Source organism: Mauremys mutica, unplaced genomic scaffold (genome assembly GCF_020497125.1).
Source record: "Mauremys mutica isolate MM-2020 ecotype Southern unplaced genomic scaffold, ASM2049712v1 Super-Scaffold_100166, whole genome shotgun sequence".
Classification (NCBI taxonomy): Eukaryota; Metazoa; Chordata; order Testudines; family Geoemydidae; genus Mauremys; species Mauremys mutica.
Genome location: NW_025423279.1, coordinates 352,439 through 465,579, shown reverse-complemented (window position 1 = coordinate 465,579; position 113,141 = coordinate 352,439). Strand labels below are relative to the sequence as shown.

General features: G+C 50.9%; 1 protein-coding gene and 8 non-coding genes across 9 annotated transcripts; 5 read left to right on the top strand and 4 right to left on the bottom strand.

The window, feature by feature from the left end:
* The first annotated feature begins 21,031 nt into the window (after positions 1-21,031).
* On the top strand, positions 21,032-25,102 carry LOC123359650 (cysteine-rich tail protein 1-like). Its single transcript, XM_045001122.1, has 2 exons — positions 21,032-21,208; positions 21,407-25,102. The coding sequence occupies exon 2, from the start codon at positions 21,420-21,422 to the stop codon at positions 22,008-22,010; it is 591 nt and encodes a 196-aa protein (XP_044857057.1). The 5' UTR covers positions 21,032-21,208; positions 21,407-21,419; the 3' UTR covers positions 22,011-25,102.
* A 3,375-nt stretch (positions 25,103-28,477) lies between these two features.
* TRNAF-GAA lies at positions 28,478-28,550 on the top strand. The gene has a single exon. It is a non-coding gene; the product is annotated as a tRNA-Phe (tRNA).
* An 11,251-nt stretch (positions 28,551-39,801) lies between these two features.
* TRNAS-GCU lies at positions 39,802-39,883 on the top strand. The gene has a single exon. It is a non-coding gene; the product is annotated as a tRNA-Ser (tRNA).
* Positions 39,884-44,200: 4,317 nt separating this feature from the next.
* Positions 44,201-44,273, bottom strand: TRNAK-UUU. Its single transcript has one exon. It is a non-coding gene; the product is annotated as a tRNA-Lys (tRNA).
* A 4,202-nt stretch (positions 44,274-48,475) lies between these two features.
* Positions 48,476-48,547, top strand: TRNAG-UCC. Its single transcript has one exon. It is a non-coding gene; the product is annotated as a tRNA-Gly (tRNA).
* A 7,959-nt stretch (positions 48,548-56,506) lies between these two features.
* TRNAT-UGU lies at positions 56,507-56,578 on the bottom strand. The gene has a single exon. It is a non-coding gene; the product is annotated as a tRNA-Thr (tRNA).
* A 1,223-nt stretch (positions 56,579-57,801) lies between these two features.
* TRNAE-UUC lies at positions 57,802-57,873 on the bottom strand. The gene has a single exon. It is a non-coding gene; the product is annotated as a tRNA-Glu (tRNA).
* A 13,784-nt stretch (positions 57,874-71,657) lies between these two features.
* On the top strand, positions 71,658-71,874 carry LOC123359662. The gene has a single exon (XR_006575908.1). It is a non-coding gene; the product is annotated as a small nucleolar RNA U3 (small nucleolar RNA).
* Positions 71,875-74,813: 2,939 nt separating this feature from the next.
* On the bottom strand, positions 74,814-74,887 carry TRNAT-UGU. The gene has a single exon. It is a non-coding gene; the product is annotated as a tRNA-Thr (tRNA).
* Positions 74,888-113,141: the final 38,254 nt, after the last annotated feature.

Below are 113,141 nucleotides of genomic sequence, written 5' to 3'. Positions count from 1 at the left end.
GGGGCAAGCAGGGGGTGTGGTTTGGGCTGGTGGGGGAGCACTGGTAGGGGGGAAGGGGAGAGTCGAGAGCTGGGGCAGCACAGGATGTGTGGGGGAGAGCCCAGGGCTGGGGTGGCAGGGGGGTGAGGGTCAGGAGGTAGAGCCCAGGGCTGGGGCAGCAGGGAGGTCCGAGTGGTGGGAGGCCCGGAGCTGGGGAGGCAGGGGGTGCAGGTGTGGGGAGGGGAGAACCCAGGGCTCGGGCAGCAGGGCGATGGGAGGGCAGACAAAATTTTTTTTGCTTGGGGAGGCAAAAAACTTAGTGCCAACCCTGCCTCCACATACCATAAGGTAGGTAGGAGCGGATCATTTTTATCCCTACTGGAAAGAGGGAGAAGCTAAGGCTGAGAAAGGAGAATTGACTTGTCTTAGGTCACACAGCCAGCCAGTGGCAGAGTTGGGAATAGGACCCAAGAGCCCTGATTTTCAAACTAACCATCAGATCTTGAATTTCAGACATTGAATGACCTGAATAAAGTGTTCTCAGATGAGCTCCAGACCAACAACAGTGCACAGTAAATATTCAGCAAGTATTTGAGGAGAACTGCAATGTTAGAGAGAATCATGAACTGCTCAGAGACCATTAATGCAGAGAAGCAGCAAAATTCATCAAACATATGACTGGTTCTGACTTATTTACTTGGTCTTAAAAGAGAACAACAAGGACCTGAGTCTCCTCCCTGTCAATAACCCCCTGCTCAACCAATCAGGGTAGAGACTGAAGACGGGAAGCTGAGGGTTCTCACCAGAGAGCCCAAAGGATGGCCCAGGTCACTGGTGGGGATCACTGCCCGAGCACTATTTCAGCCCCACATTTTTAGGTGGACCTCCCACAGTGGGAGCTGCCGAGCACTCCCGTGCAACACACACACACACCCCGCTCTTGGTGTTGGGAGGGAAACAGGTGAAAGGACAAAAGAAGCAAGAGAAGAGAAAGGAGGAAGGGATGGAGGAAAAGGTGAAACACAAAGGAGAAACCCTAATGTCTCCAGTAATTCTAGGGGACAAAATCCCAGGTGCGGAATAACATTCTGCCTCCTTAAACTCGTGTTTTCCATGCTTAGACTTTGTTACCAGATGGATCAGACTGAACAGGTTTCAAACCTTGTGGAGGCTCTTACCTTCTAAACAGGGATGGCTGGTCTCTAGTAAAATCAGGAAAAGGGAAGGAGAAAACTCAAAAGAGGTTCCTCCTGGCGCTCATATATGTGAATCCGAATACTACCTCAGTCCTCAAAGAGAGACCTGGAGAAGGAGACTTGCTGAAGCAAAGCCACAGGGGTCTCTGAGGTTTCCCTGGCCCCTCGCCCCTGTCCTGCCTGGCTGATGTCAGCATCTCTCTGTGAGGTCACCACCTCCCCACCACCTTGGACCAATAGTCTGAGGTCCTGCAAAAGGCCTTTGTGATGTCACTGCCACACCCCTCCCTTGCTGTTCTAATGTCCTGCCCCTGGCCAGGCACTTTGGAGGTTTGAGCTACTCCCTGTGGATCACCCCACTCAAGGAACATTCGTTCTAGGAAGCAAGCCGGCTAGACAGGAAAACATCAGATGCTGCTCCCAATGCTACACTCAGTTTTTCAGAAATTAGTCGACTTTATGGCCAGAAGAGACCATTAGAGCATCTAATCTGACCCCCTGCATATCACAGGCCTCCTGTATGACACAAGAGCTACTTTTGGGGCAAACACATTCCAGAAAGACATCTAGTCTTCATGAAATGACATCAGGAGATGGCAAATCCACCACTTTCCTTGGTAGCTTGCTCCTGTGGTGAATCATCTTCGCTGTTGAATATTTGTGCCTTAGTTGTAATATGAATTTGTCTCTTTTCACCGTCCAGCCATTGGGGCTTGTTATGCCTTTCTCGGCTTTAATACCCAATCTTTTCTCTCCATTAAGGCCCTTCAACACTTCAATGAAGTCACCTTTCAATCTTCTTTTGATAAGCTAAACAGGATGAGCTCTTTCAATAGCTCACTAGAAGGCATTTTTCTCCAGCCCTCAGAACATTTGGTGGCTCTTTGTTGCCCCAGCTCCAATTTCACAACATCTTTTTCAAATGAGGACACCAAAACTGGAGGCGGTATTCCAGTATCAGTCTCACTGATGCCGTGTCACCTCCTGTCACGTTATTGACATAATCTGTAACTGTATAGATCACCGTTGTGACCACTGTTCTATATTTGCAGCCAATATTATAGAAAGGTTGTCGTGTAAGGGGTCTATGGAGAGGTTCTGATTGGCTGATTATAATTATGCTATCTCTAGATGTGTATCATTCTTGTAGTTGACATTATGAATATTGGCTCTATGCTGTCCATATTTCAAACTTGTGCTCTGCTTCCAGGGAACACCCCAGCCAGACAAGTTGGTGTCAGTTCTGCCTAACCTGCTTGATGGCCCATTAAGGACCATCAGCTATACAATCGACCCATTGAGAGAAGGCAGATATCCCTTGTCACTCAGCAAGGTATGCAGGGACCTGCCTATGGAGAGAACTCTAAGGTTTTTCTATGCCTTGTGCTGGATAGAGTGTCCTTGGCACAAAGAAAGCAAAGACCACATGGCAAGAGACTATAAAAGGCTGATGCCTCATCTCCATCTTGTCTTCAATCCTGCTTCATACCCCTGGAGGGACTTTGCTACAAACTGAAGCTCTGTACAAAGGACTGAATGGCCTAGCCCAGCTGTGGATGGACTCCAGAGACTTGAATTGAACCTGCAGTTTATTCCATCACTGCTACAAGCCTGAACCAAGAACTTTGCCATTACTGTATGTGAAGGGTTCAAATCCATGTGCATTTTATATAACAACCTCGTCTATGGATTGTGCCAGCTCTTCTCCAGACCCAAAGTCCAGAGTATGGTCAAGGGACCAGAGGCCTAGGAAATCGTGATCAGCTAAGAGAAAGCTCGGTAAACAGAAAGCCTTGCTTGCTAAGATAGGCCTGGTCAGCAAATTGTCAGGTGTTGGAGCTAAGAACTAAATAATTGTGTCTTATTCAGAGTTGCAGATTGAACAAAGAATCCCTGTTCCTATTGTGTTAGTCTCTTCTGTAGGGAGACGTTCTTCCCACTGATCCAGCCTTAAGTTTAGGAAAAGTTGGCACGTCAGTATAAGATATGGCATCCTTCCACCTCCCTTCCAAGGGACCAATGCCTGCCTTAAGACACACAGAAAACAATCTTTATTGCCATATACTTTCACTGTTTCTTTGCTTTAACCCCTAGGAATGTACCTGTTGGACAATCAAAGGAGTTGCTCCATTCCTATGAACCCCAAATCTGTGGAGGTTTGAGCTACTCCCTGTGGATCACCCCACTCAAGGAACATTCGTTCTAGGAAGCAAGCCGGCTAGACAGGAAAACATCAGACGCTGCTCCCAATGCTACACTCAGTTTTTCAGAAATTAGTCGACTTTATGGCCAGAAAAGACCATTAGAGCATCTAATCTGACCCCCTACATATCACAGGTCTCCTGTATGACACAATAGCTGGCGGGGGTTGGAGGAGGCGAGCAGGTGGGCAGTGGCGGGGGACAGGTGAGCCGGCGGCGGGGTAGAGGGCCTGAGGAGGCGAGAGGGCAGGCAGTGGTGGGGCGGCAGGTGAGCCGGCGGCTGGCCCCAGCTCACCTCTGCTGTGCCTCCCCCCTGAATGCCCCATCCCACTTTCCCCCCTCCCCCCTGCTTCCCGCAAATCAGCTGTTCGCGAAGGAAGCCTTGGAGGGAAGAGAAGCCGTGTGGCGGCTTCGTGCTCAGTCCCAGCAAGGTGGAGACAGAGACAAGGTGAGCTGGGGCAGGGGGGCCGCCCGCACCGCAGCAGGTAACCCGGGGGGCGCACAGGGGAACCGCTCCCCACACCAGCTCACCCACCTCCCCTCCGCCTCCCTGGGCCTGAGCCACCATTTGCTTCTCGGCCTTCCCAGGCTTCCCGCACGAACCGTCAGGGGCAGAGGTTCCAGGGGCAGTCAGGGGACAGGGAGAAAGGGTGGTTGGATGGGGCAAGGGTCCCGGGGGGGCCATCAGGAATGAGAGGAGGGGTTGGATGGGGTGACGGGGGGCAGTCAGGGGACAGGGAAGGGTGGATGGGGTAGGGGTCCTGGGAGGGCATCAAGGAACGCAGGGGGTTGGATGGGGCAGAAGTCCCGGGGAGCGGGGGTGGGCCATGACCCCGGTGTGGGGTGAGGAGGGAACCGGTTATTAAGATTTTGGCAGCTCATCACTGCCCAGGGCGGTGGGAGGCTGAGGAGGAGAGTGGAAGGGCAGTGGCAGGGGGTGAGTATGCGAGCCGGGGATGGGGGAGCTGAGGTGAGCGGGGCAGCAGGTGAGCCGGGGGAGTGGGGGTCTGAGGAGGCGAGCAGGCAGGCAGTGGGGGGGGTCAGGTGAGCTGGCGGTGGGGGAGGAGAGCTGAGGCGGCGGGCGGGCAGGCAGGTGAGCTGTGGGGGGCTGAGGAGGCGAGCAGGAAGGCAGTGGGGGGGGGGTGAGCCGGCGGCAGTGGAGGGGGGCTGAGGAGGTGAGCGGGGTGTGGGCGGGCTGAGAAGGCGAGTGGTGAGTCAGTGGCTGACCTTCTACACCTTCCTCAGTCCCACCTCATTCATTCAACAGGGCAACTGATTACAACGTGGGGGGAAGATCTTATTCTACTTCTAGCAAAAGGACATTTTTCTTTTACCTTAATTACACTACCTTAGGGGCCTGCTATAACATATTACCAAGGTGCAATACCACTGTTTTGGCAGGGCAGTGCTGGGGAAGGAAGGTTTGTTTCCATGGGGCGGGCGGTGCTGGGGGGGGGTTGTTTTGGGAGGGTGCGTGGCATTTGGGGGGTATTTCAGCAGCACGGGGGGGGCGTTTAGTGGGACCGGGGGGTTTTCAACCCTCAGCTGTTTTCTTTGGAGCAATATTGCCCTCGCCGCTTTATGAGTTGTGCAGGCCTGGACTAAACCAGAGACTCTGGACTCAGCATTCAAGTATCCTGAAATCTGAACTTCGAATCTGATACATTCCCTCCTTGGCTACCATTGTTTGCCCAGCACGGAAGTGCTTCTTGTCCAACAAGACAGCCAGATTGGGGCCCATAGGCATGGAATGGCTCTGAAGGAATCAGCTGTTTCTGTGCTTCATGAAACTTTGGATCCAAATGGTAAAAGACAGTTGTGCCCAATTTAATCATGGCGTCCTTCAGGAGTGTGACCAATGTCACTTAACTAGGGAGCAGGGTTCTAAAAATAGTTTACCTGGGGCACAGGTCACCATAGCTTCCATCTCTGGGGTGAAAATCAACCACCACTACCTGCAATTTCTACCTGAGTTCTTGTCAAATCTTTGACCTTACTTGGAGTAATTTTACACGTCTCTGGTGTAGAATTCTTCACCAACCACACAACAGATCAGTAGCGATAGTGAGGCACAACTCCCCAAATATGCCCTTTCATTTCTTTAATCTGGTGGCACAGATTTAAATTAGGGACTAAATTCAGGTGCGGTTTAGAATCCCTGTAAAACACCAAATGTCAGGTGTCTATGGAAAATAGGTCTCTTTCTGCAGCTATGTCACATTGAACACGGATTTCATTTTCTACATATTTGCAGCATCTCCCACGGGTGACCTGAACCGAAATGTCACTTCCATTTTCCCATCTCTACCTAGATAGGAATTGCATTTCCCAAATAAAAGGCAACATGCACCTGATTAGGAAGGAGATCTCTTCAGGAGCAACCTCCTGCAGGGCCTGGGCCACAACGGCTTTGGGAGCCCAATGCAGGGGTATCTTGCTGAGTTAAAAGTCATTTACTAGGGAATCCTCTTCCCAGACCGTTAGAAAAAATACTGACCTAACGAACTGAACAGCAGAGGGATTGGAATGGTGATGGGGAATAACGGAATCCCTCTGACTTACCCTATCTTCTACTGTTGTTACAGAGGGTAAAAGGACATTTTCCCCTATCCCTGCCCTGTTGCTGCTCTTTGTTATAGTTCAATATATTTTAAGTGAGGAAAATGGTAGTAAAAGTATCTGCTCTCCAGAAAAACCTGAAGCAACATCAAAGCAATTTGTTCCCCAAAGGGGAACTCAATGACTAACAATTGCTGTGAAATGGAGGAACAGTATAACCGTGCTGCTCAGGGTTTGTTTAGACTAGGAAAAGTGATGGAGTTTAGGTCAGGTCCAGGGGAAAGCTAATGCCAACCACTGCCCCTGGGCTGCATCTGCTCTACAACTATAACTGTCTTTTTACACCTAGATCACTAACTTGAGCAGCCAACGCCATGTGCAGCCCTAGTGGATGGAAGGCCCAGGTAGCTTTTGCCTCAGTGTAGCTTGTTGGGAATCAACCCTCTCTCCCCCACCTGGAGCTGATGAACATTCCTGGCTGGAGGGGGACACGCTCCTGCGAGTCAAAAGGAAAGGAGCTGATAGAAAAGATCACAGGACTGACCCCAAAGAAGGGTGAGCTGCAAAAGGCAGAAGCAGGTAACTCATCTGCGGGAGCTGAGAGACCACGGTGAAGATGGTGCAAAGATCACTATACTGGAATTAGCAAATGTGATTTTTTTAAAAACAAATCTTTGGCCAGCCCTAATCAAGGCATTTCTTACAGTTCTCTCCCATTTGGATTTTCTGATATCTAATAGGGAATGACCTCTGATTGAAGCTTTTCCCAAATGCAGAGCATGTGTAGGGTCTCTCTCCACTGTGGATTCTGCGATGTCTGACAAGGTCTGAGCGCTCAATGAAGGTTTTCCCGCACTCAGAGCATGTGTAGGGCGTCTCTCCTGTGTGGATTCTCTGATGTCTGCTCAGGCTTGAGCCCCGACTGAAGTGCTCTGAGTGCGGGAAACACATGTAGGGTCTCTCTCCTGTGTGGATTCCCTGATGTGTGAAAAGGTCTGAACACCCATTGAAGCTTTTCCCACACTCATGGCATGTGTAGCGTGTCTCTTCCAAGTTGACTCTCGCATGTAATAAGGTCTGAGAGGCTACTTAAGTTTTCCTCTGGCCTCTGCTGAGTCTCACAGGCTTTTGCTTTTTCTGGCTGTGCACAACTCCCGGAAACATTTCCTTTGGGTCTTCCTGATAACGTCCCATGTGGTTCTACTTGCTCAGCATCTTCCTGCTGGGGATTCTCCTCCTCGTTCTCACTCACTATCCCAACACCTGATGGGAGACAGAGAGAATCCAGACATAGGTCATTCCCTGTGCCTGAGAAAAAGGAAATGTCAGAGACAGGAATGGAATAAGGCAGAGCCTAGTAGTCTGGCATTAAATGACCAAACTTTTCTGTCTGACCCTTCCCAGTCAGTGAAACCTGAAGTGAAAAACTTTCCCTTGACTTTACTGAATTTGGATTTCCTGTCTTGTTGAATGGGTCCCTGGGAGCTGTCAGGCAAATCTCCATGGAAAAGGGGAGAAGATGTGAGCTTTGTTGGTTGGGAGATTTGACTGTGTTTTGTCTCCTTGTGAGATGGGCAAATTGGAGGAGCTCTTGCAGCATTTCTGATGATTGAGTTAAAAACTGCTACCACCTTTTGTTTTCAAAATAGCTCAGCCCTCAGTGTGTTCAGCCTTTCTGAAAACCTGGCCAACATTTTTGTTGCCCAAATGGCAGCTGAGTTCTTCTGAAAATCTGGCTCTAGGGGTGAGTGTGAGACCTTCTGAAAACTCTGGCCTCTGTGTCTGGAAGCTCTAAGAACCTTCAGAACTTTTATCTTGTGTGAGAGCCTGACGAGAAAACCTTCCTTCTGTAGAACTCAGCAGAGATTTTCTTACTGACTTACAATCACAATGTTTTATCTTGATCTCAGGTTTAGATACCAACAAAATGCATTTATTGTATTTTTACCTGCAATGTGAAACAAACATCCCTATTTGGGCAGAGGGATAGAAGTAGGTCTGCTACTAAATCACATTTCCTTTCATCAGTAGCTACCTGAGCAAGGTAGTAACCAGTGGGCAACAGGTGAAAGGCCCATTGTCCATGCTTAGAACACTTCAGCAGCTAGACCTCAGGAATGGAAGAGGCTAATGATCAGTTTCTCCAGGATAGTTACTTCCAAAGAGTGGGATGAAAGTTTTTGGCTGAATATTTTATTTGCTGAAATATTTTGGTTAGCCCAAAATGATTTTTTGGTTTTGTTTCAGCAAGAAAATTGGAAAAAAAATATTCATCTTGGGTCAACCTGAATGTCTATTATTGTAATTATAATGTTGGTTAGGCTAGCTAGCAAGGGGGGGATAATTTGCACATGTCTCTTTGTGTAAAAGGGCATGCAGCCTGGACTTCCAGGTGCACAGGGGAAACATGCCCATATTCTGTTACTAGTCAGTGGGAAGCTTTGATTTTTATATGGTCTCCAAAGCCCTTCCCAACATCATGTAGAAGATGGGGTAACCAGGAAAAACAATGGATTTGTTTAAATTGGAAGTGAAAAATAATTGAAGGTTTTCTGACGTGAAGTCATTTCCCTGACTAGGAACTGAATCCAGGCCATGGCAGTGAAAGTGCCAAATCCAAGGGTACGTCTACACTACGGGACTATTCCGAATTTGCATAAACCGGTTTTGTAAAACAGATTTTATAAAATCGAGTGTGCGCGGCCACACTAAACACATTAAATCGGTGGTGTGCGTCCATGGTCCGAGGCTAGCGTCGATTTCTGGAGCGTTGCACTGTGGGTAGCTATCCCGTAGCTATCCCATAGTTCCCGCAGCCTCCCCCGCCCCTTGGCATTTCCGGGTTGAGATCCCAGTGCCTGATGGGGCAAAAATCATTTTCGCGGGTGGTTCTGGGTACAGCCTCACCCCTCCCTCCCTCCCTGACAGCGGCAGACAACCGTTTCGCGCCTTTTTTGCTTGGTGAACCGTGCAGACGCCATAGCACAGCAAGCATGGACCCTGCTCAGCTCCATACCGCAATCGTGGATGTTTTAAACACCTCGCGCACTCTCGTGCAGTATATGCTGAACCAGGACCTTCGAACCGAGGCGAGTAAGAGGCGGATACGGCAGCGCGGCGATGACAGTGATGAGGACGTGGACACAGAATTATCTCAAACCGCGGGCCCCGGCGCTTTGGAGATCCTGATGGTAATGGGGCAGATTCTATCCATTGAACGCCGATTTTGGGCCCGGGAAACAAGCACTGACTGGTGGGACCGCATTGTGTTGCAGGTGTGGGACGATTCCCAGTGGCTGCGAAACTTTCGCATGCGTAAGGGCACTTTCATGGAACTTTGTGACTTGCTTGCCCCTGCCCTGAAACGCCATAATACCAAGATGAGAGCAGCCCTCACAGTAGAGAAGCGAGTGGCGATAGCCCTGTGGAAGCTTGCAACGCCAGACAGCTACCGGTCAGTCGGGAATCAATTTGGAGTTGGAAAATCTACTGTGGGGGCTGCTGTGATGCAAGTAGCCAAAGCAATCACTAAGCTGCTGCTACGAAAGGTTGTGACTCTGGGAAACGTGCAGGCCATAGTGGATGGCTTTGCTGCAATGGGATTCCCTAACTGTGGGGGGGCGATAGATGGAACCCATATCCCTATCTTGGCACCGCAGCACCAGGGCACCCAGTACGTAAACCGGAAGGGGTACTTTTCAATGGTGCTGCAAGCACTGGTGGATCACAAGGGACGTTTCACAAACATCCACGCGGGATGGCCAGGGAGGGTTCATGACGCTCGCGTATTTAGAAGCACTACTCTGTTTAAACGGCTGCAACAAGGGACTTACTTCCCAGACCAGAAAATAACAGTTGGGGATGTTGAAATGCCTGTCGTTATCCTGGGGGACCCAGCCTACCCCTTGATGCCATGGCTCATGAAGCCATACACAGGCAGCCTGGACAGTGGTCAGGATCTGTTCAATTACAGGCTGAGCAAGTGCAGAATGGTGGTGGAATGTGCATTTGGCCGTTTAAAGGCGCGCTGGCGCACATTACTGACTCGCTCAGACCTCAGCCAAACCAATGTCCCCTATGTTATTGCTGCTTGCTGTATTCTCCACAATCTCTGTGAGAGTAAGGGGGAGACCTTTATGGCGGGGTGGGAGGCTGAGGCAAATCACCTGGCCGCTGATTACGCGCAGCCAGACACCAGGGAGATTAGAAGAGCACACCAGGAAGCGGTGCGCATCAGAGAAGCTTTGAAAACGAGCTTCATCAATGGCCAGGGTACAGTGTGACTGCTGTGTTTGTTGATGAACACCCAACCCCCTTGATTGACTCAGTCCCTGTAAGCAACTCCCCCTCCCCCTTCGAGTACAGCTTACTTATGCAAATAAAGTCACTCATTTAAAAAGCATGAATTCTTTATTGATTCATTATAAAAAGAGGGAGAGAAGTAAGGGTGTGCTTTGGGAGGAGGAAAGGAGGGATGGAGAAGGCCATTAAAAAAATAAAATTCAGAGTAACGACATCCTTCTGGTTGGGCTGTCCACGGGGGTGGAGTGGGCGGGTGCACGGAGCCTCCCCCCACGCGTTCTTACACGTCTGGGTGAGGAGGCTAAGGAACATGGTGAGGGGGGAGGGTGGTTATACAGGGGCTGCAGCGGCACTCTGTGATCCTGCTGCCGTTCCTGAAGCTCCACAAGACGCCGGAGCATGTCAGTTTGATCACGCAGCAGCCCCAGAGTTGCATCCCGCCACCGCTGATCTTCCTGCCGCCACCGCTGATTTTCCTGCCGGTCTTCCTGCCGCCACCTCTCATCTCGGTTGTCCCTCCTGTCCTCACGTTCATCCCTCCTGTCCTCACGTTCACTGGCCTCTTTCCTGTAATTTGAAACCACGTCCTTCCACTCATTCAGATGAGCTCTTTCATTGCGTGTAACTTCCATAATATCCGAGAACATCTCATCTCGCGTCTTCTTTTTCCTCCGCCTTATCTGTGCTAGCCTTTGGGATGGAGGAGGGACGCTTGAAATATTTGCAGCTGCATGAGGGAGATAAATATTTAGAAAGATACATTTTACAGAACAATGGTTATACTCTTTCACAGTGAAAAGCACTATTCACCTTACATAGCACATGTGATTTCCCTACAAGGTCGCATTTTTCATCTTAATAGTGCCTGCTTGCAACTCTTGGGTTACAGATCTCAGACACAGGTCCAGGCATCAGGATTCAGCTTGCATGCGGCCATGGTAAGCCACTGTCTCAGTGATTTACCCCTCCCCCCCCAACGCATGGCTAATACCACGCTAGCTCCCTGCTAATCAACAACCTTCCCCCTCCCCCCCACCCACTGCTTGTCCGGTAGCTTGGGGAAGATCGCCTCGCCGGTGACCAAACAGAAAAGATCATCGGCATTTCACTCCTCCCCTCCCCCCGCTTCGCTACGTGCAGGAAAGTGTTTTTTTTAAGCTGCTGCATTCCACGAACCCAGTAGAAAAATGGCCACCCCCCCTTACTTAAATTCCTGATTTCTAACCAGGTTATCCTGAACGATATCACTTTGCTGAGGATAACAGAACAAGATAAAGAGCGCATGCTTCTTGAATGCCAGCAGTCACCGGGACCATACGCCGCTATGCTTTGCCACGCAATGATACCTGATTACTTGCTACATGCATGGCATGGTAAAGTGTCCTACCATGGTGGGCGGAACAAGGATGCTTTGCCCAGAAACCTTCTGCAAAGGCTTCTGGAGTACCTACAGGAGCGCTTCATCGAGATGTCCCTGGAGGATTTCCTCTCAATCCCCGGACATGTTAACAAACTTTTCTAAGTAACTATACTGTCTGCGAATGCGTCCCAAGTCCTCAGGGCAAATCAATCATTAAAAAAGGCTTGCTTAAAAAACACTGTTTGCTATTTGCAAAGGTACACTCACCAGAGCTCCCTTCCATGGCGTCATTCTCTGGAATAGTTGCTTGTGAGGGCTGGGAGCAGGGTAATTCCGTCAGGGTGATAAAAAGCTCCTGGCTGCTGGGGGTCACGGAGTGCTGTGTGCTCTCTGCGAGGTCTTCCTCCTCTTCTTCATCTTCATCTTCCCCGTCTGACATGGCAGAGATTACAACCCCCACCTCGGAATCCACGGTCAGGGGTGGGGTACTTGTGGCGCAGCCCCCTAAAATTGCATGCAGCTCAGCATAGAAGCGGCATGTTTTTCGACCTGCCCCGGACCTTCCGTTTGCTTCTTTGGTTTTCTGGTAGGCTTGTCTGAGCTCCTTAACTTTCACTCTGCACTGCACGGAGTCCCTGCTGTGGCCTTTATCCGTCATAGACTTAGAAATTCTTTCAAATACTTTTTCATTTCGTCTTTTGGAACGCAGTTCTGTTAGCACTGAATCCTCTCCCCATATAGCGATCAGATCCATTACCTCCCGAGCGGTCCATGCTGGGGCTCTTTTTCGATTCTCAGGAGACTGCATTGTTAACTGTGCTGATGAGCTGTGCGTGGTCACCTGTGATGATGAGCTCTCCACGCTGGGGAAGCAGGAAATGAATTTCAAAAGTTCGCGGGGCTTTTCCTGTCTACCTGGCCAGTGCATCCGAGTTGAGAATGCTGTCCAGAGCGGTCAGTGGTGCACTGTGGGATAGCTCCCGGAGGCCAATACCGTCGATTGCGGCCACACTAACCCTATTCCGATATGTTAATACCGATATTAGCGCTACTCCTCTCGTCGGGCAGGAGTACAGAAACCGATTTAAAGAGCCATTAAAATCGATATAAGGTGCCTCCTAGTGTGGACAGTTGTGGCGTTAAATCGGTTTTAGGCTCCTAAAACCGATTTAAACGCCTAGTGTAGACCAGGCCCAAACCACTAGACCACCAGGGAGGTGATGATGTTGCTTTTCTTCTCACTTATGCTACACTTCATTAGGCTACTTTCTGTCCAATTTGTGAAGCAGCTCCATTGTCCACTCCCTGAGGGGCTAAAAGCAGAGAGTGCAGGAACCCCTATACTCAGGGTCACAACCCTGAGCCCAACCCAAGCCACTGAAACAAACTCAAAAGATGCTTCAGCTTCCTCCAGCAGGATCACAGAGCAATACAAAGAAAACCCATGAGGAACAATCCTCCTCTGCTTTCATTTACCCCATCGCAACCCTCTCAGCAGCCGACTCTTGTGGGAAGGACACTGAGCTGACAGGAGCTCTGACACAGAGACCAAGGGAGGGGTGTTGCTCCCCCTGGGTGTGAGCTGATCACAGTCTGACTCTGTGTAACGGGGCTCTGAGCTTTGCCATCTTGTGAGTTCTGAGTGCTGAGCCCCCCGGACCCTTCTGCTGGGAGCATGGGGATTGCACAACAGCTGCAAGCCCTTTTCCCGTCTCCTTGTCCTCCTCGGCTTCCCCAGACCTTCCCCACAAATGGTTCTATCAGGCGCTGGAGGGATCTAAGGACCTGCAGGTTTCCCTCACCCACCTCTTAAGGCAAACAGTGATTCCCTTCTCTGACACTCCTGGGCCTGGGCTTCTTTTGAGTTTTTCCCCAGGGGGCCTGATTCCCTGTGAAAATGTGTGTGTGGCATGCTGGGAACCAGCTTGTCTTCCCCCTCTCTGGGAGCGGAGAAGCTTTTTCAGACTCTCCCCCACTAGATGAGTCCAACAGCACCTCCCCCTGGTAGGAGAATCCTAAATTCCACCCTCCCACCCTGGTTACTCTGACCAGCTGATGGCAACAGCATGTTAAATCAACCCCAGCTCTCTGGGCTAGAAAGCAGCATCTAACCAGCCTTGTAGCAGCTCTGGTTTGCTCACTAGAGACATAACGAACCAGGAAAGAAGGCAAATGTCAGACAGGGAACCTCAGCTCACAAATAAACACCCTCAGGGCTCCTTCTACATGGAGACTGGGCGACTGAAGAGACTCAAACCTGGCTGGCTCAGTTGGTAGCACATAACATTTTAAATCCCATGGTCGTGCATTAAAGCCCCACATTGGGTGGTAGTGACAACCACTCTTCCGCTTATATTCACAACCCAAAATGAAATAAACTCTCTGTCCTCTCTACCATCTTAGGCAGGTCATGTGTCTTCCTCCCTGTAAGTGTCAGTAAAACATGAAGAGAGAACAAACTGACGTTTGCATCCTGTGTTGAGACAGGTTTTTCTCCTCTTCCATTCTACCCCAGGCAACAGAGGGGGGATAATAACCATTTAATGGATAATCCCAGAGAGAAAAGTTTGGTCATTATAAATAGGATGATCCATTGAATCATATAGAAAGGTGGGGCAGGGAGGGATCCCGAGAGTCAGGACCAAGTATCCCTAGGCCGTCCCTGACAGGTGTTTGCATAACCCCTTCTTAAAATCCTCCAATGACAGAGATTCTGAAAATTTCCATTGAGGCCTCTGCCATGCAATCAACAACGCTTGGCTCATGGTTAAAGGCCAGGCTGTGATTCAGAAAATTTGGATTCAGTTCCCAGTTTGGTCCCATTATTTTCTGTGCAAACATGGACAAATTACAGCACATCTTCGGGCCTCAGTTTTCCTATCTGTAAAATGGGAACCGCCCTCCAACACTTTTGTCTATTTCACCTGTGAGCTGTTGGCAGCAAGGACTCTCTCTCTCACTCTGAGTTGTATAACACCTGACAGAATCAGGGCCCCCACTCTCGGTCAGGGTCTCTGCAGTGCTTGGCACAACTAGGGCACCCACTCTTGGATGGGGTATCTGCAGTGCCCAACACAATGAGGCCCCAATCTAGGAGCCTAATGAGGATACAAAAATCTCCCCTTTCATTTGTTTATTTTAAAAAGTCAATTTTTAGCCTTCAAGTTCAGCCAGAAAACATGGCCCAAGAATCTCAGAAAAACCAAGAAAGTAATAACATTACCCCCAAAGGGAGCATTTTTAAACATCTCATGATTTTTAAGCTGCCCTCTGGATTTTTGAGTCCAGACTCCTAGTTACTGTTCTCAATCTAACTTTGGCTGAACTCTGGAACTGTAACCAGTGACACTGAACTAGTAAGTGGAGTTGTACAAACAATTTTCCTTGGGCTGTTGGTCATCATAGCTTCCTTTACTGGGGGGGAAACCAAGAACTGAGTGTGTGCTCCTTCCACTCCAGTTCTTTCCGAATCCTTGGCCTTGGTTAGGGTAAATTTACACTTCTCTGAAGTAGAATCCTTTACAAAACCACTCCAAATCTCAACAGTGTTAGTAAGCACTGGCTTCCCGAAACATGCTCAGCTTTTCTTTAATTTGGTGGCACAGTTCCAGGCAACGGACTGGATACAGGGCTGGATCATAATCTTTCTTTGTTACCAGAGCTGGAGATTCTATTAAAAAATAGCTATTTTTCTGCAGCTATTAGATTTCCAACACTGATTTTATACACATTTTCAACACCTACAAAGGATAAATTCAACAAAAAGCCCACTTCTATTTCCTCAACATCTGCATCAAGAAGGGCAGCATTCCCTGTAACACAGGATTAGCTAGGAGAGATCTTTTGTTGGGCCTGGGGTACATATCATTTGGGAACCAAATACATGGGCATTTTGCCTAGTTCAAAATCACCTAATGTGGAGTTCCCCAGATCATCTGAGACAATATTGACTTCAACAACTGAACTACAATGTGATCATATGAACTTCCTTCAGTTAGTTGGGTTTCTGCTGCTGTTAACCATTTCTGAGTGGAGAATCACTGCTGTGACCTTGTTAGCATGTCCAGTAAATTGGACAGTTCTCTCCTGTTGACAGAACTGCACTTGAATTGTCTCCCTGTCATCATGGAGGGATGGGGGAAAAGCAAAGCTGAAATCACAAATGAGGACTTTAGAAAATGGTCATTTGTCTTAAATTCTCCAATAAATCTGAGCTACATCCTATCAAACTGAACTAATATCCAACTGGATGACCAAACAGCCTTCAGGAAAGATAGAAACCCACACCACAGAGAGATAGAATACATGATAATGGAAGTGTTAAGTGAAATTCCAGAGCAGGTTACATCTGATTATTCAGAATCAGGACAAGAGATCCTCCCATCACATTCTCCTCTGATCCATTCAAACCTGCTTCACTCAGCACTGTCTCAATAGTCAGTTATGTTATTTACAACATGTTTAATATCCCAGCATCCCCATAGTGGGGGACAAAACAGCTACCTTGTAAGAAGTGGCTTTACCAATAGATGGAACCTGGGATTTAAACTCCCAATGATCACACTGTGTTTTGGATCCATTTGAATTCCCCTTCCAGGTCTTTGACACTTACGTCTGCACTCATAGCAACTCTGATATAGGATTAAAGACAAGCCATCATCTCCAAGCACAGACAACGGAGAATGCTTCATCACATGACACTTTGAAAAGTGGATGGATAGAATGTGAAGGTAACCTCTGCCTGGCTCAGACAAAAGGTAACAGTTCTGCAGCGATGGGGAAGGCGGGAATCTCTGAGTCGCCCCGTATCCTTCCGGTGTCACAGAGGCTGAAATGACACTTTTTTTCCTGCCCCTGCTCCTCTTCATTTAGATATAATTTGAAAAGTTCCCAATAGATCTGCTCTTCAGCACAATCCAGAGCAACGTGAGAACAACGGGCAATGACACAATCTGTATCACTGGTGACTCTAACAATAACTTTGCAATAGGAGGAATGGTATAAATGTGATGCTCCCTTGTTTCTTATGGGAAGGGCTCACTCAAATTACTCATGAGACAATGGAGTTGACAGAAAGGACAAACTGGTCTACCTCAAAACAGGGCAAACTGTAAAAAGGCAAAAATGGGCCACTCATCTGGTCAAACTGAGGGATAATGGTGCTGCAAACAGTTCAAACAGCTTCAAAAGTTACTGTGTGGGAATCAGGAAAATTATTAAAGAAAAAGAAAGTATTGATAGCCCTAGAGGTTTTTATAGTGTGGATCTCCTTGGCAGATTCTCTGATGGCTAACATGAGTTGAGAGCCAAGAGACGGTTTTCCCGCACTCACTGCATTGATAGGGCCTCTCCCCTGTGTGGAGTCTCCGATGCCTAATAAGGTGTGAGCTGCGATTGAAGCTTTTCCCACACTCACTGCATTCAAAGGGCCTCTCCCCTGTGTGGATTCTCTGATGTTCAGAAAGGGATGAGCTCTTAGTGAAGCATTTCCCACACTCACGGCATTCAAAGGGCCTTTCTCCTGTGTGGATTCTTTGATGCTTTATAAGGACTGAGAAGTCACATAAATTCTTCCCACCTTCAGTGCATGTATTTTTTCTTTCCCATGAGGATTTCCTGCTGTGTTGTGGTTTCGTTGAGGTCCGTCTGAGTTCCCCGACAGGAAATACATTTACCCACTTTCTCCCCTGCATGGTTTCCCTGCTCTCTTTCTGGTCTGTGCTGAATCTCACTGGAGTTTCCCGGCTCATGATTCCAGGACACATTCCTTTTCGATGATGCGGAAAGTTCATATTTCCCATGGGCGGCCCAGGGAAATATGAACTTTCCGCATCTCGGCACAAACCCAGTTTTGAGAAAACTTCTTTACAAGGTATCACTGGTTCTCAGCATCAGCTAGTGCTAAAAGGCACTAAAGCTCATTAAAAGGGTTGGACAAATATTTTCCATCAAAACTTTTTTTGGATCGAAAACTAGGGGTTTTTAAAAAACAGAACAAAATCATGGACAATGTCTGCTTTCCTTCAAAATTTGTTGTGGTATTTTTAATTGAAAAGCTGAAATTAGTCTGCCTGAACATGGTTTGGGGTTTCAGAAGTGTGTGGCCAAATATTTGCTGCTTGCTGTGTTTGATTGCTTAAAGAAACAATAAAAAAATTCTGCTTAAAAAAAATCCAAAACTTTTGAACCACCTCAGCTTGCGACCAAAATGCCTGAGCCCATCCAGGCAGAGATTTTTCCAGGTTTCTGATACTCTGCTGGCTTCCTTGACTAATAGCTGTCTGCATAACTTTGGGTTCATTTACCTTAGAACATAAGAACAGCCATACTGGGTCAAACCAAAGGTCCATCCGACAATGGCCAATGCCAAGTGCCCCAGAGGGAGTGAACCTAACAGGTAATGATCAAGTGATCTCTCTCCTGCCATCCATCTCCACCCTCTGACAAACAGAGGCTAAGGACACCATTCCTTACCCATCCTGGCTAATAGCCATTAATGGACTTAACCTCCATGCATTTATCTGTTTCCTAGAGACTGGCTCCATGGGGTCCCTCACAAACTGGAGACGGTTACTGTGGGTTTGTCTTTAGTATAGACTATGTACATACTCCACGAACTGAGCATTTGAGCTTGTCCAGAATCTGGGATGAGCCTATGTTGTGAAAACTGAAATGCTCAAAATAGCACATGCATGTGAATGGACACAGGGTGCTCAAATGAAATTAGCCCAGAGCTTCTCAAACTGGGGGTCAGGACCCCTCAGGGGGGTCAGGAGATTATTACTGGGGGTTGTGAGCTGTCAGCCTCCACCTCAAACCCCGCTTTGCCTCCAGCATTTATAATAGTGTTAAATATATAAAAAAGTGTGTTTAATTTATAAGGGGGGGGGCGCACTCAGAGGTTTGTTATGTGAAAGGGTCACCAGTAAAAAAGTTTTTGAGAACCACTGAATTAACCCCTCTGGAGCCTCGGGGAATGCGGAGGGAGGGGTCTCCCTTGGTAGGGTCGGGAAGGAGGTAGGTGGTGTAGGATATTGCTCTTCTCATGTGATCCCTCCCCCAGTGGCTAGTTTTAAATGAAGCTCCCCTCCCCTGACATGAATCTCCCTATGGCACTGAAATGAAATACAGACTAGAATTCGGCATTTGAGAAGTGAAGGGGATGGGAGCCCTAATGGAAAAGCTCACAGCTTGGCTCTTCTGCAAGCCTCAGACTGCTGAATGAGCTTTAGGGTGGGGAAGGCTCTGCCTCCCAAACAGCCTGGCCCTGCCCCCTATCCGACCCCCACCCACTTCCTGCCCCCTGACTGCCTGCCCCCTCAGAATCCCCGACCCATCCAGCCTAGTAAAAGGCCATGTGAACCGCCATGGAGTGCCATCAGCGTGCGAGTCGCTACGGGGACCTCTTCCACCAGGGCTCCTGCTGAGAGAAGCCTCACCCGAAAGCGAGTATATCAGGAAAGGAAAGTACTAGCTCAGCCTGCAATGGTGCTAGGAACCCCCCATCTAGCTAGCAACATCCTGCTCCCCACCCCGGGACCCCACCCCTGCTCCCTGTCCCCTGCCTGCCCCCGGCACACCCACGACCCAACCCCCCCCCATTCCCTGTCCGCCCCCCCCAACCTCTTCCCCCTCCCTGTCCCCTGCCTGCCCCGACCCCTGTCCACCCCCCTGCTGGGTCCTGACAGACCCCGGCACGCCCATGATCCAACCCCCCCCCCGTTCCCTGTCCCCCCCCCCACCAGCTCTTCCCCCTCCCTGTCCCCTGCCTGCCCTGACCCCTATCCACCCCCCCGCTGGGTCCTGACAGACCCCGGCACGCCCACGTTCCAACCCCCCCCCGTTCCCTGTCCGCCCCCCCCACCTCTTCCCCCTCCCTGTCCCCTGCCTGCCCCGACCCCTAGCCACCCCCCGCTGGTCCTGACAGACCCCGGCACGCCCACGATCCACCCCCCCCCGTTCCCTGTCCGCCCCCCCACAACCTCTTCCCCCTCCCTGTCCCCTGCCTGCCCCGACCCCTAACCACCCCCCCGCTGGGTCCTGACAGACCCCGGCACGCCCACGACCCAACCCCCCCCGTTCCCTGTCCGCCCCCCCACAACCTCTTCCCCCTCCCTGTCCCCTGCCTGCCCCGCCCCCTTTCCACCCCCCCGCTGGGTCCTGACAGACCCCGGCACGCCCACGACCCAACCCCCCCCCGTTCCCTGTCCGCCACCCCACCTCTTCCCCCTCCCTGTCCCCTGCCTGCCCCGACCCCTAGCCACCCCCCCGCTGGGTCCTGACAGACCCCGGCACGCCCACGATCCAACCCCCCCCTTCCCTGTCTGCCCCCCCACCTCTTCCCCCTCCCTGTCCCCTGCCTGCCCCGACCCCTGTCCACCCCCCTGCTGGGTCCTGACAGACCCCGGCACGCCCACGACCCAACCCCCCCCGTTCCCTGTCCGCCCCCCCACAACCTCTTCCCCCTCCCTGTCCCCTGCCTGCCCCGACCCCTAACCACCCCCCCGCTGGGTCCTGACAGACCCCGGCACGCCCACGATCCAACCCCCCCCCCCGTTCCCTGTCCCCGGGACTCCCCCGGAGCCTCACCGCACCCAGCCGCTTCGCTCAGCACAGGCAGCGCGTCCCTGCGGGGCCTGAGCCCCGCCCCGCTCCGAGCCGCGCGGGCAGGGGGCGGGGCTGCGAGCTCCGAGCCGCGCGGAGGGAGCTCAGGCCCCGCCGGACACTCGCTGCAGCTGTCGGGGGACTGATGCGCTGACGCTCTAGGAGAGGGGCGGGGGGGTAAGGGACAAATTGCCCCACTTGCCCCCCACGTGGGCGGCCCCGCCCTGCCCTGCCCCGCCGCACCCGGCACCTGCCCCCTTCTCAACCCTCCCCCACCGCCCCTGGCCCCCTTCTCCCCCCCCGTCACCCAGCCCAGCACTTGGCCCCCTTCTCTCCTCCCCTCCTCCGGAACCTGGCCATTGGCCCCCTTCTCTCCCCTTCCCCCCACTGGCCCCCTCCTCTCCCCCCCCGCACCTATCTAGTCCCCCCCCCCACCTCTCACCCCTCCCCCACATCTGGCAAGGGAGATGACCCCCTTCTCATCCCCTTCCCCCCACCTGGCCCCCTTCTCTCCTCCCCTCCCTCGGAACCTGATACCAGCCAGTGGAGCCCTCGGCTGTTCCTGGGACCCCCCCCCCAGCACCCGCAGGCGGGGCCCAGGGCAGTGATTGTAACGCTCCTGGCACGTCTCCGTGCCCACTGCTCGCCGCTGGGGCTGGGTTTAGCTGGAGTTGGGGGGAAGGGCTCAGTCCCTTGCCTGGCCGCTGGGCTCAGCTGGGCGGCCTGGCCCCTAGGAGCTGGACACCACTGTGCAGAGCCCTGCCCAGGCCTGTCCAGTGACCTGCCCACCCTCTCCCTGGGCTAATGGCGTCTCTCTCCCCTAGGAGCTGGGAAGATCTGCGGCCGCCCAGAGAAGTGAGCTGGGGCCGAGCCCGTTGGCCTGGGTCAGGGTGCCCCGTGGGTGGGCGCAGTGCAGACTTAGCTCCCTCTGCCGTAGTTTGCCAGGTGGCTGGAGGCACCGCAGCAAGAGAGGACCTGTGAGAGCTCGTCTTGCCGCGGGGGAACAGGCAGCGTGGTGGCATGGCTGTTGAGAACCCCTACGCCAGCGTGAATATTCAGCTCGAGAGCAGCTTCATTAAGCACTACCTGGGGCAGGAGCTGCCCTTGCCCACTGTCGTTGTTAATCCCGGGACCGTGCCCACCTCCCCAGCCCCAGAGCAGCTGAGCGGTGCCAGTAAATCGGTGCCACTGCCGCGGGGGAACAGGCAGCGTGGTGGCATGGCTGTTGAGAACCCCTACGCCAGCGTGAATATTCAGCTCGAGAGCAGCTTCATTAAGCACTACCTGGGGCAGGAGCTGCCCTCGCCCACTGTCGTTGTTAATCCCGGGACCGTGCCCACCTCCCCAGCCCCAGAGCAGCTGAGCGGTGCCAGTAAATCGGTGCCACTGCCGCGGGGGAACAGGCAGCGTGGTGGCATGGCTGTTGAGAACCCCTACGCCAGCGTGAATATTCAGCTCGAGAGCAGCTTCATTAAGCACTACCTGGGGCAGGAGCTGCCCTCGCGCACTGTCGTTGTTAATCCCGGGACCATGCCCACCTCCCCAGCCCCAGAGCAGCTGAGCGGTGCCAGTAAATCGGTGCCACTGGGTAGTTGGGATGGTTCAAAAGTCCTGACGCGGAAGTCCAGGGCCCTGCCGTATAACCCGTATGGCAGCCTGAAGCTGCTGAACGACACTTCCTCGGCCCTGCCCTACACCATCGAGCTAGACAAGCACCAGAAGAGCCCTGAGGTGGGCACGGACAGTGGCTGCTGCTGCTGCTGTAAGTGCTGCCCCCGCTGCCGGAAATGCTGCTGTGTCGTCTCCTAACCCCCCGAGCCCTGACCCCTTGCCACACCCGGACCGGCACCGGGCTGGCCCTGCTGAGACGTCGGCCTGAGCCAGCCTCCTTAAGGAGCTGGGATCCTGCAGCAAGGGGGGCTGGGATGGACAGCCCCACTATGGTGCCCATCCTAGCAGGAACGGTGGGATGCCTCGGGGGGCAACCGGAGCCCACAGCAGCCTTGCAGTTTCCTGAGACTCTCCGTGATCTTTGGCTCTCTCAGGGATGCTGGGCGTGGGGAAGGGGGGTGACTATTTTTGCCCCGGTTGCAGGGTGGCTTTCTAGACCTTGTTTATCCTATGGAAAGTGAGCTCAGGTGCCATGGTGATGGGCATGTAGCAGTGATGTGCTGCCAGGATCATGGCCAGGCCTCAGGGGAGTTGCAAGACGTGCTGATGAAGCCTGGAGTGCCTCGTGCAGTGCCCTGTGGTGGAAACTCAACCGCTTGCTCCCACTTCCTGTCTGGCTGGGGAACAGCCCTGATGCAACAGGCCATGCAGCTGTGCTGACCTCCACGCAGACAAAGACGTGCCCTGGTATCACCCATTGCAGAAGCAAGAACCTGAGCATGGGAGGGGCCTGAGCGGTGTTTTATGGGTGCTTGTGGATTCTCACTGCCCCTCCCCGTGGCTGGGGCATGCCGGTACAGTCTCGCCTAGCTGCGGAGGCTGCGTGCCTCTTGATTCTGTGGGGAAATGGCCTTGCAAACCAAGGCCTTGTCTACACACAACAGTCATGGGTAATGTGGTACAATTCTCTAGTGTGGCTGCAGTTAGACTGGCAGAAAGGTGCTCATACTGGTCTAGCATTCCAGTAGGGGAAGGGAATGAGCTCTACTGGTACGAAGCACCTGGGTCCTGCTCTAGCTGTGTCCACGCTAGGACTTGGGCTGGTAGAACTGGGTAGGTAACGCTCACGCCCCTGACCCACGCGGTTGAGAGGTACAAACTCTGTTTGCTAAGCAGGCTGGAATGAGGATCCTGCCAGTCCGTGCCTGCTCACCCACCCGACAAAAGAAGGAAACACACCCCGGAAAAACAAACAAACGAAACAGCTTGGAGAATGTGCTGGGCTCTGCTCTGGGGACGTGCCATGGCTGGACACGTTGGCCTCTGGGTCTGAACTCACAGTGGTAGGAGACTCTTCTGACACCTCACCCACCTCGGTGCTGGGGCCTCGCTGGCAGGAGCTGCTTTCCAGGGTTTGGGTGCAGCGCAGGCAGGGGCTGGGCACTTGTACCCCCAGCTTGGTCTGGAGAGGGGGCAGCAGGCCAGCCCTGCTCTACGTGGCACTAACGCCAGCTTTTGGTGTTAGTGCCAGTGCTGCTGTGGGACTAGGGCAGGCTGCAGAGGAGGGTTCAGAATGAAACGGGGAGGGGAGGGGAGGAGAGGGAATGGGACAAGGGGTGTGGAGTCCAGGACCTGCCAGACTCCAAGGTGCTGGGGTTGTCAGCTAGCCAGGAATAGGGTGTAATGAAGTCATTGGGTCTGCTCCCTTGGGGGAGTTTCTGAAGCAGAAGCCCCAGCCCTGATGTGGGGGGCAGGGCCATGGGGAGTAGCGGTGCTGTCCTCTGCACGGGCAGAGGGGCGCCAGCTGGCTGGGTAATGAGCAAGGGGAATGAGGCAGCCCCTCTCTGCCCTTTACACTGGCCGCCCCTTCCCATGCTTTGCAGCTGGCTGATTGCTGCTCAGTCCCTCTGCAGCTTGTCAGTGGCACCCCAGACTTGGCTTTCCTGCCAGATGTCAGGCGTGCTCTGTGCAAGGCCAAGTGGTTTGCACGTGAAACCTGAACCAGACCCACTGTTGTCCTTCATAAACAGCCCCATGCAGCGCTGGTCCTAGCGGCTGCAGCTGCCGGCTCCGACCTGCCTCCCAGGTGAGTTTCTCCACTAGACAAGGGGTGTTTCTCTTGCAGCAGCTGCACTGTGTAAGTGCTGGCACAGCCGGGGTCCAGGGGGTTTGGGGCACGGTGGTAAAACTCCCCGAGCCCTGTGCTAGCGCTTGCCCCATTGCTAGACCTGCTGCATCACAGGCCACTGTCTCTGGGGCAAGCGCCCTGACTGAGTGGTGCTGCAGCAGCGGGAGGGACCATGCCCAGGGTCCTAGGTGCAGAATCTCAGCTTGCCCGGCTAGGAAGATGCTAACCGTTGTGTAGGCTGGGTAGAATTCAGCTTTTATTTGTGATCTCTACAGATAGTATCAATGTTTATTAGTAAGAATATTTTTAGTTTTATTGATTTAAATTTTCACAGTAGGGGAGGTTATTGGAGGGCCAGAAAATGGAAGGTCAGACAATTATTTCATGACAGTAGACGATGAGATTCAAAAAGTTAAATGTTTATAACCATTCAGACACAAATTGTTGACGTGTACAAAGTAAGTAGGCAATGTAAGAGAAATGCTGCGTTGATATAAGGCGATCTGTACATTTGGGGTATTACCAATGGAAATAGGTTTTGGTCATTTGGGTGTGTATGGTGAAATGGATGGTCATGGATATCTACCGATAAAAGTCTTATCCCTCCAACCCTGTTCTGAGAGGTGTGAACAGCCCGGCCCACCCTCTTGATGTGTGCTGACTCAGACCTAATGATGTCAGCATGTAACTATTTCACTGCTGATCACTGTAGCAGAAACACCCAGCTAATTTTTGCTCACCCTAACCCTAGCTGCCTCCCAGATATCCCCAGGTACCAAAAGCTCCCACTGTCTCCTGCCCAGCTGCCAGAACTTCCCCAGGAATGTTTCCAGCCCAGAACTCTGCAGCAGGGGACGGTGGAATGGAATCTCCCTGGGATGCTGGGGGGTGGGGTTCCATGCGGTGGGACCAAGGAGCTATGCTGCAGAGCTCCAGCCCGTTGTGGCCTTCACTCAAGTGCACTGAGCCCCAGGATTGCCCGCAAGGAGTGACCCAGCAGCCCATCCGTGCCTCTTGTCCCTCAGCTGCGTCGCTCCCCCCCCAGGTAATCTAGAGCAATAGGCCAGTTGTACTCCAACTAGTGCCTCTGAAGACCAGTTTGTCCCTTCCCAGGCGAGTGTGAATGCTCCATCCCTGGATCACAAGCTGCAGTGTATAGAGCATTGCATGGGGTGGCTACAGGACTGCCCTTGCTAGGGACATGTCTGAGAAATCTGGCAGTTCCTGGTGCCCCTGTCACTGTTGCTGTGAATAAAGTACTTTGACCAGTGTCCAGCACTTGTGTTATTTCTCTGACGCTGCTCCGCTCCCCCACCCCCTCCCCGGCTTTGTCACATAGGCCACAGGTCTGTTTGGAGCTCAGCTGGGGAGGGGGAGGGGGAGCTCAGTGATTCTGGATGGAATAGGGGTTACCGGGTCCTCCCCCAGGATGGGGAGGACTAGCAGGCTCCCAGGGGCTAGATAGGGTGACCAGATGTCCCGATTTTCTAGGACAGCCCCGATATTTGGGGTTTTGTCTTATGTAGGCACCTATTACCTCCCACCCCCTGTCCTGATTGTTCACACTTGCTGTCTGGTCACCCTAGGGCTAGAGCAGTGTCTCCAACCCTTTTACACCCAGGGTCACTTTTTGAATTGAAGGGCAACCAAGGACCTGTCCTGCCCCTTCCCCAAGGCCCTGCCCCACTCACTCCATCCCCCCCATCACTCACTCTCCCCTACCCTCATTCACTTTCATTAGGCTGGGGTACGGGTGCAGGAGGAGGTGCAGGCTCTGGCCTGGGGCCAAGGGGTTTGCAGTGTGGGACAGGCTCTGGGCTGAGCCTGGGGCAGGGAGTTGGGGTGCAGGAGGAGGTGTAGGGTGTGGGCTCTGGGAGGAAGCATGGGTGCAGGAGGGGGCTCCTGAGGGGTCCAAGAGGGGGCATGGGGTGCTGGCTCTGGGAGTGGGTTTGGGGTGCAGGAGGGGGCATGGGGTGCTGGCTCTGGGAGTGGGTTTGGGGTGCAGGGCGCGTCTCTCCCCCGGGCTGGCAGTGATCCATCTCATCTGGGGGGAGCTGCACAGGGCAGGATGAACTGCTGTGGCTCCATGGGTGACCTGTCCCTGAGATCAGCTGCTGTGCTAACTTCACCATGGTCTGTAAGGCTGGTGGTGGTGCCCATTGGCATGTGATCGGACCTGAGGGTTTGCTGCTGCTGTTGCCAATCTGCACCCCAAGAGGTGGATTTTGGGGTCTACTGCAGCTGTTGGACCAGCAGGCTGCGGGGGGAGTCAAGCATGAAATCTGTACTGTGTTGCCATTTAGATTGTCATTTAACAACTTTGTTTGCCAAAAATACTTGCTAACAATCCTGAATCCAATTTCAGTATTTAAAAAAAAAAGCAATATCTTAGCCAAAAACAGAAAATTAAGTTGTTGACAATTATTAGTGATAGGTTTGGTTTGAGGCAGGGAGTGGGCCAGTTTTCATCAGAGAAACAAAAAATGTCGACTGACTTTCCTATAGCCTGTTACTCCTGATAAGAGCCCTCCAACAACTGTAATATGCTCATCTCCTTACTAGTGTATAGAGCAGGGGTCGGCAACCTACGGCACACGTGCCAAAGGTGGCAGGTGAGCTGATTTTTGGTGGTACGCAGCGGCAGGTTGAGCGGCTCAGCCCATCACTGCTCTGGGGTTCCGGCTGCTGCCCTATTGCCAGCTGGGATACCGGCCGCCGGCCCCACTCAGCACCTGCTGCTGGCTCTGTGTGTTACCCTGATTGGCCACTGGGTGTCACTGCTGCGCCAAGGGAGACACCTTCTGTGCATTATTCTGACTGCCCACTGGGTGTCACTGCTGCTCCAAGGGAGACAAGAGCGGCCAGACTGGTTCAGATGCAAAGTCCATCTAGCCTAGTATCCTCCTGTCTTCTGACAGCGGCCAGTGCCAGGGGCCCCGGGGGAATGAACAGAGCAGGGAATCATCAAGTGACCCATCCCCTGCCGCCCATTCCCAGCTTCTGGCAAACAGAGGCTACAGGCACCATCCCTGCCCACCCTGGCTAATAGCCACTGATGGACCTGGCCTCTGTTCATTTATCTAGTTCTTTTTTTGAACCCTGTTATAGTCTTGGCCTTCACAACATCCTCTGGCAAGGAGTTCCACAGGTTGACTATGCAACTGCCCTGAGTTCCCCCCCACCCCGGGCTGTATATGGAAAAGAGGATGAGGATGAGGAGCCATGATGTGTCTGTCACTAGCTGGTGCCTCAGTTTCCTCTAGGCAGCAGTGCTGCAGGCTCCTTTGGTCAGTTCCCATGCAGCTGTGTCAGGGGAAGGGGGAGTAGAGGCTCATGCCCCCCAGCCCCACACCCCTCCCCCAGCAGCTGGGGAATCCAGGCCAAATGTAACCCTGGTAGCTGGGCCGGGATTAGCCTGGGCCGGGGTAGGGCTGGGGAGGAATTGCAGGGGAGACAGATGCACCCGCTGTGAGGGGAGATCCTCCCATTCCCTGCCAACCTCCCTCACTCCTTGCAGCACGTTGTCCCCAGCACTTCTTACTCTGTCGTGGGGGTGTCTGCTGCCTGCTTCTCCCTTAGCATCATCTCTACCCACCCTGGGGCACTGGCGTCACCCGTCCTGTGCAAACAGGCAGGCCCCGGTGTGCCCCATGGCACTGCCCTGAAATTGGGGGGGCAGCAATTGGATGGAGCCATATCGAAATATGGGGGTGGGCAAGGCTGGGGACCAGGACTCCTGGGTTCTCCCCCCAACTCTGGGAGGAGAGTGGAGGTTAGGGGGTAGAGTGGGGGAGGGGCAGGGCTGGGATCCAGGGCTTCTGGTTTTCTCCACCTCCTGCAGCTGCCTCTGTCCTTTCAGTGCATTTCCTGTTCCAAATTCATTTGCTGACTTGTGCAACCCACCCCAGAGGTGGCTGCATCTCAGTGTTGGGTGAGGCATCCTTGGCTGCATCACCTCCAGAGCAGGGAGCAGCAGCCGCCCATGCAGCCAGGCAATGAGCATTTCCCACAGCCTGGAGCCGAGGGGGAGGCGGCAGCTGCTGTTCCAGCTCCTCGGGGACAGGCCCTGTCAGCCAACAGCCACTTCTTACTCCCCACAGCTTAGGGCACCGGGTTCCTCCGGTGGGGTGTGGAGCAGCCGTTCGTTTTCCTGTTCACACTCCTCTGCGGTGTGAAAACCGGGGAGGGGAGGCAGAAGCTCCACGTCCCTCCCGACATGACGCCCAGTGGGGAAAGCCAGGACAACAGGGTGGGGCGGCGGGAAGTGGTGGCCAGACTCTCACCGCCAGGGTCTAGTCTAGCTCAGGGTCCAGCTCAACCTCCTCCCCGCGCCACTGGCCCCCCAGTCCCCTTCCACCACCAGGTCAACCCGGGCACTAGGGCAGGAACAGGGTGAGGCAGCAAGTCAAGCTGAGCAAGGCAGGCAAAAGCGAGTCTTGTCTTCATGGGCCGCTCCCAATGACGTCCTTTTTGTGTGCAACTGCTGCAAAAACATCCTGGGCAGAGAAGCAACAGCCCAAAATACTACCACATAGCTGCTAAAGTAGCTCAGTTGGGAGAGCGTTAGACTGAAGATCTAAAGGTCCCTGGTTCAATCCCAGGCTTTGGCAGGTCCTTTCATCCTCTTTGTGTAGGGGTGGCTTGTTCTCTGGGAGCACAGTGGTGTCTGTGCCCAAGATGAGCAGGGCTGATTTAGGGGGTCTAGAAAAAAGCAATTTTGGGGGCCCCTTCCATTAAAAAAAAGTTGCAATGCTGTATTCTCATGGGGCCCCTGTGGGGCCTGGGGCAAATTGCCCTGCTTGCCTCCCCTGTGGGTGGCACTGAAGGTGAGTCTCTGATCTTGGGCTCTGCAGTTGGAAAACATAGAATGGGCTTCTGCTCCTAGTTAGCCCACCTGACCTCTAACGATGAGAGCTGTCTTTTCCAACCTGGCAGGAAGAGAGCAAGGCAGGGTGACCCTCAGGAATGCCAGAGGGGGTGCTGGACAGTGACAGGCAGGGATTGGGGATGAAAACTCCTCTGTGCAGCTGAGCAAGGGCAGTACCAGGGAAGGGGCATCTGTAAAAGTGGCTGAGTGGAAGGTGGCAGGGATTTGGGGGCCCAGGAGGAGGCGCTTGATGTTCAGTGCCATGGAGCAGCTGGACTTCGACATGGTGGGTGTTCAGGAAATGCACATTCATGACTTTAGGGTAGATCAATGGGCAGAGGGTGATTGGTGGAAGGGCCTCCTGGCCAGGGAAGAACGATGGGGCTGGAGTTTTGTTCTTCACATTGGCGGTGCGAGTACAGAAGGGGCTGGAGCTCTGACCAGGGAGGGCATTACTGGTGGGCTTTGTGCTCTGTGGCACTGGTTACTGCTATATTAGTGTGTATGGTCCCCAGTTAAGGCATGAGAGGGAAGATCAAAGGCTTCCTTCCTCTGGACTGCATGCTGTTTGTTGTTGGGGGTGGGATTTTAATTGTGTCAGCCGGCCTGAGCACCGCTGGTCCCGTTTTCCCAACCTTCAGAGGGAACATTTTTACAATGAGCACTGCCTGGCACAGATCTGTAGTGAGGTCAGCTTAGAGGAGTTCACTCCAGCCACAGAGGGGGTTCACCTTTCTGCGGGGACAGACCAGGACTCGCATTGACCGGATTTATGCTCAGCTTTTGTGTCTTTAGCATGTTGCTTCTCAGATTCTTCCTTGGCCTGACTTGTTACACTTTGAAACTTAACAGGCCAGAGTTTGTGCACCTTCCTATTATCCTCACTAGGATCTGATTTCCAAATTTTGAGGAATGACTTTTTGCCTCTAACAGCCTCCATTACTCTGCCATGTACCTAGAGTGGCGTTCTGCTGGTCCTCCTATTGTCGTTTCTGATTTAGGGCAAACGTTTCATCTGAGCCTCTACTTGCAGCGTTTTTAAACGGTCTGCATGCTGCTTGCAGGCACCTAACACTTGTGACAGCAGCTCCTTTTAATTCCCATCCAACCATCTGTACTTATGCCGATAGGTTGACTTTAGGTCTTTAACTTTGAGCGGTAGCTGAGAAGATGGTAAATTGGGCAGAAACCCATTCGACAAACCTCTTCATTTCCTTGTTATTTCCTGACTTCTTCATTCATCCCCTTTTCCTTTTTTCCTGGGTGAGGCGGAGGCCTGCCAGGGAGCTCCCTGGCACCTCTGGCTGCCTGGGCTGAAGGCAGGAGGCAGGCCTGGGGGTGGTGAGGGCCTCTTGTCCCGTAATGAGGCTGCACTGCTTCCTGGTCCCCTCTTCCCACCCACACCAGCAGGCGGCTGCTGCGGGAGAACACGAGGGAGGCTCTTGGGATGCTAGGCAGCGCTGTGTGGCTGTCAGGGAAAAGAGCCTTCTTCTCTAAAGATGGCTGGCAGAAAGGTGGTGCTCAGCTCTGTAAGCAACCTCCCCAGTAGCCTCGCTGCCAGGGGATGCAGACATTTCTGTAAGGTGCAGAAAGAGGTTATTTGGCTTCCAAGTTAATATGAGAAATATGCATTTAGGAGATTGAATTTCCATTTTTTCACAGGGCCCCAGTGGCCTAATGGACAAGGCAATGGCTTTCTAAGTCAGAGATTGTGGGTTTGAGTCCCATTTGGGGTGAAAAACTGCCTCTATATTGCAAGGAAACCTTGGCCTTATTTTCACCAAGGAAGCTGGGAGATGTTTGAACACAAAATACTGGATCTTGGGAAAAATCCCCCAGAAATGGCATCTTGACAAATGCTTTCTAAACCCCTCAGTAGCAAACAATTAATGCTAGTGTTTGTCTGAGACTAGAGGGAAGGGGAGTGTTTACTCCCACACCTCAGTGAGTGAAACAGATGGAAAGAGCAAGGCTGTTCTGAAAGAGAAGGGATCTGTCTGGAGACAAAGCATCCCCTGAGAATGAGCAATGGTGTGAAAAGAAGGGGTTCAAATGTGTGTTAGATGTTAGTTAGTGTTAGAGGGTTTATCCCTTCACCCTCCCATTACTGGCTCCTTCTTGCATAGACACAGAGCAGCAGTACCCAAAGTCCGAAGGTGCAAACAATGAGATGTTTATTGGATTGAACTTCCAGCAAGCAATGATTCCAGTTTCCTTCCTCAGTGTCCCCATCCCAGCCCTGATGCCACAGAGCCTTGCCTGTGTCCCTGTTCCCATTCTCCCCCTTAGCAAAACATAGGACATATGGTGACACATTTCCTGATAGGGCCAGGCATCAAGGTGGAAGGTGCTGATATTCCATTTGTCCCACTGCCCCTTGCGTAGTACAGTGCCCTGCACCTTCTCTCCTACGGGTGCCACACCTGTTCCAATTAGCGTTCCAGACTTCCCACTATAGTGGGCCCGCGAAGGTTGGGTCCAGGTTATCTAGTACAGGGGGGAGGGGCTTACTCCATTACTTCTAGGTTATTTCCATAGGCAACGTAACACAAGTATACTTAGCAATACACCAGCCGCTGTAATAATCCACAGCAACACCGAGAGACCTGAGCACTGCAGCATGGTCCAACATCCCGGCCACCACCGAAACACCTCCTCTCCTCCTTTGACGGGGTCAAGCCCTTAACATGTCCAGTTGCTGGCAGTTGCAATACGCTGCCGCTGCAGGTTTTCGTGCTTTTGTCCATTTCATAAGTCCATTGAATGTCCACAGAGAAATGGGTTATTGTCCAAACCAACTTAACCTCATGGTGTGGAATCAGGCTGTATGCACTGGTTCGATTATTCACAGCAGTAAGATTCACAGGTCTATCTGTGCACCAAAGCCCAGAGAGCAGTGTGTAGTGTGGAGTTTGGTTAGGGGCTGGTGTAATTGTGCCCCCAGTAATATGTACATTTCCAGCAAAACACCTCATACACAGTACACCCAATTGTCCACCCCTTGCCATGGGCCATTGGGTGTGCTCCTCCACGGCCATCAGGGAGGGGCACATTCAAACATCTTCTCTGGAGTCACACCATTTTACACACCCCTCCATTGATTCCCAGCGAGCAAATCCCCTTCTCATTATTCCCATAGGGCTTGTGGGGCCCACATTAGCTGCCGATTCACTTCCAGATATCATGGTAGCTATTACACAGGCGCTGGCCTCCTAGTCGAGCATTTTGCATTTCATACACATCTTCCCCCAGGTCAGCCTTTTGAAGCCATCCCCACCCACGTCATGAGGTTTTCTGTTCATTGAAATACAACAATGCTAACAACAAGACAAACACCACAGACAAACAACACAAAACATAGATTCATGGTATTATGGGTTAGTCTTTTGCTGGCACCAGCTTGCTTGTAGAGTGTCTGAAAAACAAAAGAAACAATTTCCACACACACCCCTGGTGGGGACAGATTAGTGCTTAGTAATAATAATACCACTTCCTTTTACAAATTTCCTTGCTAATTGCAGGAAAAACAGAAGAATTCCCTCCAGGCTGTCCTTATTTTGTTCTATAGTCAGATAGTGAATTACCCCACTCACGGGTCATTTATGAAATTCATGAGGTGGTGTGCCTCAGTTTCCCCTCTTGTACAACAGACCCAGTTTGCAATAGTTTCTCTGCTGCACCAAGCTTTAAGTTTATTCTCAGGTAATAGCTGAGAGACAGCTTTAGCACTGTACGTATGCACGCACACACACACACACACACACAGTGTAGTAGTAGTATACACACACTCCTTAGGGTTAACCTGTCCCCCTTATTTTCAGGCTTGACTTGTTTTTTCACCTCCCTTTCCTGGAGGGCCACAATCTGAGTCTTCCAGTAGCTTGTTTGCTGACTAGATGTATTCATTATTTGCAGCTCCTTTGTGATGCTACTGATGGGCAGTTCTCTCCTTCCCCCATCAGCTAGGTCATTTGCATTCACACCGGCTTTCAGTCTTGCTTTTGGATCCAAAGCCATCAGCAGCTCAGAGACTGTCTTAAAAGGGACACAATCAACTTCCACCCGAGTTCTGATTACTTTCCACTTTCATCTTCTGCTTCAAAACACACAGATCTGAAAAAGAAACCACAGCCTATTGTGGCTCCCTTTGGAGCCCTAATGGGGTTTTAATTAAGTACCATGTTTTGTTTGCATTTCTTTTACCCCTTCTCCAATATACACTGCACACGTCCTGGGAAAACGCACATTCCTTCCATAGTTTAACCTTCACAACATTATGTTACAAACCATAAGTCTCAGTGTAGGTTTTTAAAACCTTACACAATTACACACAACATTTTGTTTTGTCTAACAGCCCTTGCACTGCAATAAATTTTTTATTACACAACTGTACCCCGATTACACGTCCATCTTGTACAACCAGAGACAGCCAGGGGCAGGCCAGTTAAGTGCCAATAGAAACCCCGGACATTCCTTTAGTGATTTTGCTTACATTACCCAGGAGTCAAATCATTTTGATGAGATTATCTCTCCGCCTGCTGCCTGCAGCCGTCCCCTATAGACCATTTCTGTGGGCAAAGGGCCCATTTCCCCTCAGAATGGCTGTAAAGGCTTCTCGGGACAAAACACAGTGGTGGTAGTAGCCACTTTACCTGACCCTCTTGTATAATTTAATTACAAAGCTTCCATCCAATGTGAGTGCACAGAGCTGCACATACAGTTACATTTATATAACTGGGTTTTATTATTAAACCAAAAACTGCCTTCTTGTAACACCACAACTGTTGCCTTTTGCTATTTCCACAACTCCCAAATGTTTACTTTCCTCCAGACTCTGTATTATTAATTTTTGCAAAACCCTGGGCAGCTGCACTGCAGTGCTGGGGTGACTCTGCAGGGGGAGAAGCTGCTGTGGAGCAATGTAGAGCAGGTGCAGGAAGGAGCCGGGGTCACTATTCACATTGTGAACTGCACAATTTTCCAAATTTGGGAATGTCCGAGAACAATTCTAAGGGGAAGGTGAATGCAGAGCAGTGACACTGGAGGTGCCCAGACCTCGAATGGGGGCGGCGTGGAAATTAATAATGGGAAGATCATTTGCGAAATTAGTCATCACTGACAAGATTTGTCTCTTCTTATTTCATGTTACGGTGTTATTTAGCGGAATCAGGACATATTTTTACTATGTTAAACACTTAATTTTATTTAACTGAGCCAAAAACTTAGTGTCACTTATTTTTTTTCCTCTGTCCTAGCAAGAACTAAATGAATTTTGTGACTTTCTGGAAAGTGCAGCGAGATTAAATGTGGGGAATTCAGTCTCTGTGTTTGGAGCTGATGTTTTCCTCTCACAGGTCAGTGCCTGTATTGAAATACCAAGAGGGATCTAAGGGCTGGTGTACGCTGGGTACAGGGGTGTTTGCAGAAGGGGCGGGGCCTCAGGTGGAAGTGGCGGGGCAGGGAGTTAGTCTCCCCCAGCTGGCGGTTCATGCCCTGCCCATGGTGTTGCAATGACAGAGGCTGCCCAGGCTGCACTTGTAGCGAGGTTCCCCCACTACGTGGCCACACAGAGGCTGCAGGAGACAGGCAGGGGGCAGCAGGGGAAGTGGCGACACAGGAGCTCTCAGCAGCAGGGTGAAGGACAATGCCGTGGAGCGGCAGCGACGCAGAGTGAACAGGGCAAACTGAGAGCCAGTTGAAGGAGTGTTGGCAGCAGAAGCTGAGGTTTCGCTTGATGCCTTCCCTTCCCTCCCCCACCCCTGGGGCTTTGCTGCCCAAGGGGAGTGGGGGTTGGGGGAGGAGAGCAGAGGGACATTGGATTGGCCTGTCACACTGCAAGGTGAGAAACTGAGGCACAGCACTGCCCAGTGTACTCTGGGGTGGCGGGGTTGCTGATGAGCGTAGATTTGAATGTGGTTGTGGGGTTTTCCCAAACTCAGGCTTGATTCTCTTTCCCTTTTAATAGAAGTTCTTATTGGCTCTCTGCCAGGCAGAGCTGGGGAGTGGGGGGCCTGTTGCCTTTTCCCCAGGCAGCAGGGTGACACCTGCCTGGCGAGTGAGGGTCGGTTTGGGTGACCCCCACTCAGGGCAGGCTAAGGGCAGGTCTCTGCCCTTTACTCAGCCCAGGAGGAGTTTTTTGCACTAACATCCCAAGTGTGCAAGTCTGTCCCCACAGAGCTGCCCCATAGGGACTGAAAACTCTACTGGAGGTGGACAGGAGCCTGTTGCAAAAATAAAATAACCAAGATTTACCAAACTCCCTGTTACACATTCAATCCTCTCTTTTTTCTATTCTATTAAACTGGGAGCAAGTTACCAGTGACCCAGGGCTGGGGCGGAAGGAGGGTGCAAGTGGGCGGAGGAGCCCAGGGCTGGGGCAGCTGGGCGGGTGTGGGTGGGGGAGCACTGGTGGGGGGAAGGGGAGAGTCGAGAGCTGGGGCAGCACAGGGTGTGTGTGGGGGAGAGCCCAGGGCTGGCTTGGCAGGGACGTGAGGGTCAGGGGGTAGAGCCCAGGGCTGGGGCAGCAGGAGGGTGTGAGTGGTGGGAGGCCCAGAGCTAGGGAGGCAGGGGGTGCAGGTGTGGGGAGGGGAGAGCCCAGGGCTCAGGCAGCAAGGGGATGGGGGGGCAGACAAATTTTTTTTTGCTTAGGGAGGCAAAAAACCTAGAGCCGGCCCTGCCTCCACCTACCGTGAGGTAGGTAGGAGCCAGGGGTGGCTCTAGGAATTTCACCGCCCCAAGCATGGCAGCACTCCGCGGGGGGGCGCTCTGGCGGTCGCCGGTCCCACGGCTCTGGTGGACCTCCTGCAGACGTGCCTGCGGAGGGTCTGCTGGTCCCGCGGCTCCGGTGGAGCATCCACAGGCATGCCTGCGGGAGGTCCACCGGAGCCGCCTGCTGCCCTCCCACCAACCAGTGGAGCGCCCCCTGCGGCATGCCGCCCCAAGCATGTGCTTGGCGTGTTGGGGCCTGGAGCCGGCCCTGGTAGGAGCGGATCATTAGTATCCCTACTTGAAAGAGGGAGAAGCTAAGGCTGAGAAAGGAGAATTGACTTGTCTTAGGTCACACAGCCAGCCAGTGGCAGAGTTGGGAGTAGGACACAAGAGTCCTGATTTTCAAACTAACCATCAGATCTTGAATTTCAGACATTGAATGACCTGAATAAAGTGCTCTCAGATGAGCTCCAGACCAACAACAGTGCACGGTAATTATTCAGCAAGTATTTGAGGAGAACTGCAATGTTAGAGAGAATCATGAACTGCTCAGAGACCATTAATGCAGCGAAGCAGCAAAATTAATCAAACATAGAACTGGTTCTGACTTATTTACTTGGTCTTCAAAGAGAACAACAAGGACCTGAGTGTCCTCCCTGTCAATAACCCCCTGCTCAGCTAATCAGGGTAGAGACAGAGGACGGGAGGCTGAGGGTTCTCACCAGAGAGCCCAAAGGATGGCCCAGGTCACCGGTGGGAATCACTGCCCGAACACTATTTCAGCCCCACATTTTTGGGTGGACCTCCCACAGTGGGAGCTGCAGAGCACTCCCCCGCAACACACACACACACACACACACACACACACACACACACTGCTCCTGGTGTTGGGAGGGGAACAGGAGAAAGGACAAAAGAAGCAAGAGACGAAGAGAAAGGAGGGAGGGATGGATGGAGGAAAAGGTGAAACAAAAAGGACAAACCTTAATGTCCCCACTGATTCTATGGGACAAAATCCCAAGTGTGAAATAAAATTCTGCCTCCTTAAGCTCGTGTTTTCCATGCCTAGAATTCAACTGTCACCTGATGGATCAGTCCATCAAGGAGGCTCTTACCTTCTAAACAGGGACGGCTGTTTTCTAGTAAAATCAGGAAAAGGGAAAGAGAAAACTCGAAAGAGGTTCCTCCTGGCGCTCACGTATGTGAACCCGAATACTCTCTAAGTCCTCAAAGAGAGACCTGGAGAAGGAGACTTGCTGAAGCAAAGCCACAGGGGTCTCTGAGGTTTCCCTGGCCCCTCACCCCTGTCCTGCCTGGCTGATGTCAGCATCTCTCTGTGAGGTTGTAGGGATATTAAAGAAGGTTTATATTAGACATGGTTTATATGAAAAATGACTTATTGTTAATTGATGCCTCATAACTAAAGGTTTATGTTAAAAGTAAATTTGTGATTCTAACCTGCAAGCCACCAGCTGTGTCTGTGTGAAGCCTGCTCAAAGAAATACTTTGTATAAAACTTGTTAAACATTAATTAACTCTAAGTAAGCCAAAACAGTGAAATAGATGTGATTAAGATAGAGAATGTATGTGACTGAATGGTTAGGGAGTTACCAGTCTGAAGAATTCAGTGTTGGCTGAAGAAGGTGTCAAGTGGGATCAACCAGATGACCCACCACACCTCAAAGGAAGGAAAAACAAGCATCTGACAGAATGGAGCCAGCCATCTGCTGATTGATTTAGCAACAGCAGAATGAGGCAACTCCTATGAACTAACATAGGGAAAATTCCCTATAAAACTGGACTCTAAAGACTGAGGACTTTGAGTCTATGGTTCTGATACCAACCTCCAGGAGCATCAGATGCATCTGACACAGACTCGGCTCCATCCTCATGACCAAGGTACCTGGCCAGTAACTTGGCATGAGCAACATCTAGGCTGGTAACTATAACATCTATACAGAACCTGAATGAATGATTGTGTGAATGAATATGTGTGTGTGTGTATAAGGAATAAGTAGTAATGGAAACAAGTAGGAAAACATTGTCTTTTGTTTTGTTATGGTATTTACAATAAATGTGGCATCTTTGCCTTATCCCTCTTAATAAGATCCTGCTGGTTTTTATTATATTGGTACAACAAGGTCACCACCTCCCCACCACCTTTGACCAATAGTCTGAGGTCCTGCAAAAGGACATTGTGATGTCACTGCCACACTCCTCCCTTGCTGTGCTAATGTCCTGCCCCTGCCCAGGCACTTTGGAGGTTTGAGCTACTCCCTGTGGATCACCCCACTCAAGGAGCGTTCGTTCTAGGCAGCAAGCCGGCTAGACAGGAAAACATCAGACGCTGCTCCCAATGCTACACTCAGTTTTTCAGAAATTAGTCGACTTTATGGCCAGAAGAGACGATTAGAGCATCTAATCTGACCACTTGAGGATCACTTAAGCTGCAGTCAAGCACTCTACCACTGAGCTATACCCCCACAATGACCTGAGTAGGGAATCGTGATTTCCAGGACTTTGAAGGACAAACCCTGATTCATCGAGCTCCTTTGCCATTCCCAGACCACAGGTGGTTTTAAAAATGGGGTTTGATAAAACTTCTTAAATGTGGTAAACACCACAGCTTGCACACCCACCGATATAGCTTCTCCCACTGACACAGCTGCCACCTCTTGCAAAGTGGCTTAACTGCACCCACAGGAAAACTCTCTCCCCTCAGCACAGAGCAGTGGTTCTCAAACTGTGGGAAAGGCCCCCAAAGTGGGATGTGACCCTGTTTTAATGGGGTCGCCAGGGCTGGCACTAGACTTGTTGGGGCCTGGGGCTGAAGCCAAATGTCTGAGCCCCACCACCCAGGGCTGAATCCTTCAAGCTCTGGTTTTGCCCTCCCATAAGTGGGGCAGGGCTCAGGCTTTGTCTCCCCTGCCTCTGCCCAGTGTGGAGGGGCTTGGTCCCTCTTTCCAGGGCCATGTAGTAAGTTTTTTTTTTGGCAGAAGGGGGTTGCAGTGAAAGGAAATTTGAGAAACCCTGGCATAGAGCCTCTGAATATGTCTAGACTTGGCTCCCTGGGGCAGATCAGAGACAGAAAGTGCAGCCATGGAGACACCACACACGAGCCTTGCCTAGCAGGCAAGAATCAAACCTCCACAGAAAAACTTGCCTGTTGTTTTCTAACCCATCTCCCTAAGCCCTCAGCCACCACCAGTCAACAAAGGGGCTTTTCTACACTCTGGTTCTGGTCTCACTGAAGGGTCATTTCCAATTGTTTGCTCAGACCAGCATTAGGGAAAATGGTGCCCTGGGCAAAGCTTGTACTTTGGCACTTCCCCATTGCCCCTGGACGATCCCCACTCCCCCTTTACCGCTAGCTCCTGCACTCCCAACCCTTGCACCTCCTTCACCCCTAACTCCTGCCCCCTCCTGTGCCCCCTTTGCCCTTAACTCCCTGAGCCACCAGCCATTGCCCCTCTCCTGCAGCCCCTTCACATGGCTCCAGCGCTGGGGCCCCGCGCTTGTTCTCCCTTTCCCTGGGCTTTGGCATCACTAGCCCCTGCTTAGTGAGTAGGGTTCAGTGGTTCCCAAAATGTGGGGCATGACTCCTAGGGGGACACAGAGGAACATTCATGGGGGCACCTCAGGGCCTGAACCAGCCCCCATGGAAGGAGCAGCACTCAGCCCCACTCTGTCCCAGCTCTTCCCCAACCCCACCCTCAGCCTGGGATTTTGGCTCCCAACTCGGCCTCGACCCCCTTACCCCTGTCTGCACCCCTCTCCCCAGCAAGCAACAGCCCCACTCCCAGCCCATGTTCTCAACTGTGACTTCCGAGGGGCCACAGCCATGGCTAAGAGGGCACAGTGTGAAATGTTTGGGGACCCCTGGTTTAGGGTGATGTTCTCAATCACTTCTATGAAGTCCAATAAAAGCTATTCCACACCCACCCACCCAGCCCTCCATCAGGACGGACTAGGTATGTTCTGCTGCCCTTCACTCATGCAGGAAGGATAATAACATTTCATTCTATTCACTCCTAAAGTGATTTGTAACCCACCACCAGCCAGAACTGGTCATTTTGGGAAAGCAGCCCCATCATGCTGCATAGCTAGGCAGAGTAGGTGTGTCTATGCAAACATGGTCAGTTCGTGAAGTCTTTCCCCCAGCTCCTCACTAGATGTGAGGGGGGAGCTCATTCAGCCCTTGCTTCCGCTTAGTATTTAAAAACTCCTTATTGTCCCTAGCTCTGCTGGCCTTAGATTTCTCCTTCTGTCCTTTGTATAACAGCTCAGATGAGGTGGCCAAGTGGTTAAGGTGATGGACTGCTAATCCATTGTGCTCTGCACGCATGGGTTCAAATCCCATTCTCATCGGCTGCGTTTAGTTTTCACCCCTCCTTTGTAGACAACCATCTCCCCCTTTGGTACAATGACAGATCAAACAATGTTGCTTCTTGCAAACAAAAACCTTCTCAGAAACTCAGAACTCCCTTGCTTTAAATAAAATGTCTAAATCCCAGATTTCTTAAAAAAAGAAATTCTCTAGTGCTGTATTTCTTAGTTTTTATCTCAAAAGGGAACATCCTCATCATCTCCCCCAAACACCCTGGGACCTGCCCAAATTATTAAAATACCCTCAACACGAGCAAGGCCAGAGCAGTGAACCAGAGCTAGTGTCTAGGCCAAGCTGTTATGAAGGAGGCAACTCCAACATTTTCTCCCTGCTTCCCTTGGCAAGGTCTGACTGAGAAAACAAAATTCCCCAAACTGAAAATTTTCTGCTGAAAAACCAATACTAGTCTGTTTGGGGACTTTGATTTGAATGTATTAATATTATTCTCTTCTAATTTATCTCAGTTCAGTGTTTGTCCTCCAGATGTGTGCTATCTCGGAGAAGCCTGCATTGTACACGGTTCCTGGGATAGTCCTTGGGAGTGTGGATCCCTTCAATGGGCCAGCAGTTAGTCTGGCTCCTCCACTGTTACACCTGAAAAGCTGGTGGGGGGCATTTCCCAACCTCATAACATATCTCAGTAACTCACACAGAGCAAAACTTCATAACTTCCCAACCAATGCGAGCACACACAATCCAACACGATATTAATGTTCAACAGATCAAGACTTTTGAAATGATACCACACAAGGCAGACTTTGTACAAACCATGTCATCATTATATGAGAGTGGTGAATATGGGGCTTCCAGGTGCTGCTTTGAGCACTGCCTGCTGCACCTGCTCTTCCATTGCAATGGAGACGTACCCTTAGAGTCCATCTCTCCTGAGATAAAGATGGCAGCATGGCTGGCCTGGGTCATCTGACTTGGGCTCCTGGACGTAAAGCTGAGGGGCTAAAAACTGTGGTGCAGATGTTTGTGTTCACGCTGAAGCCTGGGTTCAGAAACCCTCACCCCTCATGGGGCCTCAGAGGTTGGGCTCAAGCCCATTTGTCTGCATTGTAATTTTATAGAGGTTGGGAGGGAATTTAGCAAGTGGAAATGGTAAAACCGCATTGAAGGGACTGGCCTGTCAGCTCTTAACACCCAAACTTTCAGTAACTCTATTATCAGTGCCTGCGAGTGTAATTTAAACCGTAGGTCCATCTAGCTCTGAATCTTGTCTTCTGACAGTAGCCAATACCAGTTGCCCCAAAAGCCACTCCGTAAGGCACCACTGGGAGTTGAACCCAGAATCTCCTGTTTACAAAACAGGGGCTTTAACCAGCTAAACCATGGTACCTGCTGTTACTTAAAGCAGTGTGTTTGCCCACACCTGACTCTCTGCCAATCCCCACTGGGCCCTGACAAGCTTTGCTCGTGTTTGGATTCTGTAAAGCAGAGGAGCAGGTGACATTTTGCTCCCAAGGTGTGTGTGCAATTCTTTGGACAGGTCTACACAACAAAATTAGGTTGGTGTAATTACATTTCTTAGGCTGGCAATGCAGTTCTATCAACCTAATCCCAATGTAGATAGTACCTCAGCTGTCAGAACTTTCTGGAGCTATGAAAGGGGAGGGGCTCAGCCTCTGTAGTAGGAATGCAGGGCAGGTGAGTCCATGGCAGGCATGGTGGGATACTGGTGGAGGCCAGTTATGGTGATATAATGAACAGCAGCATTTAAACTGACAATTTGTCACTTTAAGTTTGCTGCACAAAGCTCTAAGCCTCTCGTCTAGGTGGTTTTATTTTGTCACCAAAACAGAGCAGTTTTGTCACCAGACGTGGTATTGCAGTGTGTGCACCAGCCACAAGCTGCTGACCGAGGGAGTGTTGTGTGTTTTTCATACACTTGAGCAATATAATGATGATGAAATAACTTTGTAGTGCAGACCTGGCCAAAGATTCACACACACACACACACACACACACACATAGAGCTTCCAAGGAAAACCTCACCTGCTCCTCTGCTTTGCAGAATCCAAACACATGCAAAGCTTTTCAGGCCTCAGTGGGGATGGCAGGGAGTCAGGTGTGGGCAGAGACTGTGTTTTAGCCAGAAGCAGGCACCATGGCTTAGCTGGCTAAAGCACCTGTGTTGTAAACGGGAGATCCTTGGTTCAACTCCCCGTGGTGCCTTGTTGAGTAACTGTTAGGGCACCTGGTATTGGCTACTGTCAGAGGACAAAGCACAGAGCTAGGTAGACCTGTGGTCTAGCCCAGTGTGGTTTTTCTTAGGGTTTAAATTACACTCACAGGCACTGATAATAGAGTTACTGAAAGTTTGGGAGTTAAGAGCTGATAGGTCAGTGTTCCAAGCCCATCACAGATGACCCCCTCCCTCTGGGGCAGGTCTGAGCTCTCACACCAAAGGGCTCATTGTGGCTGCCAGAACCTGTGAGCAGCTCATTTAGTTTGCACCGAGGGTTGAGTCCTGCTTTGTGCACTGTGTGTGAGAATGAAAATCCTAAACCGCCCTTTGAAATAACAAAAGCAGCAGGATGTGTAATTGTCCCTGCCCCAAAGCAGACAGACCAATGGAGAAATGCCATTGAGTCCAGGGTAATACTCCACTGCCATTTTACCTTTTTCGCTTGCTAAACTCCCTCCCAACCTTGAGGGCTCCCAGAGCCCGATATTGAGCTTGAGCCGAGATGTCTACGGTGCAAATTTACCACCTCACGGCCCTAGCCTGGGAGCCTGCACTGGCATGGGACAGCGCTGGGTGTTTCATTGCAGTATGGACATAGCCTAGCATTATGTCTACACTGCCATTAACACACCCAAGTCACTATTCTCAAACCCTGGGTCAGTTGATTCAGGCTGGTGGGGCTTGTGCTGCAGGGTTATAAAATTACAGTGTAGACACTTGGGCTTGAGCCCAGCCTCCGAGACCCCACGAGGGGTGAGGGTCTCCGAGCCTGGGCTCCAGTCTGAGCCCCAGGAGCCCAAATCAGATCATCCAGGCCAGCCGGGCCACAGGGATTTTGTCACAGTATAGATGCCCTCTCAGGGTATGTCTACACTGCAATGTAAGCCCAGGGTTAGCAGAAGTCATGTCAGCAGCCCCAGCACATAAACCTAAACCACGAGGGAAAGACCCACCCCCAAATAAGCTGGGCAGTGTCCTTCTCCCTACGGTTCGTAAGTCCAGCAACCAAACCTCCTTTAACATGAGCCATCCCCTCTCTGCACCCCACTCACAGCTGTTGTCCTTAGTCAGAGCAAGCCCAGAGGTGCCTCTGTAGAGTTCACCTGCCATCCTGGGTGGAAAAGGGGGAAACTAAGAAGGCACCGTACTCATTATGGTGTCTAGGGACTCACTCATCCCTCCACAGCCACCCTGTCCTAACGTTGGTCTAACACCTACATGTTAGTATTGACAGCCAGACCCCGGCCCACTTGGCTTTGGAACCCCTGTCCCCTGCCTAGCAAGTGCTATTGAATTGAGGGTGAGTCCCTCAGTCGGGGTCTGCCAAGCACAGTTGTGCTGCCCTCGATTCACACAACAAGGATAACAACCCTTTATTTTACTCCTGCCCCTGTAACATGGAGACTGGGAATCCAACACCAGCCACGAGTGATCATTTCGGCAAGCAAGCCAACCTATTTCTAACATACTGTAAAATCCACATGCAGACTCATACACGAAACCTTGCAAGAAAATCTCCCTGAGGGGGTCTGAAGCACCTGCTGCTGGAGGGAAGGAGGGAGCTGTGGGTTGGGATTGAGGAGCAGCGTGAGGAGCAGGGGCCTGTGGGTTGGGATTGAGGGGCACTGGGAATAGGAGGGGGCTGTGGGTTGGGATTGAGGGGCACTGGGAATAGGAGGGAGCTGTGGGTTGGGACAGAGGAGAAGGGTGAAGAGGAGCAGGCTCTGGTTGGGAGTGAGGAGCAGTGAGCATAGGAGGGACTGAGGGCTGGGATTGAGGGGCACTGGGAAAAGAGGGGACATGGGTTTAGGCTGAAGAGCATCTTCATTTGGGGATCCAGCAGGAAAGGGGAAGGCAGCAGGTGATTCTAATTCCTTAGGGATATTCTGTGTGTTTGTACGTGTGTGTGTGTGCAGGGAAGGAACATGCTCTATGCCCAGAGGCCTTTATTCCTCCAGGCTGCAAGGACAGAGGGGCTGTCATGAAGTTGCCCCTTCAAACCCACACACAAAAAGGCCCTTCTGAGGAAAGGGAAAATCCTGCAGAGAGAAAACAACATCAAAGAGGACTCCAGCAAGACAGCTGAAGATCTTGGTGAGTAGTTTATCACCTGACCAGGGACTTGAACCCTGGACCCTCAGATTAAAAGTCTGATGCTCTGCCAACTGAGCTAGCCAGGCTCACATAGGAAAAGTACAAGTTGGTGCAGAGGAGAAACTAGTCAAGAAAACAAGAGCGGGAAACAATAGGGGAAACTTACTGCTCTTTCTGGCCTGGTCAACACTACGAGTTTATATCCAATTTAGCAGCGTTAAATCGCATTAACCCTGCACCCGTCCACACAACGAAGCCCTTTATATCGATATAAAGGGCTCTTAATACCGGTATCTGTACTCATTCCCGACGAGGGGAGTAGCGCTGAAATCGGTATTGCTATTTCGGATTAGGGTTAGTGTGGCTGCAATTTGATGGTATTGGCCGCCGGGCACTATCCCACAGTGCACCATTGTGACCGCTCTGGACAGCAATCTGAACTCAGATGCACTGGCCAGGTAGACAGGAAAAGCCCCACGAACTTTTGAATTTAATTTCCTGTTTGCCCAGCTTGGAGAGCTCATCAGCACAGGTGACCATGCAGTCCCAGAATCAAAAAAGAGCTCCAGCATGGACCGTACGGGAAATACTGAAGCTGATCTCTGTATGGGGAGATGAATCTGTTCTATCAGAACTCCGTTCCAAAAGACAAAATGCCAAAAAGTTGAAAAAAATCCCCAAGGCTATGATGGACAGAGGCCACAAGAGGGACTCAACACAGTGCTGAAACTTAAGGAGCTGAGACAAGCGTACCAGAAAGCCAAAGAATGAAATGGACGCTCACGGAGGGAGGGACGACTGATGACTGTAGCTATCCCACAGTTCCCGCACTCTCCAAAAACCATTTGAATTCTTGGCTGAGTTCCCAAAGCCTGAAGGGTCACAAACATTGTTGCGGGTGGTTCAGGGTATATGTCGTTCCCCCCCACCCCCACCCCCGTGAAAGCAAAGGGAAAAAAATCATTTCTCGCCTTTTTTCAATGTCACCGTATGTCTACTGGATGCTCCTGGCAGACGCGGTGCTGCAAAGCAGCATCCCCATCCCTTCCCTTCCAGATGGCAGACGGTACAGTAGGGCTGGTATCCGTCATCGTCGTACCGTGAGTGCTCCTGGCTGGCCTCGGTGAGGTCGGTAGGGGGTGCCTGGGCAAAAACGGGAATGACTCCAGGTCATTCTCTTCTTTAAGCTTTGTCTAATGGAGATTCAGTCCTGCCTGGAATATCACAGCAGCTGGAGGCTGCCCTCCCCTCCCCCCTTTGAGCTCTACTTGCAGAGGCAATAAAGTCAGTGTTGTTTCAAATTCCTGCATTCTTTATTACTTCATCACACAAATGGGGGGATAACTGCCACGGTAGCCCAGGAGGGGTGGAGGAGGAGGGAAGCAATGGGTGGGGTTGTTTCAGGGGCACCCCCTAGAATGGCATACAGCCCATCATTTCTGCGGGATGTCTGGGGCTCTGACCCGGAGCGGCCGTTTGCCTCTCTGGTTCTTTAGCAGGCTTGCCCGATAGTCTAGACAGGACTGACTCTCCCTTTAGACAAAACTTATGGAAGGGAACGACCTGGGGAGTCATTCCCATTTTTGTCCATACGCCCCCGGCTGACCTCACTGAGGCCAGCCAGGAGCACCCATGACAGCAGCAAACGATACAGTATAACTGGTCACTGTCATTGTCAACTTGCAAAGCAGCAGACGGGACGGTATGGCTGGTAACCATCTTTCCTAACTTGCAAAAGGCAAGGGGATGCTGCTGTGTAGCGCTGCAGTACCATGTCTGTCAGCACCATCCAGTAGAGATACAGTGACAGTGAAAAAAGGCTGAATGGGCTCCATGGTTGCTGTGCTATGGCGTCTGCCCGGGCAATCCAGGGAATATGGTACGAAATGATTGTCTGCTGTTTATTTCACGAAGGGAGCATTGAGTGATGACATTTACCCAGAATCACTCACAACACTGTTTTTGCCCCATCAGCCATTGGGATCTCAACCCAGAATTCCAATGGGCGGGGGAGACTGTGGGAACTATGGGATAGCTATGGGATAGCTACCCACAGTGCAACGCTCTGGAAATCGACGCTAGCCTCGGTACATAGACGCACACCGCTGAATTAATGTGCTTAGTGTGGCCGCGTGCACTCGACTTTATACAATCTTTCCAAAAAACAGTTTATGTAAAATCAGAATAATCCCACATCTTAGACATACCCTGTGATTAACAACTTTGGTGGCTAATTGAAAGGCTGATGGTTCAAACCCAAGCGAAGATGGAGTTGTTGTTTTTTTAAGTGATGAGAATCCAGTACATTTTAACAGGCAGAAAATCTCCTCAATGCTGCTCTAGCCTCATTGGGCAAGGATAAGGGAGACTCTTGCCAGATGCATTGGTGTTATAGTGGTGCGCATAGCTGCCTTCCAAGCAGCTGACCTGGGTTCAATTCCCAGCCAATGCAGGGATGTGACATTTTCTCTACTGTGAATTAGTTTTATTTCAGTCATGTTGTATCAGTTTATCAATGAAAACTCCGTATAGCATAACACTCTGCCATATGAAATCATGGAACATGTGCTCTTCCTGGGGATTACACTGGATGAGAAGCTGGATATGAGTCAACAGCACCCTTGTTGCCAAGAAGGCTAACAGCAGATTGGGCTGCGTTAGTAGAAGCATTGCCAGCAGCTTGAGGGAAGTGTGTTCATTTCAAACCTGCAGCTTATTCATTTCATGTGGTGACCCCTCCTACTTCTTGTGTTATGAGAAGGAGTAAATAATACTCCCTTCCTTGGTCCTTTAGAAGATATTATGTGACCTCCTCCCCCTTGTTGTATCCATGTTGGTCCCAGGACATGAGAGACAACACCGCAAACAACAAGGTTCAAAGTCAATGCACATGGGAGAAGCATCTTGTGTTTCATTCCTTATGTCCTACTCCCATCGTGTGGCCATTTCCTTTTCTTCCTTTCTGTCAAAAGCTTTGGTGTTTTGCACAGAAACATTATTTCCCCAGGAGAGACCCAGGAGTGAGGGCTGCATTCCTGTACCAAACAGTCACTAGAAGGGGGCAGACAAAGGCCTTTAGGACGAGGCGTCCGTCACTGTCAAAAAATCATCTCCCTCCTGTGGTTCTGTGGGCAGCAGGAGGAGCCGCAGCTCGGTGGCCCCTGGCAGCAGCACTCCTGGGGTGGCCGGAGCAGCAGCAGGCCCCCTGGGGCTCCCCCCCCCGCCCTGGGGCAGCAGCTGGAGTGGCAGCAGGTTGGCAGGGCTTCTCCCCTGGTAGCGGGTGCTCATTATCCATCAAATAAATCAAAACACTTCCACCTGCAAGTGGATTTAGCCCAGGACCCTCAGAGTCAGCAGCTCTTACACCCCCCACTGAGCTCTCTGGTCAGGTGTCCTAGCGCCGGAAGCCTCCTGTTTAGATCCTAAAATAGGATTTTTGCAGTGGAGGCGGGGGCTGAAATTTTGGACTGGACATTGTAGCTCCACCGTTATTTTATTGAATTGCTTCAAAACAGCAAGTGTAGAAAGTCTCCTAAGGGCCAACGCTCTCCCATGGAAACAGCTGCCCCTGCTCTCCAGGAGTCTGTGCGTTCCACCCAGCAATGTACAAACCTCTGCACTGAAGGGGGGTCAGACAGTGATGGTAACACAAATCTTCCGACTGTTAACCCAAGTCCCTTCCTTTCTTTAACCCAGGACATGCCAGTCAACTGTTAGCCCTGGTGTTATCTTCATCTTAAAATACCTCTCAGGACATTGAACAGAGGAAGTGAAACCCCCTCCCCCGAATGGCTCCCTGTTGAGGCGTTGTACCGTACCTGCCCCTGGAGCCTGTCTGGTTTTATATCCTTAGAGCTTTTTCTCTTCAAACCCCTTATCCCAATTTCTGGGCCACCGCCACATTTCAGAGTTTAGAATTTACTCTCCTCACCCTGGTATGGCACTTTCCATGTGAATTAGACAAAGTGAGTGGGGGAAGCTCCCTTGCTAATGAAAACTGATGCTTTGGGTGAGGCCTGAAATCATAACCCCAGCAGTGCGCCTCCCTCACTAGCTAGACGTGCCCCTGTTTGTGCTTCATAGACAAGCTTGGGAAGTAGCGTAGTTACCTGTGTCTGTGCTTAACCACTTTGGTGACCTAATTGAGAGGCTGATGGTTCAAACCCAGGTGAAGATGGAGGTAGTTTTTTTTTTAGTGACGAGACTCCAGTACATTTTAACAGGCAGTAAAACGCCTCCATTCTGGTCTAGCCTCATTGGGCAAGCATAAGTGGTGTTTTTGCCAGATGCATTGGTGGTATAGTGGTGAGCATAGCTGCTTTCCAAGCAGTTGATCTGGGTTCGATTCCCAGCCAATGCAAAGATGTGATGTTTTCTCATCTGGGTATTGGTTTAATTTCAGTCACATTGTATGAGTTTATCAATGGAATGAGAGAATCAATGGCCTGCAGGTCATTAAACACCCAGTGGAGGAAGAAAGGGGCGGGACTATACAATGAGCTCTTGGAGTTATCCTGGTATTACAATGTTTGGTTTATTTTTTATTTTTTTTCCTTTACTTTATTTGGTTTATTTTTTTTAAAAAATTTCTTTACTTCCCTCTCCATTTTAGAGCCTTTAAGGTCAGAAGGGACCAGTGTGATCATCTAGACCGACCTGCTGCACCTTGCAGGCCAAAAGACCCCACCCACCCACTCCTGTAACAGACCCGGGAGGGGAGGCAGCTCTGTGCACTGCCCCTACCCCAGGCAGCACATGGACGACCTCTGCTCCCCTCCCCCCATGGGTGTGCAGAGATGTGCCAGCAGCACTGAGGTGGCTCCCTGCCCACTCTGCCTCTGTCCCTCCGTGCCACTCCCAGAAATGGCTGGCATGTCCCAGCATCCCCTGGGGCGTGGGGAGTGTCTCCATGCACTGCCCCTGCCCCGAGTACCAACTCCGCGGCCCCCATTGGCCAGGAACTGCAGCCAATGGGAGCTCTGGGGGCAGCTCCTGCAGGGAGCAGCACACGGAGACCCCCTGGCCCCGCCCACCAAGGAGCTGCTGCCGCAGGGTTGTGTGTACCGGTCACTTTGGGAGCTGCAGTGCCCGGGGTAAGCGCCACCCCTCCTGCACCCCAACCCCCTCCCCCAGCGCAGAGCCAGCACCCCACTCCCAAATTTACTCCTTCCTTTCACCCAGAACCGTCCTTCTTCTCCTGGGCTGCAAGTAGCCACCCCTGGGAAGCCAAGAGGCAGGCACAGGATTCTACCTCCCAGCAGCCAACTGCACCTCCCCAGGCTTTGCAGAACGACTGGTGACGCTCTACTAACCCCACTTAGCCGCACTGAGGCGCTTAGCTTCTGCCCTGCCTTCCTCAGCTCGACTTTCCTCTTTTGCCCCATTCCTGCCTCACTCCCTCCTTTGGCAAGTCACACAGAAGAGCCGGCCACCATAGGCCAACCTCCCAGGGCAGAGGAGACCAAGCCACAAGACTTCAAAAGGTGACTGGCCCAGATCCTCTAGCTTTCCCCTGCTGATGCCAAGGCTTTTTCTCAGCTCATTTCACCACTCTCTGCCCTGCAGGGGTTGGGGTTATCACAGGTGTTACCCAAAATTGGGCCAGCTAGTAAGCGTAGGGAGGACTAATGACCCACCAGAGTTTGGCAGAAAGCAGCACGTTTGTTATACTGACAGCTAAGCTCAAAAGAAGAAGGGGGAGGGTATCACACCCACATTTGCATACTCTCGCTCCCAGGACAGGCACAGCACTGAAGATGTCAGGATTCTGCAAGGTAAGTGTCCCACAGCGCAGCTATGGACGGTGCGATGAAGGTAAGTCTTGCTGAGGCACAATGAAATGCAACGCAGAGAACCACTGGCCAGGCGGTCCGGGTGAAGGGCATTCACTGGAGGTACAAGCTTGTGAGTGCTCCCCTGAGCACAGGGCCCCTTCCCCTTTTAAGGGCCTGCACCTCATTGCCAGCGACTAGAGATGACTTGGCTGCATCTGGTGGGTCACACTCCACCTTGGGCAGTGTCCATGCTCTGGGTGTGTGAGTGCTGCCTAATTAGCGTCCCAGACACCTTGTCTACCTGGGAGCTCTTCTGCTCTTCAACCAGCCCATTCATCCCACCAGCATTCCAGGAGGGAGCGGGAGGGGAAAAGCCACTTCACAGGCATTCAGAGAGGGAGAGGAGACAAAAGTGGGAGCAGGGGAAGTATAACAGATCTTCTGAGCATAGAAATCACTGCTGCTCCTACAACAGCAGGGACAGGCCAGGAAGAGCTGGGAAAATGAAGCCCACATGTTTCTGCCTGGTTTCAAACCAGGGACCTTTTGTGTGTTAGGCAAATGTGATAACCACTACACTATAGAAACTCTGTCCCAGTCTTTACCCCTCCCTTCATAAGGACATAAGAATGGCCATACTGGGTCAGACCAAAGGTCCATCCAACCCCACATCCTATCTGCCAACAGTGGCCAATGCCAGGTGCCCCAGAGAGACTGAACCTAACAGGTAATGAGCAAGTGATTTCTCTCCTGCCATCCATCTCCACCTTCTGACAAACAGAGGCTAGAGACACCATTCTTTACCCATCCTGGCTAATAGCCATTCATGGACTTAACCTCCATTCATTTATCTGCAAAAAGAAAGAGGCGTACTTGTGGCACCTTAGAGACTAACAAATTTATTTGAGCATAAGATTTTGTGGGCTAAAACCCACTTCATCAGATGCATGCAGTGGAAAATGCAGCAGGAATATATATATATATATATATATATAAACACAGAGAACATGAAAAAATGGGTGCTGCCATACACACAATAACAAGAGTGAGCAGTTAAGGTGAGCTATTATGAGCAGGAGAAAAAAACCTTTTGTAGTGATTATCGGGATGGCCCATTTCCAACAGTTGACAGGAAGGTGTGAGTAACAGTAGGGGGACAAATAAACATGGGGAAATAGTTTGACTTTGTGTAATGACCCATCCACTCCCAGTCTTTATTCAAGCCTAATTTAATGGTGTCCACTTTGCAAATTAATTCCAATTCAGCAGTCTCTCATGGGAGTCTGTTTTTGAAGGTTATTTGTTGTAATATTGCGACTTTTAGGTCTGTAAATGAGTGACCAGAGAAACTGAAGTGTTCTCCAACTGGTTTTTGAATGTTATAATTCTTGACATGTGATTGATGTCCATTTATTCGTTTACGTAGAGACTGTCTGGTTTGGCCAATGTACATGGTAGAGGGGCATTGCTGGCACATAATAGCATATATCACATTGGTAGATGTGCAGGTGAACTTGCCTCTGATAGTGTGGCTGATGTGTCCTATGATGGTGTCCCCTGAATAGATATGTGGACAGAGTTGGCAATGGGCTCTGTTGCAAGGATAGGTTCCTGGGTTAGTGTTTTTGTTGTGTGGTTGCTGGTAAGTATTTGTTTCAGGTTGTGGGGCTGTCTGTAAGCAAGGACTGGTCTGTCTCCCAAGATCTGTGAGAGTGAGGGATAGGTTGTAGATCCTTGATGATGCAGTGGAGAGGTTTCAGTTGGGGGCTGAAGGTGACGGCTAGTGGGGTTCTGTTACTTTCTTTGTTGGGCCTGTCCTGTAATAGGTGATTTCTGGGTACTCTTCTGGCTCTGTCAATCTGTTTTTTCACTTCAGCAGGTGGGTATTGTAGTTGTAAGAACACTTGATCGAGATCTTGTAGGTGTTTGTCTCTGTCTGAGGGGTTGGAGCTAATGTGGTTATGTCTTAGAGCTTGCCTGTAGACAATGGATTGTGTGGTGTGCTCTGGTGAAAGCTGGAGGCATGTAGGTAAGTATAATGGTCAGTAGGTTTACGGTATAGGATGGTGTTTATGTGACCATCACTTATTAGCACTGTAGTGTCCAGGAAGTGGATTTCTTGTGTGGACTGGGCCAGGCTGAGGTTGATGGTGGGATGGAAATTGTTGAAATCATGGTGGAATTCCTCAAGGGCTTCTTTTCCATGGGTCCAGATGATGAAGATGTCATCAGTGTAGCGCAAGTAGAGTAGGGGCATTAGGGGATGAGAGCTGAGGAAGTGTTGTTCTAAGTCAGCCATAAAAATGTTGGCATACTGTGGGGCCATGCGGGTACCCATAGCAGTGCCACTGACTTGAAGGTACACATTGTCCCCAAATCTGAAATGGTTATGGGTGAGGACAAAGTCACAAAGTTCAGCCACCAAGTTTGCTGTGACATTATCGGGGATACTGTTCCTGACGGCTTGTAGTCCATCTTTGTGTGGAATGTTGGTGTAGAGGGCTTCTCCCTCCATAGTGGCCAGGATGGTGTTTTCTGGAAGATCACCAATGGATTGTAGTTTCCTCAGGAAGTCAGTGGTGTCTCGAAGATAGCTGGGAGTGCTGGTAGTGTAGGGCCTGAGGAGGGAGTCTACACAGCCAGACAATCCTGCTGTCAGGGTGCCATTGCCTGAAATGATGGGGCATCCAGGATTTCCAGGTTTATGGATCTTGGATAGCAGATAGAATACCCCTGCTGCTTTTTTGGCCTGCTGCTTCTCTGTCTGGGAGGTTTTTGTCAGCCCTGGCACACAAAAAGGGCATCACTGCGAGCACCCACGAAGGCAAGATGAATTTTTGCCTGCCTTGCTCAGCTTGACTTGCTTCCTCACCCCATTCCTGCCTTAGATCCTGGGTCACCTGGTGGCTGATGATGGTCCATTGTCTCAAGCGGTGCCAGAGCCTGACACAGTGCCCCTGGGCAGCCTTTGCTCTGCACATGCCAGCCGTGCATATTTGCAAATACTTTAAAGCTCCTGTCAGTAAGTTCTGGGGACAGTTGCTCACCATCAGAGGAAGCTCCCTAAAATTGGCCTGTCTCACCCAGTGGTACATTGACCTCTGTTCAGACTGAGCCAAAGGTGGGGGCCTCGCTGCTGTGGCCGCCGCTGCTGTGAGGGCGGCCACTGTTGTGGATGAAGCCATCCTGCAAGCACCTTCCACTAGAGAGGGGGGCCTCCCCCTTCCCCCCTTCCCATACCCGGTGCTGCACCCAGTGGGGTAAAAAGAAAATACAGCCATATCGGAAGAGTCAGTTGCGTTCTTTGCGGTTGCCCCACCATTCCCCTCGGGCCTGAACTACCCTCCAGCTCAGCCACCACTGAAAATTGAAACACAAAACAGTAGAGCCGTACAAGGCTTCAAAGCCCACCAGGCCCAACCCCTCTTCCAATACGTCAGAAAAGCCGCACTTCTCCTGACTAGGTAGGGATGTCCTATCGCTCCACAAGAAGTGGAAGGCCATCGTGTTCGGTCTCAGCAGCACTCATGGAGCAGAGGGAAATAACTGGCTGAGGAAATTCCCCACAGATGGGTCTTGAGCATCACAACCTTGTAGGTAATGACAGGTCCACTTACGCCACCGGCCGAGCCATTCCTCACAGGCCAGCAACTGCTTCTCCCAGTTCACGTTCCCCACCTTGTCCCCAACCGAACGCTAGAAGGCCCAGCCATCAACCTGCCCACTCTTGCAGCCCTCCTCTTCCGCCCTGACTGATAGGGGGGAGTATTGAGCCTCCCTCCCTTAGGCCCTTCAGCATCCCTGTGGAACACCAACGCCGCCCAAGTGACTTTGGGCCAGTAGGTCAACCAATAGGGCTGCCTCCTAGGCCAGGCTGCAGCCCAGCTTCAGGACTGAGAGGAAATGGAGCTCGCATCCCTACCTACAGGACTCCAGACACAGCCAGGCTTCTGGATCAAACGTCTCCTCTTGTGCTCAAGTCACAACAGCTAGCGGGCAAAAGACAGGCTTTCATGGCATTGGAGAAAGCAAGACAGAGCCTTGGAAGACCCAGCAGGGTTTGTGGCACAGGGGGCATAAGGAATTGTCCTCAGATCCCACGAAGACTTCAACTCAGATTGCAGGATTCAAAGTCCCGAGTGCTGGCCCTTACACCATGGAACCCCCAGACCTCTGCTGAGGATGACCCTGTGCAGGCAGCCCTGCATTTGCTCACCAAGTTGTCATGCAGGAGTTTGCTGCAGCTCCCAGAGGCCTTTCTTAATCCAGACTGAGAGGCCAGTGGGCATGTGAGGAAGTTGCCCCTTCAGTCCCAGGCCCTTCCTAGTGAAAAGAAGGTGATGTCAAATAACATCCTGGAGAGATGCCTTCTTTTATTTTGAGGGGAATGGTTCCTTTTTCACCTAACCAGGGACTTGAACCCTGGACCCTCAGATTAAAAGTCTGATGCTCTGCCAACTGAGCTAACCATCCTCACATATAAAAGAAGCAAATGTCATGCAGCAGAGAAACTAGTCATGAAAATGAGAGCAGAAAACAATGCAGAAAACCTGCTACTCTCGCTCTCTTAGCAGTCCTGGCCCCAGCCTGCTCCTCCATCCAACACCCTGAGGCCTTATTCTTTTTTTAGTTAAATATCAAATCCAGGAGAAAACACAGTTATACAAAGCAAAACGAAATCACAAACAGAAATGTCATTGGAAATACAGAAATAAAAAAGGAAAATGCAGTTCCCATCACTTTATTGTTTCTGGGCCATTCCTGTATCGAGAGCACCCGCGAAGGTCCCTGTGTGCTTACGAGAAACCTGGAGGAACTCATACCACAGCCTGAACATGAAACTCAACTGCTCCCAGGTGCTGCAGTAAAACCCTTTCCCTGCTGTGACGTTGCACTCCATAGGATTTTATGAAAATATACTAATGAGTGTGAATATAAAGTGACTGGACTATGCTTCATGCAAAAGGTCTCTTGTAAGGTATCATTACAAAGTTTATAATCTACGGTGTGTGTTCATCCTATTTGTATGAACCGATCATTCCTGTATCTGAAATTAGAAATATGAACTATAACTCTGAGGTCCTGTTGTAATGATGCAAAGTGTGGGCCATTAGTAGTGGTTTAGACTCTTGATGGCTCCCATTGACCAGGACAATAGACTATAGATGGCTCTGTCCTGCACCATTTAATTTGGTCTTATTAAAATGTAACTAGCATGTTACACTTGTGTTTTTAAAGGTGGCTTCCCCAAGCAATCCCAAGTTGTTCTTCCCACAGCTGCACACTCTCCTCCACCCCAACCCCATGACTGAGCCCACACCCTGCACCCAAACTGTATCCCAGAGCCCAGCCCCTCTCCCCCAAACTTCCCCCCCCCCGGAGGATTCACCCTTCTTAGGCAGGTGTGTGTGAGGTGTGGGGCAGGACTTAGTCCCATTCTGGGCACCACCAAAAATTATACAAACCTGCCTCCCGTATCCAGTCCAACCTTCTGCTGATGCACCTCAGCCCAGACCCGTGCAGGGTTTGAAGCTTCCATTGCTTAAATTCCAGGACACTGAGGGATTTCAGCTCCCCTTTGCCCAGCGGGAACCTTCACCCCACTCCCAGCCAGGTTCCTGTCCATGACATCACTGTAGGGGGCCTGGGTCCCGCTGGGTCTTTTCTCTCTCTGTGACAGGCCAGGGTGCAATAACTGGGGCATCTGAGCACCCAGGACCTTCTGTGGGGCTGCCATTCCCCTTCCCCTGCTGTGGTCTCATCAGTCATTGACTCCAGCCTTTTTTCTATCCATCGGCAGCACCATCCCAAGCAAGCTGCACTCGCCTCAAAAAGACAGAGAGTCCTGTGGCACCTTACAGACTAACAGACATATTGGAGCATGAGCTTTCATGGATGAATCCCCACTTCGTCAGATGAATGTCGTGGAAATTTCCAGGGGCAGGTTTAAATATGCAGGCGAGAATCAGCCTAGAGATAAGGAGGTTAGTTCAATCAGGGAGGATGAGGCCCTCTTCTAGCAGCTGAGGTGTGAACACCAAGGGAGGAGAAACTGCTTTTGTAGTTGGCTAGCCAGGCACAGAATTCCCACTGCATTCATCTGACGAAGTGGGGATTCACCCAGAAAAGCTTATGCTCCTGTACGTCTGTTAGTCTATAAGGTGCCACAGGACTCTGTCTCTTTTTATAGATCCAGACTAACACAGCTACCCCTGTGATACTCAAAAAGACAGTGTCCCCTGGTGGGTGTAAATCACTGACCTGAGCACTGACTGCCCCTCTGTTTCCTTGCCTCTCAGTCTGTGCAGATGGGACCTTTCTCTCCAGTGCTGGAGGATTCACCCTTCTCATCTACCCTAGTCCCAAGCAGCACAGTGGGTGGGAATCTTACATGTACAGAGGGGAGTTAGGAGCAGAAACCCCCCCAGACCTTCCATGCAATTGGCACTTGTCCCTCACTGAGCAGGATTAAAACTCCTGCAGGGAGACTGGTGGGCCACATCCCCTCTGGGCATGAGCAAAGCAGCAGGGTGAAAAAAGGAACCTGGAGACGCTGGGAATTGAACCCAGAACCTCTCATATACAAAACATGTGCTCTACCACTGAGCTACATCTCCAGATGGGCTACAGGCTGCACTCAGAGCCCTCCTGTTTCCAGAGCATCCAGTGGCCTAACAGCAGCATGTGGGACACATTCCCTGCTCTGAGGGCCAAACCTGCAGTCCTGGAGGCTGCTGGTTCTTAGGGGTCACTTTGCAGCAGGGCCAGATTCGATGTGTGGGGCAGAGAGAGTGGGTGCCCTGGACTCAGGGTGCAGAGATACACTCAGCCCTCTCCCCTGCATTGGGTGGGGGGTGCTGCCACCTCCTGCTGGAAGGGAATGGGAGGGGAGGGGCGCTGTGAGTCTCTCAACTCCTGACCCTGGTGGCAGCAGTGCTGTGGGGAGCTCCAGGTGTTTCTAGGATCTGCTATTGCCACCTGCCTGTGAAGTCCAGCTTTCCCCAGCACATTCACTGCGGTGCAATTGGGTCACTGTTTCCATGGCTGAGCAGCAAAGAATCACTCCCAGTTTCCCTTCTATCTGCAGCAGGATTAGCCTGTGTTATTCATTCCCCGCCTTGATAATTCAACCAGTCCCTTTCCTACTCAAATCCCCAGCACCTCAGTGATCCTGGTAGCAGGAGTTGGGTCCTGAGATTTTCAGGGTTCTTTCCCCCTCCACCTGGAGTGAACTCAGCTTTTCCCCCATCCCAGACAATCCATGAAATAACAACAGGGGCATAAAGAAAGAGGGGAGGGAACATCTCACGGCCAGGGCTGGATGTGCCCAGGGCCCCCTGCTTGTCCATTGTTTCCATGGAATTTGGCCCCCTGCTTTGCACAAGGGACAGAGAAGGATCTTGCTGTTCCTGTGTCTGTGCAAGGAAAATTGTGCTTCCCTAGGAAAGAGAGGAGGGAAATGGCCCCATGGTGGGACAAAAGCCTCAGGATTAAGACCTAAGGACTCAGGCTGAGAACTGATATAACTCCACTCATCTAGGATTTAACAAATTGTCTTCCATGAAGCAGGGCCAGTTCCAGAGTTTTTGCCATCCCAAGCGGAAAAATAAAAAAGCTGCAATCAATGACAGCTCTACCTCTGCTGCTTTCGGTGGCTGAATTGCTGCTGAAGCCTCCTCTTTCCATTGGTCGCCTCAGTCACCTGCTTGCTGTGCTGGTGCCTGGAGCCAGCCCTGCCATGGAGACACTGGGAAGATGGGGGAATCAGGAAATAAAAACATGGATTTATTTACGTTGCAAGTGAAGAATAACTGAGGTTTTTTTTGGTTTAAGATCACTTTTCCTTGACTGGGAATTGAACCCAGGTCTTGGCAGTGAAAGTGCCAAATCCTAACCACTAGACCACCAGGGAGGTGTTTATATGGGGTTTCTTCTCACTTATACTACACTTTCTTGCTTGTGTTTGGATTCTGCAACACAGAGGAGCAGGTGACGTTTTCCTTGCAAGGTGTGTGTGAATGAATCTTTGGCCAGGTCTGCACAACAAAGTTGTTTCAGCAGAATTATATTGCTCAGCTGTGTGAAAAACACACAACGCTACCTCGATCAGCAGCTTGTGGCTGGTGCACACACTGCAATGCCACGTCTGGCGACAAAACTGCTCTGTTTTGCTGACAAAATAAAATGACTTCGATGAGAGGTCTAGAGCTTTTTGCAGCAAACTTAAAGTGACAGAGTAGACACTGCTGTTCATTATATCACCATAACTGGCCTCCTCCAGTATCCCACAATGCCTGCCGTTGTTGGTGCCATTAGGCATATTCCTAGATAATTCAGGAGGGTAGAAAACCACAGTATTAATGAAGTCTTTCTGTACTAGGCCTGAATTGAACCAAAGTTATTTTATGCTGGTCTAAGAGTCCCTTTATGTTAAACTCTAGTTGAATTCCCAAGTTAGAAGTGAGAATGGAATGTGTAACTGCTTCTTATCAGTACAACACGGACAGCAGGAGATAGTAAAAAGAGGCCCCTTTTATTACTTGTGTTTAGTTTATAAAGAGGGGAGACAAGATAATAAATTCCGAAGTGAACCAGGCTAACAGCCTTGAAAAGTTACTAGCAGATAGATTGTTTGCTGTCAAGAATGATTTAACCTGTTAATGTAAACGCTAGCTATACAATGTGTCTACTATATGGGAGGAGGAAGGGGGGGGGTAGTAAGGGGAGGAGTGGGGGGTAATAGAGATGTGTAACTGAAATCATGTATAAGAAGAGACACACAGCTTTTATCTGTGTGCAGGATTTGAGATGGTAAATATCTCCCTGGCACCTTACTTGAGCTCAAATAAACTTTTTCTGCATTCTCCACCCTGGTGTGATAATTAGTGCGACGCACACCGGGCAACGAACCACTGTTTGCTGCCTCAGGCCTTTTTGGGCCGGCAACAGTCTTGGCGTCCCTGGGTGGGCTCGAGGCAAAATTATGCCTTGCCCGGACTCCTCCAATGGCCGGTGGACGACAGTCACAGCCGACGCCCAGCGCGCACCGGTGCTTTTACCGGGGGCCTCGGCAGGGACGTGTCAGACCGACCTTGGAAGGCACAACGGTGCAACGCACTCAGATAGTGGAGAAGCAGCTGTGGGCGACGGTGAGGAACCGGTCCTGTGGAAAAGGTAGGAACAGTTCAGTGTTGTTAACCTTTTGTTTGCCTGTTAAGACCTGGGGACGCCCAGTGTCTTCCCATAGGTATGGGGCAGGGATAGAGTACAGGCAGGGCACGGTGTATGCCCCCAGAATGCATTCTAGCAAATTGGAAAGTGTTTGGTTTGGATCCAATGACTAAGGGTAAACTAAAAAGGTTCTGTACAGTAGACTGGCCTCAATATCAACTAGAGAGCCAGGAAAGGTGGCCACCAGAAGGATCACTTAATTACAACATGATCCTTCAATTATTTTTGTTTTGTTAGCGAATGGGTAGCTTCTGAAACTGTTTGTATAAAGAGCTCTTGTAAAAATCCCCCATCATATGCCCCAGAGCTGCACTGGGAGGAGGATTGTCCGTGGGAATAATGGTCTTGGTGTGTGTGTGTGTGTGTGTATACCAGTGTGAGTGTCTGTTGCTGGAAGACGCCCAGATTAACCTGTGAAGCAAATGCTAATGATCAGGAGTAGTCTAACGCAAGCCCAGTAACTAGTGGATCTTTAGGAGATCCGACCCACGGTGGGCTGACTCAGCCTGGCATCGTCCGGCGAGGAAGCTGCCTGGGTCTAGGAATGTGTGAACCCATCTTCCCTCCCCCCCACTTCCTTTCTGTGTGGGCTACTGACAGTCTGATCATCTCATTGAATGCAATTAGAGTATACGGCGCTGTGTCTCCCAGAGACTAGCCGAAGCTCTTTGCTGAAAGGAGATGTAGAAGAGTCAGTCATCCTCGTTAATCTCTCCTGTGTGAGTGTCCTGTAGGGAGAGATTCTTAGTTTATGAGCCGCTAGCGCGGACAGGGCCCCCCTCTTTGTGTGTGTAAGTGGAAAAGGGGGGGAAGGGACAGTCTAAATATTCTACCTCACCCCCTAAGGGTACCCCAGCATAGTACATGTACGTACATTATGGTCCTGAAACCTGCAGGTATTTAGAGAATTGGAATCTTTACACGCGTGAAAATCCATCTAAACAATGTCCATTAGAAGGTACCTTCAATCTAGATAAGATCATATATCTCAGAGGAGCTTTTAATTACCAAAGGAAAAGCCTCTGACACGGTGTGAGCAATTCGTCTAGGAATGGGTTAATTTGAAACTCTGCTAAGGCCAGAGATAAAGAGAGAGCTGCTCTGCGTGTTAGGTCAGACTATGTTAAGTATAAAGAAAAATTTTTAGCCCCAGCTGGCTGTGGGAAAATATAGACAGAGGTAAATTAAAGGTAATCTAAGTTACAGAACTGAGATTGCATTTGCAAAGCTTAACTGTTCAGTGAGATTTAACAGTCTTTGCAATCCCAGAGCTGGTATGGCTTGGTGACCTGAACTGGGATCTCTGAAAGAGACACTGCAGGAGATTCCAGGGTGTAAAAGAACAGCTCTCCCAAGAGTGGAAGCATGTTGGAAATACTGGATAAGCTGTATACAGAATAATCTCCTGTCCACCTATTCCCCTTCTCTGAATGTTATATACAGACGTGGTCGTCTGGATATGTGTGAGTATTAAAGTGGCTTAAGGCTTGGGGAAGCTTTGGGGTTTGGTTATATGGTGTGTTTTATCCTCCCCCAACGTCCTGCAGTAGATAAATTGGTAACAGATTTGTCACAGTTTGGTGAGTAATTGAGAATGGGGAAGCCCTATAGAATTTACACCATCTATTTGTTTTACCTTTGTTATGTTGTGTTTCTTTTGTTTGGAACTGTTGGTGTTATATGTTGAGGATTGCATGATTAAAGGTGAGCCTACTCTCAGCTGCAGTAAGTCTGAGAACTAGAAAGGGGTTCTACCCCCAGTTGCAGCAGGACTGGGCAATAGAGTAGTTGGAGAAAAAGAACAAATATGTACTTGATAACTAGAATTGAGCAATTAAGAGCATAGATCATGACCCAGACAGCAACTCAAACCTGCGCTCAGGGCAAGTTGCAGGCTTTGAGACAGGATTTCTAGTTAGAAAAGGAAGCCCTGGTTAAGCAAGTACCAGTCCTTCAGGGACTTGCCAAAATTTAACTATTTGTGCTCAGCATACACCGTAATAGCAGTGTGTTTGCTACAAGGGGAAATTAAATAATTAAACACCAGTGGGCCATGTGTTTTGCCCAGGTGGCAAGCCTCACAAGGGAAGACTTAGGTAGTCTTGTGAGTTAAAATGTTTTAGGGAAAAAGACCAGAAGGGTGGGGGCTAGTTGAGAAGCCAACCCCCCCTTAGTTAAAACTGGCAGTGGAGCAAATTGGTGTCTAGGGAAAGAACGGTTCAGCTAGAAAAGAAGGATCGGGCCCAGGCAGGCAGGCAACAGACGGAGAGATTGAAAAATGGGTTGGAAACTTTTGAGGGTCTAGTGGAAGAAAGGAGTAAATAGGTATAAACATGGGGATTTCAAATATCCAGGAGGATACTTGTAATAATGATTTAAGTTGAGAAAAATGGTTGTTGAAGAAAACAAGTGAGTGATTTAAGGCAGTGTGAAAAGTTAACTCCATAGTTGCTGGAGGGAACAGCAGTTGAACTTTGTAAAAATGCTAAAGAGAAAAATTCTTGGTGTTTTGGAAATGTTTGTAAATAAATTCAGGCAAAGAAATTATTAGATTGCAATCATTTGGTTATGACCCATTTAGTTGAATTATCTAAAGAATGTATATAGTGCTATGTAATTGAAATCTTATTAGGTTCTAAAGGCACTATAAGTGATGATGTTTTCTTTCAATGTTTAAAAGCAGGAGTTAAAAGTACAAAGCAAGTCAGGAAGCATCTGTATTGATGCAAGTTATCTAACTGATAAAGTAGAAGTCACTGAGACCTAAGCTGCCTATGAAACATATATATAAAAATATGGAGTAATTCCCCTGTTTTGCCTGAAATCAACTAAGGTATTTGTATATTTTCAGTGATGATTGACTACCCAGAAAAGGTAGACCCCTGTTTTTGTCTTTCAGATAATCAGAGAAAACTGATGCTAGCTGAACAGCATTCAACATACCATGCCTTTGATGGCACAGTAAAAATTATGTTTTGTTTTATGTTCTGTCTTGTGGTGTCTGTCTGGTGGCCAAAATTATTTTGTTTATGGGATGGTCTGGATTGGAATACAGATACTTGTTTTGTTCAACTTGGAATACAAAGTGCTTGGATAAATTGGGAAAAATATGGTATACTAAAGTCTAATACATCTCCTTAAGTAAGAGAAAGAGAAACTTTATTGGCCAAATCTTTTAATTGAAAATTGTTAATAAAACTTGCATACTAATAGTTTTTGGAAGCAAGGACATGGAAAGTTAACCCACTCCCCATATTGTATTTGGATCCTTCTGGCTATCTCAGATTTCTAGCCAGAGGGCTGAGGATGGTGGGAAACTATTGGACTAGAGGTTGTATGAAATAAACTCGTCAAAGTGGGTGTGCTTGTCCTAACTTGTTGTCCCAAAGCTCTGGAAAAAGTTATTTTAGTGAAAGGATAGATGTGATAAACTTTAAATAATAAGACTAATGTACTGTATAAAGGCAATGTATATGTGTTCATTGTTAGAAAAAGATGTATAAGTGAAGGCTAAGTTTCCTTTGTAGGTTAAAAAAAGCCAAACAGGAAAAAGGAAGAAGGACGAGTTAACTGAGGAAAAATAGCTAACATGCTGAGTTTAAAGATAGGGCATTAGCCCCATTTCAGGACACTGCTCTCAGCTAAGACTTAGCTAACAACCAAGACAAGGGAGGCTTAAATGTGTCCACACAGCTGTAGAGTCTGCAAATCGCTGACAGGCACTAATGCAATGTGTTAGGTTTCTTTTTTCACAGGTAAAGACAAACTACACAAAGACCCTAGGAGTCCTGCCACCCTTGGAACCAGGAAACTGGATCGATGTAAAGCTCCACCAGCGAAAGACTGCTTTGGCTCTATGCTGGAAAGACCCTTATTAAGTCCTGGTGACCACCAACAGCGTTGTGCAGTGTCAGAATCCAGGATTTCCTGACCAAAAAGGACATTAAGGACTGACCCTGGTGTAGAAACCAAGAATTATACACTGACAGGAAGAAATTTGTGGGACCCCTGTTTGAGACTGTGGTATTGATTAGATTTTGGGGTTTATTCTACAGGCTGCGCCCTGTGGTTTGGATAAATCCTTCAGCATGTATTGCTCACAAGGGGCTGCCATACGATTAGCACAACAGAAAGCCTGGGTTGTTTCCTCTGCAAGAAGAGGGAATTGACCAGATCTCTGTGGACTCAGGCCAATAATACAGCAGCCATTTGAAATATTCTTACAAGCTGGGAACATGATAAGAAATTGGGCTAACTAGAAGGGGCTACTAGCCTTATTTTTAGAGCTCAGCTATCCCAAATACAGGCTGGAGTTGGTGGGTTACATGTCATTTCCACCCTCAGTTCTATGACCCAGAAGTTGCTGACAGAGATGGTATTGAGAATCACTGAGACTGGGAAGGTATTGCAGTGGGATCTGGTATATTTAGATGGATCTTGAGCACCAGACTTGGCCCACTGCCCTTACAGACTATCAGGAACCATCTGATCTGTGGTCAGGGGGATGACATACTTGGACACTTTCTGGATGGAAGTATGGACATTCACAATGCTCCTTCCAGGCATGAGGACCGGTTAGGGTGGGTGTGGGCTTCCACATACCGAATCCTACCGGGTCCATAGGGAGGATGAATGTGGGACTGAATACCCCAGCTCCCTAGAGTTTAATTGTTTTTTGTCTTCAAAGTATGAGAAAACTCAACCAAATGTTTGTTGAGTATTCTCAAAGGGGGAATTGTTGGTGCCATTAGGCATATTCCTAGATAATTCAGGAGGGTAGAAAACCACAGTATTAATGAAGTCTTTCTGTACTAGGCCTGAATTGAACCAAAGTTATTTTATGCTGGTCTAAGAGTCCCTTTATGTTAAACTCTAGTTGAATTCCCAAGTTAGAAGTGAGAATGGAATGTGTAACTGCTTCTTATCAGTACAACACGGACAGCAGGAGATAGTAAAAAGAGGCCCCTTTTATTACTTGTGTTTAGTTTATAAAGAGGGGAGACAAGATAATAAATTCCGAAGTGAACCAGGCTAACAGCCTTGAAAAGTTACTAGCAGATAGATTGTTTGCTGTCAAGAATGATTTAACCTGTTAATGTAAACGCTAGCTATACAATGTGTCTACTATATGGGAGGAGGAAGGGGGGGGGTAGTAAGGGGAGGAGTGTGGGGGGTAATAGAGATGTGTAACTGAAATCATGTATAAGAAGAGACACACAGCTTTTATCTGTGTGCAGGATTTGAGATGGTAAATATCTCCCTGGCACCTTACTTGAGCTCAAATAAACTTTTTCTGCATTCTCCACCCTGGTGTGATAATTAGTGCGACGCACACCGGGCAACGAACCACTGTTTGCTGCCTCAGGCCTTTTTGGGCCGGCAACACCGTGAACTCGCCTGCCCTGCATTCCTGCTACAGAGCCATGGGCCCCTCCCCTTTCATCGCTCTGGGAAGTTCTCACAGCTGAGCCTGCTGCTCTGCTCCAGCAGCCAGGAGCAAATCACTGCCATGGATGCTGCGCTCTCCCGCACTGTGAACACAGAGCAGGGTGGCAGGAACTTCCTTACATTGTGGGGGGGGGGCACCGGCATCTGAATGGGACACCCCCATGACACCCCTTCCCTCAAGGAGGCTCTTACCTTCTAAACAGGGACGGCTGTTTTCTAGTAAAATCACTAAAAAGGAAGGAGAAAACTCAAAAGAGGTTCCACCTGGCGCTCATGTCCGTGAACCCAAATACTCTCTCAGTCCTCAAAGAGAGACCTGGAGAAGGAGACTGGCTGCAGCAAAGCCACAGGGGTCTCTGAGGTTTCCCTGGCCCCTTGCCCCTGTCCTGCCTGGCTGATGTCAGCATCTCTCTGTGAGGTCATCACCTCCCCACCACCTTTGACCAATAGTCTGAGGTCCTGCAAAAAGCCTTTGTGATGTCACTGCCACACCCCTCCCTTGCTGTGCTAATGTCCTGCCCCAGGCCAGGCACTTTGGAGGTTTGAGTTACTCCCTGTGGATCACCCCACTCAAGGAGCGTTCGTTCTAGGAAGCAAGCCGGCTAGACAGGAAAACATCAGACGCTGCTCCCAATGCTACACTCAGTTTTTCAGAAATTAGTCGACCTTATGGCCAGAAAAGACCATTAGAGCATCTAATCTGACCCCCTGCATATCACAGGCCTCCTGTATGACACAAGAGCTACTTTTGGGGCAAACACATTCCAGAAAGGCATCTAGTCTTCATTAAATGACATCAAGAGATGGTGAATCCACCACTTTCCTTGGTAGCTTGTTGTTGTAGCGAATCATCCTCGCTGTTCAATATTTGTGCCTTAGTTGTAATATGAATTTGTCTCTTTTCACCTTCCAGCCACTGAGTCTTGCTATGCCTTTCTCTGCTAGATTACAGAGCCCTTTAATACCCAATCTTTTCTCTCCATTAAGGCCCTTCAACACTTCAATGAAGTCACCTTTCAATCTTCTTTTGATAAGATAAACAGGTTGAGCTCTTTCAGTAGCTCACTAGAAGGCATTTTTCTCCAGCTCTCATAACATTTGGTGGCTCTTTGCTGCCCCAGCTCCAATTTCACAACATCTTTTTCAAACGAGGACACCAAAACTGGAGGCAGTATTCCAATATCAGTCTCACTGATGCCGTGTCACCTCCTGTGACATTATTGACATAATCTGTAACTGTATAGATCACCGTTGCGACCACTGTTCTATATTTGCGGCCAATATGGTAGAAAGGTTGTCGTGTAAGGGGTCTATGGAGAGTTCTGATTGCCTGATTATAATGATGCTATCTCTAGATGTGTATCATTTTTGTAGTTGACGTTATGAATATTGGCTCTATGCTGCCCGTATTTCAAACTTGTGCTCTGCTTCTGGGAAACACCCCAGACAAGTTGGTGTCAGTTCTGCCTAGCCTGCTTGATGACCCATTAAGTACCATCAGCTATACAATCGACCCATTGAGAGAAGGCAGATATGCCTTGTGCCTCAGCAAAGTATGCAGGGACCTGCCTATGGACAGAACTCAGGTTTTTCTATGCCACGTGCTGTATAGAGTGTCCTTGGGACAAAGAAAGCAAAGACCACATAACAAGAGACTATAAAACGCTGATGCCTCATCTCCATCTTGTTTTCAATCCTGCTTCATACCCCTGGAGGGACTTTGCTACAAACTGAAGCTCTCTTAAGGACCAAATGACCCATCCCAGCTGTGGATGGACTCCAGAGACTTAATTTCAACCTGCAGTTTATTCCATCACTGCTACAAGCCTGAACCAAGAACTTTGCCATTACTGAACGGTTAAAATCCATGTGCATTTTATATAACCACCTGGTCTATGGATTGTGCCAGCTCTTTTCCAGACCCAAAGTCCAGAGTATGGTCAAGGGACCAGAGACCTAGGAAATCGTGATCAGCTAAGAGAAAGCTGGGTGAACAGAAAGCCTTGCTTGCTAAGATAGGCCTGGTCAGCAAATTGCCAGGTATTGGAGCTAAGAACTAAATAATTGTGTCTTATTCAGAGTTGCAGATTGAACAAAGAGGATTAACAACACTGACAGGAAAACTCTCTCCCATCAGAATGGAGCAGTGGTTCTCAAACTGTGAGTCAGGACCCCAAAGTGGGTCATGACCCTGTTTTAATGGGGTCACCAGGGCTGGCGTTAGACCTCAAGCTTTGGTTTTGCCCTCCCCCACGGGGGCGGGGCTCAGGCTTTGGCTCTCCCCCTGCCCCCCGCACCCCGTGTGGAAAGGCTTGGTGCTTGGTCCCTCTTTCCAGGGCCATGCAGTAAGTTTTTTTGGCAGAAGGGGGTGGCAGTGAAAGGAAGTTTGAGAAACCCTGGCATAGAGCATCTCCATTACTGAGCTGCAGCATAGACTCACTGTTTGAAACATTGACCTGGCCTTAGCCTCTGAATATGTCTAGGCTTGGATCCCTGTGGCACCATGGGTGATCAGACACTGAAAGTGCAGCCATGGAGACACCACACACCAGCCTTGCCTAGCTGGCAAGAATCAAACTTCCACAGAAAAACCCCTATGGTATCATAGCCCAGCTCCCTCAGCCACAACCACTTAACACAGGGGCCTTTCTACGCTCTGGTTCTGTTCTCACTGAAGGGTCATTTCCAATTGTTTGCTCAGACCAGCTTCCCCAGCACACTCTCTGCTGTGCAGCTCTGTACGTGTGGCCATGGCTGAACAGCAAGAATTCCTGCCCATTTCCCTACTGGCTGGAGCATGGCTAGAGTGTGTCTGTGATTAATGATGCTGCTGTAGATTGTTCATTCCCTGCCTTGGCAATTCAGACAGCCCCTTTTCCCGTCGTATCGCCAGCACCTCTGTGAGTCCAATAGCAGGGCAGGTTTTCTCTGGGCACTGAGATTTTTCAGGGAGTTGGTGGCTCCTTTCTTTCCTCACCCTGGAGTAAACTCAGTTTTTTATTCTATCCTTGATGACTCATGGAATAACAACAGCAGCATGAAGAGGAGAGGGAATATCTCACTGCCAGGGGGTGGAGGGTGAAGGTGGACACGTCCCCTCTGTTTGAGTATTGCCATTGCAGGAGAGAAGGTTTCAATGGAATTGAATGCCCTGGCTCAGACCAGAGACACAGGGAGGTTTTTCTGTTCATGGATCCATGCAAAGGAAATTGTGTCTCTGTGTGAAACTGAGGTCGGAAATGAAACGTCCACATGGTGGTGCCTGAGGCAGAAGGGACCCCTATAGGATTAGAACAGGACACGTTCTCAAGCAGCATGTTTCTTACTTTGCCCATCTGTAAATTTGGATTATTATTGATGGAAATATTTTGCCATTGGGTTGTGTGTTTCCACAGAAATTGACATTTACCAACAAACATGTAATTCTTCCAAGCCTGCCGAGTCTGCCCTTGGTGAGTTTAGAGGGACACATTCCCTCTTCCCACTCCCCATGCCAGGCCTGGACTCTCCATGCTGCCCACTTCCCACACTGCTGGGATCATTCCCTGATCTCCCCTCAGAGCTCTGTCCCCCACTCCCACTTCTGGGATCCCCTCCCAACACTGTCTAATGCTCTGTTTCCAGGCTCCCTCCCCATTCCCTTCCTCCCCTCTGAGCAAAAACTCTGCATTATTCCCACACTGGGAATTAAACCCAGGCTGCTTTGGTGAAAACCAGGAATCCTGACCACTAGACCCTATGGGACTGGGATTGGGATGTTTGTCTGTTAAAACAACCCCTCAGAAGAGCAGCATCGCCACCCAGTGAGGGTTGCACACAGGGCTGCATTAACCCTTCAGGTGCTGAGGTTTCCCTCTCTCCATTCCCAGTGCCTGTGATCAGGAAACAGACATCAGGGCTCCCAGGTGCTGCACAGACCATGACTGAGATCAGGGTCCCATATTGCGCTAGGTGCTGTACAAACCCTGGCCAACACTGGGACACCCAGGGGGTTCCCCTCAATTTCTCTGAGCCTCTGCTGCCCAACTTCTTCTGACTCCCTCTGGATCACCCTCCCACCTCGCAAAAAACCCACCTTTCCAAACAGTCCTTCTTTCCCTGCCCCCTAATTCTGCTTTCACACCCTGGGACCATCTCCTCTCTTTGTCTCTCCCACCCCCCAGGTAAAGCAGAGATGGAGGCAACTTCAGCCACTGGAGACAGCCCCAGCGAGCACTGCAGCCCGCCCCGGGGACGGGGGTGTTTGCAGACACAGGAGGGGAGCAGCTGGGAGTGGTGGGTGCTGGTAAGAAGGAGGCAGGAGAACTAAGCCCAGAGATGGGACATTGGGCAGCTCCTGGGGGCGGGGCTCTGGCACAGCCCGGGGGCGGGGCAGCTCCTGGGGGCGGGGCTCTGGCACAGCCCGGGGGCGGGGCAGCTCCTAGGGGCGGGGCTCTGGCACAGCCCGGGGGCGGGGCAGCTCCTGGGGGCGGGGCTCTGGCACAGCCCGGGGGCGGGGCAGCTTCTAGGGGCGGGGCTCTGGCACAGCCCGGGGGCGGGGCAGCTCCTAGGGGCGGGGCTCTGGCACAGCCCGGGGGCGGGGACGCTCCTGGGGGCGGGGCTCTGGCACAGACCGGGGGTGGGGCAGCTCCTGGGGGCGGGGCTCTGGCACAGACCCGGGATGGGGCAGCTCCTGGGGGTGGGGCTCTGGCACAGACCGGGCGTGGGGCAGCTCCTTTGGGCGGGGCTCTGGCACAGAACAGGGAATCGGCAGCTCCTGGGGGGGGGGCTCTGGCACAGCCCGGGGGCGGGGCAGCTCCTTTGGGCGGGGCTCTGGCACCGACCGGGGATGGGGCAGCTCCTGGGGGCGGGGCTCTGGCACAGACCGGGGGCGGGCAGCTCCTGGGGGCGGGGCTCTGGCACCACCCGGGGGCGGGGCAGCTCCTAGGGGCGGGGCTATGGCACAGACCGGGGGCGGGGCAGCTCCTGGGGGCGGGGCTCTGGCACAGACCGGGGGCGGGGCAGCTCCTGGGGGTGGGGCTATGGCACAGACCGGGGGCGGGGCAGCTCCTGGGGGCGGGGCTCTGGCACAGACCGGGGGCGGGGCAGCTCCTGGGGGCGGGGCTCTGGCACATTGTGACGCGGGAGCCCAGGCGGTGCAGCTGCTCCCTGGTGGCCACGTGCTGCCAGCAGCGCTGGAGCTGCCCAAGCCGGAGCGGAGCCGCTGTTCTACGCTGCAGCCAGGATCTGCCCCCGGCCCCGCTGGGATCCAGGTGGGGACAGAGCCTGGGGCCCGGGGGTTCCCCGCTGTGTGGCGGGCGGGGGCGGGAGGGGAGGGGAGGGGAGAAGTCGGAGCTGCAAGCGGGGGAAGGGCAGTGGGGCAGGTGGGGGTTGAACGGTCTCTGTGCAGCCGAGAAAGTCCAGGGGGAGAGTGTGTGTGAGTCGAGGGGGGAGATACCTGCCTCCTTCTCCTGTCTGTGCCACTTCCCTCCCCAGTACTGGTAACAAGTCTCTCTGGTTCTCCCCCTTTTCTCTCCCCTCACCACACAGGACTGTCAAACCCAAGGAGATTCCCTCGTTTTTCCTAAAATTATTGACTCTCTAGTCTCTTATTTTTCCTGATTTTTTTCTATAATTCTCAAATGTCAATTTAAATTCTCCTCATATTTGGGGGGCTTCCCCCACCCCCATTTAATCTGCAGCAATTCGTCCTTGTTGGGGTGGGAAATTGTTGCCCTGAGTCATTCCCCAAAAGGGATGGGGGTTACTGGGTGCTGTTTGGGGGAGCCCTGAGACACAGCTCCCTCTGTGGTGGCGATGGGGTGGCCGTTCTCTGCCAGCCACAGGGCATGGCTGGGGCACCGGTGGGGAAGGAGGAACCAGTGTCCCTTATGGCGCCTACCCAGCCCCTTTGGTTCTGCTCCTTTCTCGCATTTTGTTCAGAGAGTTTATTACTGTGGAGGCTGAAAAATGTCTGTGGATTTAGCCCTGGCAGGAGGGGTCAGGTCTACACTGTAATAAAGAGATCGAGCATTTCCCAGCAAGGCCAGGTAGTATATATTGTGTGGATTCTGCTCACATAACAGAGAAAGTTGCCTGTGCAGCTCACAAGAGTAAATAGGGTCAGACCAGAAGATATCTTCTTTCCACGTGGGAATTGTGCAGGGACGAACAACAGACCTAGTGCAGCTGTGTTGCCACTGTCTGCTAGCACTGAAATGGTTCCGAATGCCTTGGGTCAAGTGGCACCAGTTCTAAAAGTAAGGGTGATTTAGTGCTGTGGTTCTCAAACAGGGGTATCCAATGGTCTTCCAGGGAGTAAAGCAACTCATCTAGATATTTGCCTAGTTTTACAACAGGCTACATAGAAAGCACTAGCAAATTCGTAACAAATTAAAATTCATAGATTGGTTTGTTTATACTGTTCTCTATATTATACACTGAAATGTAAGTACAATATTTATATTCAAGTGATTTATTTTTATAAATATTGCATCTGATTTTGTAAGCAAGTAGTTTTTAAGTGAGGTAAAACTTGGGGGTATGCAAGAGAAATCAGACTCCTGAAAGGGGTACAGGTGTCTCTAAAGGTTGAGAGCCACTGATTTAGTGCAGGTACCACCGGTAACATAGAACCCTGCAAAAACTTCTAGTGCAGATGAATTTGAGAGCAAGCCGGAGAGAAACAGCTGCGGAGCATGCTAGAAAGGGCTGACGTGTCCGGATTGTCTGTGCCTGACAAGCTGTCATGTGGTAAGGAGGAGCCTGTGAGAGGTATGGCAAAGCAAGAGGGTTTGATTGGTCGGTAGGAGCTCCACATGCTAATCAGGAGGTGTGTTTCTGTAAATAGCGACATAGACATTTTCTAATGGTCAGTGTGCTAAAGCTGTCCCGATTGTGCTTTAATGAAATGGGGACTTGGTTTTAGATTTTTGTTCTTTAATTCGCTGGGGGTGAAACCCATTTTATGAAAACATTCACCGTGGGAAGAAAGCTTGTGCACATTAGCCTGGGTGTGTAGCCGAGCACTGTTTTGTTAAAACTATACTTTCAGGGACCATTTCTATAGTTTGTAACTAGAGAAGTGTGGTTGAAAGTGTCTGATCTCGCTAACCATGATAAGGAATTAAAGTGTTTTCTTCTGAACATGAAGTGAGTGGACAGTGTTGTTTTAATGCAGCTGCTGTTTGCTATTGATGATTGTTCTTGCTTTCCTTTTAAGAAACTGAGAAGAAGAAAACACAGACTGAGGGGTTAGTCCTTATAAAATAAGTTTAAAAATAAGTGTTTTGGTTTTCTTTTCTGTTATTTGAATTTGTTTAAAGCTTTTGTTCAGTTCTGTTTTGTGGCAAGTCTTAATTTGTTTTGGTGGAATTTGGAAGAAAAGTAAAAGTAGTGTGAAAGTGGTGTTTTAAAGGTTTCTAATTCAGTACTTACTGAAAGATTTTTAAAATTTCTTTATGGTGTTCTCTCTTTTTTTCTTGTCATCTATTTCAGAATTTAGGTAGGGTCCTGTGTCTACACGTTCTCTTCCTTTTCCCTTTTCTTCTCCGCTTCTCTTTTCTTCCCTTCCCATTTTTCGGGAAGCCCCTATTTTTACTTCTCCTGCTCTGGCAGGGGGTACGCAGTTTGCTCTTGGCCCCAAGCCCATCAGACAATCCACACAGGATCTGAGAGTTGCTGTCTCTTGGCCGTATAGTGGGTAGAGGGTTCTAAAGCTGTCTCAAGGTATGTCTACACTATGGGATTATTCCGATTTTACAGAAACTGGTTTTTGGAAACAGATTATATAAAGTCAAGTGAACGCGGCCACACTAAGCACATTAATTTGGTGGTGTGCGCCCATGTACTGAGGCTGGTATCGATTTCCAGAGCGTTGCACTGTGGGTAGCTATCCCATAATTCCTGCAGTCTCCCCTGCCCATTGGAATTCTGGGTTGAGATACCAGTGCAATGACGGGGCAAAAACAGTGTTGTGGGTGATTCTGAGTAAATGTCGTCAGTCAATCATCCCTCCATGAAAGCAACGGCAGACAATCATTTTACACCCTTTTCCCTGGATTGCCCGGGCAGATGCTATAGCACGGCAATCATGGAGCCCATTCTGCCTTTTTTCACCATCACTGTATGTCTACTGGATGGTGCTGACAGACACGGTACTGCAGTGCTACACAGCAACCTCCCTTTGCCTTTTGCAAGTCAACAAAGATGGTTGTTAACCCATACCATACTGTGTGCTGCTTTGCAAATTGACAATGACAGTTACAAGTTATACTGTACTATTTGCTGCTGTCATAGGTGCTCTTGGCCAGCAGCATCCAGTAGACATACGGTGACATTGAAAAAAAGGTGAGAAACATTTTTTTTTCCATTTGCTTTCGGGGGGGGGGGGGGGGCGACAAATACCCTGAACCATCCCCGACAATATTTTTGACCCTTTAGGCTTTGGGAACTCACCCAGGAATTCAAATGGTTTTCAGAGATTGCGAGAACTGTGGGATAGCTACAGACGTCAGTCGCCCCTCCCTCCATGAGTGTCCATTTCATTCTTTGACTTTCTGGTACGCTTGTCTCAGCTCCTTAAGTTTCAGCACTGTGTCGAGTTCCTGTTGTGGCCTCTGTCTATCATGGCCTTGGAGATTTTTTTCAAATGTTTTGGCATTTTGTCTTTTGGAACGGAGTTCTGATAGAACAGATTCATCTCCCCATACAGAGATCAGCTTCAGTATCTCCCGTACGGTCCCTGCTGGAGCTCTTTTTTGATTCTGGGACTGTATGGTCACCTGTGCTGATCGGCGCTCCACGCTGGGCAAACAGGAAATGAAATTCAAAAGTTCGGAGGGCTTTTCCTGTCAACCTGGCCAGTGCATCCGAGTTCAGATTGCTGTCCAGAGCAGTCACAATGGTGCACTGTGGGATAGCGGCCGGAGGCCAATACCGTCAAATTGCGGCCACACTAACCCTAATCCGACATGACAATACTGATTTCAGCGCTACTCCCCTCATCGGGGAGGAGTACACTACGTCTTCACTACCCGCCATATCGGCGGGTAGCAATCGATTTCTCCGGGATTGATATATCACGTCTCATCTAGACGCGATATATCGATCCCCGAACGTGCTCCTGTTGACTCTGGAACTCCACCAACCCGAACGGCGGTAGCGGAGTTGACATGGGGAGCTGCGGACATCAATCCCGCGCCGTGAGGACGGTAGGTAAGTCGATCTAAGATACTTTGACTTCAGCTGAAGTTGCGTATCTTAGATCGATTTCCCCCCGCTATGCACTGTGGGATAGCACCCGGAGGCCAATACTGTCGAATTGTGGCCACACTAACCCTAATCCGAAATGGCAATACCGATTTCAGCGCTACTCCCCTCGTCGGGGAGGAGTACAGATACCTTTATATTGAATAAGAGACCTTTATATCGATATAAAGGGCTTCGTTGTGTGGATGGGTGCAGGGTTAATGCGATTTAACGCTGCTAAATTCGATATAAACTCGTAGTGTTGACCAGGCCAGAGAGAGCAGCAGGTTTCCCCTATTATTTCCCACTCTTGTTTTCTTGACTAGTTTCTCCTCTGCACCAACTTGCTCTTTTGTTTTGTGAGCCTGGCTAGCTCAGTTGGCAGAGCATCAGACTTTTAATCTCAGGGTTCAAGTCCCTGGTCAGGTGATAAACTACTCACCAAGATCTTAACCTGTCTTTCTGGAGTCCTCTTTGATGTTACTTTTTCTCTCCAGGATTTTCCCTTTCCTCAGAAGGGCCTTTTTGTGTGTGGGTTTGAAGGGGCAACTTCCTGACAGCCTCTCTGTCCTCACAGACTGGAGGAATAAAGGCCTCTGGGCATAGAGCATGTTCCTCCCCTACACACACACACACACACACAAACACACAGAATATCCCTAAGGAATTAGAATCACCTGCTGCCTTCCCCTGTCCTGCTGGATCCCCAAATGAGGATGCTCTTCAGCCTAAACCCATGTCCCCTCTTTTCCCAGTGCCCGTCAATCCCAGCCCTCAGTCCCTCCTGTGCTCACTGCTCCTCACTCCCAAGCAGAGCCTGCTCCTCTGCACCCTTCTCCTCAATCCCAATTTAAACAGCCATACTGGGCTGGACCAAAGGCCCACCTAGCTCTGTGTTTTGTCCTGTCAGTAGCCAATACCAGGTGCCCTAAAAGTTAATCAACAAGGCACCACTGGGAGTTGAACCCAGGCTCTCCTGTTTACAAGACAGGTACTCTAGCTAGCTAAGCCATGGTGCCTGCCTGGAACTAAAACACCGTGTCTGCCCACACCTGACTCCCTGCCATCCCCACTGGGGCCTGACAAGCTTTGCTTGTGTTTGGATTCTGCAAAGCAGAGGAGCAGGTGAGGTTTTCCTTGCAAGCTCTGTGTGTGAGTGAATCTTTGGCCAGGTCTGCACTGAAAAGTTATTTCAGCATCATTACATTGCTAAGTTGTGTGAAAAACACACAACACTCCCTCGGTCAGCAGTTTTTGGCTGGTGCACACACTGCAATACCACGTCTGGCGACAAAGCTGCCCTGTTTTGGTGACAAAATAAAACCACCTCGACGAGAGGCCTAGAGCTTTGTGCAGCAAACTAAAAGTGACAAATTGTCAGTGTAAATGCTGCTGGTCATTATATCACTATAACTGGCACCCACCAGTATCCCATAATGCCCGCCGTGAACTCGCCTGCCCTGCATTCCTGCTACAGAGGCTGGGCCCCTCCCGTTTCAGAGCCCTCCCATTTTTAAAAGTCCTGGGGTGTTGTTCCCCCCCTGTTCAGGCACCCCTGAGGCCCTGCACTTCACACAGCTCTCCCTGATTTCAGTTGTTAGTGAGGGAGCCTCACTGCTAGCGCAGACTGGGCAGTTTCTTGCATGAGAGACACTGTCCCAAAGCAGGACTAAAATTTGGGATTAGATTCATAGACTTAAGGTCAGAAGGGACCATTATGTTCATCTAGTCTGACCTCCTGCACAATGCAGGCCCCAGAATCTCTCCCATCCACTCCTGTAACAAACCCCTAACCTATGTCTGAGTTACTGAAGTCCTCAAATCGTGGCTTAAAGACCTCAAGGTGCAGGGAATCCTCCAGCAAGTGACCCGAGCCCCACGCTGCAGAGGAAGGCAAATGTCCGAGAACAATTCTAAGGGGAAGGTGAATGCAGAGCTATGACACTGGAGGTGCCCAGACCTCCAGTAGGAGCAACGTGGAAATTAATAATGGGAAGATCATTTGTGAAATTAGTCATCACAACAAGCTTTGTCTCTGTTCCTATTTCACGCTGTGGTGTTAGTTAGAGGAATCAGGACAGATTTTTACTATATTAATTAAACACTTACTTTTATTTACCCAAGCCAAAAACTTAGTGTCACTTATTTTTTCTCTCTCCTAGCAAGAATGAATTGAATTTTGTGACTTTCTGGAAAGTGCAGCGAGATTAAATGTGGGGAATTCAGTCTCTGTGTTTGTGAGCTGATGTTTTCCTCTCACAGGTCAGTGCCTGCACTGAAATACCAAGAGGGATCTAAGTGCTGGTGTACGCTGGGCACAGAACTGACAGAGCGACGTCTCTCAGGGTGTGAACCCCCCCCCCCGACCCCATAGCGTTAAGGTGACCTAAGCCCTGGTTAGATAGTGCTAAAGAAAAGGAAGAATTGTTCTGTCCATGTAGCTATTACAGGGATGGGAAAACCCCTCCAGTCACTGTCTACTCAAAGTGCTATAGCAGTGCCACAGCAGCGTTTTAAGTGTAGACAGAGTGAAACTAGATTTATCTCCAGTTCGCACTGTGGATGCTCAGGCACTAAGACTGCAATAATAACAACAACAGCACAGTGCTTGTGTAGTTGGCAGGATTCAAGCCTGCGCAGGGAGACCCCAATGAATTTCTAGTTCATTACCTTAACCACTCGGCCACAACTACTTGATATACAGATGTTCCACTACATGATAATTCTGTTCTCACTGAATTGTCACTTCAAATTGCTCAGACCAGCTCCCCCAGCAGACTCATGACTGCGCATCAGTGTAAGTGTGTTCTGGGCTGAACAGCGAGAATTCCTGCCCATTTCCCTTCCTGCTGGAGCAGGATGAGAGTGTGTTTGTGTGAACGACATTGCTGTAGATTGTTGTTCATTCCCCACTCTGACAATTCAGACAGTCCCTTTCCCATTCAACTCTCCAGCACATCGTTCCAATAGCAGGTGGCAGGATTTCTCTGGGGCACTGAAATTTTTGCAGGAGGCTGGTGCATGAACGTAGCCTTGCATTCCACCCTTGATGTTTCATGGACTAACAACAGCAGCAGAAAGAAAGAGCCGAGTCAATATCTCCCTGGCAGGGATGGAGGTGCCACGTCCCCTCTGTCTGACCGTCGCCATTGCAGGAGAGAAGGGTTCACTGGAATCGAACGCCCTGGCTCAGACCAGAGACACAGGGAGGTTTTGCTGTTCATGGATCGGTGCAAAGGAAATTGTCTCTCTGTGTGAAACTGAGGAGGGAAATGAAATGTTCACATGGTGGCCCAACGCCCTAAGGAATGTGAATGGGCCCAACGCCCTAAGGAATGTGAATGAAGGACTCTGGTTGAGAAATTATTTAACAGGAATTTGTATCAATGTATTGCCATGATTAAAATCTAAGGCCTGGTCTACACTAGGCGTTTAAATCGGTTTTAGGAGCATAAAACCGATTTAACGCCAAAACCGTCCACACTAGGAGGCACCTTATATCGATTTTAATGGCTCTTTAAACCGGTTTCTGTACTCCTCCCTAACGAGAGGAGTAACGCTAGTATCGGTATTAACATATCGGATTAGGGTTAGTGTGGACGCTGATCGACGGTATTGGCCTCCGGGAGCTATCCCACAGTGCACCAGTGACCGCTCTGGACCGCAATCTGAACTCGGATGCAGTGGTCAGGTAAACAGGAAAAGCCCCGCGAACTTTTGAATATTTCCTGTTTGCCCAGCGTGGAGCTCCGATCAGCACGGGTGGCGATGCAGTCCGAAATCAAAATAAAAAAAAGAGCTCCCGCATGGACCATGCGGATGTGATCGCTGTAAGGCAGGCAAATCCGTTCTATCCGTTCTATCAGCGCTCCGTTACAGAAGATGAAATTCAGAATCCTTTTTTAAAAATCTCCAGACAGACGCCAGAGCAGGGACTCAGCGCACTGCAGCGTGACAAGCGTAACGGAAAGCCAAAGAATCAAATGGATGCGCATGGACTGGAGGACTGAAGCTATCCCACAGTTCCTGCAGCCTCCTAAAATTATTTGCATTCTTGGCTGAGCTCCAAATGCTTCTAGGGTCAAACACAGTGTCTGTGGGTCAGGGCATAGCTCGGCAATCTACTCACCCACCCCCCACCCACCCCCAGAAGCGAAAGGTAAAACAATCCTCTGACTCTTTTACATGTCACCCTATCTTTACTGAATGCTGCAGATAGACGCGATAGTGCAGCACTCAACACCAACATCCTTGCTCCCCCCCCGTCATGGGCGGCTGATGGTACAATACGATGGAAATCCATCCTCATCATCAGCCTCAGCTGATGGTACAAAAGGACTGGTAACCGTCCTCGTCATCAGCCTATTGGCCCTAATTTTTTCTGGTGGATGGATGGTGCAATATGGCTGGTAACCATCCTCATCATAGCAACAGGGGGCTGAGCTCCATCAGCCCCCACCCTTCATGTGTAAAGAAAAGATTCAGTTGCCCCTGGACTAGCAGTGGGATGCTGGGCTTCTCTTCTACACACTGCTTAATGTCCTGTCTGGACTATCATAGCAGCTGGAGGCTGCCTTCCACTCATTTCTCACTAACAAGTCAGTGTGTCTTATTCCTGCATTCTTTATTAATTCATCACACAAGTGGGGGGACAATGCTACGGTAGCCAAGAAAGGCTGGGGGAAGAACGGAATCAACAGGTGGGGTTGTTACAGGAGCACCCCCTGTGAATAGCATACAGATAATAATTTCTGCAGGCTCTGACACAGAGCAGGTGGTTCTCTAGCACACTTGCCTATATTAGGCAGCACTGATTCTATTTTTTTATACCAAAAAGGAGGGATTGACTCAGGGAGTCATTCCCAATTTTTGCTTTTGCGCCCCTGGCTGATTGGCCAGGGGCACTTATGACAGCAGCCAATGGTACAAAACAATGGAAGGTACAATATGGCTAGTAACCACTCTTGGCTTTTGCGCCCCTGGCTGATTGACCAGGGGCACTAGCAGCAAATGGTACAAAAAGACTGGTAGCCATGATCATCCTCAGTTCCAATTTATGGAAGGGTTTGGATGGTGCAATATGGCTAATAACCATCTCTGCTGTCATGCAAAAGCAAAAGCATGCTTCTGTGTAGCGCTGCTGAATCGCCTCTGTGAGCGGCATCTAGTACACATACGGTGAGAGTCACAAACGGCAAAAAAAGCTCCAAGATTGCCATGCTATGGCATCTGCCAGGGCAATCCAGGGGAAAAAGGCGCGAAATGCTTGTCTGCCGTTGCTTTCCCAGACGAAGGAGTGACTGACGACATTTACCCAGAACCACCCGCGACAATGATTTTTGCCCCATCAGGCACTGGGATCTCAACCCGGAAGTTCCAAGGGGCGGGGGAGGCTGCGGGAACTATGGGATAGCTAGGGAATAGCTACCCACAGTGCAACGCTCCAGAAATCGACGCTAGCCTCGGACCATGGACGCACACCACCGATTTAATGTGTTTAGTGTGGCCGCGCGCACTCGATTTTATAAAATCTGTTTTACAAAACCGGTTTATGCAAATTCGGAATAGTCCCGTAGTGTAGACGTACCCTAAGGCTAAAAGGCAGCCATTGTTGTTGGTACTTGTACCTGTGTAGGGACACCCCAGTGGGTGTCAAGTCCACTGCCTTCACCAGAGGTGGTAGATTATTTTATCAAGGACAAATTTCTTGGTCAAGGCCTAGGCTCCAGAGAAAACAATACACTGCTGATAAGAAGAAGTACATAAAAGATTTTGCAGCCACCATGGGCATAACTATGATGTGTCGTGTTTCACTCTTTATATCTGGCACCACCTCCTTTCCCTTTAGCCTTGTAGTTGACCAAGGGCAAAGCTGAACATCTCCTCAGATACCAGGGAGTGTTTATGTCCATTCCTGCGAGCTACACAGGGGTTTGATGTTGCTGCTTTCAATCCTCCGGCTCTGCCGGGATAAGGAACAATTCAGGCTGACACTGAACTGAAGGAGGAAGATCAGTTTTTGACAGGCAGAGGGACGCCTCCTCTTAAAGGTGTTTGTCTGGCTGGCAGTCCTGGTTCCCAGGTCTCGCCCGTGGGGCTCCAGCAGTTTTGGGACCGGGTCACTCCCTTGGCCCCACCTGCTGCCCCCAGGCGCTCCCTCACCCAGGGGCCCCGTCAGTGCAGTGGAGCTGAGCAGCATCTGCCTGCTCGCTCCAGTGGCTGCCGGCCCCTCCGCATGGCAGGGCAGGGTGGGTCGGTGCCTCCGTGTGCTGCCCCTGCCCCGAGCCCCTGCAGCCAATGGGACACTGCGGGGGTGATGCCTGGGGGCAGCAGCACACGGAGGCCCCCCAGCCTGCCCCGCCTTGGAGCCCCAGGTAAGCGCCTCACTCCTGACTCCCTCCCAGAGCCTGCACCCCCCTCCACACACGCCTGCCCCCAACTCCCTGCCACAGCCTGTGCCCTCTTCCTCCACACACCCCCTCCCGCCTGCCCCAATCTCCCTCCCAGAGCCTGCACCCCCACCCCTCCTCCTGTTCCCCCCCCCCTGCCCCAGCCCAGAGCCTGCACCCAGCACCCAAACTCCCAGAGCCAGAACAAGGAATTTTTGTGCCCGAGGCAAGGGCCGGCTCCAGGCTCTTTGGCGGCAGATCCCTCAGTCCCTGTTGGAGGGAAGGACCTGCCGCCCAATTGCCGCCACTGCTTCATTCATCCTTCGGCGGCAATTTGGCAGCGGGTTCCTGAGTCCCTCTCGGAGAGAAGGACCCACTGCTGAATTGCTGCCGAAGAAGCAGCAGCGGTAGAGCTGCCGCCGAAGCGCCGCTGATCGGGGTAGAGCTGCGCCCCTCCACTTTGCGCGCCCGAGGAAAGTGCCTCACTCGCCTCGCCCTTGTTACAGCGCTGCAAACTCCATCCCAGAGCCTGCCCCCCAGAACCCCTCCCCCACCCAAACTCCCTCCCAGAGCCCAGGCTCTCACCCCTTCTACACCGAAACTCCCCCCAGAGCCTGCACCCCTCCTGCACCCCAGTCCCCAGCCCCAGCCCAGGGCCTGCACCCTAGACCTCCTCCCCCCACCCAAACTCCATCTCAGAGCCTGCACCCCAGAACCCCTCCCCCACCCAAACTCCCTCCCAGAGCCCAGGCTCTCACCCCTTCTGCACCGAAACTCCCCCCAGAGCCTGCACCCCTCCTGCACCCCAATCCCCAGCCCCAGCCCAGGGCCTGCACCCTAGACCTACTCCTCCCACCCAAACTCTCTCCCAGAGCCTTAGGCAGCTGAGGGGCAGAGTTTTGGGGGGCGGGTTCTGGGCAGTATGAGTGACATTATTGGCCCACTGGGAGGACTGGAGGACTGGCACTGGCCCTAAGGTAAATTGAGGTTGAGACCCTGCTTTAAGGGATTGGAGCAACGCTGGAGAGACTGACGGGCAGGGAGCTGGGGAGCTGTGTGTGCCCCAAGGAGAGTTGTTGTTGTGCTCTGGTGACACAGAGCGGGGGTGGGGAGTTTGTAAGCTGTGGTGTTTGTATAGAAGAGAGAAAGTTTACTAACCCCCAGGTTAAAAACTGTTCCTGCTCTGGGCTATCCAGGGCACTCTCTGTTGTGAGTGTAGGTCAGTGGGTGAATGTTTCCTTCTAGGATAGTAGGTTTGTAGTTCCAATGCAAGTGATTCCCTTTAAAAACTTTTTCAAATGAAAATCAATTTCCAGACCCATCTCCTGTATGTTCAGGAGTTCGCTGAATGGGGGCAGGGGGCTTGAAATGAATTTAAACACTCAGCATTTTCCTGTGCAAATGTATAAAGACCTAGCAGAGCTGTCCAGCAGCTGAAATCAGTTCCGGTCCTCGGCGTCTCTAAGAGGGACACTTGGTAGCTGAGGCATGTGGGACGCCTCTGTGGTGAGGACAGGTGAAAAAATGCTGGATTCAATGAAAGATGAGCCCATAGGAGGGGAAGGTGACCAGCAGCACCACACAGGGTCATAACACTCAGACACGGGGCTTCACTGTCACTTCCCCTGTGTTTTCCATTATTTCTATCCTAAGGAACACACCCTCCTCCTCCCCCCCACACTGTCACACACAACCTTCTCCCCTTGAGCCCCATCCCACCCCTCCCCCACACGCCATGGGACACAGCCTCTCGGTGACTCACCCAGATGGGGGCTTGTCTCTGCATCTCCCCAACAGGGGAGCAGAGAGCCGAAAGGGCCACAGGAGACCAATGGAGCTAGGCAGGGATAGAAAATACTTCCCCTCCTTTCCCTTCTCAAGAGTCTTGTTAATCTCACCCATGGGACATTCCAGCAACAGCGGGGCTCAAAGCACCAGCCTTCCCCTGAGCAACAGAAGGGGGAACCAGCTCTAGCACATGGAAGGAGGCTCCGAACCTCTGCTGCTGCCATCCTGCAGCCTTTAATATGGATTTGTTTTAGCTAATGCAACCCCCTCACCCACCCGTCTAATCCATCCATGAATTAAGGGGAAAAGACCCACAGTCAGCAAGCAAAGGTGCAATGGGTTAGTGCACAGGCTGTCTAGTAGCAGTGTTGAGTGGAGTCATGCTGAAGTTGTGAGTTCAAACCTCATCTACAGCACTAGCTTCCTTTAATCAAATGGCTTCTGCCAATCATTTTGCCCTGCAGAAAATACAATTGCAGCTCAGAAGACACTGAGGTCCCCTTGCTTTACAGAGAGCAGGGCAGAGTCCACAGATCTACCAGGCTCTGCTCTCCACCAGCCGCCTGTGTCAGGAGGGGTCAGGCAGAGCCTAGAGCACTGCCCCCGACTCCCCCTCAGTCTTTGCTCCCCAAACCACCTGTGTGCTCACCCTCTTCGCTGTGAGACTCAAACCCTGCCTGGCTCTCTGTATGTTGGGGGGTTTTGTTGTCTGTTGTGTTGATGTGCATGTGGGTCCTGTGTAATTTTTGTGGATGCCATGCATAGTTTTGTGTGTGTGTGTGTGTGTGTGTATGTGACTTTTGAATGCAGATTGTTTTTTGCTAAGTATTCTTTTGGTATGTGGTTTTTGTGCTTTCCTGTTGTGGGCTTTTGCTGTACTTTTTGGTGTGGATTTGTTCTATGTTTTGTGTGGCTTTCCCTTATGTGTCTATGGCTCTGTGTGCTGTGTGGGTTTGGTTTTTGTTTATGTCTGTGTGGGCCTGTGCAGTCTGTGATGGTCTCTTTCTCTCTAGTTGTCTCTCTGTTTGTATCTTCATGTGTAAATTCACTGGAACTTTTCAAACTCTCCACAGCTTTGCCAATTTTCACCAGGAATTTTACTCATTAACAAATTCTCACTTGTTCCCTACCAGTTGGTGACCATTGCCCCAGGGGCCTGTCAGTCTCAGGGTCCTGATTTCCCATTGACCTTTCCCCTTCTATTGGGACTGGGAACTAGCCAACCAAAAAACCCCACTCAGTTTTAGTAAAGGGCCAACAGTCCCCTTACACAAGGTGGCCCTGTGAGGGAGGGAGAGCTCAGTGGTTTGAGTATTGGCCTGCTAAACCCAGGTTTGTGAACTCAGTCCCTGAGTGGGCCATTTAGGGGTCTGGGATAAAAATCTGTCTGTGGATTGGCCCTGCTTTGAGCAGGGGGTTGGACTAGATACCTCCTGAGGTCCCTTCTAACCCTGGTATTCTATGATAGGGTCACCAATGTTCAGAGAAACCAGCACAAGCTGGTGTAATGGTTGGCATGCTGGAATCTGAGTTCAAAGCTCAGTGGGACCTTGTGGTAAATCCCTGGAGATCCAAGTGCTTTCCTATCTCCAGCTGTCTAAGAATGAGTTGTTCACCTTGTGCTGAGTGACTCATACCCACCGGAGCCAGGTCTTTGGTTGGAATGGGGTCTAGAAGTGGCTGTGGTTTGACTGGGTGTTTGGGATTTCTGATGCCCACAAATTTGGCCCTTGTGCTTTCTACCACACTTTTCCTCTTGCCCACATGGCGCTTGAAGAAAGGAGTGTCAGGGCCAGGTTTCATAGTCAGGGAAAGGCAGGAGGGAGGCAGAGTCCCGTGCTGATCAGTAGTGGGGTCGCGCCTGTGAATAGCCCCTGCAGCGTAGCCTGGGCAAGACAGTGAGACATGGTCTCTTTTTATACACTCCCCCTCCCCCACAGAGCCTGGGTGGGGGGGATGGGAGCACCCATTGTGGGGATCCTGAACTGGTGGGAGGGAGGCACCATGTACCAGGGATCCCGAAACATGGAACAGGGACACCCACACACCAGGTGTCTTGCAGCAAGAGCTGCGGTCTTGATTTACAAACTGCAAGTGATGGGGAATGTACCACCTCCCTTGCGGAGCTTGTTCCACTAGATAATTAGCCTCACGGTTAAAAAATAGTCATTTCCAGGGGTGAGCTGCAGACGGTTCGCAATGGTTCGCCGCGAACCGTTTGCTAAAATTAGACACCGGACAGAGAACCGGATGCTAAAGTTCTCTGTCCGGCGTCTAATTTTAGCAAACGGTTCGTGCGAACCGTTGCGAATACTGCCTCCACCTCCTGCCATGAAGCTCCTCCTTGCTTCTCCTCCCACACGGCTTCCCGCGAATCAGCTGTTCGCGCGGGAAGCCTGGGAGGGCTGAGAAGCAAGCAGGCTTCCCCAGCCCAGGAAGACGATGCTGAGGTAGGAAACTAGGGGGGGGGGCGTGTGCCCCGGCCGGTCCCTGGCCGCGGCCCGTCCCCGCCTCCCCGGCCGCGACCCTGCCCGGCCCCCCCCCATCCCCGGGTCCCCGCCCGACCCTCACCGGCTGCGGCACGGCCCCGCGTCCCCTCCCCGTCCCCGGCCGCAACCCTCCCCGTCCCCGCATCCCCAACGCCCCCCGAACCCCTCCCTGGGTCCCCGCCCGACCCTCCCTGGCCGCGTCCCCCCCCCCCCGCGTTCCCGGCCACGACCCTGCCCGGCCACCCGGCCCCCCCCGTCCCCGGGTCCCCGCCCGACCCTCCCTGGCCGCGTCCCCCCCCCTGCGTTCCCGGCCCCGGTTTGTTGGCGGCGACCCGGCCCGCCCCCCCCCCGGCCCCGGGTCCCCGCCCGACCCTCACCGGCTGTGGCACGGCCCCGCGTCCCCACCCGTCCCCGGCCACGCCCCTCCCCGGCCCCGCGTCCCCGGCCGCGACCCTGCCTGGCCACCCGTCCCCCCCGTCCCCGGGTCCCTGCCCGACCCTCCCTGGCCGCGTCCCCGGGTCCCTGCCCGACCCTCCCTGGCCGCGTCCCCCCCCCACGTTCCCGGCCCCGCAATCCTGGACGCGACCCTGCCCGGCCCCCCCCGGCCCCGGGTCCCTGCCCGACTCTCACCGGCTGCGGCACGGCCCCGCGTCCCCGACCCCCCCCGAACCCCTCCCCGGCCGCCCGGCTCCGGCCGCACCCCCCCCCGGCCCTGCTGTGCCCCCACCTACCGGGATGCTCGGCTCTGGACACGGCCCCTCCCCTCCAGCCCGGCCTGGCTCCGTGGCTCCAGCTGCCCCTGCTGTTTTGCCAGGGGGCCGGGCTCCGGCAGCGCGGGTCTGGCCGTGGCGGCAGCCCCGGCTGCCCGGCTCCAGCTCTGGCCGCAGCCCTCCCTGGCTCCACCCGGCCAGCCACCTGGCTCCGGCCGCTGGGCTCCCGCCGCATCCTCCGGCTCCGGCCGCGCGACTCCTGTCCTGGCCCAGCCACCAGGGCTGGCTCTAGACCCCAGTGCACCAAGCAGGCGCGTGGGGCGGCCCTTTCCCTGGGGGGCGGCATTTGGCTCCGGTGGACCTGCCGCAGGCATGCCTGCGGGAGGTCCACCGGAGCCCGGGACGAGCGGACCTGCCGCAGGCATGACTGCGGCGGGTCCCCTCTTCCCGCGGCTCCAGTTGAGCTCCCGCAGGCATGCCTGCGGGAGCTCAGCCGGAGCCGCGCGAAGAGGGGACCGGCCGCGGGACCGGGGAAGGGGCGGCGCTGCGCACGGCTGCTTGGGGCAGCCTATTTTCTAGAGCCGCCCCTGCCAGCCACGTCCAGGCAGCGCGTTAAGGGGGCAGGGAGGGGGTGTTGGAGAGAGGGTAGGGGAGTTTGGGGGTGGGGGGTCAGAGGGCAGGGAACAGGGGGATTGAATGGGGGCAAGGGTCCCGGGGAGCAGTCAGGAAAGAGCAGGGTTGGATGAGGTGGTGGGGGCACTCAGGGACAGAGAGAAGGGGTAGTTGTATGGGGTAGGGGTTCTGGGGGGCCATTGAGAATGAGAGGACGGGTTGGGTGGGGCGGCAAGGGGCAGTCAGGGGACAGGGAAGGGGGGGATGGGTCAGGGGTCTCGGAGTGTGTGTGTCAAGGAACATGAGGGGTTGGATGGGGCACGACCCCCCCCCGAGGGGGGGGGAAGGAGGGAACCCGTTGTTAAAATTTTGGAGGGAGGAGGGAACCGGTTGTTAAAAATTTGGCAGCTCATCACTGGTCATTTCCAGTTGGGATTTTCTGACATCGACTGCAAGCCAATGGGGTCTTGTTCAATCTTTGTCTGGTGAATTAAAGAACCCTTTAAATCACATATCCCCCCCTCTGGGAATTTGTAAAACGTATTTAAAACAGTGATTAAATCACCTCTTAACCTCCAGTCAATGAAATCAATTGAGCTTCTTCAATCTCTCACTGTAGACAGAAGAGAACAATGCACATTTTCCTTGTTTTTAAAGGCAAAAATCCTGATCTTTCCAAGGGGATCTTCTGCTTCAACTGTCAGTTTGGGGAAGGATTTGGCTTCCTGGGTTATAATCTCCCGCTCGGTTATAATCTGCAGTCTGATGGGTCCAATTTAGATGAGGCCGTTAGTGCTGCCCCCGTGTGGCCGGAGAGGGGAGCTCACAAGCAGAGTTGAAAGCTGGAGCTGGGAGGGACCTGGCTGGACACGCGGGGCACGAAGCCTCTCGCGTGGGATCCTCGCTGTGCAGCAGGAGGCGGAGGGAAGCTGATTGTCAGGGCTCAGGGCAGCTCCCTGCCAGGCTGACCTGGTGTCTGTGCTAAGCTCGGCATCAGGTGATTCTGGGAAGTTCGGGGTCCCTAGGCTCCCAAAGGGGGGGTGAAGTAGGTCATCCCTGGAGCAGGTTAAAGCTGCAGGGTGACAGTGGGGTTGCTGCCCCTGTGAACAGCTGCTGTGGCACCGCCTGGGCAGGACAGGGAGAGCCAGTTATACCCCCGCCAGCCTGTATCGGGGGATGGGAGCACTCACACCCTGGGGACCCTGAGTTGGGACGGAGGGAGGCCCCCGTGCACCAGGGATGCTGTAAGGGCGAACAGGGGCACCCACCCACCAGAGATCTTCTAGGGGGGGGAGAGTGGCACCCACATACCCAGGATCTTGTAGGGGGGGCAATGGCATACACACTCTGGGATCCTCTGCAGAGGGACGGACACCCACACATCCAGGATTCTGTATGGGGGGCAGAGGTACCCGAACACCTGGGCAGGGGAAGGGGGCACCGAAACATCCGGGATCTTACATGAGAGGACAGCGGCGCCTGCAGCTCGACATGAGACGGGGGTGGGAGAAGCAGGAGCATTTCCCAGTCCCAGGCTGTCCCCCACTGGCCAAAGCACAGAGCTCACAAGCAGAGTTTAAAGCTTCAGCTGCCAGGCTGCAAAACAAGCTGGGCCCCGTGGCTGGTGCCTGTGATCCCAGTGCCTGGGGAGGCTGAAACCGGCAGATCGCTTGAGCTCAGGAGTTCTGGGCTGCAGGGGGCTGTGCCGAGCAGGTGTCTACACTAAGTTCAGCATCAATATGGTGATCCCAGGGAAGCTTGGGGTCCCCAGGTTGCCTAAGGAGGAGTGAACCGGCCCTGGTCAGAAATGGAGCAGGTCAAATCTCCCGTGCTGATCAGTAGTGGGATCGCGCCTGTGAATAGCCCCTGCAGCATAGCCTGGGCAAAACAGTGAGACACGGTCTCTTCTTAGACACCCCCACCCCGCAGAGACTGGATGGGGGGATGGGAGCACCCCCATGCTTGGGATTCTGACTTGGGGGGGAGGGACGCACCCAAACAACACGGATCTTGAAAAGGGGAACAGAGACACCCACAGATCCCGGATGGGGGCAGGCAGGGGAAACCACACACTGGAGCTAGTTCATGGGGTGGGGGACAGAGACACACCAGAGATCCTGGATGGGAGCACCCACATGATGGGGCTCTTGAACTGGGAGGAGGGAAGCACCATGTACCAGAGGTTCTGAAGGGGGAATAGGGACACCCACACACCAGGTGTCTTGCAGCAAGAGCTGCGGTCTTGATTTACACAGGGCAGTGATGGGGAATTAACCATGTCCCTTGCGGAGCTTGTTCCACTAGATGATTAGCCTCACCAGGTCAACAAATTTAGCAGCATTAAATCACATTAACCCTGCACCCCTCCACACAACGAAGCCCTTTATATCGATATAAAGGGCTCTTAATACTGATATCTGGGCTGGTCTACACTACGGGGGGAAATCGATCTAAGATACGCAACTTCAGCTACGTGAATAACGTAGCTGAAGTCGAAGTATCTTAGATCGAATTACCTACCGTCCTCATGGCGTGGGACCAATGACGCAGCTCCCCATGTCGACTCTGCTACCGCCGTTCGGGTTGGTGGAGTTCCAGAATCGACAGGAGCGCGTTCGGGGATTGATATATCGCATCTAGATGAGACGCGATATATCGATCCCCAAGAAATTGATTGCTACCCGCCGATACGGCGGGTAGTGAAGACGTAGTGTACTCCTCCCCGACGAGGGGAGTAGCGTTGAAATCAGTATTGCCATGTCGGATTAGGGTTAGTGTGGCCGCAATTCGACGGTATTGGCCTCCGGCCGCTATCCCACAGTGCACCATTGTGACCGTTCTGGACAGCAATCTGAACTCGGATGCCCTGGCCAGGTTGACAGGAAAAGCCCCACGAACTTTTGAATTTCATTTCCTGTTTGCCCAGCGTGGAGCACTGATCAGCACAGGTGACCATGCAGTCCCAGAATCAAAAAAGAGCTCCAGCATGGACTGTAGGGGAGATACTGAAGCTGATTTCTGTATGGGGAGATGAATCTGTTCTATCAGAACTCCGTTCCAAAAGACAAAATCCCAAAACATTTGAAAAAATCCCCTAGGCTATGATGGACAGAGGCCACAACAGGGACTCAACACAGTGCTGAAACTTAAGGAGCTGAGACAAGCGTACCAGAAAGCCAAAGAACGAAATGGATGCTCATGGAGGGAGGGGCGACTGACGACTGTAGCTATCCCACAGTTCCCGCAATCTCCGAAAACCATTTGAATTCTTGGCTGAGTTCCCAAAGCCTGAAGGGTCAAAAACATTGTTGCGGGTGGTTCAGGGTATATGTCGTCGCCCCCTCCTACCCCCGTGAAAGCAAAGGGAAAAAAATCATTTCTTGCCTTTTTTCAATGTCACTGTATGTCTACTGGATGCTGCTGTCAGACACGGTGCTGCAGCGCTACACAGCAGCATCCCCTTCCCTTCCCGACGGCAGATGGTAAAGTAGGACAGGTATCTGTCATCGTCGTCCTGTGAGTGCTCCTGGCTGGCCTCGGTGAGGTCGCCCAGGGGCGCCTGGGCAAAAATGGGATTGATTCTCAGGTCATTCTCTCCTTTAAGCTTTGTCTAATGGAGATTCACTCCTGCCTGGAATATCATAGCAGCTGGATGCTGCTCTCCCCTCCCCGCTTTGAGCTCTACTTGCAGAGGTAATAAAGTCAGTGCTGTTTCATATTCATGCATTCTTTATTACTGCATCACACAAATGGGGGGATAACTGCCAGAGTAGCCCAGGAGGGGTGGGGGAGGAGGGAAGCAATGGGTGGTGTTGTTGCAGGGGCACCCCCTAGAATGGCATGCAGCTCATCATTTCTGCGGGATGTCTGGGGTTCTGACCTGTATTGGCCATTTGCTTCTCTGGTTCTTTTGTAGGCTTGCCTGATAGTCTAGACAGGACTGACTCTCCCTTTAGACAAAACTTAAAGAAGAGAATGACCTGGGGAATCATTCCCATTTTTGTCCATATGCCCCCAGCCAACCTCACCAAGGCCAGCCAGGAGCACCCATGACAGCAGCAAATGGTTCAGTATAACCAGCAACTGTCATTGTCAACTTGCAAAGCAGCAGATGGGACGGTATGGCTGGTAACCATCTCTGCTAACTTGCAAAAGGCAAGGGGATGCTGCTGTGTAGCACTGCAGTACCGCGTCTGTCAGCACCATCCAGTAGACATACGGTGACAGTGAAAAAAGGCTGAACGGGCTCCATGGTTGCCGTGCTATGGCATCTGCCCAGGTAATCCAGGGAAAATGGCATGAAATGATTGTCTGCCATTTCTTTCATGGAGGGAGGACTGAGTGACGACATTTACCCAGAATCACCCACGACACTGTTTTTGCCCCATCAGGCATTGGGATCTCAACCCAGAATTCCAATGGGCGGGGGAGACTGTGAGAACTATGGGATAGCAATGGGTAGCTACCCACAGTGCAACACTCTGGAAATCGACGCTAGCCTCAGTACATAGACGCACACCGCCGAATTAATGTGCTTAGTGTGGCCGCGTGCACTCGACTTTATACAATCTTTCCAAAAAAACAGTTTATGTAAAATTGGAATAATCCCGTAGTGTAGACACACACTGTGATTAACAACTTTGGTGGCTAATTGAAAGGCTGATAGTTCAAACCCAAGTGAAGATGGAGGTGGGTTTTTTTTAGTGATGAGAATCCAGTACATTTTAACAGGCAGAAAAGCGCCTCAATGCTGATCTAGCCTCATTGGGCAAGCATAAGTGGCACTTTTGCCAGATGCATTGGTGGTATAGTGGTGAGCTTAGCTGTTTTCCAAGCAGTTGACTTGGGTTCGATTCGCAGACAAGTGAGTTTTTTTCTGCTGGGAATTGGTTTAATTTCAGTCACATTGTATCAGTTTATCAATGGAATGAGAGAATCAATGTCCTGCAGGTCATTCAACACACAAGGAAGGACGAAAGGGGCAGTACTATACAATGAGCTGTTGGAGTCATCCTGGTATTACAATGTTTGGTTTATTTTTTTTTTTTAATTCTTTATGTAACCCCCAAAGAGATTACATAGATTCCTGGAGCTCTGTCTGCTGGCAGCTCAGGGAGGAGGAGCCAAGGCAAACTCAGAGTCTGCCCAGCAACCAATAGGGAGTGGAGATGCCCCTCCCAGGGAGTTGAGGAGAGGGAGAAGCCATTTTGAGGAGAGGCTGGAGCCAGCCAGGAAAAAGGCCAAACTGGCTGTGTGGGGAGCTGGTGAGTCCCAGGCCTGCAAGCAGGGTTCCCCCTGAGAACTGGCCTCCAGGAACCTGACAGCAGATCCTCCAGCTGGGTTTTCCTTCCCCACGGATGATTCCCAATTGTTACATTTGCTGAGAAATTTCCCCAGCCAGGCTGGGTTCGCCTCCAGCTCCCCTGGTGAGACCAGTCCCCACACGGTCAGCGCTGCTAGTCCAGGGCTAATTCCTGCCTGAGGAGGATCCCTGCCAGCGGACAGCAGCCCCTGAAATCGTCCAGCGTCATCCTCAACCCTGAAGATCATTTGTGGAGTTCGTAAGTGCCTTGTCTTTAGTTAGTTAGTCAGGGAATTTGTTTTGGGGACCCTCTACTCCCTGAACTGTGTCCTCAAGCCAGGGAGTGAGGGTTTGAGGATTCTATAATCTACCGCTTATTACACCTGTGGAGGGATTCACCACCTCCTCCCACTTGTGGGTCTTTTGGGCTGTACTGAACCCAGTCAGCCACACTGCTACACCTCTGCAAAGAATTGTATAGGTCATCCAGGGCCCCAGCAAAGTACGCGTACCAACAGAACACCAGTTTTGCATTTGTTACATCCAAACACGGGTATTTTAAGTGTGGGCACCGGTGACCCTAAAAATAGTGTTTCCCCTGTTATGTTGTATTTGTTGCCTGTTTAATATAATTGTTGTGTTGAATATATTTTTATGTGTTGTGCTATTTCTTGGAAGTCTCCAACTATCTGGCAAATAGGTGGGGATTCCTCTGTAGTTAGAATTTTCCGCCCAAGCTGCCCTGGTGACTCTGCCAGGAAGGAGCGAGGGGGGTGAAGGCACCGCCAACTAATTTCATAACCAAAATAGATTCACCCTACTAAGTGGGTGGCGGGATCCAAAAAAACCCAAACCTGTCCATCAGAACCTGTAAGTAAATTGCCAGTAAAGAAGGTAATCAGGTGGAGAGGGGCGCTACATTGGAGGCACCGCTGGGATCCCGTCTTTTAAACTCAGACCTTATATACACCCCTGCTGTCTTCCTGGGAAATTACGTAAATTCCCAGTATGGATTACCAGAAGAGGCTTGTGACTTGGTGTGAGCTGGAGGGGGCTGACCCTGAACGCCACTTCCTGCTCACGAATGTACCCACTGAATGGGACATCAGAAAAATTGAAGAGGAGATTGCTAATGTTAGAGAAGGGGGAACCTGTGTGGTTCGGAGTCAGATGCAAGCAAAAGGGGAAGCTACTTTATCCCTTCTTGTAGAGAGCAAGATTATACTGTCTACTGTGGTGACTCCCCATGTAATTCTGCCAGATGGAGAGAAGGATGGATGGAAGGTGACCATACAAGCACAATCACATTTTCCCTCCCCACCTGCCCCACCATCTGAACCTATCAATTTTCAGTCCAAATTGAGAGACTTTCTTAGGCAGGAAGGGAAGACCATGAGTGACTTAAGGACTCTTTTGGGAAGTAGTCCTGTACCTCCCTCCAGTTCTACGGACCAAATAATTTTTGCTATGGGACAAGCAATAGGGGAGTCCATAAAGACAGCATATGAATCGGGTCCTTACAGAAAGCTGAAGTACTTTTCAGGTATTAAACCAGTGCCTGTAGGGGAAGATGACTATGACACTTGGAGGCATCAACTAAATCAGGTGATGCAGGAATGGCAATGTAGTGAGGCTGAAAAGAGGAAACGTGTTGCAGAAAGCCTGCGAGGACCTGCAGGGAATGTAATATGTGCATTAAAGGCCAGCAAGCCAGTTGCCACTGTTGATGACTATCTCTCGGCCATGGAGGATGCCTTTGGGAGCCTAGAGACAGGGGAAAACCTCTACTTTCAATTTCGTTCCTGTTACCAACAGCCAGGTGAAAAACTATCTTCCTATCTTCACAGATTGGAACCGTCCCTTCAGCTGTGCATCCGCCGTAAAGGCATTGAGAGGAGCAAGAAACACCGAGTACGACTAGAACAGGTCATACGAGGTGCCATTTATAATGACTTTCTAATTATGAAATTGAAACTTGTAGACCGCTTGGACAGTCCTCCAGAATTCCATCAATTGCTGCGAGAAGTCCGGGAGGAGGAGGAAAAGAGAACTGTTAGAGAAAGGAATAAGATCTCAGTGAGCAGGACCGTTGCTCCTAACCAACTGAAGGAAGATCCTTGTCTGTTCACCACTGAGGACCTCCATCAACAGCTTAAAACCCTGACAGCACAGCTTACGGAATTGATGACGAGTAAGATGCCTCGGGGATCACTTAGCGAAATTCTTCCACCAACTTTGATGGAAAGAAAGTGCCCTCCTTTTCGCCCAGGAAGAGGAGACCCCAACAGAGAACCTGTAAAGAAAACCTTGGCAACCCTCCCAAGGAACAAGAAATTCTGCTACCGATGTGGTGAGGATGGGCACATTTCCACCCAGTGTGACAACTCAAGGAATGAAGAGAAGGTAGCACAACGAAAAAGGGAGCTACAGGGAAACTCCCAAGGGTCCCAGTAATGGAGCATACTGGGAGCCATCACAGGCCGAGCTCCACTAAGTTGCATTATGAACAGCCTTCCTGGAGCCCATTCCCAGAGGGATTGATAGGCCCAGCAGCGGTAGTTAATGTGATGGTAGAAGGAATTCCTTGTAGGGCCCTGCTGGACAGTGGATCTCAGGTCACCATTATTACTAGAGAATTCCATCGGCAATTCCTGCCTCAAGTGAAGATCTATCCTCTAGAGGGACTGGCAATATGGGGCCTTAGCAATGCTAGTTATCCGTACGATGGGTATGTACTAGTGACTCTAAGTTTTCCTGCAGAACTGGCTGGATGTCTCCAGGAATGTGATACTCTGGCTTTGATTTGTCCTGAGACGCAAAATTCTGATGGCATTCCCATATTGATTGGAACCAACAGCAACATGTTTCGGTCTTTGGCCACTCTTTGTGGTCGTTTGGGCCAGAAGACCCCAGGCATGGTTCACCCTCCAGGGCAAGAGCCTAACCTGGGCAAATCCCGGATGTATTATAACCATGATAGCTGTGTCGATGACTCACTAGGGAAAGTTGTGAGAGTATCCAAAGCGGTTTTGTCCATACCCCCACATGGTGAGATTGACTTGAGAGGAAAACTTAAGAAGCACAGTCGCAGCCTTCCTCCTACAGTGATGATGGAGCCTTCTGATGGAGATAACCTCCCTAGTGGTCTGATGGTTCAGAGAGGTTTATTATCCTTACCACAAATGGAGGAAGCTGGCATTGTGGTAAGAGTAAGAAATGAAACCAACCATCCCATAGCCATCAGGAAAGAAATGGTGTTGGCACGATTGTTTAGGGTAGAGAGTGTCGTGAGCCCTGCAACTGCATCCAAAAAGACCTGTAAGGCATTGGATCCTGATCTTTTTAATTTTGGTGACTCTCCTGTATCTCCCAGTTGGAAAGACCGACTGAAAAAACAGCTAAGTGAGAGACCTAATGTGTTTTCCACTGAGGAATGGGATGTGGGGTGTGCCATTAACGTGGAACACACCATTCGTTTGGCAGATGGCAGGCCTTTTAGGGAAAGGTCCCGAAGACTGGCACCTGCAGACATTGAGGATGTGAGAAAGCATATCCATGAACTATTGGAAGCAGAAATAATTTCTGAATCCCGTAGCCCCTATGCATCCCCTATTGTGGTGGTGCGAAAGAAAAATGGGACTGTGCGCATGTGTGTGGACTATCGCACACTGAATAAAAGGACCATCCCAGATCAATACACTGTACCCAGGGTAGATGATGCCTTAGCTTGCCTAGCAGGAAGCAGATGGTTCTCTGTCTTAGATTTACGAAGCGGCTACTACCAGATCCCGATGAGCTCTGAAGACAAAGAGAAAACAGCTTTCATTTGCCCTTTAGGATTCTACCAGTTTGAGAGGATGCCCCAAGGTATCTCGGGAGCTCCTGCTACATTCCAGCGTTTGATGGAAAAGACGGTGGGGGATATAAATTTGTTAGAAGTGCTGGTGTATCTGGATGACTTAATTGTTTTTGGGAAGACTCTGGAAGAGCATGAAGTTCGACTAATGAAAGTGTTAGACCGCCTGGAAGCTAGTGGGTTAAAACTGTCACTTAATAAATGTCAATTTTGTCAGACCCGAGTAAAATATGTAGGCCATATTGTGTCGGCAGAAGGTGTGGCAACTGACTCAGAGAAAATTGAGGCACTAACCACCTGGCCTATACCCAAAGACCTGAAAGCTTTACAGTCTTTCCTAGGCTTCTGTGGATATTACCGCCGATTTGTAAAAAATTACTCCTCCATTGTTAGACCTCTCACCAATTTGACAAGGGGCTACCCCCCAACGTGGAAGAGATCACCCCAACATAAGCTTGCGAGTCCTCCTGAGAGGTATTTCAAGGTAAATGAGCCCTTTGGGGACCGTTGGACCGAGAAATGCAACAACGCTTTCCATACCCTTATTGAGAAACTCACTACTGCACCAGTATTAACCTTTGCCGATCCTACCAAGCCCTATGAACTTCACATAAATGCCAGTCTTGATGGATTAGGAGCAGTTCTCTATCAAAATTATGAGAATCAATGGAAACCTGTGGCCTTTGTCAGTCGAGGGCTGACTGCATCAAAAAAACACTATCCCGTGCACAAACTTGAGTTTTTAGCTCTCAAATGGGCTGTTGTGGACAAACTTCATGATTATCTGTACGGAGCGACCTTTGTAGTAAAAACCGATAATAACCCACTTACTTATGTGCAGACCACAGCTAAACTAGATGCTACTGGGCAGCGATGGATGGCTGCCTTGGCTGCTTATGACTTTAAGCTGCAGTACCGTTCGGGTCAAACCAATGCAGATGCAGATGCATTGTCCCGTCGCCCTCATAACTCACTTAAGAAAAAGTCTGAGTGGATGGAAATACCTTCTCCTGCTATTCGTGCCACCTGCAAGACCATAATAGAAAAACTGCATTCCCCTTATGTAAATGATGAAAGATATGCTGATACACTGGGGGTATCTGACAAGGCTATACCTACACTTTATGCCAACCTCGTTGGGCTAAAGACTTTTGAATTGCCCCAGTTAACTCCAACTGAATTGAGAAGAGCTCAGTGAAAAGATTCAGACATTAGGCCTGTGCTGGAAGCTGTGGAAAAGGGTGAGAAACCCATCTCCAAGGCTAACTTTCCCCCCAGCACAATTCTTCTCTTAAAAGAGTGGGATCATTTAGTGATCAACAAAGGCTTGTTATTCCGGACCATCCAGACTATAAGGGGCCATGTGCGAAAACAACTGGTCTTACCCCGAAAATACCAGGAGATGGTGTTGAAGTCATTGCACGATGACCATGGTCACTTGGGGGTAGACAAGACTTTGGAATTGGTCAGAGACCGGTTTTATTGGCCCAAAATGATGGCATCTGTGGAAAACCACTGCAACCGGTGCTCTCGGTGCGTTAAGCGGAAGACCCTGCCAAAAAGGGCAGCGCCTATGGTGAACATCACTACAGATGCACCCATGCAATTGGTGTGCATTGACTTTTTGTCATTGGAGCCTGATAAAAAAAACCACACCAGTATACTGGTAATTACTGACCATTTTACAAGGTATTCCCAAGCATATCCCACAAAAGACCAAAAAGCTAGTACAGTGGCCAAAATTTTATGGGACAAATTCTTTATACATTATGGTTTCCCTGCCCGAATCCATTCTGACCAGGGAAGGGATTTTGAAAGCAGACTAATTCATAAACTGACAAAAACCTTAGAAATAAGAAAGTCCAAAACCACTCCTTACCATCCTCAGGGAGATCCACAACCGGAGAGATTTAACCGAACTTTGCTAAACATGTTGGGAACTCTGCACCCATCCCGAAAGACCAAATGAAGTGAGCATGTCAGTTACCTTGTGCATGCTTATAACTGCAGTAAAAATAAGTCCACTGAATTTTCGCCTTATTATTTAATGTTTGGTAGAAAAGCAAGGCTACCAATTGACTTGTGTTTCGGGATATCCTCTGATGAAGCTAGCAAAACAACTTATCTCCAGTACATTCAAAATCTTAAACGTGACTTGCGGGAAGCTTACAAACTGGCCTCCCAAGCAGCCAGGAAAAGCAACCTTGCCAACAAGCAGAGATATGATAGTCGGGTCCGTAAACAGGATCTGCAGGTAGGAGACAGAGTCTTAATCCGAAATCTAGGTCTCACTGGAAAGCACAAATTAGCTGACCGGTGAAATGGAGACACCTACATAGTGGTTGATAAGCTACCAGACTTGCCTGTATACCGCCTTAGGATGGAAAATGGAAAAAATGTTTGTAAGACTATTCACCGAAACCACCTCTTGCCAGTGGGGCAGTTAATAGGTGAAGAGAACAATAGTGAATGTGGTCCCTCCCGGCGACCCATTACTCGCTCTAGACTAAGGAAGCAAGTTTCTGCAGAAAGAAGCCTTCCTGCACAACTTGAATCTGCTGAGGAGGCAGACAACGAGTCTTTAACCTCCCTTGGAGAAAATGATCCTCATTCACAAAGTAGCAGTGAGGAGGAATTCTTCCCCTATTATCCAACACCTTCTATGCTTCATGAGCTATTACCTGAGGTAAAAACTATTAAAGAGGGAGAATCTGGGCCTCCTCTAGCTCAAATTCTTAACCCTGAAGCTGCACCATTTGTCCCCCATCAGTCAACAATAGAGCATAATAACCCCTGCCTGCTGGCACCGCCTGAAGAGGCAAGTGGTTTACCAGCTAGTACGGTTCCCCCTCTAGAGGATGTGGGAGAATCCATGCAACCGGCAGAGAGGGAAATCATTGATTGTCCTGCAGCCATTACTGCTGAGAGCCCTGAGAATAAAGAAACTCCTGTACTTCGACGTTCAGAACGAGAGCGAAAGCCTGTACAGAAACTCACTTATGACGTTCCAGGGACCTCCACCTCTGTCCCTTTGCACTTAGTAAACAGATGGGTGCGGGTGGCCTATTATTGTTTCTGTCTGATAGTTAACAATGGAAACTCCAAGGTTAAGTCATTTATTTCAATATAGTAAGAATGTTATTAATGTACATTGAATAACAATTTCATGTTATTTAAAATTAATATTGTATGTGGACATGGCAATACCTACTTGTTGGTAAATAACATTTGTTGTCCACTAAGCAATGTTTATTATTACCTGATGAAGAGGACCTTGCATGCTGTTTTGTGGTTTAATCACTCTTGCCGAGGACGGCAAGGACTTTTGCCCAGGGAGAGTGTAACCCCCAAAGAGATTACATAGATTCCTGGAGCTCTGTCTGCTGGCAGCTCAGGGAGGAGGAGCCAAGGCAAACTCAGAGTCTGCCCAGCAACCAATAGGGAGTGGAGATGCCCCTCCCAGGGAGTTGAGGAGAGGGAGAAGCCATTTTGAGGAGAGGCTGGAGCCAGCCAGGAAAAAGGCCAAACTGGCTGTGTGGGGAGCTGGTGAGTCCCAGGCCTGCAAGCAGGGTTCCCCCTGAGAACTGGCCTCCAGAAACCTGACAGCAGATCCTCCAGCTGGGTTTTCCTTCCCCACGGATAATTCCCAATTGTTACATTTGCTGAGAAATTTCCCCAGCCAGGCTGGGTTCGCCTCCAGCTCCCCTGGTGAGACCAGTCCCCACACGGTCAGCGCTGCTAGTCCAGGGCTAATTCCTGCCTGAGGAGGATCCCTGCCAGCGGACAGCAGCCCCTGAAATCGTCCAGCGTCATCCTCAACCCTGAAGATCATTTGTGGAGTTCGTAAGTGCCTTGTCTTTAGTTAGTTAGTCAGGGAATTTGTTTTGGGGACCCTCTACTCCCTGAACTGTGTCCTCAAGCCAGGGAGTGAGGGTTTGAGGATTCTATAATCTACCGCTTATTACACCTGTGGAGGGATTCACCACCTCCTCCCACTTGTGGGTCTTTTGGGCTGTACTGAACCCAGTCAGCCACACTGCTACACCTCTGCAAAGAATTGTATAGGTCATCCAGGGCCCCAGCAAAGTACGCGTACCAACAGAACACCAGTTTTGCATTTGTTACATCCAAACACGGGTATTTTAAGTGTGGGCACCGGTGACCCTAAAAATAGTGTTTCCCCTGTTATGTTGTATTTGTTGCCTGTTTAATATAATTGTTGTGTTGAATATATTTTTATGTGTTGTGCTATTTCTTGGAAGTCTCCAACTATCTGGCAAATAGGTGGGGATTCCTCTGTAGTTAGAATTTTCCGCCCAAGCTGCCCTGGTGACTCTGCCAGGAAGGAGCGAGGGGGGTGAAGGCACCGCCAACTAATTTCATAACCAAAATAGATTCACCCTACTAAGTGGGTGGCGGGATCCAAAAAAACCCAAACCTGTCCATCAGAACCTGTAAGTAAATTGCCAGTAAAGAAGGTAATCAGGTGGAGAGGGGCGCTACATTTACTTCCCTCTCCCTTTTAGATTCAGGGCCTTCAAGGTCAGAAGGGACCAGTGTGATCATCTAGACCGACCTGCTGCACCTTGCAGGCCAAAAGACCCCACCCACCCACTCCTGTAATAGACCCGGGAGGGGAGGCAGCTCTGTGTTCTGCCCCTACCCCAGGCAGCACATGGAGGCCCTCTGCTCCCCTCCCCCAATGGGTGTGCAGAGATGTGCCAGCAGCACTGAGGTGGTTCCCTGCCCACTCTGCCTCCATCCCTCGTTGCCACTCTCAGAAGTGGTTGGCATGTCCCAGCATCCCCTGGGGGAGGGGGAGTGTCTCCATTCACTGCCCCTGCCCCAAGTACAAACTCCGCAGCGCCCATTGGCCAGGAACTGCAGCCACTGGGAGCTCTGGGGGCAGTGCCTGCAGGCAGCGGCACACGGAGATCTCCTAGCACGGCCCACCTAGGAGCTGCTGCCAGAGGGTTGTGTGTACCAGTCACTTTGGGAGCTGCAGTGCCCGGGGTAAGCGCCACCCCGCCTGTACCCCAACCCCCTCCCCCAGCGCAGAGCCCGCACCTAAATTTCCTCCCAGAGCTTTGCTTGTCTTCCTTTCACCCAGAACCGTCTTTCTTCTCTTGGGCTGCAAGTAACCATCCCTGGGAAGCCAAGAGGCAGGCACAGGATTCTACCTCCCAGTAGCCAATCGCATCTCCCCAGGCTTTGCAGAATGAAGGGTGGTGCTCTACTAATCCCACTTAGCTGCACTGAGGCGTTTAGCTTCTGCCCTGCCTTCCTCAGCTCGACTTTCCTCTTTTGCCCCATTCCCGCCTCACTTCCTCCTTTGGCAAGTCACACAGAAGAGCCGGCTTCCATAGGCCAACCTCCAAGGGCAGAGGAGACCAAGCCACAAGACTTCAAAAGGTGACTGGCCCAGATCCTCTAGCTTTCCCCTGCTGATGCCAAGGCTTTTTCTCAGCTCATTTCAGTACCCTCTGCCATGCAGGGGTTGGGGTTATCGCAGGTGTTACCCAAAATTGGGCCAGCTAGTAAGCGTAGGGAGGACTAATGACCCACCAGAGTTTGGCAGAAAGCAGCACATTTATTATACTGACAGCTAAGCTCAAAAGAAGAAGAGGGGGGTGTCACACTCGCACTCGCATACTCACGTTCCCAGGACAGGCACAGCACTGGAGATGTCTGGATTCTGCAAGGTAAGTGTCCCACAGCGCAGCTATGGACGGTGCGATGAAGGTAAGTCTTCCTGAGGCACAATGAAATACAACGCAGAGAACCACTGGCCAGGTGGTCTGGGCGAAGGGCATTCACTGGAGGTACAAGCTTGTGAGTGTTCTCCTGAGCACAGGGCCCCTTCCCCTTTTAAGGGCCTGCACCTCATGGCCTGTGACTAGAGAAGACTTGGCTGCATCTGGTGGGTCACACTCCACCTTGGGCAGTGTCTATGCTCTGGGTACCTTATAGACTAACAGACGTTTTGCAGCATGAGTTTTCGTGGGTGAATACCCACTTCTTCGGATGCAAGTGGGTATTCACCCACGAAATCTCATGCTGCAAAACGTCTGTTAGTCTATAAGGTGCCACAGGATTCTTTGCTGCTTCTACAGAACCAGACTAACATGGCTACCCCTCTGATACTATGCTCTGGGTGTGTGAGTGCTTCCTAATTAGAGTCCCAGACACCTTGTCTACCTGGGAGCTCTTCTGTTCTTCAACCAGCCCCTTCATCCCACGAGCATTCCAGGAGGGAGCGGGAGGGGGAAAACCACTTCACAGGCATTCAGAGAGGGAGAGGAGACAAAAGTGGGAGCAGGGGAAGTATAACAGACCTTCTGAGTGTTGAAATCACTGCTGCTCCTACAACAGGAGGGACAGGCCAGTAGGAGCTGGGAAAATTAAAGCAGCATGTTTCTGCCTGGCTTTGAACCAGGGACCTTTTACGAGTTAGGTAAATGTGAGAACCACTACACTACAGAAACTCTGTCATAGTGCTCTGCTCCTCCCTTCATAAGAACATAAGAATGACCATATTGGGTCAGACCAAAGGTCCATCCAACCCCGCTTCATATCTGCCAACAGTGGCCAATGCCAGGTGCCCCAGAGGAACTGAACCTAACAGGTAATGATCAAGTGATCTCTCTCCTGCCATCCATCTCCACCCTCTGACAAACAGGCTAGGGGCACCATTCCTTACCCATCCTGGCTAATAGCCATTCATGGACTTAACCTTCATAAATTTATCTGCAAAAAGAACAAGGAGTACTTGTGGCACCTTAGAAACTAACACATTTATTTGAGCATAAGCTTTCCTGGGCTAAAACCAACTTCATTGGATGCATGCAGTGAAAAATAGAGCAGGAAGATATATATATATATATACAAACAGAACATGAAAAATTGGGTGTTGCCATACACACTATAATGAGAGTGATCAGTTAAGGTGAGCTATTATCAGCAGGAAAAAAAACCCTTTTGTAGTGGCTTTCATGGCCTTTGAGAAAGCAAGACAGCGCCTTGGAAGACCCAGCAGGGTTTGTGGCACAGGAATTGTTTTCAGATTCCACTGAGACTTCAACTCAGACTGCAGGATTCAAAGTCCTGAGTGCTGGCCCTTACACCATGGGACCAGCAGAGCACCTGTTGATTACTGTAGCCTTCCAGCAGGGAGGACTCTGTGGGCAGGGGCGGCTCTAGGCATTTTGCCGCCCCAAGCACGGCAGGCAGGTTGCCTTTGGTGGCTTGCCTGCAGGAGGTCCGGCAACTTGCTGTCCCAAGCGCGCACTTGGTGTGCTGGGGCCAGGAGCCGCCCCTGTCTGTGGGGACAATTTTTTCTGGCAGGGAGGACTCAGTGGGAACATGCCTCTCTGGCCAGCCCTGCATTTGCTCAAAAAGTCAGCACCCAGCACTTTGCTGCAGACCCAGAGGCGTTTCTTCCTCCAGACTGTGAGGCCAGTGGACAGGTGAGGCAGTAGCACCTTCAGTCCCAGGCAGTAAAGGGCCCTTCCTAGGAAAGGCCGTGTCCTGAAAAGGAAAAACTAAAGTAAAGCCTGAACATGAAACTCAACTGCTGCCAGGTGCTGCAGTAAAACCCTTTCCCAGCTGTGACGTTGCAGTCCATAGGATTTTATGAAAATATGCTAATGAGTGTGAATATAAAGTGACTGGACTATGCTTCATGCAAAAGGTCTCTTGTAAGGTATCATTACAAAGCTTATAATCGACTGAGTGTGTTCATCCTATTTGTATGAACCGATCATTCTTGGATCTGAAACTAGAAATATGAACTATAACTCTGGGATCCTGTTGTAATGATGCAAAGTGTGGGCCATTAACAGTGGTTTGGACTCTTGATGGCTCCTATTAACCAGGACAATTGACTGGAGATGGCTCTGTCCTGCACCATCCGTGAGTCAGGCAGGAAGAATGAAGGCTTGGGGTCTCACAGGACATGTGACCATGTCACCTGGTACAGGAATCCATCTTTAACCTGGGGCTCTTCCTCAGGAGAGAGACAAAAGATTCCTGTCTTGTACCAAAGCTGTATAAGGGGGTGGAACTGAACAAACATGGCTGCAGTCATGAGACATCCCCAAGCTATCACCTGATCTGGAACAAGGGCTATACCAGGAGAAAAGATTGGGCCCAGACAAGAAATGAGTCTAGTCTTTGCCTCTCAGTCTTTGCAGATGGGACCTTTCCCTCCAGTGCTGGAGGATTCGTCCTTCTCATCTACCCTTGTCCCAAGCAGCACAGCTGGTGGGAATCTTAAATGTACAGAGAAGACTTAGGAGCAGAAACCCCCCCAGACCTTCCATGCAATTGTCACTTGCCCCTCACTGAGCAGGATTAAAACTCCTGCAGGGAGACTGCTGGGCCACATCCCCTCTGGGCATGAGCAAAGCAGCAGGGTGAAAAAAAACTTAGAAATGCTGCAGATTGAACCCAGGGCCTCATACATGCAAAGCATGTGCTCTACCATTGAGCTACGTCCCCAGATGGGCCATGTGTGCTATAGGTTACACTCAGAGCCCTCCTGTTTCCAGAGCACCTAGTGGCCTAAAAGCAGCATGAGGGACACATTCCCTGCTCTGAGGCCAAAATAATACACTGATGATAATAAGAAGTATATAGAAAGATTTTGCAGTCACTATGGGCATAACTATGATGATTGTTTCGTGTTTCACTCTTAATATCTGGCACCACCACTGCCTTTCCCTTTAGTCTTGCAGTTAACAAAGGGTAAAACTAAACATCACTTCAGATACAAGGGAATGTTTGTGTTCATTCCTGTTAGCTACACAGGGGTTTGATGTAGCTGCTTTCAATCCTCTGGCTCTGCTGGGATAAGTAACATTTCAGGGTGTCACTGAACTGAAGGAGGGAGATCACTTTTTGACAGGTTACGCCTCCTCTTAAGGGTGTTTGTCTGGCTGGCAGCCCTGGTGCCCAGGTCTCTCCTGAGGGAAGAAAGTTTCTGTGCAAAATACTAAAACTTTTAACAGAGAGGAGGGAAAGGCGATGGACACATGATGGGGCCAGTATGTACCACAACATGGTTCTTCTATGTGGGATGACTCTGAACACTGACTGATCTCCACTCCCTTGGATTTGAAGAGATGTTTAGTTGTGCACCTGGGAACCTATAAGGCTGAAGCAATTTTATGGATGGTGACACTAGGACTGAAGGGTTATTTAATGTTGTAAAAATTGTTAAAAACAATTAGCTTAAACTGGAACTGCCTGTTAGTAAAGGCTGGTTTCCCCACGTCAGTTCCATAATCTCTGCTAGAAACACCCTGGTTTCTCTCCTGCCTCGGTGGGAACTGCAGGGAATCGTCCCCTGCTGCCCTTGGCTCCAGGCTGGTTTTTCTGGGGAGAGGACGTGGAATTGGTTTGTTTGCTGTTGAGAAGGGAGCTGGGCCAGTTCTCAGGGAACGAGAACTCCCAGCATCTTCCCAGCCCAGCCCAGGCTGCTGTCCTGTCCCAGCCTCTGTTCCCCTGGGAGCCCTGCGTGTTTGACTCTAGAGCAGGCCGGGAGCAGCAGCTGAGGCAGAGGACAGCCTGGGCCGGGCAGATAAGAAGGAGTTTAGCCAGCAAACATGGCAGAGGAGCATTACCTTGGACTCGACGGCATTTCTCCATTGGTCTGTCTGCTTTTGGGGCAGGGACAATAACACGTCCTGCTGCATTCGTTATTTCAAAGGGCAGTTTAGGATTTTCATTCTCACACACGGTGCACAAAGCAGGACTCAACCTTTGCTGTAAACTAAACAAGCTGCTCACAGATTCTGGCAGCCACAATGAGCATTTGGATGAGAGCTCAGACCTGCCCCTGTCCCAGAGGGAGGAGGTCATCTGTGTGGGGACTGGACCACTGACCTACCCACTCCTAACGCCCAAACGTTCAGTAACTCTATTATCAGTGCCTGTGAGTATTATTTAAACCATAAGAAAAACCACACTGGGCTAGACCAAAGGGCCATCTAGCTCTGAATCTTGTCTTCTGACAGTAGCCAATACCAGCTGCCCCAACAATCAGTCAACAAGGCACCACTGGGAGTTGAACCTGGGATCTCCTGTTTATGAAGCAGAGGTTTTAACCAAATAAGCCATGCTGTCTGTAGGTAGCTATAACACACTGTCTGCCCACACCTGACTCCCTGCCATCGCCAACAGGGCCTGACAAGCTTTGCTTGTGTTTGGATTCTGCAAAGCAGAGGAGCAGGCGAGGTTTTCCTTGCAAGCTGTGTGTGAGTGAATCTTTGGCCAGGTCTGCACTACAAAGTTGTTTCAGCAGAATTATATTGCTCAGGTGTGTGAAAAACACACAACTTTCTCTAGGTCAGTAGCTTGTGGCTGGTGTACACACTGCAATGCCCTGTCTGGCGACAAAAGTGCCCTGTTTTGCTGACAAAATAAAACGACTTCAATGAGAGGGCTAGAGCTTTTTGCAGCAAACTTAAAGTAACAGAGTAAATGCTGCTGTTCATTATATCACCATAACTGGCCTTCCCCAGTATCCCACAATGCCCGCCGTGAACTTGCCTGTCCTGCATTCCTGCTACAGAGCCACGGGCCTCTCCCCTTTCATCGCTCTGGGAAGTTCTGACAGCTGAGCCTGCTGCTCTGCTCCGGCAGCCAGGAGCAAATCACTGCCGTGGATGCTGCTCTCTCCCGCACTGCGAACACAGAGCAGGGTGGTGGGAACTTCCTGTAGGGGGGCCACTGGCATCCGAACTGTGACACGCCCATGACACCCCTTCCCTCGAGGAGGCTCTTACCTTCTAAACAGGGACTTCTGTTTTCTAGTAAAATCACTAAAGGGAAGGAGAAAACTCAAAAGAGGTTCCTCCTGGTGCTCACGTCCGTGAACCCGAATACTCTCTCAGTCCTCAAAGAGAGACCTGGAGAAGGAGACTTGCTGAAGCAAAGCCACAGGGGTCTCTGAGGTTTACCTGGCCCCTCGCCCCTGTCCTGCCTGGCTGATGTCAGCATCTCTCTGTGAGGTCACCACCTCCCCACCACCTTTGACCAATAGTCTGAGGTCCTGTAAAAGGCCTTTGTGATGTCACTGCCACACCCCTCCCTTGCTGTGCTAATGTCCTGCCCCTGGCCAGGCACTTTGGAGGTTTGAGCTACTCCACGTGGATCACCCCACTCAAGGAGCGTTCGTTCTAGGAAGCAAGCCGGCTAGACAGGAAAACATCAGACGCTGCTCCCAGTGCTACACTCAGTTTTTCAGAAATTAGTCGACTTGATGGCCAGAAGAGACCATTAGAGCATCTAATCTGACCTCCTGCATATCACAGGCCTCCTGTATGACACAAGAGTTACTTTTGGGGCAAACACATTCCAGAAAGGCATCTAGTCTTCATTAAATGACATCAGGAGATGGTGAATCCACCACTTTCCTTGGTAGCTTGTTCCTGTGGTGAATCATCCTCGCTGTTGAATATTTGTGCCTTAGTTGTAATATGAATTTGTCTCTTTTCACCTTCCAGCCACTGGGTCTTGCTATGCCTTTCTCTGCTGGATTAAAGAGCCCTTTAATACCCAATCTTTTCTCTCCATTAAGGCCCTTCAACACTTCAATGAAGTCACCTTTCAATCTTCTTTTGATAAGCTAAACAGGTTGAGCTCGTTCAATAGCTCACTAGAAGGCATTTTTCTTCAGCCCTCAGAACAATTCGTGGCTCTTTGGTCATCAGATTCCTGAACTGCAGCTGGATGTGGTTCTTGTTCTTCTGCACAGCACAGCTCCTGGAGAAGAGGGATCTGCAAATGTACATTCGTATGATCCCTTTGTTTAATTGATGAAAACATAAATTGACACTTAGAGGATTGCAACTGATTTCAGTGGATGGACAGCTTTGCTAGGTTTTTATGCATTTGGACAGTGAAATGTTGAGTGTTTACATTCATATCAAGCAACCCCATACAGTGGAGCTCCTGAACATAATGGAGAATGGAAATGAAAATGTTTTCCTTTTTTTTAAAAAAAGAAAGACGGTTTTAAGAGAACACGGGGGCTTGAATCAAAGACCACTTGATCTACCATCAAGCACTCTACCACTAAGCTATCCCTCCATGACCACAGGAGTATGGACTCATGATCTCCAGGACTTTGAAGGACAGACCCTGCTTTATCAAGGTCCTTTGCCATTCCCAGACTACAGGTGGTTTTAAAAATGGGGTTTGATTAAACTTCTTAAATGTGGTAAACACCACAGCTTGCACACCCACCGACATAGCTTCTCCCACTGACATCGCTGCCACCTCTTGGGGAAGTGGATTAACTACACCCACAGGAAAACTCTCTCCCCTCAGCATAGAGCAGTGGTTCTCAAGCTGTGTGTCAGGACCCCCAAAGATGTGATCCTGTTTTAATGGGATTGCCAGGGCTGGCATTAGACTTCTTAGTGCCTGGGGCTGAAGCCGAAAGTCTGAGCCCCACCACTCAGGGCTGAATCCCACAAGCTCTGGTGGTTTTGCCCTCCCCTAACCAGGGCAGGCCTCAGGCTCTGTCTCCTCTGCTTGTACTCAGTGTGGAGGGGCTTGGTGCATCTTTCCAGGGACCATGTAGTAAGGTTTTTTTTGGCACAAGGGGTTTGCAATGAAAGGAAGTTTGAGAAACCCTGGCATAGAGCCTCTGAATATGTCTAGACTTGGCTCCTTGTGGCACGGTGGATGATCAGACACTGATCGTGCAGCCATGGAGACACCACACACCAGCCTCACCTAGCAGGCAAGAATCAAACCTCCACAGAAAAACACCTATTGCTTTCTAACCCATCTCCCTAAGCCCTCAGCCACCACCACTTAACAAAGGGGCTTTTCTACACTATGGTTCTGGTCTCACTGAAGGGTCATTTCCAATGGTTTGCTCAGACCAGCATTAGGGAAAATGGTGCCCTGGGCAAAGCTTGTACTTTGGCACTTCCCCATTGCCCCTGGACGATCCCCACTCCCCCTTTACCGCTAGCTCCTGCACTCCCATCCCTTGCGCCTCCTTCACCCCTAACTCCTGCCCCCTCCTGTGCCCCCTTTGCCCTGAACTCCCTGGGCCACCAGCCATTGCCCCTCTCCTGCAGCCCCTTCACATGGCTCCAGTGCTGGGGGCCCCGCGCTTGTTCTCCCTTTCCCTGGGCTTTGGCATCACTAGCCCCTGCTTAGTGAGTAGGGTTCAGTGGTCCCCAAAATGTGGGGCATGACTCCTAGGGGGACACAGAGGAACATTCATGGGGGCACCTCAGGGCCTGAGCCAGCCCCCATGGAGGGAGCAGCACTCAGCCCCACTCTGCCCCAGCTCTTCCCCAACCCCACCCTCAGCCTGGGCCTCTGGTGCCCAGCTCGGCCTCGACCCCCTTACCCCTGTCTGCACCCCTCTCCCCAGCAAGCAACAGCCCCACTCCCAGCCCCGGTTCTTGACTGCAGCTTCCGAGGGGCCACAGCCATGGCTAAGAGGGCACAGTGTGAAATGTTTGGGGACCACTGGTTTAGGATGACGTTCTCAATCACTTCTATGAAGTCCAATAAAAGCTATTCCTCACCCACCTACCCCTCCATCAGGACGGACTAGGTATGTTCTGCTGCCCTTCACTCATGCAGGAAGGATAATAACATTTAATTCCACTCAATCCTAAAGTGATTTGTAACCCGGCACCAGCCAAAACTGGTCATTTTGGGGAAGTGGCCCCATCATGCTGCATAGCTAGGCAGAGTAGGCGTGTCTGTGCAAACACGGTCTGTTCCTGAAGTCTTTCCCCCAGCTGCTCATTAGATGTGAGAGGTGAGCTCATTCAGCCCCTGCTTCCGCTTAGTATTTAAAAACTCCTTATTGTCCCTATCTCTGCTGGCCTTAGATTTCTCCTCCTGTCTCTTTCTTGACAGGTCAGATGTGGTGGCCGAGTGGTTAAGGTGGTAGACTGCCAATCCATTGTACTCTGTCTGCATGGATTCAGATCCCGTACTTATCAGATGCATTTAGTCTTCACCCCTCCTTTGTAGACAGCCATGTCCCCCTTTGGTACAAATGACAGATCAAACAATGTTGCTTCTTGCAAACAAAAACCTTCTCAGAAACACAAAACTCCCTTGCTTTGAATAAAATGTCTAAATCCCAGATTTCTAAAAAAAAATTCTCTAGTGCTGTATTTCTTAGTTTTTATCTCAAAAGGGAACATCCTCATCATCTCCCCCAAACACCCTGGGACCTGCCCAAATTATTAAAATACCCTCAACCCGAGCAAGGCCAGAGCAGTGAACCAGAGCTAGTGTCTAGGCCAGGGGTCTCAAACATGCGGCCCGCGGGCCGCATGCGGCCCGTGGAGCTCTTCCCTGCGGCCCGCGGAGCTCCCCAGGGGAGCTCCGCAGGGGCCCCCAAGAGAAAAGCGGAGGCTCCCGCCTCCGCCCCTCTCCTGGAGCCTCGGCGCATAGAGCGCCGAGTCTCCGTCCAAGCGCCTGAGCCCCGCCCCGATCCGAGCCGCGTGGGGAGGGGGCGGGGCTGGGAGCTCTGGGCTGAGCGCTGCGCTCGGCGTGGAGCTCCCAGCCCCGCCCCCTCACCACGCGGCTCTGAGCGGGACTGCCGGAGACGCGCTCGGGTAAGGGGGGGGGGAAAGCGGGACCCGCCGGGGCCGGGCCGGGGGAAGGGAAGCGGGACCCGCCGGGGCCGGGCTGGGGGGGGGGAAGGGAAGCGCTCAGGGCTGGGGCAGAGGATTAGGGTGCGGGGGGATTAGGGGTTCATGATGTGGGGGCGCTCAGGGCTGGGGCTGAGGATTAGGGTGTGGGGGGTTGAGGGCTCTGGCTGGGGCTGAGGATTAGGGTGCAGGGTCCTAGTGCCTGCCCTCCGCCAGTACTGGCAAGGCAGGCTTCCCTTACCCTGAGCCTCTCCAACCCCAAACCCTCAGCCCCAGCCAGAGCCCTCATCCCCTCCGCACCCGAATGCGCAGCCCCAGCCCTGAGCACCCCCACATCATGAACCCCTCATCCCCCTCCACCCTAATCCTCAGCCCCAGCCAGAGCCCTCATCCCCCCACACCCTAATCCTCTGCCCCAGCCCTGAGCGCCCCCACATCATGAACCCCTCATCCCCCCGCACCCTAATCCTCTGCCCCAGCCCTGAGCGCCCCCACATCATGAACCCCTCATCCACAGCCCTCACCCCACACTCCAAACCTCTTCCCTAGCCCTGAGCCCCCTCGCATCATGAACCCCTCATCCACAGCCCTCACCCCACAGCCCAACCCTCTTCCCTAGCCCTGAGCCCCCTCCTGCATCATGTACCCCTCGCCCTCAGCCCCACAGCCCTCACCCTGCACTCCCTCCTATCCCCAAACTCCGTCCCAAAGCCTGCACCCCCACCCCCTGCCGCAGCCTGGAGCCTGCATCGAGCACAGAGCCTGCATCCAGACCCCCTCCCCCACCCAAACTCCCTCCCAGAGCCTTAGGCAGTAAATCTAAGTGCGTGTTTTGTCCTTTGAGTGAGGTGCATTACTGAGTGTATATATTTATTAAAACTGCACGCGCTTAGGGGAGGAGGTGGAGAAGAGACAGGGCAGGGGCGGGGCCTCATGGAAGGGGTGGATTGGGGGTGGGGCCAGGGGCACCAAGGGGGCGTGTCAGTGATGCGGCCCTCGGGCCAATGCACTAGTCCTCATGCGGCCCTCGGGGTCATTTGAGTTTGAGACCCCTGGTCTAGGCCAAGCTGTTCTGAAGGAGGCAACTCAAACATTTTCTCCCTGCTTCCCTTGGCAAGGTCTGACTGAGAAAACAAAATTCCCCAAACTGAAAATTTTCTGCTGAAAAACCAATACTAGTCTGTTTGGGGACTTTGGTTTGAAAGTATTATTGTTATTATTCTCTTCTGATTTCTGAATCAGTTCAGTTCAGTCCTTGTTCTCCAGGTGTGTTTCCAGCTGCTGAGTTGTGGGGGAGAGAGGCCAAGTCATGATGTCTCTTCCCCTCTTTCATGGTTTTTTCCAACTTGATAGGAAGCTCCTTTGCTACCATGTGAGTCAAGCAGTGTCCATTGTCTCCGTGCTATCTCGGAGAAGCCTGCATTGTACATGGTTCCTGGGATAGTCCTTGGGAATGTGGATACCTTCAATGGGCCAGCAGCGAGTCTGGCTCCTCCCTTGTCACACCTGAAAGGCTGGTGGGGGGCATTTCCCAACCTCATAACATATCTCAGTAACACACACAGAGCAAAACTTCATAACTTCCCAACCAATGCGAGCACACACAATCCAACACGATATTAATGTTCAACAGATCAAGACTTTTGAAATGACACCTCACAAGGCAGACTCTGTACAAACCATGTCATCATTATATGAGAGTGGTGAATATGGGGCTTCCAGGTGCTGCTTTGAGCACAGCGTGCCACACCTGGGCTTCCATTGCAGTGGAGACGTACCCTTAGAGTCCATCTCTCCTGGGATAAAGATGGCAGCAGGGCTGGCCTGGGTCATCTGACTTGGGCTCATAGAGCTAAAGCTGAGGGGCTAAAAACTGTGGTGCAGATATTTGTGTTCACGCTGAAGCCTGGGTTCAGAAACCCTCACCCCTCGGGCGGGTCTTAGAGGTTGGGCTCAAACCCATATGTCTGCAGTGTAATTTTATAGTCTTGCAGCCCAAGCCCCAAAAGCCTGAGTCAGCTGACCCGGGCTTTGTGACACGTGCCCTGGGTGTGTTAATCACAGTGTAGACATAATGTTAGGCTACGTCTACAGTGCAATGAAACACCCTTGGCTGGCCCGGGTCGCACTAATCAGGGCCATGCGGCTTAGTCTGGAGTAAAGTTGCAGTGTCTGTGTCTGGGCTCGGGCTCAGGCTCAGTCCCTTGCTCTAGGAGCCCAGAAGGGTGGGAGGGAGTTTAGCGAGTGGAAATGGTGAAACCGCATTGAGGGGACTGGACCACTGACCTACCAGCTCTTAACACGCAAACTTTCAGTAACTCTATTATCAGTGCCTTTGAGTGTAATTTTAAACCATAAGAAAAAAACACTGGGCTAGACCAAAGATCCATGTAGCTCTTGTTTTCTGACAGTAGCTAATGTCAGGTGCCCCAAAAGCCACTCCCCAAGGCACCACTAGGAGTTGAACCCAGGGTCTCCTGATTACAACGCAGTGGGTTTAACCAGCTAAGCAATGGTACCTGCTCTTACTTACAGTGCCGTGTCTGCCCATACCTGACTCTCTGGAAATCCCCACTGGGCCCTGACAAGCTTTGCTCGTGTTTGGATTCTGTAAAGCAGAGAAGCTGTGTGGGTGAGTGATTATTTGTACAGGTCTACGCTACAAAATTAGGTCTGTGTAACTACATTACTTAGAGGTGTAAAAAATGTACACCCCCCCCCCAAGCAATGCAGTTATATCAACCTAATCCCAGTGTAGACAGCGGCTTAGCTGTCAGAACTTTCTGGAGCTATGAAAGGGGAGGGGCCTAGCTTCTATAGCAGGAATGCAGGGCAGGCAAGTTCATGGCAGGCATGGTGGGATACTGGTGGAGGCCAGTTATGGTGATATAATGACCAGCAGCATTTACACTGACAATTTTTTTCACTTTAAGTTTAAGTTTGCTGCAAAAAGCTCTAGGCCTCTTGTCGAGGTCGTTTTATTTTGTCACCAAAACAGGGCAGTTTTGTCGCCGGACGTGGTATTGCAGTGTGTGCACCAGCCACAAGCTGTTGACCGAGGTAGCGTTGTGTGTTTTTCACATACCTGAGCAATATAATGATGCTGAAATAACTTTGTAGTGCAGACCTGGCCAAATATTCGCACACACACACACACACAGAGCTTGCAAGGAAAACCTCACCTGCTCCTCTGCTTTGCAGAATCCAAACAGAAGCAAAGCTTGTCAGGTCCTGGTGGGGATGGCAGGGAGTCAGTTGTGGGCAGACATAACACTTCAGTTGCAGGCAGGCACCGTGGGTTAGCTGGCTAAAGCCCCTGTTTTGTACATAGGAGATCCTGGGTTCAACTCCCAGTGGTGCCTTATTGACTGGCTGTTGGGGCACCTGGTGATGGCTACTGTCAGAAGACAAAATACAGAGCTAGATGGACCTTTGGTCTAGCCCAGGGTGGCTGTTCTTATGGTTTAAATAACACTCACAGGCAC

Coding starts and splice junctions, on each gene's coding strand:
- LOC123359650 (XM_045001122.1), top strand. CDS start 21,420: ATGGCTGTTGAGAACCCCTACGCCAGCGTGAATATTCAGCTCGAGAGC.